This window comes from Lotus japonicus, chromosome 1, assembly GCF_012489685.1.
Source record: "Lotus japonicus ecotype B-129 chromosome 1, LjGifu_v1.2".
Taxonomy (NCBI): Eukaryota; Viridiplantae; Streptophyta; class Magnoliopsida; order Fabales; family Fabaceae; genus Lotus; species Lotus japonicus.
Window position 1 is genome coordinate 31,020,473 of NC_080041.1, and position 144,179 is coordinate 31,164,651.

Genomic DNA, 144,179 nt, shown 5'->3' on the forward strand with positions numbered 1-144,179 from the left:
AGGAGGGATGATTGGAATAAGAGAAAGGAGAAGGACGAGTTGTCTCAAAGGCATGGGTGGAAATTGTCGAGGAAGAGAATGGAGTTACGGCTGGAAGAGAAAAGTAACAAGAGTGGGGTTAATTGTTTTCTTTAACCAATTAGGGTATTTGTTTATAACTTTTTTTTTTCTAAAAAACCCATGAGGTGGGCTACGTGCCTTTCCAAACCAGATGAACTTCATATTCCCCCCGTTTTTTTTTGCCTTATCTCTTTTATATATAATAATAGTGACAACTTTAATAATTAAAACCATACTAATATTAAACGGGTCTTTTCAGTAGCATTTTATGCATTTCAATGCAATTTCCAGTCTTCAAGTTCAGCTTCTTGCATCTGCAACTTTGGAACTTTAACTAACATGAGGGAACCACCATACAAAGCTTTTTTCTCCTGAATTATAATTTCGGTGCCTTTGATCCTGATAGATCAGACGAGTGTATCACAAAGATCTACTGAGGTTCTTTGAAGGCAACAAGTTGTTCAGTACTACTCTACATGATTCTAAGTTTCGAACACTTGTAAGGACAATCACTATCAAATGAACATTCAAAATTGCTTGATTGAACTCTAGCTGGTCAAACAAACTCACTTTACATTTATTATATCACAAACAAAAGGATATTGCAGCATCAATAATACAGAAGTCGGTCCAGGGTATAGGAATTTATGCTATGTTATTGTAATTTCACTTGATATGAGAATCTAAACCCATGAATGATGAATCTACAGTTGATTTTTTCTTGCAAATCTTGCTTTCAGTTTTTCATTATTCTCCTACAAGGGATAGTTTTTCTTTACATAAGCCAATTTGGAACTCTAAAGCTTTTTCTAAGGTCCAAAACCTTTGTTTGGACAGCCTTACTCAACAGGATCCGTACTAATGACTTGTTGCATGTTTCATGCCCTCACATAGCTCAATTCCCTCTTGTGTGTCACATGAACTTTGCTGCATTTATTTCTCCATTGCCTAGCTGTGCAATAGATTTGGAGTAAAATTTCTATATTTGGTGAGCATTGGGTGTATCCTAGTTGAAGTTGCTATCGTGTGACTAACAGGTCACGGGTTTCAAGTTTGAGTCCCTGAATCATCCAATTGAGAATGGAAGATAAGACTGCCTGCAATTGATCCACAATGGATCCAACCCTTCCTTGGAACATGCCTTAGAGGGAGTTCCTTAACATTGAATCCAGTTTCCCTTTTATTGGGTGTGTCTGAGTTCATTGAACAGTTTCTACACATTCATTCTCAAGGGTTCAGTAAGAATAAGGAAAATGAAATATCGTGGCAATGTATTTTTCACAGGATTTTGCAGTTGGAAATGAATGCTCTGCATCTTCAAGGATAATCCTCACTATTGAATTTGTCATATGATAGAATTGCTTAATGATTTCCCTTGGGAGTTCAGCACATGGTTCATTCAAGGGTGTCGATATTCTGAATATGCAAGAAGCAGCACACCTCACACGCACTGACTAATTTGTAGGAGTTTTCTTTTTGTCTCTACTTATTTTCTCCTTGTCCGATTTTCATTATTGCGGATTTCTTATCCTTCAATCTCTTGTATTTCTATCCCTTTCCTTCTTTAATAAACTTCCTTTGGCTCATTGAGCATTGAAGGGGATAAAAGAAGCATTTTTTAAAAGAGTATTAAAGAAACCTTTCTTAAAAGAGGATCGCATTTTGAAGTTGTTCAAGTTGAAATCATGAATGTAGAAAATAAACAGGAGATAAAGGAGGTTGCTATTCCTGCTGCAAGTGCAAGGTGTTTGAGGCATAAAGGGGATGAAAGGCCTAGCATGAAGGAAGTGGCTATGGAGTTGGAGGGCTTAAGGCTAATTTAGAAGCACCCTTGGACTAGTAAAGAACAAGACTTAGACGTGACTCGAAACTTGCTTGGCAAGGCATCATCTAGCATTTATGAAACTGGTGATAGCAGCAACCTTGGATATGTTAGAAATCTGGTTGTGATAATCCTGGATAAAGTCAAGAATCGTGAGCGTCCACTTTCCGAACAAATTATTTCGACCCTATAATTGCCTGGGTTCACGAAATCTTTGTTGGGATAATCCTTGACAGTCAATCCGTTTCTTGGCACAAGAGAACAGATAAAGAAAGTAGAGAGTTTTTGTGATTCGAATTTCTGTTTCAGAATTCTGTTTCTGGTTTTCTGTACTCTATTTCCTTAGGCTGCAAGCAACCTTATATAGAAGGTTGTGTTTGCACGAATGATCACAATTGTTCCGAAAAGTCACAATTCTTCCGAAAAGTCACAATTGTTCCGAAAAATCACAATTGTTCCGAAAAGTCACAATTGTTCCGAAAAGTCACAATTCTTCAAACAATTTCAAACTAGGGTCACAACTGTTCAGAACCTTGGACCCCGGTTCGTATTCGCGGTCAATTATGCGTTGGCTCACCGAGCGTGCACTCCGCACTAACCTGACTCGATTCCGAGCCTAACGCGTAATTGCATCAGCCTATAGTAGATCACATTACTACTAAAATACATTGATGACTCTAAATCACCAACAAATCCCCCCATTTTAGTGTAATCCTTGATCTACTCTGTTTATAACACACAGATATAACGATCAAACAAATGCATAAATGGAAATATCTTGCGATTGAATTTCCACTTTAGTACAAATACACATTCCAAATACTCGAGAATCGGGGTGTCTTTAAAGATTGAACCCGTCAACCCATTTGAATATCTAAAGATACTGTACACATATGTTTCTACAACACTCTACTATTCATACTTGACACTTTACAAGCCATGTGTCCTTATCCATTAATAAGCATATAGGAAGCCAAGTCCAAGCTTCTTGAAGCGGCAAAACTTCATGCTTACATAGGTGATCCTTTTAATCTTGCACCTGCATTTACAATTTTCCAAAAGAACCATTAAGAAGATATACTTCAACCTAGCCATCACTTGCAGGTCTGAGCACATACCTTGGGAAGATAAACACAAGTGCTCCAATCTCTAACTATGATCTTTCCACATTGAATTCAGCTTCTAACGTTGTATTAGAAGGGAATTGGGTATAACATAGGTAGTAGATTTAAATGGATTTTAATCCCATTCCAATTACCGACTTCTTCACTAAGTCTCTAGCTAACCCCTTCGTCAAGTGGTCGGCTAAGTTTTGTTGCGACCGAACAAACTCAATGGATATCACCCCATTCAAGATTAATTCCCTAATCATACTATGTTTAACACCCAAGTGTCTAGACTTTCCATTGTACATTTGACTATAAGCCTTGGCCAATGTGGCAGCACTATCACAACGGATAGAAATTGGTGATATCGGTTTAGGCCATAATGGAATCTCATATACCAAGTTTCTTAGCCATTCCGCTTCTTTACTAGCAGCAGCCAATGCCACTAACTCTGATTCCATTGTAGAACTAGTTATACATGTTTGCTTTTTGGAAGCCCACGAGATGGCACCTCCCCCAAGCAAGAATACCCAACCACTTGTAGAGGATGAGTCTTCAACATTATTTATCCAACTAGCATCCGAATAACCCTCTAATACCGAAGGAAATCCCACATATGACAATCCATAATTCATAGTACCCTTCAAGTACTTGAATACCCTAGTTATCGCATGTCAATGATGTCTACTAGGATTACTAGTAAATCTGCTCAACTTTCCAACCGCAAAAGCAATATCCGGTCTAGTGCTAATCATAGCATACATCAAAGAGCCTATAGCTCTTGAATATTCGAGCTGATCCACAGGTTTACCTGTATTTGGCATAAGTTTTTCACTCGGATCCATGGGAGTACTAACCGGAGAACAACTTTCATGATTAAACTTCTTGAGTATTTTCTCAATGTAATGAGATTGCGTAATTACAATCCCATTATTCTCCCGTTTAATCTTAATACCAAGAATAACATCTGCTTCTCCCATATCCTTCATGGAGAACTTTGATGACAAGAAATTCTTTGTTTTATCAACTTGATTTTGGTCCGTGCCAAAGATCAACATGTTATCCACATATAGACAAATAATGACTTCTTTACCGGATGTATCAAATTTGCTATATACACATTTGTCAGCTTAGTTTAGAATAAAACCACTAGACAAAACAACCTTATCAAATTTTTGATGCCATTGCTTCGGAGCTTGTTTCAGCCCATACAATGACTTAACTAGCTTACACACCTTATGCTCATTGCCAGGCATTACAAATCCTTCAGGTTGCTTCATATACACTTCTTCTTCCAAATCACCATTCAGGAATGCTGTCTTAGCATCCATTTGATGGATTACAAACTTATAAAGAGAAGCTAGTGCCAACAACACTCTAATTGTTGCAATTCTTGCAACAGGTGCATAGGTATCAAAATAACCAATACCTTCCTTTTGTGTAAATAATCATGGCAATAAAACTTTCCTCCTCTATCACTTTCTAACATTTAATGAAAGTGTCATGGTGATAAAAATTATTTTGATAATTCATTAATTTCACATAATACAAGTGAAACACATTTATTTTAGTTTCACCATAATATAATATATATGAAAATGATAAGACACACAAATTCGTTTTAAAAATAGTAATGATATTAACATTTAATATCAGAGACTTGACAAAAACTTATATAGCTGGTTGTGTGGTTTGTTATTGCACATGGAACATCACGTCCTGTGTTCGAATCCCATTAATTCACACCGTTTCATTTTTAAATTTTAACTTTCAAAAAACAAAACAGGCATCCCTTGGATCGAACCCACCCGTCCATTGTTCAAAACGGATTGCACTACCAACCGACCATCAAGTGCTTCATGTAGTTGTCCATAATTTAATTTATTTAAATAAACTTGAAGCACTAACACAGGCTGACGTTTTCATTCACACAGGCTTTAGAAAATAAAGCCATGGACAAAACTCATAAAATGCCTCACAATTATCTCACATTTTTTTATTTATTTATTATTTATAATCTATGAATGTAAACGACAATCATTCATATTAATGTCAACATAAATCATAAATAAGGGTTTTTATGATACAAACATTTAACTCTAATTTTGTAAACATCATACATGCATTATTACTTGCATAGTAAATGAAACTCAAGACATTCAAACATGAATTGTAGCAATCATATAGTCTCAATCATTTGTTTAAATCATCATATTCATGCAGCGGAAAATTAATAGTTAAGTTCTCAAAACCATCAAGAATAATTTTAAGACATCATTCATGGATCAAATCACCATTATAGAAAAACTACAAATTCTATAACTCATGCTTTGCTACCACATGTAAACTTAATCATATTAGAGCATGTAGAAGATATATCAGATCTTAAGAATTCATGTCTTCACACAATACGAGTGGTTGTAGGGTACTAACCTCTATTCATAAGTGTAATTGATCCCATTTGATCTTCCTCTTGTTTCAATCATGGTTTCATTTTCCTTCTCTAATGATCTTGTGGTGTTCAGAACATACACCACTTTCAAGGTTGTAAGAAGGAATTGCATCTTCTTCTGCCATCGGTTGAAATCTTGTCCTTGAAACTTGTCCAATTTTCCGAACTTAGTAGTCATCTCCTTGACAGCGCCTTCTCCAGCCATGATTATCAGAAAGTAATTTGTTCGTTTGTTAGAAATCTGGTTGTGATAATCCTGGATAAAGTCAAGAATCGTGAGCGTCCACTTTCCGAACAAATTATTTCGACCCTATAATTGCCTGGGTTCACGAAATCTTTGTTGGGATAATCCTTGACAGTCAATCCGTTTCTTGGCACAAGAGAACAGATAAAGAAAGTAGAGATTTTTTGTGATTCGAATTTCTGTTTCAGAATTCTGTTTCTGGTTTTCTGTACTCTATTTCCTTAGGCTGCAAGCAACCTTATATAGAAGGTTGTGTTTGCACGAATGATCACAATTGTTCCGAAAAGTCACAATTCTTCCGAAAAGTCACAATTGTTCCGAAAAATCACAATTGTTCCGAAAAGTCACAATTGTTCCGAAAAGTCACAATTCTTCAAACAATTTCAAACTAGGGTCACAACTGTTCAGAACCTTGGACCCCGGTTCGTATTCGCGGTCAATTATGCGTTGGCTCACCGAGCGTGCACTCCGCACTAACCTGACTCGATTCCGAGCCTAACGCGTAATTGCATCAGCCTATAGTAGATCACATTACTACTAAAATACATTGATGACTCTAAATCACCAATAGGATATACCACTGGGTACTATAGCGTGAAAGATCATGTCCGATGGAAGATGATTGGGACATGTAAAATTGTAAACTACATTCTGTTTCTTATTACCTTAAAATGTTTTGGGTATTATTATGTGATTAATTGCAGTTTCATCTTGTTAGTTGATGACTTGATCTGTTATGTATTCAATTAGTTTGTTTGTTCTTTGTTCGAATAGTTGGTAAGCAAGTTAGTTAACTTCTCTAAGAAGTTTCTATCATCTACTTTATATAACACTTATATCAAATATATTTTTGTGTGTAATATTCATTTCATTCATTCATAAACTATTAGAACTATTAGTTACTTGTGTGTTTCTACTCTCTAACAAACCGATCAGTTGAGTTAGTTTAACATAGATTTTAAGAGCTTGTTTTAGTAGCTTCCATGGTACGTTTCAACAACATAGAGTATAAGTATCTCTCTCAACACTGTAATTAGTTAGTTGAATGAATAAACACATTCTTCTCAGCGGCTTTTAGGGTGGACATGTCTTAAAGTGGTCCAATGGAGAGAGAGAGGAGAAAGAGATTGAGAGATCGGAATAAAGGGCGATTGAAATGTTGGCTGGAAGCTAGAGTTAAGGGGTTCCGGTGAAGTGTATCTGTCTCCATAGCAAATGAGGCAGATCTCACACTAGCCCTTGCACCGCTAGAATCAACTCTCAAATCACCATGCTTTGTCAAACATATATAACTTTGATCAATTCCATTACAGACAAGATGATCTTCCAATTTAGCTGAATTAACTCGCATTCTATGACAACAATCTAAATAAGGGCATAATATACTATTGCGGTTCTTTGCATGCCGAACCACAAAAGTATCAAACTCTTTCACTTCATCCGCATATTCCTCAAATAAGCAATTAGCAAACATCCATTCTGATCCATACTTACCTGATATATACAGAGGTTAATGTCTACATGAAATTACTACATGCTTGAAGTGGAGTGTGTTAGAAATCTGGGTGTGATAATCCTGGATAAAGTCAAGAATCGTGAGCGTCCACTTTCCGAACAAATTATTTCGACCCTATAATTGCCTGGGTTCACGAAATCTTTGTTGGGATAATACTTGACAATCAATCTGCTTCTTGGCACAAGAGAACAGATCAAGAAAGTAGAGAGTTCTGTTTTCGAATATCTGTTACTGTATTCGGTTTTCTGTTTTTCTGTGTAGATACCTTAGGCTGCAAGTCACCTTATATAGGAGGCTGCACGAATGATCACGACTATTCGAAAATAAGTCACGATTTTTCAAACTAGGGTCACACCCGTTCGGGAAAAATTTCTAACAGCGGGACCCCCGCCAGGGGCTCCGCCCCTTGGACCCCGGTTCGTATTCGCGGTCAATTATGCGTTGGCTCACCGAGCGTGCACTCCGCACTAACCTGACTCGATTCCGAGCCTAACGCGTAATTGCATCAGCCTATAGTAGATCACATTACTACTAAAATACATTGATGATTCTAAAATCACCAACAGAGTGTACATCCAATAGATGGAGAGGGTCCTATCCTACCCATGATTGTAAAATTTGCATTATATTATTGTAAAACTAGCAAACACTAATGGATTAAGGAATAGAGTCATAGAGATATACCTGGAATAAAGGGGGATACAAAAAAATCGATCCCACACACACTAATTATACAAATCTCGTTCACACGGTTAATCAATAAATTTTTATACTGATACTAAAAAACTGAGGTATAATTTTGTGTAAAAAGGCATCAAGACGTAGCTTTCCTTTCCTGGAAATGAATGCGAGATCATATTCATTGCAATGGCAGTGGTGCAATAGTAAGAGTCAAAGGGCATGTGGTCTATAAAATGAAATCCCCAGAAACAATCAGAAACTAATAATCTTGTGCTATAATGTCTCTTACTTACATCATAAAAATAAATAAAAAATCAATACCAGGGTAATACTAAATGTAAGCTGCATCTGTAAAAAGGGGAACTAAATAAAAATGGGATAAGATGTAAAAGAAAAAGTCCACATATATATGAATAGGAGTAGTGTTATCAGACTCGGACCGGTGATCGACACGGTCAAGGCACTGGGTCAATGAGTCAATGGTTCAACCACTGGTTCATTGGTTCGATTGCTTAACTCGGTTTATATTAAAAAATTATAATAATTTAAAATATAAACTTAGTATATCATATATATAAAATAATATGCATTCTTCCTTACAAGAAGCAAAGTGGTGTAGTGGAAATTTGGATTATTTTTCCTCCCTCTAGGTCCTGTGTTCAAGTCCAATTAATTAGAGTTTGACCATTAAAAATTATAACTATGAATAAGAGAGTGGAGAGAGATTGAGTGCAGAGAATATGTACTAGCAGTGACCAGTTAAGTGCTGGAAGGTGGCCTTGGCGTTCGCAATCTGGATAGCTTTAACGTAGCATTATTAAGCAAGTGGCGTTGGAGGATGCTTCATGAGCATGACCAGCTATGGTGCAAAGTGGTGTTATCTAAATATGGAGATGGGATGTTTTCAAAGGCATCGCTTAGGTGGAAAGATTTGCTTAAGACATGTGTGGGTGCCTCCTCTGGTTTCTGGTTTGAGAATAACCTGAGTTGGAGAATTGGGGAAGGTAATAACACTCTTTTCTGGGAAGAAAACTGGCAAGGCACAGATAAATTACAGGATGTTTTTTCTGAATTGTATCAGATTTCATATCAGAAGGGATGTTCGCTGCAGGAGGTGGGTTCTTGGTAGAAAATAAGTGGGTTTGGCAGTTAAGATGGCAAGATGACGTGGTTGGGTTGAGGTCCTCGCGTTTGTCTGAACTGAGGAGGATTATTCAATCCTTTTCCCCAAATAGGGGAGTGAAGGATAAATGGTTCTGGATCAAAGAAGGAAGTGGGGTTTTTACTGTGAGATCAGCATATGAAGCTTTATGCCCTCCAAATGTGGAGCTGGAGGAGGACTGTTTTAAGCTTTTGTGGCGGATTGGGGCCCCGTCAAATGCGATTGCATTAGGGTGCGATTGCATTAGGGTGGAAGGTGTTGTTAAATCGCCTACAAACTAAAGATAATCTGGTTCACAGGAATATTCCAATCAATGATCTGCAATGTACCCTCTGTGGGTGGTGGGTCTTTTTTAGTGGGTGGATCTATGGCAATGTATTTGTAATAGCTCTTAGTTTTTTCTTTCTTGTTTCCCTCTATTTGTATTGGATAGAAATACCCCTTATACTTCTCTTCAATATATTCCATTTGCTTATAAAAAAAAAACGGACCTAGCTAGACATAGACAGTCTTCAATTCCCAGTAAGTCAAGATTACTCCCGCCAAGTTGATAAAGAAAAACAATGAAGTACATTAACAAGTGCACCTGCTCTGGCCACACCACAAGAGACGGCTAGGCGGCAGGCTAGACTGTATTTATTTTTCAGCTATAAATGTCCGCAATATACATATATACATTTGAGGGTTGAAGTTCTGGGCTTTGGGTTTTATGAATCTGGAAAAATTGAAAATGTAATGGGTTGTATTTTCTTTCAAATTAAAAATTATTTCTTTTATTTATTTTAAAAAAGAAAAAACCGACACACCCTCTATAGTAGGTCAAAAGGGGGTTGTGTAACTTTACACAAGGAAAAACTTGTGCACCGTAGGGGGACCCTGATGAGTTCTATTTTGGAAAGTTGTTTGTTGCAACGAAGAGATAATGCGATATATGTACCGTTCGTCGCAACAAAGAGATAATGCGATCTATACACTTTATGTTATAGTATAATATCGTTCGTCACAACGAAGAGATAATGTGACCTATGCAAATTCATGTTTTATAGCAACGGAGAGACAATCCGTCCTATATGCATATAGTTTCAGATGATGTTGGGTGAGGCAAGGCCCCTAGTCGATGGAAACTATTGATATTGGATGGTAAAGGTTGAAGTTACTTGCCAGTTTCAAACATATAGTTTTAAAATCAGAAACTCATGGATATGCATGAATTTTTAGAAGGAGTATTTATGAAGATATCGATTTATAGTTTTCTATATAAATGATATGCTTGATTGGAATTATGAAGGTTGAGATTACTTCCATGATTTACGTTCATATTTGGTTTTAACGTTCGTGCCTTGTGTAAGATCAAGTTTTGATTATGTAGTACAATTCTATGTTTTGATGATTACATGTTAACTATTATGTATGAACAATTATGGTACTCTAACGTTATTTTCTGAGTGTTTAAATGACAGGCTCTGACTCTGGTCTAATTACACATAAATCAGAAGCACCATGCTCAAAGAGTAACCTACGCAACGCTTTCGCACTCACTATGTTCAATCTGAACAGTAGAATAAGCTTCAGAAGATCTAAATATAGTTAAGCTCTGATATGGATTCAGATCACTTGAAGCTCTGAAGGACCAGAAGCTCTAAAGGTCCAGAGGCTCTGAAGGACCAGAAGCTCTGAAGGTCCAGAGGCTCTGAAGGACCAGAAGTTATGAAGGTCCAGAAGCTGAGAAGTGAAGACTCTGAAGTCCAAGAGTAAGCTGGCTCTGAAGACCAAGTACTTCTCCTCTGAGTCCAGAAGCAGAAGTTACAAAGGTCAGAGGATCCAAGCTTCCCTCTGACTCTGGTCACCAAGCTTCACAAGTTCCAACATGAAGCGTCGATGTGATCAGAAGTCATCTAGGTTAAAGGTCAAGTCCTCATCCAAGTACAAAAGCAATTGTACTATTCCTGACGACCTTACCTAACGTGTTCAGCCACAACAGAAACTGGAAATCTCAGATCTGCCCTCCAACGGTAGCATTCCATGCAACGTCTAAACCCTAATCCTTGGAGTATATAAAGAGGTTGTAAATGAAAGATGCCGCTAAGAAAGAAACTTTGAAAAAGCTCAAGCAATATTCAAATATTCTCTTAGCAATCTTTCTTGAAACTGTTCTTACTGTGTTTACTTTAGCTTTCTGAGAAGCAATTCTTTGTAAACCAAGGAAGGTTAGATCCTTGAGAAGACTAGGAGAGTGAATCTTAGTGATAGCTAAGTCATTGTATTGTTAGTCACTTTGCAGGTTGCAAGTGTAGTTGTAACAAACTCTGATTAGTGGATTGCCTTCATTCTAAGAAGGAAGAAATCATCTTAACGGGTGGACTGGATTAGCTTGAGGGATTTATCAAGTGAACCAGGATAAAATCATTGTGTGCTTTCCTCAACTCTTATCTTCTGTGTTTGAAGAGATTTGTTAAAATCTCAAGTGGGAAAAGTTTTAGTTTGAAAACGCTATTCAAACCCCCCTTTCTATCGTTTTTCATACCTTCACCTTGGTTTCTTCTCCCTTCCGCACACTTTATCTATTATGCCTCACTAAGTCTTTGTGACTTACCCCCCCCCCCCCCCATCATTTTCATCTACAGGTTTTTCAGGGAGCTGAGTAGAGTGTTGTTTTTATATTCAGATCATTCAAATTTGTTGGTAGGCCTCCTTTGGTGGGTGGTCTTGTTAGTGTCCTTTTATTTGATATTGGTTATTCTGCAGCTATAGGGAGTCTTAGGTCAATTTATTATGATTTGTTATTTGGTGTTTCAGTTTAAGAATTGCACTTGAGTGTTGGGCCTATAATTTGTACATTCCTTGGAGTTATGGTTAAGTAAGAGCTCATTTGACATATTTTGTTATCTTGGAAATGTTGATAATATAAAGGAGACCTTGTCGAATTTTTTCATATAACATTCTTTCAACATATATGTTCTAGACAACTGTTTGAAATTGATTTTGTAAGAAACAGACTTTGTCACGCTAAGGTGTTAGTCTGTGCATGCGCCGGTTGCGACTTGGGATTTTGGGTCGTGACATTATTAGTAAGTGTTCTCTGTCAAGATTTATGCATTGTGCTAGTGAATTACATATCCAAGCTTCCAAATGGATTCTAAGATATGTTAAGGGGATTGAAGACTATGGCACTAAGTATGCTCACTTTCAAAAAATTCTATTTCATGGATTTTCTGACAGTGATTGGGGTGGTTCATTTGATGACTTGAAAAGTACAGCAGGTTGTTGTTTCAACCTTGACTCAGGTCTGTTTTCATGGTGTTCAAAGAAGCAAGGCGTAGTGGCTCAATGTACAATTGAGGCAGAATATGTAGCAGCGTAGCAGCTATGTGAATCAAGTCATTGGCTAAGAAAAATATTTTCTGATTTACGGATGGAGCAAAGTGAACCAACACAGATTTTTATTGACAATCAAGTGCAATATCGATTTCAAATAATCCTATTTTTCATGGTAAGACTAAGTATTTTAAGATCAAGTTCTTCTTCTTAAGAGAGATGCAAAGAGAAGAAGAAATCAAGTTGTTGTATTAAAATTTACAAGACTGAAAATCGGAATGCTAATATTTTGACTTAGGCGCTTCCAAAAGTTGAAACTTTGAGATTCAAGTTGGGTATCCGTAACCTCCAAGGCAAGGAGGAGCGTTGAGAAATTAAACACGTAGCTTTCGATGATGTTTAGATAGATTAGTTTAGTTTGAATGTGTCAAATTAGAATCACCCACTAGTTGTCAGTGGAGAGATCAGTTTCTTTTTGTTTTCAGTTACAAATAACAGTCCCTGGAATTAAGCTAGAATTAAGGTGCATTATCTCCTATTCATCATTATGATGTATTTAAATTTAAGTTTATGATTCAATAAAATCATATTATGCTTTGCTGCCTCATATTAGACATCAGTTTTCTCTTCACCTCTGCTACTTTTGAATATATCAAATTAGCAACAGATTTTTTAGTTCACTTGCAGTTGTGTCTGCTATTAATCTCTTCAGCTTGATTTTTCTCTAGTTTTGTATTGTCTTGGGTCGAACTACCCATTGTACTTCTCATTAATACATCATTAGCTTATAAAATTAAAAAAGGGTGATTGCGCTTTAGCCTAGGGTTTTTCCTGTAAATATGAGCGGATGGCCTCAATAAATGGTTATGTTCACTTTTTTTTTTTTAAAAGTATGTTCACTTTTGAATACGCATAGATTGAGTTTGGAATTGAGTTCTCTAGGTTCACTTCCGGAATAGACGGTATGAGCTTATTGAGACTAATAATTAAGAATTATGATTATTACTGTGGACGGGAATGAATTGAACTTGGCAAATTAAAGGAAAGAAACTTTCACAGTTAACACAATCTGATCAACATATTAGTATATATGATAGTGCACCTAGACATGTGGCAGTTGCAGAGGATCAAGGATTGGTTGGACGCCATACACTAGTCTGTCCCCTTCCAAAGACACAACGTATATCAGTGATCTGAATTCTGAACTTGAAGTATGTTTGAATGTTGTATTTTCTGGAACTAAGCAAAATAATATTTTGGTCGCAGTCAATCACTCTCTATTGGTGACAGAGATTAGTAGTTCTTAATATTAACCATTTATTGATTTTAAAAAAAACCATTTATTAACGATAACAACCTCAACGAATAATGTCCAAGTCAAAGTTTTGCTATTTCTTGACAAGTTCTTAGTTCCGACCATTTCTAATAGCATTTTTCACGACTCAATTTGTTGATATAAAAAACGAAGAGTGAATAATTTTTATGCACTTATTGTACTCGGATTAGATCATGAATCGATACAACTTGTAGTTATATATAAAATGTTGAACTATTAATCGATCAAGACTTAAGTAAATGTTAGATGATTGAAATCGGTATCTTTCTCATTAATTTGATAATGTATGTATACAAAACTAAGTCAAAACATTCCTAATATATCTAGCATAATTACAGGAATGAATGTAGGCTAATTACAAAGACTAATAAGAATAATATGTAAATTCAGGTTCCCTCTGATCCGATTGTCCTGCACGATGCTGGGACAAGAGGTTCGACAACGGCTTTACAGTAAAACAAAACTTAACAGCAGAAACAATAACACACAGTAATTGTTAACCAAGTTCAGTGAAAACTTTCACCTACGTCTGGAGGGTTTGCACCCAAAGAAAGGAAATCCACTATCTCAAGATTCAGGAATTACAGACACTCATGAACAACTCAGTTCATAGTTCACTTCCTAATCTACCCAGTGTATTTCTACTTAGAATCTCAACCTAAGTATGAGAGCCCCTCTCACTTTCTCTCAATCACTGCCACAGTGATTGGTTAACACAATGAACAAGTAGAGTTTGAACGCAATCAAACACACAGAATCTCTCTTTGCTTTATAGAATCAGTGAGCAAAGATAGATTCACAATCAACAAAGGACAAAGCACAATTAACAAATCCTAAAACACTCGATCTCTCTCTATCAGCTTCGACCATCTTCACGTTTTAGGTCTTCATCCTTTTATAGACTTCAGCAGCGGTAGCATGGGCTTTAGGGTTGGCACGGGCTGAAGAAACAGATTGCAGTAACAGCAATTCAAAACGCAATCTTGATAGATTCGGTTTCTTATTGCACAAGTAAAGATAGAAACCAATCTTTTAACAAAGATTATTTCAACAAATAACAACCCAACAAATAAACCCTTCTGGAATAGATACTTGCTCCTCAAGTAACTCAAAAACATATCTTCAGTAAATCTTCAGAGGGCCCACAACAGAAACACAAGCTGAGGACTGATGCCCTAGCTTCACGAGATCAGATGCCACAGCATCTGCTTCGACAATCGGTTGTTTTGACAAAATGCATGGCAACATGTTCCAACATAATACATATTCATATTCTGTCACATCCCCACAGTCGAAGCGGGAGGTTCACTAACGCTGAGACCGGTTCGAAAATCATCAAAAAGAACTCGAGGGAGGCCTTGGGTGAAGATATCCGCAATCTGGTGGCGAGAAGGAACATGAAGAATGCGCACCTGACCACGAGCGACCTTCTCTCGAACAAAGTGAATGTCCATCTCAATGTGTTTGGTGCGTTGATGCTGGACAGGATTGCCGGATAGGTAGATAGCACTAACATTATCATAGTAGACCAAAGTAGCCTGAGAAAGAGGAAAGTGAAGCTCCAAAAGAAGGTTGCGTAGCCAACATGATTCAGAAACCACATTAGCAACGCCTCGGTACTCAGCCTCAGCACTGGACCGGAAAAGTGTGAGTTGTCTCTTGGACGACCAGGAAATGAGGTTGTCGCCGAGAAACACAGTAACCAGAAGTAGACCGACGAGTGTCTGGACATCCACCCCAATCTGCATCGGTGTAGGAAATAAGCTTCTCAATAGGAGAAGGATAAAGATGCAAGCCAAACTGTAAAGTGCCCTGAACATAATGCAGGATGCGCTTCAGTGCAAGTATATGCTCTGTGCGGGGGGCATGCATATGAAGACACACCTGCTGAACAACATAAGAGATGTCAGGACGGGTGAATGTGAGATACTGCAAAGTCCCAGCAAGACTCCGATATAAAGTAGGATCATCACACGGAGTACCAGCAGAAGTACTGAGTTTCTGCTTGGTGTCAACTGGAGTAGCAGAAGGATTGCACGATGTCATACCGACTCGAGCAATAATATCACGTGCATATGTACTCTGACTGAGAAAAAGTCCACCTGCATGTCGGGTGACGGCAATGCCCAGAAAATAGCTCAACGGTCCCAGATCCTTCATAGAAAACTCGGAGGCAAGAAGGGCCATGATGGATTTGCGAAGGTCATGAGAGGAGCTGATAAGGATGATGTCATCAACATAAAGCAGGAGGTAAGCCATGTCAGAGTCTCGCCTGTATATGAAAAGGGAGTGATCAGAGGTGATGTGTTGAAACCCAATGGTGGAGACATAGTGTGCAAAATGCTGGTACCAGGCACGAGGCGCTTGCTTCAACCCATAAAGAGATTTTCGCAAGCGACACCCATAGTCAGGATGTTTTAGGGTCACGAAAACCCAAGGGCTGATGCATGTAGGCTGTCTCATGCAGATCACCATGGAGGAATGCATTCTGAACGTCTAACTGGTGAATGGGCCAAGACCTGGAGAGGGCAATCGTGAGAACAGTGCGAATGGTCGCGGGTTTCACCACAGGACTGAAAGTCTCGTCACAATCAACACCTGCAATCTGTGACCTGCCATCACCGACAAGGCGAGCCTTATAACGCTCAAAACAACCATTAGCTTTCGTCTTATGACAAAAAATCCACATGTAGAGACTGATATTAACATCACTAGGACGAGGAACCAAATCCCAAGTCGTATTTCTAATTAAAGCATCAAATTCAGACACAGATGGCGGTTCGCGTGAACCAAGAAAACAAACAGACACGGATGCAATAAGACGAGTCGGGTCTTCTGTATGGATAGTTGCTGGATCTATACACAAACACGGATGAAAGGAGATCTGTGCTGGCGGCGCGCGGAAGGGTGGCCGGAGATGGGCGGCGCGTAAGTGGCAGCGGAGGCGCGCGATGACGGCGCGAGCAGAGAAGGCGCGCATGCGCTGGGTTCAGAGGAGCTCGCAGTTGTGAGGAGAAGCACCGGCGCGGTTGGCAGGCGGTGGTGACGTCACTGACAGGGCAGTGTTGAACGGCGGCTGTGCTGAAGGAAGAAGAAGAAGGCAGCTGGGTTGGAAGAAGAACAACAGTGGTGGAGAGTAAAAGAAAAAGGGGAAAGGGAAGAGTTATGCGGAAGCAAGGGAGGAGGAGAGTGGCGCGGCGGCGGCAGTGGGCAGCGGCAGCGCAAGAGCCTGTGTGCGGAGGTGGTGCAAAGATGGGAAGAGGGCACGACCGTTAGATGATTGAAATCGGTGTCTTTCACATTAATCTAATAAGGTATATATACAAAACTAAGTCAAAACATTCCAAATATATCTAGCATAATTGAAGGAATGAATGTAGGCTAATTACAAAGACTAATAAGAATAATACATATTCATATTCTATCAGTAAAAAATAGTGTTGCAGATAAATAGGCATAATATTCTATGAGATATTTTTTTTTTTATTTTCTTATAATATTCCTTAGTATATTATGTATTTTTTCCTATAGTAAATAATATGGTTAGTCATCATATTAGTCCTTGTTTTTGTGTCGTCGTCTGATCTAGGTCTCTCATCGGAAATATTATTGTAAATGGCCCTCATGTTCGATAATGATTTGGAGCAGATCCTTGTCGGAGCTCTGGCGAGTGATGATTTGGATCACTGACTGTGTTAATTATACCTACGTGTATTTAAAAGAAAATACACATAACAAAATTAAATTAAATTAACAAAATCAAATTAAATTGGAAACCCAAATTAACCCAAATTCTAAATCCATAATTCATCTTCATAAACATGAATCTTCTTCAACATCATGAGTTTCTTGATCTAATTTTTTTTTACATAAATCTCATCTTCATTTTCTTATTCATCTTCTTCATAAAATTAAGAATAATAAACAAAATAAAATACCAAAACACTAAATTTTACTTCCCCAGGTCTTCACTTTCAAAAAAAAAATTCCTGATCTTCAACATCATAACAGAAACACATAATCAATTTCCAGAAAACTAAAAACCGCAATTCCCACCATGGATTCTCCATCCAACACCAACACCACAACCCCTTCGACGCTAGCTATGGAATCCTCCATCCAACTCCACGGCATCACCCCAAACCTCCTCACCCAAACCCACCTCCACCTGCAACCAGAGATCTTTGAGCCCCAACCCCACGCGCACTTGCAACCAAAGATCTAGATTTCCGCACGCGCCAGACGGTTGACTATTCGAGACTTGACTTTTTCGCAAACAGTTGACTTTTTTCTACACAGTTGATTTTTTCTGAACGGTTGCTTTTCCACATGGCTGACGATGCTGCTCCTCAGTCTTTGCCCTTTTCTTCCTTGGTGCACGTGATCTTAGTGAAGCCCAAACCTTATAGTTTCCTTCTCTAGCGCAAACAAGTGACATATCTCCTTCACAATCAGAATATGTGTCATATTGTTTGTAGTTCTGTTGATCCTCCCTCGGAGTTTGTGCAACAGACTTTCGCACATACTGTTACCCCGGGTTTGTGTAATGGTGTTGTGGTTCTGAATACTCGTTTTACGCAGTGGAAGGCTCAAGATCGCAATGTCAATAGTCTTCTTCTTTCCTCCCTGGCCGTGGAGGCCTTATCTAAGACTCTCAATGCTAACATTGCTCGAGATGTTTGTACTACTCTGCACTCTGCTTATGTTTCACGAAGTAAGGCACGTGAACTGCGTCCCTGTGATCAGCTTCTCCTCATGCGTCATGGTTCCCTCTCTGTTTCTGAGCATGGACGGAAATTCCGTACTATTTGTGATCAATTGGCTGCAATTGTTGCACCTGTTTCTAACGATGATAAAGTTGACCGGTTCCTTCGTGGTCTTGGCGTTTCCTATGCAACATTTTCCACGGATCAGCGTGATCAGGTACTCTTGCCTCTATTTTTGATATTCTTTGTACAGTCGAAATTCATGCTATTGTTCATGCGTCTCTTGAGGAATCGGTGACCCTTCCACCTGGTGCCTTCCATGCGAGCAATCAGTCTCACTCTTCTGGTAATCAGTCATCCAATGGTGGTAACCGTGGTAATTCCCGTGGTAATTCTGGTGGAGGTTATCGAGGTGGAAACCATGGCAACTCAAATGGTGGATCTCGCCAGCGTCGCAACAACGGTGGTTCTTGTCGTCATGGTTCTTATACCCCTCTCTGTCGAATTCGTTGGGAGCAGGGGCACTATGCTGATAAATGTCTGGTTCGTTGGGATCAACCTTTTAAGTTTGTAAATCTAATACAAGCATTTGTTGCGGGTTGATCGTTGGACAACTCCAATAGTTCTGACTGGTATATGGACATAGGTGCCACTTCTCAAATGACTCCTTCTCTCTCTCAGTTGACGAACTCGCATGACTACTCTGGTAATGATCGTGTTCTTGTGGGTAATGGGGCTGGTTAAATATTACTCATATTGGTTCTCGTTCTGTTACTCATTATGTTCCTTTGTCTGATGTTTTGGTTGTGCTCCGGTTAACTAAAAATCTTGTATATGTTAGCAAATTGACACGCGTTAATAATGTTAAAGTTGTTTTCTAGATGATTCTTTTGTTCACCTAAAGACATGCGTCATTCTGGCAAGGGGCCGATGTGACCAAGGACTTTATGTGTTGGATAAAGGACCTCAAGCATTGCTCACTAGCAGTTTTCCATTACCTCGTGCCTCCTTTGAACTTTTGGAACTCCCGTTTAGGACATGTTAATTTTGATGTTATTAAACAGTTACATAAACAAGGTTGTTTAAATGTTTCCTCTATTTTTCCTAAGCCAATCTGTTGCACTACTGTCAGATGGCTTAGAGTAAACGTTTGGTTTTTCATGATAATAATAAACAGGCATCTACCGTTCTTGATCTTATTCATCGTGATTTGTGGGGACCGTCTCTCATTGCTTATGTTGATGGTTTCTCTTACTTTGTTATTTTTGTGGATGATTTCTCCCGTTTTAGTTTGGTTTTATCAATTGAAGCACAAGTCTATTTTTTATGATGTGCTTGTTCAATTCAAATCATTTGTGAAAAATCAATTCTCACGGTCGATCAAAGTTTTTCAAAGTGACAATGGCACTGAGTTGAAAAATAACAAAGTACAAGCTTTATTTTCTTCCCTGGTGTGCTTCATCGTTTTTCATGCCCTCACACTCAGGCCCATAATGGTCGGGTTGAACGGAAACACATACATGTTCTTGAGCTTGGTCTTGCTATGTTGTATCACTCGCTTGTGCCTACTAGCTATTGGGTTGGTGCCTTAAGTTCTGCGGTATACATTATTAATCGTGTCCCTCTTTGATGCTCTCTGATCAGATTCCATTCACACTCCTGTTTCAGGTTGCGTCTACCTATGCTAATTTCCATCCTTTTGGTTCTCGGGTGTTCCATGCTTGTGTCCTACATGAAAAATTTATTTAGCCCTCAAAGTACTCCATGCATATTTCTGGGATATAGCAGTCATCACAAGGAATTGAAATGCTTCGATCCAGCTACTTCTCGGACTTATGTATCTCGTCATGCTCAATTTGATGAATTTTGCTTCCCTTTTGCAGGTTCTCATCCTTCTAACAATGACTTGGTGATTTCTGTATTCTATGAACCAGCTGCAGGATCCCTTGCATCTCAACAACCTGCTCCTCCTGTTGTTCAGGAGAGTTCACCACATACTGGTCCTTTGTTATGTACATCTTGTGTTGTCCTAGATGCCCTGTCGGTTCTTTATGGTGATAAACCACCTTCGTCTGCTACTGCTTCACCAGCACCACCGGTCACTCCGCCTGCATCACCACCGTCGACCTTTGTGGCTCAGGTTCAGCACGCCCCAGTTGTTGCTCGACCGCAACTCGATCTCAAGATGATATTTTCCGGCTAAATCCATGATATGCTTTGGTTCATGATCAGCTACTAGTCGTCTCACTGCTTTGCATACTGCTACTGATCCTAAGGGATTCATATCTACTATGAAGCATCCTCAATGGTTTGCAGAAATGGAGGATGAATTTTATGCTCTTCATGAGAACTGCACTTGGACTTTGGTTCCTCGTCCTTCGACTACAAATGTTGTTGGCAGTAAGTGGGTTTTTCGCACTAAATTCAAAAGTGACAACATTGTTGAGAACTTAAAAGCGCGTTCGGTGGCTTAGGGTTTCACCCAGATTCCAAGTTTTTATTACTCTTTCACTTTTAGTACTGTTGCCAAATCGTCTACTGTGTGCCTTATTTTATCTCTTGTCGTGCTTAATGACTGACAGCCTCATCAGTTGAATGTCAAAAATGCTTTCTTTCATGGTCATCTCACTGAAACTGTTCATATGGAACAGCCTCTCGACTTTGTTGATCATCGTTTCTTGACTCATGTGTGTTGGTTGAACAAGGTCATCTACGACCTCAAACAGGCACCTCGTGCTTGATTTCAATGGTTGAACCTTAAACCTCTTTGAAATTTTAAAATGTATCTCCACTTCTTGTTATTGGTATTGCAGCAGTATATATATAAATATATATATATAGGCAATTCGCTTGGTGTCGAGCAAATTCTACATTGCTCACAATTCAAGACAAGATATGCGATGACTGTTCTGCAAGATTCGCTTTGTTAATTCATCCCACTTGTCCTCGAAGGATAGTTCAAGTGGTAAGAGCTAGAGACATAAGGGTGGGGTGGGATGAAGGGTGAAGGGTCTAGGGTTCGAACCCTGAGAATGACTAGTTTACTAACATTATTAACAACTAACATTTGCCTATAAAAAAAGGGGAAATTTGACTCACCTCCCTTGAAGTTTACCATTATTACACTGACCTCCCCTCTAGTTTGTAAAATGCATTGACCTCCCCTTATTCAAATATCTTTTTGAAAAATAAAGAATGTTGAGTGTTATAATGATAAATCTTATGGGAGGTCGGTGTAATTATAATAAACCTCAAGCGAGGCTACAGCTATAAACTTTCTGATGTATAAAAAAATAACTCACATATCTCAAGAAAAATTTTAATTCAACAATTACTTTTTTCCCGTTCTTTGTCCCTTTGTTCCACTTTTCAACCATTACGTGGAGGCTGCAACTAGTACTGTCTATCTCATCGTTTTCTTTATTTCATCTTTATTCCGCATTTTTCAACACAACATGCAACCAAATAATAATTAATTTCTTTCTTCCACTATTATGTTTTTTCCACGATCATATTCATATATACATCATACCTGGTCAGTCTACCTTTTCAAGTCAACACATCTTTATTACCAGCCAAAATTCTTAAGCATTTTCTAACAAGGTATAACAACACCTTTTCTAATTTTGTAACCAAAGAAAATGGAACTGAAGGCACAACACACGCACCTGAGGTTGTTAGTAGCCATGGTATTAGTAGCTGTTGGCAGCTGATGATGAAACACCCCTTTGCCCTATCTGGCTGCAACTACACTTTTGGAGATGTCCATATTCCATATCCACTACAGACCGCATCACATGAGAGCTAGCGGCAAGTTAGACTGTATTTATTTTTCAGCTATAAATGTCCGCAATATACATTTAAAGGGACCGGATGTAACCCAAATGATTTAGCGTGAATCAGAATAAATGTGTGATTGATGTTCTATCCCATGACTCTTTCAATATGGTTTAAATGAATTGAATTAAGCATTATAAAAAATCATTCTAAGCTTAAAAAGGTTATTCCCCTGATATGGAAAAACCATATAACTAATTACTTATATAGGGTTATTTCTAAAGTTAGTAGTATATTTTTTTGGGGGTAAGAAAAAAAAACATATACTATTTCTAAAGTTAGTAGTATATGGAATAACCATGAACTAACATATACCAACTTTTTCACTTGATAATTTTCTATAGGGTTTTTTCTAAAGAAACCAATCTTCCCAAAGAAGAGACTTATCAAGTAAAAATCAAGGCTTAAATACTCTGGAGGTCCCTGAAATTGTATGGAGTATGAAAATAAGTTCCTGAAATTTTTTTTTTCCGATTTGGAATCCTTAGAATTGTTTTTTTAATCTAAATAAGTCCCTACCCGTATTTCATGCTTACGTGACTTCATTTTTTCACAATCACAGTTTCCACGTGGATTTCTTCTTTTTTTTTTTAAACCCAACTATTTTCCCTTCATCTTCTTCCTCTGAACCTCATCTTGCTTTCATCTTCTTCAACAATTTTTTTTCTTTCTTCTCCGGCACCTTCTCCCTCAAATCTCTGCACCCCTTCGCCATCTCCACCACCCCTCCGATCGGAAGCAAAACGACATTGTTTCACCCCCCCCCCCCCCCCCCACGATTTCACCCCAAGCAACCTCTTCAGCCTAAGAAAATCCACCGGATCCATAATCACCAGCGCGTTGGGGGGTTTGTGATTCTGGATTTGGGTCGAATTCCATCACCATCATGAACCCCTGGATCGAATCCCTCTGGCTTCCTCTTTCTCGATCTCTATGTTGGGGGTTTGTGATTCTGGATTTGGGTTTTTAGATTTGGAGTTTTTGGGTTGGGATTGGGAGAATAAAGAAAAAGAAATGGTGGAGGAGAGTTATTTTCGTACGGGGCACAATTTCATGGACCCTTAGAGTATTTAAGCCAAAAATCAATGGTGTCAAAATACAAGAGAGTTACTCCTTATTTACAGGAGAAGAAAGCTAATTTTACCCATGTACTAATGGGCAAGACATCTGTTAATCTAACTATGTAACCCTCTAATGGTAAAATACAAGTGTAAAATTAATCTCGTATAAGAAGAAGAAATACTATCTCTTTTCAGTTTCAATTAATTCAAACAACTTTAAAGTCGTCTCATTTTCCTCATACATATATTTTTTATATTCATTCCTATCATTTTCACATTTACATTGAAGGAAACATTAATCTTATTAATTGTTAAGTGCTACGTGAGCTAAACTTAGAAAAAAACAGTTTTTTTTTAATAAGCAAAATTGAGTAGATAATAGCACAAGGGGTGCTATGGATGGTATTTTCTTCAAGATCAATTCTCCTTCAGAACTTCACTACATACTTTCTTCTTTAAAGACCGAGTAATAGTCTTAGTCTTCTTGCTAAGTCAATTGAACTTACTCCCATCCAAACTGAGAAAAAAAAAATTGAAGTTCATAAATAAGTGAACCCCTCGGGCTTCCAGAGCATATGCAGCTAGTTAATTTTCAGTTCCAACTTCCAAACCTCTGTAATCTAGTTTGTGTGACCAAAGCCAATGGAGGTGAAGGTGAAGCAGTTGCAATTGCACCTCGTGCTAATTGCTGCACTAGCATTAGCCCTCGTAGCAGCAGAAACCAAAGTACAGTCCCTGCCTGGCTGCAACTCCACTCTAGCTATGATAGTGCAAAGATAGCAATCAAATTTGCAGACAGATATGAAAGCCAAATAATGAATTGAAGCCACTTTTTGGCTATGGTCTTCCAATGGTTTCCATAACCAACCAGATCTATTTGTAAGGGGAAACTAATCACATGCTACTAAAGAAGATGAATGGAAGAAAACCCCCTAGAAATAATCTAGTTTGTGTGACCAAAGCCAATGGAGGTGAAGGTGAAGCAGTTGCAATTGCACCTCGTGCTAATTGCTGCACTAGCATTAGCCCTCGTAGCAGCAGAAACCAAAGTACAGTCCCTGCCTGGCTGCAACTCCACTTGTGGAGATGTCAATATTCCTTATCCTTTTGGCATAGGCAACTCATCATCAAAACCAGATCAACCTTGTTACTTGGAGCGCAAATTCAAACTCGACTGCAATGATTCTAAACTATATTTTAGTAACGTACAACTACAAGTTCTAGACATCACCATCATTATGGGTCAAGTGGACGTAATGTTTTTCGTCTCATCGGAATGCAATCAACGACCACTTTTTGCAGCAAGTCCCCCTCCTATCAGCATTTCAACGACGGAAACCCAAGATGGGAGTGAGAGCCGTCAATATGGGAACCTCTACACAGCAAGTTTCAGCATTTCAAGCAAGGAAAACAAGTTCCTAACCGTGGGCTGCGACAGTTATGGCTATCTCAACAGTGTTTACGAGGAGCACACATATACAACTGGGTGCTTGACAAGATGTTATGGCAAAAAAACAATAATAAAAAACGGAACTTGTTCAGGCATAGGGTGTTGCCAGGTGGACGTTCCTCCAAGAATGAGGAATATCACAGTAGAAGCATCTGGGTTTCCCAATTCAACGGAATCGTTGGGAACCTGCACCTATTCATTTGTTGTTAAGCAAGGCTCGTATAATTTTTCTACCACTGATTTAGAAGATTTTCCTCACACAGAACTCCCCTTGGTTCTTGATTGGACTGTAGGAAACAGCAGCTGCGATGCTTCAAAGAGTGGTACCGACTACGCGTGCAAGAGCAATAGTTACTGCAACGACAAGGACTTGGATTATGGTTATCGATGCACATGTATGCCAGGTTATGAAGGAAACCCGTACCATCCTCCTGATGGCTGCACAGGTAATTTTTTCGTGTAAAATTTAGAACTTATTATGCCTCATTCAAACTAGCAATCCCCAACTACTTGCTCAATCTTAGTGACTTGCCATAACACAAAACTGAAAATGCATAGTTGGACAATAAAGATTTATTTATTTCAGTAATCTCTCTTTTTGAGTTGCAGATATTGATGAGTGTAAGGGGCCGGATCATGGATGCATAGATGAAAATCACTGTCGCAACAAAAATGGGTCTTATGATTGCTTTTGTCCTAAGGGGCAATCTGCAGACGGAACAGACAAAGGAAGGTGCAACAAACAGGAAGTACTTACAAAAGTTATAATTGGTAAGAAGCTAAGCACATCCAATTAATTTTGTTTCAGTCTCTTGTGTCTTTCATTTCAAGTTCTCGTAGTTATGTTCATTCAGCAAGGATGGTGTTAACGTTGTTTAGAGAATAACTCATTGATTGCGTCAAAATATTTGGAATGCAGGAGCAGGAGCAGGGATTATTATTCTATTTGTGGTGATTGCCTCTCTGTACTTAACATACCAGAAAAGGAAACTAATGAAGCTAAAAGAGAAATTCTTCCGTGAGAATGGGGGCTTCATTTTGCAACAAAAACTCCGTACAAGAGAAGATTCCTCCCAAACTGCTAAAATTTTCACAGAACATGAACTAAACAAGGCCACCAACAACTATGATGAGAGCTTAATCATTGGTAAAGGAGGTTATGGCATAGTTTTCAAAGGAGTTCTGCCAGATAAACGGATTGTTGCAATCAAGAAATCCAAAATAGTAGATAAGAGTCAAATCGAGCAATTCATTAATGAGGTGGTTGTTCTGTCCCAAATCATTCATAGGAATGTGGTCAAACTCTTGGGATGCTGTTTGGAGACTAAAGTACCTTTACTAGTTTATGAGTATGTCAGCAATGGTACCCTTCATGATTTGATTCACAATGGAGGCAAGGAAGAAAATGTAACATGGAAAACTCGTCTAAGGATAGCAGCAGAGGCAGCTGGAGCTCTGTCTTATCTGCACTCGGATGCCTTTGTACCCATTATCCACAGAGATGTAAAGGGTGCCAACATTCTCTTGGATGACGATTACAGAGCCAAAGTGTCAGATTTTGGAGCTTCAAAATTGGTTCCGCTTGACCAAACTGGTATAGCCACAATGGTGCAGGGCACTCTTGGATACTTAGACCCAGAGTATATGCAATCACAACATTTGACAGAGAAAAGTGATGTATATAGCTTTGGGGTAGTGCTTGTAGAGCTGCTAACTGGGGAGAAACCTATTTCATTTGACAGGCCAGAAGAGAAAAGAAGCCTAGCTATGCACTTTCTTTCTTGCTTGAAAGAGGACCGCATGTTTGATGTTGTTCAAGCTGGAATCATGAATGAAGAAAATAAGCAAGAGATAAAGGAGGTTGTTGTTCTTGCAGCAAAGTGTTTGCGGCTTAAAGGCGAGGAAAGACCAAGCATGAAGGAAGTGGCTATGGAGTTGGAGGGATTAAGGCTAATGGAGAAGCACCCCTGGACAAGTAGAGAACAAGATTTGGAGGAGACTCCATACTTTCTTCACAATGAATCTTCAAACATTTATTATGAATGTGGTGATAGGAGCAGCCTTCAGAATACTGGGTATGATACCAGTAGGGATCATGTACCGCTGGTTGCCTTGCATGGTGGTTCTGTGACAACATATTGTAATCTATATAAGATATCTTGGTTTTCAGTTGAATGTGTGTGAAACATCCTATCTTGTATTTGCTAAGTACTTTTTTTTTTCTTAATTCCACTTTTCGTCCCTGATCTATCATAGTTATGCGATTTTGGTCCCATTATTTAAAAACGAGTAATTTGCATCTCCTTTGTTTTGTGTCGTCAATAGTTTTGGTCGTTTTGCTAATTTTCCGTCCAAATTGGATGAGGTGGACCTCATTAAATGATATGGCACAAAAAAATCCAGATATAATAATAATTTTACATATAACTAGTGTTTTTTTACTCGCGCGTTGCACAGTGAATATGTCTATTGTATTTGATACGTCAATCAATACCTTGATTATTAAAACTATATTAAACAACGGAGGAAATAGAAGAGTTAGAAATGTTAATCAAAGTGGACATAAAGACTTCTCTTCTAAGCCTGGTTGAGATCAACAGGAACTTGCTTCACATTCTTCGTGAATATGAAGACAATAGCACAAATCATAGATATAAGGAATTACAAACATATTAATCTTAAAAAAAAATGAATGTGATAGTAGCACAAATCAGGATTGTGAAAGATAAATCATAAAGTATGACAATATTGTGTTTATTTCAAGCTAAGTCATCAAAGTTTGAGTCAATATTACAGGGTACCTAAAGAATCAAATAATAACACAACTTGATATCTTTATAATATCATGATAATCAATACTCACTTGGTCATTGTTGTGGTCTTGCTCAGACAAACTCAATCGGACCACATATCCTCATAGGCCAATCAAAAAATTGATGGAATCAATTTCATTTGCTTCGAATTCGACTAAGTCAGTGTTGGAATCAATTTCAATTACCAAAGAAAAGAAATAACAAATTGAGAAAGGGAAAAACGTTTTGGGACCCAGGGGATATGATTATATACACATCATAAAGTTTAATAATTATAGATAGCATGGAATAATAAGCAAGTATGAGCAAAGGTTTTACCTTGTTAAAAACAGGGAACTCGGCTTTGAAGCGAGTTCAAACATACTCTTGTATTTGTACATTATCTTCAGGTTCCTGTGCCCGAAACTGATTACATGGGAATGCTAGAATTTCAAGACGTGAAGACATTCTAACAAACATATCAAAAGAGGATGACGAAAATAATCTAATTACTCAACAACATTTATGTCAAACACTTACACAATTATCAACTTACACAATTATCAGCACCACATGAAGCAAGTTGCATACTCGAGTGATCTTCCTTATTTTTCCTCCATGCCAACCGGTTCACGGTAGAGGCATATAGGGGAGAAGATGGTTGATGCAGTATTAGTAAGGAGTAATCTAGGTAAATCTTAGATAATTAAGGCAAATCTTTTAAAATTTTAATATTTTATGAAAAAGTTTCTCAGATTTAAAATTACCTTTAAAAAATCAGTTTCAAGATTTGTTGTGGAAATAAATTTTAGGTGAAGAAAAAGTTAATTTTTAGAGTATTAATTAAATTTTATGTTATTTTATTGAATCTTCATATTTTCATTTAATTAAGAATTTTATGAACTTTTATTGTTTTTTTTTTGGTACAAGAGGTCAAAAGCAAAAGGAAAAAACAAACAAGAAAACAAAAACTAACGCCTCACGAAGGAGACACCCGACGCATCAGCGAGCAACATAAGACTCATTCCTTCTAACGGTACATATGTGGTAACAAACTCATCCATTTGCTCAGCCCCATGCTTTGCTAGAAAATTAACACAAGCATTCCCTTCCCACACAGCGTATGAATCAGAGAAACACTCCAAGAGCGGGCCAAGAGGTCTCTAATATCCCAGACAATCGATGTGTAGGCATGACGAGTTGAAAGAACTCCCTCCACAAGAGAAATAGCATGCAACGAATCCGAACGACATTCCAATGTACGGTGCCCACGCTGCCAAGCCACCATCAGACCATAAAAATCCCCAAGAGCTCCAACTGCAAGATGTCAGTGTCAACTAGATACCCTAAGAACCCAGTAATCCAAGCACCCTCTGGGATCCTCAAGCAACCACCAAAACATCCACGAGGCGGTGTCCTATGTTGGGTCCAGGTGGGCCAGCATCCTGCCTGCTAGGTAGCGTTCGAAACGGGGCGCTGTCAGCTACGCTATAAGGAAATAACGTTGCGCCCTCACAAACATCAATTGGTTTTGGCGTAGTGGTAAGCGCGTGATCCTTCAATTGGTATCAGAGCGCATAAGTATTCAGAGTCACGAGTAGGGTATCAGAGTTAACCAATATCACTTCAGAAGAAGTGAAATGTATTCCTTGTATTTGCCCAGTGACACATCGATGGTCATAAAAGTGGAACTCTTAAATTCTCCAAAAGAACAAAAATCACACTAATCAGCTAATACATCAAAAAATGGGTTATACTTCCCCTTTTTATCATAAGCAAAAAGCTTGAGGTGAGAAAAACTTAGCGTGAAGTACAAGGTACTCCCCCTTAGAAAAGGTCTAAGTTTCGAAAAGATGGAGAAGGAATGAATGATGAAAAATAAATTAGCGAATTAATGAAAGGAATTAATGCATGTGCAGAACGTTTACCACCGGCCACGGGAGTAAAGAGAGGCTTCAGTTACTAATAACTTATCCTCGAGAAACTGCAAGAGCAATAACTTCTAGAGAGAAGGGATGCTTATATAAAGCGATTAGAAACAAAGTAGGCTTCACAACAAGACTACTTCCGACTAACAAATGGCATCATACATCGTTGCATTGGAAGAGCTCAGAAAGAAGGCCTTTGATGAAGATTTGTTCATCAATGTTAGGCACCCAGAGGGTTCGAGAACAATACATGAGCTAACCAAAACGCTGCTGGAAAAGGATCTTAGTCCAGAATTGGAGAAAGATCTGAAGGAGTTCCTCTGCTTCGTGGAGGTGATTCAGGAGTTGTGCAAGCTGGAGCTGAATCTGCTGGAAGAAAAAGAAGCAGTGAAGAAGGATCTGGAGACGATGGAAGAGAGTCTGGAGAGGGATGAACTGAGCAAAAGGCTCGGCAACATAGAGTACATGCTCGATCGTCTGGAGAAGGAAAGAGTAGAGCAGCGCCAAGAGTGTAGGAGAATGAGGAAGGATCCTCCATTCTAGAGTAATGTAAACGAGTGATGATGTAATTTTTGATTATTTATAAAAGCAAAAAATTTCAAATATATGTTATGATAAATGCAAGAAGAAACACGAAATAAATAATCACATAAGGCAATAAATAGACATAGTATATAGAAGTAAATAACTAAAAGCAAAGAAAACAAATAACAGAAAGTTTATCAAACAAAGAAGAAAACGAGAGAGATCCTAAAAATGAAGGTTTTGCAGTGCGGCGAAGGAGCTCTTGAATAGCTTCATTCATGCTGAACAGGAGAGTCTCATGAGAGTTAAGACGTTGTTCCAAAATAGCAAGTCTGGAAGAACTTGGCTGAGTAGAAGTAGATGGAACATCCTGAGCAGAGTGAGGAGCTTGAGTGGAGTGTGAAGCAACACTTGTGAAAGGCACTGGTGCAAGAACTTGACCTCTGAGTGCATCAGCTTCAGCCTATAGCCTCTCAGCTTCTTTCAGAGTTTCTAACTTTGCATTCTCAATTTGTTCAGCTTCTAGACGTGCAACCTCTTCTTCTTGTTTTTTCTTCTTTCTTGCTTCCTCAATAGCTTCAAGTAACTCAACCCTTAGTTGTTGTTCATGCATAGCCACTCTTCTGTTGAAACGCTGTCTGGCAGCTTCAATCCTCTGATCCCTTTCAGTTGTGAGATGACTCATCATGATAGGAACTTGAGCAATCATCCAATCACACAGATGATCCCATTCTTCAGCAACAGAGTCAGGGTTCTCATGAAGGTCAGGGTGACCTTGCACATTGCGAACCATTAATGATGCTTCATAATTAAACACACTGATGCACTCAAGAAGGGAGTTGGGTTTAAGATATGTATAGGGAACAATGGAGAGATTGGTTTCAGGAGAAGTGGGGTGATTACTGCCATTTGCTTCAGAAGCACCTTGAGGACAACCAACATCTAGAGTTTGGACATTTGAGGTGTTGATCTCAAGGTTAGGCTGTGAGGTCTCAACCTCAAGGTTTGGAGATCTAACCGAGGAATGGTTTGAGACCGAGTTTTCTGGTTGGACAGGTTCTGGTTGTGAGGGAAGTGCTGGTTGTATAGGAAGAGATGAAGGAGATGCTGCATTCAAAGGTACTACTGGAATGGGATGATCTGGATCAACTAGACGTTCTGGTCTAGGTCTAGGATATTTTCTTGGGCTTGGAATGGTTTGATAGTACTCAGGGATAGCAGACTCTTTCTGTTTCGCAATTTGATCAAATTGGCGAATGGATTTAGAGTTATTTGAGGGTGAGAAGTCAGCAACATATGTGGGAAAGGATACAGAGGGACAAGGAGCAGTATTGTCTGTATCAGTTGTTTGGCGAGCGGGATGATCTGGTGCTCTGAGGACAGAGTGATCAGAGGTTCTGGGTTCATGGTGAGATTGGTCAGAAATAATGGGTTCAGAGGCTTGTGGGTTGTATTGAATGGTTATAGGTGAGGTAGGTTCAGAGATGGACTTAGCTCACTTGAAGTTCTGAAGATCCAGACGTTCTGACAACCCAGACACTCTGAAGGCTCAGAAGTTCTGATGGTGTAGAAGACTTTGAAGATCCAGAAGCTGAAAAGTGAAGACTCTGAAGTCCAGAAGCAAACTGGCTCTGAAGACCAAGTACTTCTCCTCTGAGTTCAGAATCAGAAGGTACAACGGTCAGAGGATCCATGCTTCCCTCTGACTCTGATGAACAAGCTTCACAAGTTCCAACACGAAGCATTCCTCTGATCAGAAGTCAACAAGGTTAAAGGTCAAGTCATTATCCAAAGTACAAAAGCAAATGTACTATCCTGACAACCTAACCTAACATTCTCAGCCACAGCAGAAGCTGGAAATCCCAGATCTGCCCTCCAACGGTAGCATTCCCATGCAATGTTCAAACATTGAAGGATCACGCGCTTACCACTACGCCAAAACCAATTGGTGTTAGTGAGGGCGCAACGTTATTTCCTTATAGTGTAGCAGACAGCACCCCGTTTCGAACGCTACCTAGCAGGCAGGATGCTGGCCCACCTGGACCCAACATCCTATGGACACTACCATCAACATTCACCACTATCCCATCAGATACCACCGACAGCCACTGGACTAATCGCTATTGCCTGGGCACCACCGGCTGCGGAAATGCGCACGTGATATCACTCGATATGGCTGTGATGCGCACACCCAAGCTTTGCTCGGAAATGAACTGGTTCTCAAAGCACCAATGGTTCCGCGCACCCCAAACCCACCACAACGTTGCACACGCCATCGGAGAAGAATGGAGCAACAGATGTCGAAGCCAAGTATAGGGGTCCAGAGCCAAAAATTCGACAGAGGCTATATCAAACTGCATCAACTCCCAAATCCTTCTAGCTTTAGTACAGTCATGCAAGCAATGAAGAATGGACTCCTCTCCCGAGTTACAAAGGCCACACATCGCTGAATCCGCCATACCTCTACGGTGTCGCAACTGGTTAGTAGGCAGCTTACCATGGCACACGAGCCAAATCAAGACACAACACTTCAACGGAACTTTCAAGTGCCAAATCCACGACCAGTGCTCCTCCCCTAGGGCAGGTTGCTCACAGGAATCCAGAACCCACTTATAGCCCGACGCCACAGAGTCCTCACCGGAAACATTCCCAGCCCAACGCATGTCATCATACCCACGAGGGTTAAGCCGGAGCCTAGTAGCTCGAACCAGCTCGCTAACAGCAGCAGGAAGCCGAGTCCAAAGCTGGTCCAAGGCCCAAACCCCCTCGTGCCAAACACCTCTGACCCTGAGCTCTAGATCATGAATGTCAACAAAATCCACCATCGTCGCCAAGGGTTGATCATTAAGCCACGGTGAGTACCAAAAAAGAAGAAGAGCCATTATCCACCGAGAAATTTAACCCGTCCGCAAAGTAAGGTTTAGCTTTCTGGATAGCTGCCCAAACAGGAGAGCCATGAGTATTTCCTACATACAAGAAATTTGATTGAGAGAAGTAAGCCGCACGAAGAAGCTGAACCCACGGTTTATCAACATTGTACACCACCTGCCAGACATTCCTTCCCAATAACGCTACATTTTGGTCTCTAGCTTCTCTTATTCCGAGGCCTCCCAACTTCTTAGGGAGAGCAACCCGATCCCAGTTCAGAAGATGAATCCCATGCCCCAGCACGATCCTTCCAAATAAAATTCTTTACAAGAGAGTCACACACACCTTGGGGAATCCAAATTTGGCTCACAAATACGATGGCATGGCTGTCAAGACAGATTGAGCAAGAGTAATGCACCCTGCACGATTGAGAAGCTTACACTTCCAATCCGCAAGCCGGCTAGTCATGCGGTCCAAAATGAACCCGAAGTCCTCTTTTTTGACCCTTCTTTGGAAGATAGGAAACCCAAGGTATCTTCCAATATCTGTAGTAAAGAGAAACCCCGCCAAGTTAGCATAAGAAGCTTTCTTGGCATTGGACAGACCCGGATGACCAAGGATCTTTGATTTAGCATTATTAACTTTGAGCCCAGATGCAAGACAAAAATCATCCAACATATCCCGGAAAAGCCTAACCTGACTCTTTTTAGCTTTTACAAATTAAAGAACATCACCAGCGAAAAATAAATGAGACAAACTCAGACCATTCCGAACCGTGCGAATAGGCTCTCACCTCCCCTGAGACACCGCCGTGGAGATCGCCAAGCTAAATCTCTCCATGCAGAGAACGAAGAGATAAGGGGATAGAGGGTCCCCTGGCGTAAACCACGCTTAGCTTGGAAAGACTCCAGACGCTCCCCATTCCAGAGAATTGAGAGCCTAGAAGCGGATACACAAAACATGATCAGCTTAATATTAGCAGCAGGAAAATGAAAAGCTCGAAGGGCATCTTCCAGAAATCGCCAATCCACACGATCATACACTTTCTCCAAGTCCAACTTGAAGACCAAGTTCCCTGCCTTACCCCGAGCCTTACACTGATGGTAGCCAATCTCTTGGAGAGAAATAGCATTATCACTGGTGTTTCTCCCTGGTATGAAGCTACTCTAGAGAGGGCTAATAATATCATAAATAAAAGGTCGAATCCTGTTAACAAGGATTTTAGTTATTAGCTTATATATGACATTGCACAAGCTAACTGGCTGAAAATCCTTTAGGGTCGTCGGATTATCCACCTTGGGAATGAGCACCACTAGGGTTTCCCCTACTTCTGAATCAAACTGCTGTGATGCAAAGGTGTTTTTAACAAAGTGGAACACCTTGTCACCCACCACATCCCAGTACTTCTTGAAGAAGAACGCATGGAACCCATCAGGACCTGGAGCTTTGAAAGACCCCATTTGTTGCACAGCGGAAAACACATCATCCATGGTAACTTCTTGAGAAAGAAGCTCACAGTGGCTCATAGGAACATGGGGGAGGTCGAGCGTATCATAGTTATCAAACTCAACCTCCACCGTATCAGCAAACAGGGACTTGAAGAAATTGATTGCTTCGCCTTGAAGAGTCATTGTATCATCACACCAAGTCCCATTAGGAAGAGTGAGGCCTAATATCTTGTTCCGCTTCCGACGGATGATAGTCTGGGTATGGAAAAATGAGGTGTTCCGATCACCAAATTTAACCCACTTCTCTCGAGACTTATAAAACCAAAGCATCTCTTCTTGAGATAGAATAATATCAAGCTCCTCCTTCGTTCGTTGAAGCTGGGAAAGGAGGTAGAAAGAGTCCACTTGTTCTAACCTCAGCTGAAGGGAGGTAATCCGGTTCTCAACCCGTCGCTTTCGTCTGAAGATATTACCAAATATGGTTTTATTAAATTCCAAGGAGCCATCTCGGACATCATGTAGCCTTTGAATAACCTCCAGTTCCCGTCGACACCAAGCTGTTTGGACTACCGAGCTGTAAAGAGGATGATCATCCCAGGCTGCCTCAAACCTAAAAGGCCTAGGCCCTCGGGTATCCACTTGCTGGCCACACCGGAGAACGATTGGACAGTGATCAGAGTGGCAGCGCCGGAGGACTTCTACACCTCCTTCAGGGAAACGTAGCCGCCAGGAGAGCTTGGCAACACCTCGATCCAACCTCTTATGAATTGGAACTTGGCCCTGACACTGGCGAAACCAAGTGAACCGCAATCCGGAGGAGCCCAAATCCAACAAGTTACAAGCGTTAAGATTGTTCACAAACAAACGAGCCCGAGCCTCTGAGAAAGTCTCACCCCTCTTCTCACTGCTCAACATAGTGTCATTGAAATCACCTACCAAAGCCCACGGATTAGAGATAGTTGCACCAAGAAAACTGAGATGATTCCAAAGGAGTTGCCTATTAACTGGATTCGGGTTGGCATAGACTCCCGAGCAAACCCACGACTGAGAAGAAGTGGTCAATGATAAGTGCTCATTTTACGTATATTTGAATATCATTTTAAGCACTTATTTGACTTGTATGCTTGCACTTTTTATCATTTTATCCCCAAAGTAATTGATTTAGTAAGTACTTAGTTTTAACTTAGAAATAATATAAATATTATATATTCCATGAGCTTTAACTTGGACTTTTGATGCAGGGAAGAAATTCATGAAGAATCCAAGTTTAAAGTGAAAAATTGATTATTTAGAGTTGCAGAGCGCTGAGCACCCAAAAAGGGGCGCTGAGCGCCCAAGTAGCTGAAGAAACCCAATGCTGAAGGAAGCAGGGCGCCCGGCGGCCTCTGATGAGCGCCCAGCACCCTGTGGCTGCCTCAAACACATATAAAAGGCCAGAAATCAGATTTTTGAAGTATCTCTCCTATTCTCTTCGAAATTCTCTCAAATTTTGGCACCAAAACAGATCAAGAGAGCTTGGGCTTCATGGAGGAGAGGTCCCTGGGTTTAGGATTGATGGATTGAAGCTCCAGAGCATGGCGGCGACCGCCGAAGGACCGTGACAACCTCTCGGAGGCGATGGAAAGCTTGGGAAAGCTTCTATCGCCGTGGTTCCTTCGCCGTTCTTCTGGGTTTCATATTTTCTTCCTTATCCCTTGTACTTGTTGTTTCTATTTTTGTATTTAGATTGTTGAAACTTGATTCTTTGATTTGTTCTAAACTCATTCATTGATGTCAATGTAATCTTTCATATATGATGTTTCTTTCTATGCTTCATGCTTCTAACCAATCAATTGATAATCAAAAGAGCTTTACTAATTCATCAATAGATCGGGAGATTGTTGTGAGTTTGTATATGCTCAGTTCAATGATAGTATGCACCTATGTCTTAGGTTACAACACCGTTGTTCAAGTTTTGCTTTATGTGCTTCAAGTATCAGTGATTTGCGTTAGATTTTCGAGGACTAGCATGAGATCGGGAGATAATTGCGAGTCCGGTTCAAGAAAGAAACCACTCACTGAACCAATTGTCTTAAGGTGAGAATATCTTAGGTAAGAGCAATAGTGGATTTCCACGTGACAGGTGGGGTTCTGAGTTCTAACAGGAGTTTCCGGGTGAGAACGGAGATTCGCAAGCCTAAAATACCTTGTCTTAGGATAGATTGATCATTGGGAATGTCTTTGAGAGAGAACTTGAGTTATATTATTCCTTTTGGGTTTTCTAGATGGTAAGGGATTACGTCTAGGAATTCCAATTGATAGATTCACTTAGGATAGGGATAGTTAGGTGGATAACTCTCGGCATCGTAAATGAAATGAACCATTGCAAAAGTGTTTGAGTTGAAAGCAATTAGAGGATTAGGGGAATGCATTCTAAATACGTTTTCTTCTTTGTTATCCCTGTAAACATTCTTTTACCGCTTTCCTTATATTCAAAAACCACAAAAACACTTTATCAAACATCTTTGTATCCGCTCAGATCAATGTTTAACTGGTGGAACTAATGTTCACACAATCCCTGAGGACGATAAACTTGTATCTGCTTTACTATGATTGAATCATAAAGGTTTAGCCAAAAGCAGTACAAACAACGAGGAAAAAACTTTTATCAGTCAACAACAAGGAGATAGCCTGGGAATGAGACGCAAGAACATTAACCTTATTATGGATTGTAGTACGCACATGGGCCCAAATACCTCTCGCATGCCCTGAGCCTCTTCAATACCAACTGGATAATAACCTAGCCTTGTCCAAAAGCTACGGAGACGACTGAAAGGAACGTACGTTTCCAGAATGAAACAAACATCAGAATTGGCTTGCTTAAGCACCTCTTGCATGTACTTGCGAGCAACCCGATTACTAGCACCCCTAACATTCCACGACAAAAAGGTAAGGTCATTGTCTGTCATCATTAAACAATTAAAGCAAGAGAAGAACGTGACAAGGTTACAGAGACCGCCCATGAAGCATATCATCTACCGCCATATCCATCCCATCCTGATCTCCCCTTTGCGCTACAGACCCATGGCCATCCACCATGTTGTTAGGATCAATGCAAGGTTGGGGCAACACCCCGGCCTGGAAAGCCACCTGACCAGAAGTCGGTGCTCCATTAAGAAGAGAAACTGGGTCGATAGATACACTAATTTGTAGTTGTTGCCGCACACGATCCCCTACACTCGCAGACCCCCCAACAGTAGCACCCACAGTAAAGCCTTCCTTCACCCCTTCAAACGCCGTTACCGGCCCAATAACCTGCTGGCCCAGAGTGAACTCCGCACTAGGCACAATACATTGGACATCGCCTAACTCCAAGCTTGGCTGGGCTTGCTTGCGTTTTTTTGCACCAATATTCTCATTCAACAAAGGAGCAACAACTTGGGTCCCACTAGTGAATGAGACCGGAGTGGTTTTGCTAACGCCAAGTTTTCCTCCTTTCTTGTCAACATCTTTCTGTGGACCCCCACCTTGGGGAGCATTTCGAATGGGAGCACGATCCGGCTTAGAATTCGCCACGCCCTTACCTTTTTTATTGGTCACATGATGACATTTGGGAGGTCTTTTCTTCTTAGTTACCACGATCCAATCCCCGTGAACCTCGGGAATCTCTTCCAACGAGGCTGTGATATTCTCAACAGATGGGGCCACAATGATTGGCTCCTCATTAATGGGAGCCATTTCCTTCACTATTTCCTGGGAATCCGCTCCTCCCATATTAACTTCCTAGGTCAACGCTGTAGGCGCCGGAATTGACGGGCTCTTAGTACCCACCACACCAGGGCTTGTTGCTGGGACAAGGGGCGGCGGCGCCGCCGCAAGGGGCCCCATGCAATCACGGCTACGATGGCCATAGCAGCCGCACCTCGCGCGTATGATATGCAACCCTACATACTCCACTTTATACCAGTAGCCTTCAATACAAATCTTCCCAACCACTGGCCTACGAAGGTCCAACTCAACGCAAACCCTAGCAAACTTTCCTCTTTCCGCACGAAGGGTATTGGTATCCACTCGGATAGGCCGTCCAATAACCGAGGCCAGAGATAGCAAGAAGCTCTCATCATAGAACACCTAACTCAGACCAGGGAAGCGGATCCTTGCCAAGGTGTAGCTAACTTTCGCCGTCAGCGAGATAAAGTCCTTGCTCCAGGTAGACACAGCTAGATAATGATAAAAAATCATCTAAGGCCCTCCCTCCATGACCTTCGCTCTGTCCGCATCATTATCAAACTTCACCATATAAAATCCATTATCAATATCCAATAACTCAAACTTGTAACACCCCCTTTTTTCCCATTGTTTTATTTAAAAACGTTTATCAGAGTTTAGAAACATATCTAAGGGAGTATTACACTTCTTCACGAAAACTCATTAAAATTAACACTGATTGTGTTTGAAAATTTATAAGTTCATATGGTTTTCAAAGAATAAATTATTCCTGCCAATAAAATTTCTAAACCAGCCAGATAATTCTATGATGCATAAAATCACTTATTTAAATAGGTTTATCTTCCATGATATTCCAATAAAATTGATCATACTCAGAACTTAATTTCATAAGCACTTCGGCCATCAACAGTACGACATCGCCATAATTTAGAAAATCATTCAACATCTTCTATAAGGAGAGGTTATAAAATTCTCTCAACAGAAGTGTAAAAGTAACGTAAAATATCTACCCAGTGTTACATTACAGAGCAAGACACTTATTTTATAATAATAATAATAATAATAATAATAATAATAATAATAATAATAATAATAATAATAATAATAACATAAGCTAAGACTCCACAGCTAAGACTCCACATAATTTTCCGAAGCTACTCCTCATGAGCCATATCTCTACCTCCAGTACCTGAGCGATGTTTCATAGAACATCATTCCAACAGAAGGGTAAGAACTTACATTGTATAAAATATAGCATAAGAAAGAGCAAGTAAACAATTCAGATTCATCTTTATAAACACTTCACCTTTTCTTTAAAATCTTAGTGATTATAATATTTTCTCTCAAGACAGTTTCACAATTCTTATTAATGTTTCGGAAAATTATAAGCTTAAAGAAGAATAATAATTCGACTTTACCACAACAGCAAAACAATTCACCAACAATTCACCAAACACATAAAACCACTGAAAACGTGAAACTTAGTGTGTGAGACTCTAATGTATGCATGTGGTACCAATTGTTAACCTTAGCGGTATCACCGCATCCACTCCAGACAGTTAACCACCAATGAAGTCCACTCTAGACTTCCAGAACCACGCCAGTTCTGGGACAAACCTCAGTTTTCCGATGAAAACCGACACGTTGCCTCTTGACTAAATGAAGTGTATTTCGTGCAAAAACTCATAAATTAAAACATGCAATTTGAGACCACTCCAGCCCCAAATATATAACATATTTTCTCACCAAATTCCATAACGGAAATCACACCAAAATAGCACAAAATAACACTTTAATACAATTATCAAATCATTCACCATTCCACTGACAAAATAGCAACACAAAATCATCAAATGTCTCATATCAATTACTAGAATCAGTTTCAGAATCAATCCCAGAAGTAAGCAGAAACATAGCAAACTTGCATATAATCCTGGTACTAAATGAGCAGTCCAAAAATTATGAAACTTTTTACCAAATATAGCCTTATACGTTAGCTTTCATATAAAATTGGTTTCACCCAATTTGGAATTCTGTAGAGAGAGTTATGCTCTCTACAACACATGTTGTTAGGGTGTCTGCGAGCAGAAATAGAGTTAACTTGCAGATAATTCTGGTATTGAACCAGCAACCCAAAAATTACGAAAATATTACCCAATATAACCCTATGAGTTAGCTTTCATAAAAAATTGGTTTCACTCAATTCGGAATTCTTTAGAGAGAGTTATGCTCTCTACAACACAGGCTGCTAGGGTGTCTGCGGGCAGAAACAGAATGAACTTACAAATGATTCTGGTATTGAACCAACAATCAAAAAATTATGAAAATATTACCCAACATATCCCTATGAGTTATCTTTCATACAAAATTGGTTTTACTCAATTTGGAATTCTGTATAGAGAGTTATGCTCTCTACAACACAGACTGTTAGGGTATCTGCGGGCAAAACAGAACATAACCCAATTTTCCCCGGAACCTCAATTTCGCTCACCACATGTTAACACTCAACACAGTCTCTCAGTTCTGAATTTTCAAAGAAGATGGGGGTTCCTTGTGAGACCCAAGTTTTTAAGTTTGGAATAAACCGAATAAAATTCCTTTTCACGATTAATTTAAGGTAACATGAAGGAAAACCTGAACAAGTGTCTATTGAATGGAATAAATTTGTGAAGGAGAAAGTTCAGGAAAAAGCTAAGGATGGTATCCAAGTCGATAAAAGTTATAGCAGGATTAGTATTCGCTTAAACCTAGGTCAAAAACGCTAGTAAATAGCTAATTTACGTTTTAGGACACGATGGAACCTAATTCCAAAAATCTTTAGAGGAATGTTAGAATTTCTCTTATTCCTTTCCATGACAAGCGTTTCGATACGAAACCCTGGAATGTACGAACGTCAATTTCCAATACTCGGAAGTTTGCCGAAACCGAAACCCTGATAGTTCAGAAACCCTAAAATCAACGGACGATGAAGACTTTTTCTACTCGGAGCTTCAAATAAAGATTTTATCCGCGAACGCCCACTCTAATCGACGTTCCGAATCTTTCTTCAGAAGGAAGTTTCTGTATCCGAGGTCAAAACCATAAAGTGCATTTTTAAGCCGGTAAACATTAAAAACAAGCCTCGAAAACCAAAAATCATACTGATATTTCTTTGGAGAATTAGAAGATTCAGCGGGAAAAATATCGTGTCTAAAATACGAAGGAATCAGTAGGAAAAATCGGAATCGCGAAATAATCATTTTCTCACGTTTTCAATTTCCTATATATACTTTGAAAAATGAAAAAAAAAACAAAAAAAAAGTCACAAACACACACACACGGCCGAGAGCTCTTGGAGGAAAGGAGGAAGAAAAGTGATTTTTCCAATTCTTGACCGATCGTCGTTCCGTTCGTTGCTACGCGTAGACCTCGAGGTACTGATGCTATTCCTTACTTCTGATCGTCAATTCTGTCGCTTTTCTCTATGTCTTTCTGTGCTCAAAGTTTTGAGCTTTTTGTAAAACTGTCCAAATAAGCTGATTTTGGTGTCTAAACTTATTGCCTACGTGCTCTAGAGCATGAATATCCAGTTGTTTTCGACTGAATCCTGTCGAATCGTCGCAGAGGTCCAATTTTCTGAAAATACCCATTTTCTGACAGAGGTTCCGCTTTTTGGATCAAAAACTCTCGACTGAGCTTAGCTTTAGTAGGATTAGTTGTTATAAATGTCGTTAGGATCGACCCCATCTAATTTTTTTTTTGAAATTCTGATTTTGAGTTTCCGAGCTAAAAATATTGACCAAAATACCCCTGCGACAGTTTTCGACCCGATAATTTTTCTGAGAGTTTCCCTGGCCTAGATATCGCCTAAGAATACCTAGGAATTGATTTAGATCGAAGAAAAAGTTCGAAAACCCTATTTTCCATAGTGGCCGAAACCTATTTGCTTGGGTACCGTGTCTAAAAATAATTTTTGGGTCTCTATGACTTGAGCCATTGCGTAGCTCTTTCAATTGTCGAAATTTTGGCGCCGGTTTCGTGTCATTCCGAGTTCCGTAGCTCGAGTTATGCACGTTTTAGCGAATAAAGTGTTTTTGTACAAAACTTGAATCGAGTCAAAACTCATCCATTCGGGGAAAGACCTTCCATTCGTGCCTAAATGTTGTACTCTGAAGCTTCTTGAGCTTTGTCGAACATTAGTTAGGATTGTTTCGACTGTATCGACTTGTGTTGATTCATTATTGCTTTGTTTGCTCAAAGGTTCAATTGTGGAAACTTTGGGATTGACTGAACAAGCTTGTGAGGGAGACCTACACCGCGAGACTAGAACAACTCGAGGTTAGGGCAACTTACTTACTAGCTATTGATTTATAGGCGTCGATAAATTCGACTTGAATATTGCTTGATATTGAATATTGCTTGATATTGAATATTGCTTGGATATTGTTTATTGCTTTGAATTGGAAAATTTTTTATGGAGGCTTCGGCCGAGTGAACTTATATGAGACATGTGTCTCCGTTTTCTGAGAGGCTTCGGCCGTTTACTGGTTTCTGTCTTATGATTCCCGCACTATATTATTATTGCATCGCTCTTTAGAGCTGAATGTCGTTGAATTGATATCGAATTGTGCGTGTTGACGCGATTGCGGAGTGTAGGACATTTGAGTTGATGTTGTTGATCTTTCGGGTTGAGAGGAAACCCTAGGCAGGTCCTGACCTGAGGTCTGAGATCTAGCCCTCTTTGGAATACTTAGACTTTTCCCGGGGATTTTATTTGGGAGGTTTGGGAAACTTTGAATAGTTGGAATTTGGAACTTGAAGAAATTATGGAACTTGGATTTCGATAATGAACCTCATAATTTAATTAACTCAACTTGAAATGTTTTGATTAATTAACGAGACCTTTGGGAAAATTTAAGAGTTGAAAATGATTGTGAAAAACGGGAAATAGTCGAAAAGCCTTGAACTTGAGATGATTTGATGGTTGTCACGGGGATGAACCATAGTGACCATGGAAATGTCACTGAGTGCAATATGTACTCCGGCTTTTCACAGCCTAGTCGCAAGATGACTTTGATCTTCGGGTCCTTTTAAATTGAGATTTGTGGTAAAACTCGTACGTGTGAGGATGATTCGATGTTTGGTTAACCACATGGCATTATGCATACGTTTGGGGTTTGGGACGGTCGGAAGACTGGGCCTTCACGAAGAACACCAAGAGTGTAACTTCGATTTTGCGGCGCGAATCCGTATGTCCAAACCCGACGGGTTGGGCCGATTCAGCAATAATTGTTGACACGCGCGGATCCGTATATTCAATCCGATGGATTGGATCGATTCGGCGGTAGTCACTCAGGCACGCGTGAGTCCGTATGTTCAATCCGAGGGATTGGATCGATTCAGCGATTGCCATTTTACCTCGCGTGAATCCGTATGTTCAATCCGAGGGATTGGATCGATTCAGCGATAACCTTTCGACTCGCGCGGATCCGTATGTTCAATCCGATGGATTGGATCGATTCGGCGATAGTCATTGGACACGCGCAACGTCCGTATGTTCGACTCTTTTGAGTGAACCGACTTGGCGTTGTCATTCGTTGCATGTGCGAGTCCGTATGTTCAACCCGATGGGTTGGATCGACTTGACATGCCTAATTGTGGGAGTTCCGTGTGCGAGTCTGTATGTTCAACCCGATGGGTTGGATCGACTCGACATGCCTATTTGTTGGGATAATCTTCTGAGTTGACATTGCATGCATACATGCACCCCTACTGATTTATTGAGCCATTGTTTATTGAACTGTTGAGATAGCAGATATCGAATTATTTATTAGAGCCTTGATAACATGTTATGTATATACCTTAGGGTAGGCAATACATAAATTACATGTATATATACAACATATATATATATATATACCCCCTTATTCTTCACATGTTGTTTGTATTATCTATTTTATTCCGTGAGTTGACCCTAGCGCCTTGGCTTTGTTTGTATGTTTGTGTTTGGGCGGTCGGCCTGCTGCCAGGCGTCCGTCAGCCGATTCATCATGATTCGTCACTCGAGGAGGACCAGGAGCGTAACGACTATTACTGAAGCTTCCGACGAGGACTCGGACTGAATGCATGACCAAATGAGGGTCGATGATGGAAGTATAGAGTATGGGTGTTTTAGAGCCTACTAAGGTTGGGTGTTAATGTCATAGCTCTGATTTTCATTTGTACTTTTGGGACAGGGTAGTTTCCGACAGATTGCTTTTCGGTGTAGTTCTCCGTAGATGGGAATCGCATGGAGTAGTCGGACGTAAGAAGTCTTTTTGGAAGCCGTTTTGGGCTGACTTACTTTTCGGAGGACTGTATTTATAAAATTATGACTCCATTTATGAGTCGCACTTGTTTGCCGTTGGGCAATACCTTTAGTTACTTGATGTTACTTTCCGTCACTTGAGGACACTCGTGACGATGTTTTTAGTGCAGCGAGGGCTGTGCTTGTATTGTATATTAATCGCTGTTAATCGCGATTGGGTTGAGTCTTTATTTCGACAAGTCTTTTTATTTAAAGAAAACGAAAAAAAATACCTGCTTTTCCGCTTTATTTTATTCTTGAGTTACTAAAGTGACGCCACCGAAATCGGGGTGTTACATTCCTTCATGTTAAACTCAACCTCTGTTATTCTACAATTATACAAGGTAAATTCAAACCCTTACCTTCTATGACACCGGTACAAAGCCTCCTAGACCATTTTCTTCTTGAAGATCAAATTCTAGGTTTTCTCCACCGTTTCTCCTCTCCTTCACCTTTCACGTGTTTCTCTGTTCTGCTGCTTCCCTAATCCTAATTTTCTGATTTATCTCTTTTTAATTCTCTCATAACCCTTAAATAATCTTACAATGGGCCTCACTCCCAACTACTCACTTAAAACCTAAAACCCTTATTTATCTATATCACATAATAACTTAATTATCTAATAAAATCACTTAATGACCTTATCATCTAATTAAATCACATAATCACATAATCCTCTAATTAAATCACATAAATTATCAAATTACCATATAGCATAATAATAATTAAACTAAAATAATAAATAACATAATAACGAAAAGTGGGGTGTTAGAAAACTCATTCGCCAACCTCCACAAAGACATTAAACATGTCTTCATGGTCCTGTATCCTAAGCGCTTTCCCAGCAAACAAACAACCAGCGCCTCCGCCCAAGGGGTACAAAGTTCAGAGAGTGCAGCCTTGTCCAAAGATACACACGGAAGGAGGGAATTTCCATTAGCATAATCAACCGCCATCTTTCCATGTTCGAACCAGTTCACTTTTTCCTTCTCCTTTGGAGGTGCCAACGACTTCCCCCTCCCCCCCCCCCAATAGCTTGTCCCGAAAAGAAACCTTGGCCAGAGGTGGCAGCTCCGATGAGCCCTCAAAGAAAGTCGCCATCAAACCCTATCCTCTTTTGAAATTGATTAATATCATATGAACTTTTATTGTGATTTCGTAGTTTTTATTAATTAGATTTTATGGTATTTTTGTTGAATTTTTAGTTTTTTATTTAATATAGGTAAATCTTAGATAACTAGGGAAAATCTTTTAAAATTTTAGTATTTTATGAAAAAGTTTTTCAGATTTAAAATTACCTTTAAAAAATCGGTTTCAAGATTTGTTATGGAAATAAAAGTTTATTTTTAGTGTATTAATTAAATTTTATGGTACTTTTATTGAATTTTTGGATTTTTATTTCATTCAGAATTTTATGAGTTTTTATTGTGATTTGGTAGATTTTGATAGTTTTTATTAATTAATTTTTATGGTATTTTTATTGAATTTATTTGATTTTTATTTAATCTAGGTAAATCTTAGATAATTAGAGCAAATCTTTTAAAATTTAAAAATTGTATGAAAAAGTTTCTTATATTTAAACAGAAAAAAACTATCTAACAAATTGAAAGCTATCTAACCAATTGACACGTGGAATTATTTTTATGAGAATAAATCTGGTGCTGCCACGTCACTAAATGAGTCTGATATAAGTTCTTCTTTTCTAATATTTATTGATTGATATCTATTTTACAAATAATACATTAATAATCCCCATGTTCAAAAAAAATCCCTAAATCCCCAAATAAAAAACAACACATTCCAACCCCAATTCATATGATCTCAACCTCCAGGTCTCCGAATGATAGCTCAAGTGGTAAGAGCTATGGACATAAGGGTTGGGTAAGATGAAGGATGAAGGGTCCCGGGTTTAGATCTAGAGGAGGGATTAATTTACTAACATTTTTAACAACTAACATTTTCCTATAAAAAAAATCATCAACCTCCAGTCTTCTCTGTCAAAAAAAAAAATCCTCCAGTCTTCACCACCATCTTGGCATCTTCACATCAAAGTAACATCTTCAACCTCCTGCGCAACCCCACTCCCATGCCACCACCATCTTCAACCCACAACACCACCGCCACTCCCACACTACCAATTTTATCTTCAACCCACATCACCACCACCACTCCCACACTACTAATCTCCACTAGTTCATCTTCTCTCTCATCATCGCACCACCCCTTAAATTGCGTCTCCCAAACTCAAATCGTCCCTCCCAAAGCCCCATTCCCTACAAAACCAAAACAGAGGGAGAAAGAATTTTGAGAATGAGAAAGAGACGGGGAGAAGCATGTGTGTGGTTAGGGCTGTCATGGAGGTTGAGGTTGGTGGAAAATGGTGGAGGGGAGAGGTGAGTGTTCAAGGTTGAAGATGTTTCTGGAGTTTTTTTTTTGTACATAGGAAAGATAAATTACACCCGTCAGGAATCAATCCCTAGACCTTCCTCTACCCAACCCATATGTCCCACAGCTCCTACCACATTAGTTATCCTATGGGGACAAAGATGTTTCTGGAGTTAGAATTTTGTTTTAATTTTTCTTATTGTAAATAATAATAATAATAATAATTTCTTTCTAACAATATTTACTGACATGGCACCTATGTGGATAGTGTGTTTGAGTGCCACATTATTTAATGAGATTCACCTCACTTAATTTGGCCGGAAATTTAACGAAATGACTAAAACTGTTGACGACACAAACAAGAGGGATGCAAATTGCTCATTTTAAAATAGTGGAACCAAAATCGCACAATCGTGATACATCAGAGACGAAAAATGGAATTAAGCCTTTTTTTACAAGCATTTTTGCTAAGTACTTAATAAACAATCTTTTATAAACATATTGTAATACCTCTATGTGAAATATCCTACCTTTGTACTCAATTTTTTGTTAAATTAATCTACTTGTATGGATATAATTGTTGGACCCTTGGCCAAACAATTATAACAAATAGTGAGGGATTTCCTCTTCACAATCCTCGTGTTCTGACTTCTCAGCTGTATCAGCATTAAGAAAATGTTGGCTTCTTCAGAATCATCTCCTTCAGCCTCAGAAGATTCTCCATACAGTTCTTCCCCACACTACCAAGAACTTTTAGTGATATTCAATTCGTCAAATTATGACAGTTTATAAATGCCACAAATATCATTTCCAGCATTTGCCTAGAAAGTCATCATCACATGTGCCACAACTGGATTTGTTGTGGTTTTTGCTTAAATGTTGGTTTTGGATGCTAGAAGGCCATCATCGCGCACCAATTATTGTCGGTTTGTACACCAACAAAACTACCTCAAAGCTCGAATTTTACTAGAAGTTTATGTTAGAATATAATAGAATATGATTTATTTATTTACCTATGTAATTAGACATGTAATCAGGTTTATATTGTTCAATCAACTCTCAATTGTATAAATATGTTGTCTAGTATCAATAATAATCACAGAATACAATTCCTTCATGGTATCAGAAGCTAGTTCCGATTCTCTAACCTAACCTTTTTTTTTTAGTTTTTTTTTTCAGCAATCGCCGCCCTCTACTCTTAGAGTGCCGCGGCCGCCGCTCCTCTAACTTACGATCCTCGCCGTGATTGAGCCGCCACCGCCGTCGTCGCACCTTCCCTCTCATGTGTTATCCTCGCCGTGATTGAGCCGCCGCACCTTCTCTTCTTCTTTTTCCTTATTTTTCCTTTCTTTCTTCCGCCCTTCTCTGTCTGGCTTCTGCCCGCCGCCGGTAACACTTCCTTGCTTAGCACAGCCCGCCGCCGCCATATCCAACCTCTACACCCTCCGTCGCGCGTCCTCTGCCTTGAGCGTTTCGGACCCGTTCTTCCCCGGGCCAGGTCGCGTGCCTCCTCTCTTGAGAGACCCAGTCGCGCTCATTCAGGGTAGGCCCAACACTAAATGGGACCTAAAACCAACTTTAAAGTGAGGCCTTTTTTTGGGGCCTTTTTGACTTAATATTAATGCTTTGTTTTTTGGGGCATTTTTTACTTAATAAAAAAAAATTGAGGCATTTTTTCCTTAGTGATTTTCTTGGGAGGCCTAAAGCCCTTGCTTGGGTGACTTTACTCTTGAGCTGGCATGCGCTTACTCTACTGCTTTCTCGCACCACTGGTTCTCTTCCTTGGCCGCGCCGCCTCTTCGCGTCACCACCTCTCCCCACGCCCAACAACCCTCCTCTGCAGCAGATCTGTGTTGTGCCTGTTTTCAGCGAAACAGATCTGTAATACGGCCAAACGGATCCCCCATCTGTGACCCATTTCCTAGAAGGCTAGACACGGTCAACCCGATCCGGTCCAACTGCCCCAGCCCAACACCGGCTAACCCAACAAAAACAAAAACAAATTTCCTTATTTTTTTTTCCTCATTTTTCCTATGGTGGAATCTAGCTCCGGTTCCAGCTCTCCGACGCCCATGGTAGTCCCGTCCACCAATGGTGGTTCCTCCTCTTCTGGTCAACCAGTGTTTCATCCGGCCACTCTCGAGTTTGAAGGGTATTTTATTTTCACGACAGGCTTATCTCTAGTCCTTTTTGATGATTTTCGCTTTAGCCCCAACATTAGTGAACCTCCCGCTTCAACCGAGGGGGTGTGTTAGAATATAATAGAATATTAGGTTATGATATTCTTTATTAATTTACCTATGTAATTAGACATGCAATCAGGTTTATATTTGTTTAGAATATATTGTTCAGTCAACTCTCAATTGTATAAATATATTGTCTAGTAGTATCAATAATAATCACAGAATAAATTCCTTCAATTTATGCCCAGCACACCGCCACAATTTATAAACGAGGTTGCTTTAATTTTACTGTCAATTTATAACCACCATAAACCGTAAATTGTAAACTGGTAGCCTAGAATCAAATTTAATACCTGAAAACAACTAGAACCCCTTTAGATGTATATGACTCCAAAGTACATGCAGTTATGTATTTCGTTTTGAAAGGATAAGTACAAATTATGAGAAAATGGAGAGAAAACTGTGCTAAGTTCGAATAGAATGAATTCATTTATTGCAAGTGAGATACAACCTGCTCATCGAATTTCTCTTCAAGTTTTGTACAATTTTCTTTGGAACTTTCTAAAAATTCTTCAGCTCGCCCACAAATGGGGAGAATTTCATAGGAGAAGATGAGAGAAGGGTGAACTTTTGTGGTTGAGAAATCGGGTGTAGTTCACCTAATATTGTGCGCCTTGCTCCTCAAAGTTGGCAACCATGATCTGCAAAAGACAGGTTCCTCAGACGAGGAGTCTTACTTGCAAGCAGCAAGAGATACGTCTCAAATTAGAAGGCTCATGAGACAAGAGAACTCCTCACATGAGGAGTCTTTCTTGTAATAAAAAATTCTAGGAGCCTTTCTCATAATAATAGCAATAATAATGGCACCTTGTGCGAGAAGACTGATAAGATGAGAGTCTTTCTTTCAAGGCTTAATTACAACTTTGGTCCCGACGTTTACCAATGCCACGATTTTGGTCTCCCACCTAATTTAATTACATGGATGGTCCCCAACGTTGTAGGCCGTGTGCAACGTTAGTCCTACCGTTTATTTCTTAATGGAGGAGGCTTACGTGGACGTCTAGTTGGAGAGAAAAAGGAGATCTGAGGAGAGAGGGAAGCACGTGAGTATCACGTGAACTCACGTGAACCTTATATGAACCCATTATACCCAAATCTGAAACCCTAGGGATCTAAATCGCGTTACCTTCTTCGTTCCAGTGAGGTCAGGGGTTTGAGTATAATGGGTTCAGATAAGGGTCACGTGATACTCACGTGCTTCCCTCTCTCCTCATATCTTCTTTTTCTCTCCAACTAGACGTCCACGTCAGCCTCCTCCATTAAGAAATAAACGGTAGGACTAACGTTGCACAAGACCTACAACGTCGGGGACCATCCATGTAATTAAATTAGGTGGGGGACCAAAATCGTGGCTTTAGTAAACGTCGGGGACCAAAGTTGTAATTAAGCCTAAAAAATTCTAGGAGCCTTTCTCATAATAATAGCAATAATAATGGCACCTTGTGCGAGAAGACTGATAAGATGAGAGCCTTTCTTTCAATAATGATGCATCATGTAAGTAGACTGATGAGACAAGAGAGCTTCTCACGTGAGGAGCCTTTCTCACAACCCTCAACTACCCAAACAACCGGTCAACATAATGAAGATGAAATTGTTTACTAACAAAAACTCTTAGACTCTTAGCGGCAAGCGCCTCTTTCACAAAGAGTCGTTCCACATATGGAGTATTATTCCCTAAAGGTGAAGCTAGACATCCTAAATGGACAAAAACAACTTTAGTTTGGTAAATATTTTTTAAATAACAATATTTTGGTACATAAATAATTTTCTTACAATATTTAAAAAAAAAAAAGTCCTTAATTTAGGGGAAGTGCTTCTCTTTCAATTCTGATTTTCTGTATTGTTGGCTGCTATTCAAGTGTTGTGTTCCCATTTCTACCCTTTCCAGTGCTGTTCACAACACACACTCTTCCATTTTCGGCAGCAGTGGCTTCGTTTCCGGTGATGCCATCAATCAAGTTGAATGAGATTTTCTTCTTAGCGCTTCAGGTTGCCAACACCCCCGTCGTCAAGGGTTCTACTTGGGCGGGTTAGTCAGTATCCCTTAATTATCGTTCAAACTATCTGTTGTTAGTGATTTCAAAAGTGGGATCAACTTTTGGTGATGAAAATGGACAGGAGAATGAAAATTTCTGTTGTTAGTGATTTTCTTACTCTAACATGCCACCATTATTCAATTCAATGGTTTTGGTGCATTTTGTTATATACTTGTAATTGTGCTGTATGTGATTACTAAGTAAAAAACATTAATTTTGTTATATCCAATGGTAATAGCTAATCGTGACACTCATGGTTCTCATTTCATCATCTCTTTGAAAGCTGATCACAATCTTCCTCTTGATTGTATCCTGCGTGGTGTCTGTATGATTGTATGGTCTCTGTTGTGATGCTTTATTTAGTTTATTAGCTATAATTTGAAGGACTCTTTCAATTACTGTGAGAAAAGCATGCAACTTTATGCTATACTATTGATGTGTGGTGTATATTTGTCCAAATAGGACCAAAAATAAGGGTATCTATAAGCAATAGCAGCATATGTTTGCTTTCCTAGAGAATCTCTCTGGTGTGCTGCTATTATTTTGAGTTCACATTGTTTTGCTTAAAGTTTTTACTGTAGTTTTTGTACTAGTGCTAAGGAGTAAGGAGATTTATGGATCTGCTTCTTGCAATTTCTCATTGTTATTTTCACTTTTTTTATGGAGTCTATTATTTTATTAAAGGATATATTTGACTATGCCCATGTCCCTGGACAAGCTGTGCTTCATCACGGTCGTTTTCTCAACAGCTGGTCAATGGGTTAACCTTTTTTTTTTTTGGTAAGCAATATGAATTAATGGTGCAGAAGATGCTTTAAAATTTTCCTTGTATTCACTCCTATATAAGTAATTGTATATTTGTATAGATGTGGAAAGCAAGAGGTTGGCTGGTGAGAGTTAGGTTTGAGTCAGTGTAGTTTCTGAAGCTAGAGGGGAGTTTCGGCCAACCCTTTAAAGCAAATTTCACATAAACGCAGTATTACTACTCACTATGAAATCATATCATAGAGTCGTTTTCATATATTTCAATGAACTCGACTGATGGTTTTCTTTACACGAAAATCAAAATAGCATTTGATTCTATGCTCAATGGATGTATTGGTCAGTTTAAAATTTACCGTTTGTGGTTGTTATAAATTGCAAGTAAAATTCTGCCAACCTTATTTATAATTTGTGGCCTTCTGGCGGTCGCTTTGGGGCAATTCTGTTGGTGTACAGACTGGCAGTAATTGATGTGCGATTTCTGCATCGAAAACCAACATTTAAGCAAAAACCACAACAAATCCAGCTGTGGCACCCATGATAATGGCATTCTAGGAAAATGCTGGTAATGATATTTGTGGCATTTATAAATTGTCATAATTTGACGAAATGAATACCAATAAAAGTTTTTTTTGTAGTGTGGGAAAGAACTGTATGCAGAATCTTTTGTGGCTGAAGGAGATGATTCTGAAGAAGCCAACATTTGCTTGATGGCTGATACAAAATCTGCTTAGAAGTCAGAACACAAGGATTGTGAAGAGGTAATCCATGACTAATTGTTATAATTGTTTGGCCAAGGGTCCAACAATTATATCCCATACAAGTAGGTTAAGTACAAAGATAGGATGTTTCACATAGAGGTATTATTATGTACTTAACAAATACAAGATAGGATGTTTCACACACATATTCAATGGAAAACAAAGGATTGCTTATACAGATTACAATATGTCGTCACAGAACCTTGATATCAAAGGCAATGCCATGGCATAATCATCTTCCACCATGCAAGGCAACCAGCGGCACATGATCCCTACTGGTATCATACCCGGTATTCTGAAGGCTGCTGTTATCACCGCATTCATAATAAATGTTTGAAGCTTCCTCGTGAAGCAAGTATCGAGTCTCCTCCAAATCTTGTTCTCTACTTGTCCAGGGGTGCTTCTCCATTAGCCTTAATCCCTCCAACTCTATAGCCACTTCCTTCATGCTTGGTCTTTCCTCGCCTCTAAGTCTCAAACACTTTGCTGCAAGAACAGCAACCTCCTTTATCTCTTGCTTATTTTCCTCATTCATGATTCCAGCTTGAACAACATCAAACATGCGGTCCTCTTTCAAGCAAGATAGAAAATGCATAGCTAGGCTTCTTTTCTCTTCTGGCCTGTCAAAAGAAATAGGTTTCTCCCCTGTTAGCAGCTCTACAAGCACTACCCCAAAGCTATAAACGTCACTTTTCTCTGTCAATTGTTGTGATTGCATATACTCTGGGTCTAAGTATCCAAGAGTTCCCTGCACCATTGTGGCTATATCAGCTTGGTCAAGTGGAACCAATTTTGAAGCTCCAAAATCTGACACTTTGGCTCTGTAAGTGTCATCCAAGAGAATGTTGGCACCCTTTACATCTCTGTGGATAATGGGTACAAAGGCATCCGAGTGTAGATATGACAGAGCTCCAGCTGCCTCTGCTGCTATCCTTAAACGAGTTTTCCATGTTACATTTTCTTCCTTGCCTCCATTGTGAATAAAATCATGAAGGGTACCATTGCTGACATACTCGTAAACTAGTAAAGGAACTTCAGTCTCCAAACAACATCCCAAGAGTTTGACCACATTTCTGTGAATGATTTGGGACAGAACAACCACCTCATTAATGAATTGGTCGATTTGACTCTTATCTACTATTTTGGATTTCTTGATTGCAACGATCCGTTTATCTGGTAGAATTCCCTTGAAAACTATGCCATAACCTCCTCTACCAATGATTAAGCTCTCGTCATAGTTGTTGGTGGCCTTCTTGAGTTCATCTTCTGTGAAAATTTTAGCTGTTTGGGAGGAATCTTCTCTTGCATGGAGTTTTTGTTGCAAAATGAAACCCCCATTCTCACGGAAGAATTTCTCTTTTAGCTTCATTAGTTTCCTTTTCTGGTATAGTAAGTACATGGAGGCAATCCCCACTAATAGAATAATAAGCCCTGCACCTGCTCCTGCATTCCAAATATTTTGACCCAATCAATGAGTTATTCTCTAAACAACATCCTTGCTTAATGAACATAACTACGAGAATTTGAAATGAAAGACACAAGAGACTGAAATAATATTAAATGGATGTCCTTAGCTTCTTACCAATTATAACTTTGGTAAGTACTTCCTGTTTGTGGCACCCTCTTTTCTCAGTTCCATCTCCTGATTGCCCCTTAGGACAAAAGCATTGGTAAGACCCATTGATGTTCCGACAGTGATTTTCATCTATGCACGTATGACCCGGCCTCTTACACTCATCAATATCTGCGACTCAAAAAAAGATATCATTGAAGTAAATGAATCTTTGTGTCCAACGATGCATTTTCAATTGCGTAGGTTGAATGAGGCATAAGTTCTAATTTTAGTATCAACATTTTACACAAAAATTACCTATGCAGCCATCAGGATGGTATGGGTTTCCTTCATAACCTGACATACATGTGCAACGGTAACCATAATCTATGTCCTCATCAACGCAAAGACTATTGTTCTTGCACGCGTAGTCGGTACCACTCTTTGAAGCATTGCAGCCCTTGTTTCCTACAGTCCAATCAAGAACCAAGGGGAATTCTGTGTGAGGAAAACCTTGTAAATCAGTGGTAGAAAAATTATACGAGCCTTGCTTAACAACAAATGAATAGGTGCAGGTTCCCAACGATTCCGTTGAATTGGGAAAGCCAGATGCTTCTACAGTGATATTCCTCATTCTCGGAGGAATGTTGACCTGGCAACACCCTAAGCCTGAACAAGTTCCGTTTTTGGTTATTGACATTATTCTATTGCCATAGCATCTTGTCAAGCACCCAGTTGTATATGTGTGCTCCTCGTAAACACTGTTGAGATAGCCATAACTGTCGCAGCCCACGGTTAGGAACTTGTTTTCCGTGCTTGAAATGCTGAAACTTGCTGTGTAGAGCCAAGGGTTGCTCCAATAATTGCTTCCATTTTTTCTATAGCATTTCGATGAGATGTCAAGCATTACATCCATTTGACCCTCGATGGCGATGGCTAGAACTGGTACGTTCCCAAAATATAGTTTAGAATCATTGCAATGGAGTCTGAATTTGTGCTCCAAGTAACAAGGTTGATCTGGTTTTGATGATGAGTTGCCTATGCCAAAAGGATAAGGAATATTTGTGACATCTCCACAAGTGGAGTTGCAGCCAGGCAGGGACTGTACTTTGGTTGCTGCTGCTACTGAAGAAGTGGCTTCACCAGCTGCAACTGCTACTACCAGGGCTAATGCTAGTTCAGCCATTAACATGAGGTGCAATTGCAACTGCTTCACCTTCACCTCCATTGGCTTTGGTCACACAAACTAGATTACAGAGGGTTTGGAAGTTGGATCTGGAAATTAACTAGCTGCATATGCTCTGGTAGCCAGAGGGGTTCACTTATTTATGAACTTCAATTTTATTTTATTTTTTTCCAGTTTAGATGGGAGTAAGTTCAGTTGACTTAGCAAGAAGACTAAGACTAATACTCGGTCTTTAAAGAAGCAAGTAGTGATGGAGAATTGATCTTGAAGAAAATACCATCCGTAGCTTTGAATTTTCTACGTTAACATTCAAGTGCAGAAAACGACCATTTTTTTACAAGAAGGCTTAATTGCACTTTTGCTCCCTGATCTATCACGGTTGTGCGATTTCACTCCCTTGTGTTTAAAACGAGCGATTTTGCTCCCTAAAGTTCTAATTTGTGAAAATTGGGTCTTTCCGTTAGATTGACATCCAATTCTTAACGGAATTTGCTGATGTGGCATGTTCATTAATATTTTATTAATATTTTTCCACTTAATCATTAGTTTTTATTCACCCTTCCCTCTTCTTCTTCTTAACCCAGAAATACAGTAATCCTCAACAACCCAGATTTCTGAAATCACACACTTCTAAAACACCAACTCACAAAGAAAAAATACCTCTCTCACAAACCAATTCTCCCAGACGGCAAGAGAGAGAAAGAAACATGACGGCCGCTGCTTGCAGCTGCCTATGTCAGCAATTTTCGTTTACAATTGGATGTCAATTTAACGGAAGGATCCAATTTTCACAAATTAGAACTTTAGGGAGCAAAATCATATCGCTCGTTTTAAACATTAGGGAGTGAAATCGCACAACCGTGATAGATCAGGGAGCAAAAGTGCAATTAAGCCTTACAAGAAACTAGAAAGAAAGAAGGCAAAGAGCCCTCCCTACGTGCTAGGAAGTCCGTTGCATTGTTTTTCTCCCAAGGAATGTGGACCGCCAAGGCATAGCAATCCCAACAATGAGCCCTCCTAACGCGCGAGATGATACCACTTGAGCTATCATGCGGGGACAAATTCAAATTATTAAACCAATATGTTTTTCAAGAGTTTTACAACCTAATGATAAATTCAAGAAGCCTCTAGGATTGTTCATAACAACCCGCAAACTGGTATTGCAAGAAGACTTCTTAAGGGGGCTTCGAATGAAGCAGCTACGAAAGGGAAAGGGGGATGAGGCGTTTTTTCCATGATAATATCACAGTAATTGTTGTCTTCATTGACCATAAGTACAACTACAAGGTTCATTTAATTTCTAGCCAACAAAGTTGACTGCTTCTGCTTTTGATTATCCAAAAGCTAAGAAATTTCAATACTTCATTAGACATTTTTGAGACATCTAGTTGTTGTTAACTTCGAACATTTCTTATCACCTTTGCTGGTGATAAATGAGGGAAGTCATGTTTTTCACTTCACCTGGGGGTTGGTTTCTTCATGGTGTTACAAAGTTGTAAGTGTTTTTTTTTTTGTTACAGGAGGAAAATTTGAAAGTTGTAGTGTGATAATATACGTACAAGGTGTTAGAAAGTTGTAGTGTTATTTTTTTTTTTTGTTACAGGAGGAAAATTAGAAAGTTGTAGTGTGATAATATACGTACAAATACCTTGTTTCTTTGAATAAAGTTTATAATGGTTTTAACTAAAAAAACACTGCATGCCATGAAGATTAATTTGTATAGTTTTTGTTGGGGGAAACAGGGAACTCATGGCCCGAGGAGTTTAACCCAAAATCTTATGGGTCACATCTGTTATCAACAGAATCCACCGTCAATAAGTTGTTACCGTAGTCCCACAAACCATCGGCTCTGATACTACTTGTTGGGGGAGATAGGGGAGCCCATGGGCTGAGGAGCAAGACACCAAGAGATATCGACGCGACATCTTAACCCAAAACCTTAAAGCATTAGGTTTATGAGTCACATCTCTTATAAAGTCTTCTTCTTACTCACACTTAACCAATGTGGGACTCCAACTCACACTGAAATTCTCATCAGTTTCAAATTATATGTATATTGGATCGATTACACCGTTTCATTTTATGGTATCAATTTAAATTAATATGTTTATTTTTTTGAAAGGCAATTTTTTTAAAGTTAACTTCCATTTAAAACAAGAAGAAAGACGCGATAAATCAATACATCAGCTGTCATAAAAGAAAAAGTCTCTTAGGGAACCTCCTCCACTCAAAATCAGTATAAGTGTTCCTGGTTAAAAAGTCTACAATTGAATTACCAGTGCGTCTAACAAAAGAGAGGAATATAATCAAAACAAGAACCAAGTCTACGACAATCACGAACAAGTGAGCAAAATAATAATGACCATCCTCATTACACTGGTATTATTGAAGACAATCCGTCTCTAGAATCACCTGTAAAAACCCAAGCTTCACTGCCAACTGAATGCCCATCGGAAGCTGGATGTTAATTATGTAGACTATTTTGGGAGTGATGGTCCCCCTACCATTGAGGATGGGAGAGTGGAAGAGTGTTTATCGAATTTCTAAGAATATTCTATGAAACAAAAATATTGTAATCGTCATTATATGTGAGTTTACGTTCTCCTTTTCACCAAATGGCTTTAATCCATTGTAATTTGTAAGCTTAGTGAGTCTTGTCTAAGCTCAAATTCTATGTTGAGAAGTATGGGTGTGGAGATGAAGCAAAAATATGACAAATATTTGGGTAGCATTGTAGGTAAGAATAAACTCCTATATTTGGGAGTTATCTTTGACCTCGTTGCAAGTTCAGCCGTGTTGAATGGTCTCTTTGACAAATATATGTTGAGGACCCAATTTTTTTAAATGAAATTTCAACTAGTGTGGTGTGGCTGAGAGTCTATCTAGAATGTATAATTGATATGTTTTTACCTTTGAGGAATATGATAAGACTGAACAGACATCTCATGACCCATTGGAGGGGGTTAGGAATGGGGTAGCATCTGCTCCTACTGAAGTTTCAACATATTAACACGGGCAGATGCTTTTAAGAAGCATTGATGGAAAAAAAAAAGTTCCATTTATAAAAAAAGAGCTTGAGAGATACTTAGATGAAGCTTGTGTATAACAAACAAGGATTTTATGCTTATGTTCATATATCTTGTGTAGACAAAACAAGGATATTGTTGATTTGTGAAAGCTGTGGGCTGCTTTTCATTTCCTGATGTTGCTTGAGTTTCAAGGTAACAAATTTGAATAAAAAAAACTATGGCAATAGCAATGGTGGTTATAAATGGAAATAGCTTACAGATTACATAACCCTTTTAAATTTTAATGTTTAACTATCTGCATTTCCTATTTTCCGATGCATAAAAAAAACTATCTGCATTTCCAATTTGTTGCATTTTTAGCATCTATTGCATTTAACACTTTTATAGTATTTCAAGGGTATATGAAATGATTTATGATACGTTATTGATGTTTATTTGGACGCTACAATTTCTGCTTTGGAATTTTCTAATTAGAAATTAATGGGAATATTTTAATAATTAATATGATAAAATCATGAAGAAATTAGATCATTTGATAATTTGGGCCTTTCAGCAAGTGACTTTATGTTGAATACATCTTCTAAAACATCTGCTGAAAAACTTGAGCAGACCCAATAAAACTCCGCAACCCACTTTTTGAGCCCATTTGGCACCAACTCATTGAATGGCCTGTTATAACCATTTTGGCCTAAACTGAGCTACCCGAACAAGCACTTGGGTGGAAATGGGCCAAGATAAGCCCTTCTCGGTTTCGGTTAGTTTGGGCTAAATGGATCTGAAATTGATCGACACTTAGCCCTAGGAGCAAGTGTGACAGGCTCTCATTACCCATGTCTCATCCAAAGTTAGCGGTGCTCTAATCAAGGAACAAGTGTGGCGCTTGAAGCCCTTGCTACAGTATTCAAGCATACCCTACCCGTTCAATTGAACGGCGTCCCAGGAGAACGAATGGCTCTCCACGACAGTCGTACTCATCATGACACATCGACCATCGGTGCCCTTAAAACCAAACCTTATAAAAGGCGAATCACATGCAATAGGTACACACTCTTTGTTCCATCTTTCTCTTACCTACCCTCTCCACCATTATGAATTAGGTGTTGGAGTTTTTTCGCAAGTACCCCCCACAGACGGGACTCTATAGCATAGAAGCCCGCGTTCTCCCGAAGAAGCATCGGACCTTTGGAGCTCGTCGTTCACCCCCTTCATCAGTACTCCGTTGGAGTGATTTGATCGTACTCGTCGGATCATTTATCAAGAAAGTTTACAAGATACCAGTCCAACCAACATAATATATGCTAAATTAACGTTACTAACTGATAAACTTACGCTGTCCAACTAGACATTACTCAACTATCTTTACAAGAGACGGTCTTTAGACCAAGATTATTGAATTTTCAATTATCTGATTCTGTTTTGTACTCAGAATATCCGAAGAATCTGCCAATCAGCTTTGTAAACTTGGATTCTTCACACCTGCGCTGATGTTCAGTTAGGGACAGAATGCTGTAGAGAACTAGAGCCTGAAATAACTAGGGCTATAAATTGCACTGATCGCAGTTGCGGCTATGTTGGGGTCTTGGGGAAATATCCACATGCTGGTTGATGCGGCCACAGTTACGGTTACAACGACATTGCAGGACTCCAAAGCCTTTTACATTGTCGTAGTTGCAGTTGCGGAACGCAATTTAGAACTCTGGAATAAACATTAGACCTTTCCATCTGATGTAGGAAGGCTATGATCCGTTTTCGTGGTTGTGGTAGACGAGATAGATACAGAATTTGTGCCTTTGGAGGGAGAAGAGGAAGGAGAAGGGAGCTTCTTAGGCAGCATCTGTTCCCAGTAATATTCCTTTGGCAATCTTGATCCTTCTGATAGAACAACAAAAGCTAGCAGAGCCAGAAGCAAGCACTGGTGCCTCCAAGAAACCATCATGGTGATCAATAACACTGTTGAAGAGGAAATTGCACAGTGCTTGATCAATCTCCATTGGCTTTGGAAATTAAGAGCAGGTTTTGAGAGCTTCTGGTAGCAGACATGTTCAGTAATGTAAGGAGGATGCCAACTTGTTTTTGTGGGAAAGGGTGTGTAAATGGCCGACAATGGGGTACTTGATAATTCTAAATATGAGTGTGCATGTGTGTGGAATAAGAATTGAAGAATAATTAAAGTACTCACTCGAACCCTTTACAAGTTGGACAATATTATTTAATTCTTTATGCATCTGTTAACATATCTTTGTTGTCAGACTTGTTCAAAGTGTTGAGTTAGCAATGTCACTATGGGGTCTGGTCTGGCAATTATTATGTAGAATATTCATAAAAGTTCCATACTACTTTTGGATTTAATTGCAACAAAAGAATAAAAGAAGGTTAGAAAGATATAGAGACGCTTCCTGACCTTCAATATTTCTTAAGATAGTTTTAGGCATATGCATGCACGCTAATGAATAATGGTGCATTGATGCTGCTGGAGTGCTGGCACACCCTTTTTTTGGATAATATAAGCATCATCATTGTCGAAGTTCTTCAATTAGCAGACAAAAAAAATGGTTTATGCTGTTTAAACAGAAGTGATTTGTAGACACCATCAACTAGTGATACCCACGACGACACACGTAATTTGTGGGGTTCAACAGTCACAAATTGCAAAGTTTAAAAAAATCTATAATTTGTGACGGTTAGAAACTCTCAAAAATTGTAGATGTGTCAGTGAGTGTCCACAGAAAATGATGTTTATAATTATAGATCATTTTTGTTGTTTAGATTCTAACTCTTGTCTTCATGAATTTCAATCATGCCTACGTGAGGAGAGTGCTCTTTCTTCCGCAGTTTCATGTAGCTAAAAAGCTAAACAGGCTCAAGTTAACTAAGGAAAATGTTGGTTAACTTTTGATTAGTTCACCAAAAGAAAAGCATCTTGAAATTTTTGTATGCTGTTACCCAACAATGGAGTTTATTAACTATATGAAGATAATCGTATCCTTGGTGTCAGTGGAATGTGGTTATTTTTTAAGTTAAAAGTTATAAGGCACTCCTTTCATCAGTTAAAGGACACACATTATGTTCTTAAAAAAAAATGCTCTTAAGTTATGCTCGTAAGGTATTCATAGTGAAGTAGCTTCAAGTTTTTTCTTCCTTCCATTTCCGTAAAGCTTTGAAAATAAAATTAAACTTGACTTCCAAGTTAGTATTGAATGTCAATTTTGATGAAAATGATGGGTTTGAATATTGTTCCAACACTTCTTTTTAATTTGAGCCTTTTAGAAATGTTATCCATATAAAAAATGATTACATGTTTCTCTTGACAAAAGTATTTTCCGGAGTTCGAATTTATACTATCATCCTTACAAGATGTTTGCTTACCACTAACCCAACACTTTTATTCAACACTATTTTTTAAAATCGGACAATATTTATATGGCTTAAAGGGTCCAAAGGCCCCTGAAATTACAAAGGGAATCAATTACAGGACCTAGAAAAAAATTTCATCAAATTGGGTCCCTAAAAAAAATTTTAATTCAATTAAGGCCAAATGTTGCCACAACTCAATTTTGTCCTAGTCATCGTTTCCACGTGGCTTTTTTATTTTTTTAATTAGAAAAATTAATTAAATAAAATTTTAATTCCAAGTCAGTTATATAAGCAGAAAAAAAACTTAATAAAATCATAATCTAAATAAAATCCCTAATCTAAACATTAACCTAAACTAAACAAAATCAAATCCCTAATCTAATAATATCAAATACATAATCTAATTCCCCTCCAGAAGAAGAAAAATGATGAATGATCCCAGAAAGCAAGAGAACAATCCCAGAAGAAAGATCCACCAAAAACCCCAGATACCCACTCCAAAGTTGAACAATAGCAAACCCTCATATCAGAAACATGGGTTGCTGCTTCCGAAGAGCTCGCAGGTTGAACACAAAATTAGGGATTTGGATCTGGATCTAGAAGGAGAGGAAGGAGAAGAGGTGGTAGCCTTCAACAAAGCCACCACCGAACACATAAACCCACCCCACCCTCAGCAAACCAAACATCAGAAGAAAGAGATGAAGTGGGTATGGAGAAAATTCATTCAGCTTCAGCTTCTTCTTCGAAAACCCCCTTATCCACACCACCCTCTTACCCAAAACCCCATGTCGCCATAGCCATGGCGTTGAGATGCTCTGCATGCTCTTTTTCATCATTTTTGTTGTTGAATGGATGGTGTGATAGTTCAGTGTAAGCATGGTGAGATTTAGGGGAAAGATTTTGACTAAAATTTGGTTGGACTTGGACCACTAATTAAATGAATTGGGGAAATTAAAAACAATTTTTCAATTTGTGTAGATGAATTGAGGGAGATGATGAATTGGGGGGGAGACAGAAGTCACAGAACGGAGAGCTCGATATATTACAGTAGGGAAAGCATTCATTTTTATGTATTATGAATGATGAATGATTATAGGGCATTAGTTTTAACACCCCCCTTATTAATCTCACACCCTCTTTTATTTTCTAAATTCCCTTAATACCCTCTCTTGTAAAGAGATAGTCAAAGTGTGATAGTATTTTCACACATACTAAGTGTGAAACATTTTCACACTCAATGTGTGAAAATATTTCACACTCACTAAGTGTGAAACGCTTAAAACGAAAGGAAGAAGGTGAAGAGAGAATAAAGATACTCAATTCGCACAATTGTGTTTCATACTCAAGGGTGTGAAACACAATTCAGTTTCGCACTCAAGATCAGTAGTGTGAATGGACTTTATTTTCAATTTTAAATTTTTCGTTTCTTTAGAATTAGATTTCACACTCAAGTGTGTGAAACATTTTTAAATTTCACACTCAAAAGTGTGAAAGAACCAAGTGTTAAGAATTTTATTTTTAATTTTAAATATTTAATTTTTAATAATTAAATTTCACACTCAAATGTGTGAAACATTTTCAAATTTCACACTCAAGAGTGTGAGTTATTGAACTGTTAATAATTTTATTTTTAAAAAAAATTGATTTTTTTATATTTTCATTTTACACTCAAGAGTGTGAAATATTTTCAAATTTCACCCTCAAGAGTGTGAAGGAACCAACTGTTAAGAATGTGAAAATGTTTTCCACTCACTGAGTGTGAAATACTTAAAACAAAAGGAAGAAGGTGAAGAGAGAACGAACATACATCGGTTCACACTTACAATGTATGAAATGTTTTCACATATATTAAGTGTGAAAAGAGGCAACGAAGAAAACTATGAGATGAGAGTAAAAGTGAAGGGTGGTGTGATAAACAAAAATGATGGTGGTGATAAGATAGGAAAAATGATATGTTTGGAATGAAATTAAATTTTAAATGGTATTTCAGATATTTTGGTGCATAAAGGAGGGTGGGGGATTAATTGAGGGGGTGTTAAAACTAATGCTCATGATTATATTAGGGATTAGGATTGATTAGATTAGGTTTTTATTTAAATTAGTGATTTTATTTTTTCTGTTAAATAAATGAATTGGAATTAAAAAATAAAGTTTTATAATTTTTCAATTTAAAAAAAAATAGAAATGTCACGTGGAATTGCTGACTAGGATAAAATTGAATGCTGGCAACATTTGACCTTAATTGAATTAAAAAAAAAATTCTAAAGCCCTAATTTGATGCAAAAAAAATTTAGGTCCTGGAACTGATTTCCCTTTGTAATCTCAGGGGTCATGCATTTGACCCTTTAAGCCTATTTATATATATAATTTTGGAGTTTCCCAATTTTAAAGAAACCATTATTGAAAGAAAGTTGGATTAAAGCTACTATCATAATAACTTGCACAGTTGGAAGGTGCAGAATGCGTTTTCATCTCACAAGTGGTAGGGTCAATTTCTCTCTCAAACTGCTGTTTTGTCTCCTGCAACTCCGTCACGTATTTTCTTCTTGCGGGTTTTGTACACTGAACACCACACCTTAATCATTTAACTATCCCTCCATTTAAGTAGTAGTATAAGCTTATTGCTAAACAATTATAATACAGGTTAATTTAAATTGAGTCAAACAAGTTCAATAATTACTCTCTTTACATGCTGCTATCTATAATGAAGTAGTAGCAAAAAAGTATGTCAATGTTATCAAATAATGTCTCATTTTTTTTCTAATTAATGAAATTATGTCATGTAAATTAAAAAGTATATGATGTGAATTGACATAACACAATCTCATAGTGCAAGAGGAAATGAGTCCATTTTAGAACGTTAATCTTGACCTAAGTGTATGGTGGTTGCTCACATCTTGGGTGGAAATATGCTAGGCTATGTTTTGCTTAAATAGGTCTGGCATACTTAAAAAATTCAAGACATGAGTCTGGGTTGTTATTTGTCATAAAATTTCTTTTGGGCATGAGCCTATTGAAAGCCTGGTCTGGCCTTGTACACTATTTAAAAGTCTGCTTTATAATATGACATTCTAGTAGACTGAAAAATTTAATTGTAAATATATTAACAAACTTATAGGCTAACAAGCTAAAATATGTTAACTTCATTATATCATTTAAGTGAAAGTAAATAGATCATCTGTCCATTTTTTAAGATGCTTATACCGTTAAATTCTTATATAGTATAAGATGTTTAAACATATAAATAAGTTAATAAAGATATAACTTAAGATATTATTATAAAAATCCAATGTAAAAATAATAGAAATAATAAAATAATTTTATATTTACTTAAATAGGCCGACATGTTAGGTTATAAGGCTTTTTAAGTGGCCTAAGTCTTAACTTTTTAAAAAAGACTTGGTCTTGTCTATTTTTTTTTTATAGGCAAATGTTAGTTGTTAGCAATGTTAGTAAATTAGTCCTCCTCAGCGTTCGAACCCTGGACCCTTCACCCTTCATCCCACTCAACCCTTATGTCCCTAACTCTTACCACTTGAGCCTGACCTGGTGTGAGCCTGATGTAGGTTAGGCCATAGGCCCTTGCCAGCGGCCTGACCTACTTCTATCCCTACTCACCTCGCATTTACGAAGTTAGGTGTTCGATACTCTCTCATGGGAATACAACACATTTAATTAGTGGTTAGTCGTTTATCGCTTAGTATGAACACCCGCAACGAGTATATTAGTCACAACTATGGAATGTGGATACCATGCTCTAAACGTTAAAAAAAAAGTAGCAAAAGTGGAATGCGCCGATGATAACTATTGAAACTACATAACCTGTAATGCTAAGACTTGGTCGAGTGGAGTATGATAGATTCTCGTATCTAACTAGTCATGGGTTTAAGCTCTCAGTCTTCCCTTTGACGTGAGGTAAATGTAAGTCTACTCTAAGTGCTTTTTAAATTTAGTAATTTTCTCTACTTTTGACTGAGACATCATCCTCTTGCCTTAACTTTTTCCATAAAAAAACTATTGAAACTTCAAATTTATCCATAATCACTAAGGTAGTGTTTGGAAATCGTACAGAACAGAACGGAACAGAACAGAACGGAACAGAACGGGAAGGAACAGAACAATAATGTTCTGTACACTGTGTTTGGTAAATACATTATGGACAGATGAGAACCATCAAGTTAATTACACATATACCCCTATTAATGTTTTAGATAAGTATTTAAAAAACATTGTTTTAGATAGAATAATTTTTTCATATCAACGTTCAAACAAAAGAAAAAAAATTCATATCATATTACATTTTGTTTTATACAGATAAACATAAAAATTCCTTTCAAAAAAAAATGATAAACATAAAAATTGGATTGAGTAAAAAGATAACACATTTAAAAAAAAAGAAAAAGATAAGTCAGTTTCAAAAAAAAGGAAAAGACAAAAGACGCTTCTTCCCCAAATTAAACATAACGCTGCAAGCCTGCAACAGCAGCTTCAATGGCCACTCCCCTTTCATGGTCGTTTCCTCTCACAGCCAAGGGACCTTGCTCTGCTACAGCCACCGGCAAGCCTTGCCTCCATCAAGTCGAGCTCCCATTATGCGCAACCAGTCCGCCACCGGACATCCACCATGCCGCAACAAAAACCATCACGCCCGGGCTAGATCCGTCGTCGTGGATGCTCAGGTCGCTGCGAACGAAGCCAAATCGTGAACTAGTGTGTTACCTCGATCTCTTCCTGCACCATATGTCCCTCTCCCTTGTGTGATTTGGGCACCCAACAATGCATGGTGGTTCCGCCGCCGAGGTCGGTGACGACGAATGGAGGCCGGCGACGGCGAATGAATGGCGGTAACCAGTGATGGGTGAAGAGGCAATTTGTTTTTGTAAAAAAAATGACAAATATGAGAAACAGAGATGGCTCAATGAGATAGAGAAGAAGAAAGGGTTAAGTTAAGGAAATACAAGAATAGATTCAGGGTAATTTTGTCTTTGTAATAAGTGTTCCGTTCCGCTCTCTTCCGTTCCACCCTTTTTCATGGAACCAAAATGTTCCGTTCCTGGAGCCTCATGTCCTGTTCCGTTCCATCTTAAAAACGTGACAAACGTGGAACAGAACCCATATGTTCCGTTCCGTCCCGTTCAAACATGTATGCCAAACGCTACCTAAACCACCCTTAAGAAGTGTGAGCTTGAACCTGTAAGTCTACTCTATTAACTTTTCGAATGCTAACATCTTTAATTGTATATGTTGTTCATGGATCTATTGTTATGTATTCCTAACTTATGGATGAAGACTACCATATTTGTCCTCAGCCACCAACCGAAGTGAAGATAGACTCTTGTTTTAGAGACGTCTTGGGTTGTTTTGCTTTTCGTAGTGGTTCTTCCTTTCATTTTTATTTCCTATGCACCAAAAATTCATTTTAGAATCATATCATACACTATACATAAATAGCTCCTTGATGGTATTTAGATATTTGATTCGAATCAGACTAGGGTGGACCATTAATATTTTGGTCAACCATTAATGTTTTAGTCCACCGGTGAACCACAGATTAAAACAGTTTGATGCAAGAATATAAGATTATTATTTAAATCAATGGTTAAGATTGAATGAGTAATAAAATGGTATAGATGTAATTTGCCTCACTTTTCAAAACCTAACTACTGGAAAGAAAAATTAATTTCCCCAAACTTTGAAACATAGGAATTCAAAAGAATAGGTACCCGAAGAACAATTTTGGGGCGATCCGTGAAAAAAATCAAGTCCACACCTGACATTCCCTGGATCTACCAACCAAGTCGTAGTAAGTGGCGTTCGACTTGACGACAACGGGGACCCCCCGACACAGAACCTTAAGAAGGCGCGTCCTGGACCTCCACAACGGAGCCGCTAGACTGGTCGTGTTGAGGGAATTGACGGCTTGGGGTCGAATATAGGTCTGATGAAACGAAACTATCGACCTCATTAACGACATCGTTATTCTGCAAACGTAACCCAGCCATGGGCACAAACGACATCATTGTTCGACCAAACATGAGTTGATTTCCCCATGACGTCGTTGTTCAGCCAAACCTAAGTAGATTTCCCTCATTGATCTCGCTACAAAACATCATTATTCTTGCTTATTGACGACTGGAGAGACAACATAGCAGAGAGGGGGAGAGAGAAAGAGAGAGCTCGGATCTAAGGTTATTGATTTTGTTGCCTTTTGTGTTGTGCACTTGGTTGAGGCCATTGTTGGGTTCTAGGGTGCTTTCATTGAAGGCCCTCACATGGGAAATGGTGGAGAAGGTGTGGGAAGGGTGGAAGGGAGATGGGGGAGGGGGCGCGAATAAGAGGGTCGATATCAACGGTCGGAAGTCTGTGGTCGACGAAGGACCATTGTAGGAGAAGGTTGGACATCAAGATTAGAGTAATTTGAGATATTTGCTTATGTTAAATTAATCGAATTGAACTTTAGTCAATTTGAACTACACGAGCTTCTAACCAATTATGGGAGGAACATATGCCGGCCTTTTCAATATCCAATTTTCCATGAGTACCCCCGCGCCCTCCCTACTCAGGCATATTGAAGAAACTCTAATGGTTTCGAAAATCCAATATTATTTAAAACGAGCAAACAATCAGTATGAACAATATACATGAATATATGCAATATATGCAGCAATGTATTGACAACTACCCACATATGCGCGGACAAATACTCGAAAATTGCCAAAGACAATCATAAAATGGATCATCTGAGGGGTCCAAATCAAAATCTGAGGAACAACATTCAGAAGCAGCAGCACCTTAAATAACACAAACACAATCTCTCAAAATGGTCCACTGGGTTTGGTTTTGGATTTTGCAAAGTCAAGTAGGTCTTTGAAAAGGGCGTCTTCTAGCTTCTCTTGTTTGGTTGGAGTAGATGAATTCAGAGACAGATTCTGAGTTTGTCCCAACAAGCTGTCATTCGAGGAACTGGACCAGTTACTTGAATGAGACATGCCTTGTTCCTCAAAAAAGTTCTGCCTCTGATTAAACCTTGCCGGTGGAGGCGGAAGGATTCCTGGAGATTGCGTGTCCCCGGGAGCTGGAGAAAGGCTTTCTGAAGATTTGTTGACCGGAGATGGTTCATCATATATAGGCTGTTTGCTAAAACCTGGTGTTGAGGTATTCATGGTACAAGGAGGTGGAGAGGAAGACAGTGTTGCAGTCGTTGATGAGGAAGAATTGGGGTCAGAATGAAGAGGTACTGCATATGGAGTTGGCTCAGAGTTGTCATAGGAAACCTCTGTTTCGTATGCATCACCACTGAGGTAGTCAACCATACCATAGTTAGACAAGATGGGTTTCCTTGATGCTGGCGGCGGGGGAAGAATCGGGTTTACTCTCGCTGGTTCTGGTTTTCTGTCTGGTGCATGACCATCTCGTGATGACCTGCAAGCATGGTACATAAACAAATATTTGTGATTATTAGAATAAACAGAGAGAACAGGAGAGCAAAAGGGGCTAAAGGGTGTGTTTGGGTAAACAGCTTAATGAAACTGCTTATGACAATAAGCTCAAAACATCTTATAGGTAGTCATAAGCTGTTTATATAAACTCTCCCAAATACTTACATAAGCAATTATGCTATAAGAGGCTCAAATAAATTCTCCCAGATGGGACCATATACCAGTGTATCAAATGAATGTGTGACAGGTAACCAACCATCTTATGCCCCCATATAATTATGAATTCACTAAGGAAGAGAAAGTCATTAGTAAAGGTGTAGAGCAGAAGTTTTTCAGCTAACCTGTTGGCTAGTTGGGCAAAATCATCATCCGACTCATCCGACTCATAGTTTACATTTACAAGTGGCAGAACTGACATTTCTGTTCCTCTTGCCCCGGTATCAGGAGTTCCTTTTACAATATCATCATGTCGACTAAGTACTCGCTGAAGGCTGTCATTCAGTGCCAATCCCTGACATAAAAGCTGTTCATCCCTGAAAGTGAAGAAGACATTACAGCCGTTCTTCTTAATTACAGTCAAACAAAAAAGATTCGGCCTCTTATATATTCTTACGTAGTTGCATTCACAAGAAGCACAACACGTTTTTGGTAAGAATGGCACTGGTCAACAAGGTCAACAATGACTTCCTGCTTCACACCCTGCATATTTAGCTGGAATATTAGGAAACAAGTTGATATTGATACTTTCTAATTTCTATGACTACTTTGTGTGCTGAACGGAAAGTTAATATTGTAGCATGTAAAAGCAATTACTTGAAAATATATCTTGCCAGTGCAATACTAAACTAATAATTTCCAAACCTAAGCTAAATATAATGCTACTCCAGAGGTCAGGATTCGCTAATTATATCTGGTGCTTGTTTTTTAGAATTTTGCAAATGGTATCTTCATATGATGATTTGATTCTCAGTAACATATATTCGGGCTTAGCAGTGTTTTGTAAGTCAAGAACGTAAGATAGAGACTGAAAATATGATCAATGTACTCTAACAGAGCAACGATCGAAGAAATAACTACTATAAGACCTTGGAGTTGCATTGAAACTTGTAGCATTCTCATCTGAAAGACTCTTTACAGTAATGTCAACATTTTAAAGTTGCAAACTTCATAAACTCTTATTTATTAGAATCTGACTAATACTCATAGCATTACTTGCGTACTTCTATTTGCTACAACTGCAGAAGGTCATATATGTCGTAGGGTTCTCTGCATTGATTAATCATGCCACTGTGTAGCTCATCATAATTTGCTAAAGTGGGATTCCATCCCCATCTGAAACTCCACCGAGACAAAGAACCAGCAAAACATCACGTCATGCATACGTTTAGGAAACCATCAATCACCAAGATGTGTGCCAGGAAGGGTTCTAGAGTACTAAAGACACATATAGGCAAGGGAAATGTGACATGTGACTAGTTCCACTTGACTGCCAGTCAGTGTGACTTTGAAGGGCGGTTAGGAAGGGAAATTCTGCTATGTATAGTAATTGTGTAAGAGGCAGAAGAGGGAAGTAAAAAGATAGGACAGAATAATCTAGAGGAGTGTGGCACAGTACAGGGCCTCTCGAATGCCCTGGGTTAATTAACTCAATCTCTTTCTTACACCACTGCCATTGAAAATCAACTTTACAGGTCACTGATCAATATCAGTGATATAAGCAAATGCAGTGAATAATACATTAATGTAACCTCTTTTCATCAGATCTGATCTTATTTTCTATCACATTCTAAACATGGAAACTTAAGTTCAAACATATATTTTTCATAAAAGGTCATAACTGAACAGAGGTTCCAGAAAGAAGGTGGTCAGGTAGTAGACAAAGGAGTAAAAGAAAAAATAACATCACCTCTGGATTTTTAGGATCCAAGGCATTAAGCATTTCAGCCAAGACATCCGCTAGTCCTTGAGCATTCTGAATCTCTGGTAAACTGATTATAAAGAAATTAAGTTACAGAACATAAGAGCGCACATACATCGTATAAGAATTCATTAAGATAAAGAGAAGTACAAATAAAAAGAGTATAAGAAATACTTCTAGAACAACCAGAATAAACAAGCAAAAACCAAAAGAAGCAATAATCTCAAAGGACCTAGTACCTACACAGTCCCTTTGCAAGTCCAGAAGAGAAGGCCTCCTTAATAAACTATCACCGCAAGCATGTCTTGAAAAAAATTAAGCACCAATATGCCTTTAACTGGTGAATTTTCCTGCAGCTAGATCCTAGTCTAAATTGATTATGATGTGAGCCCACGGACCAAAATCACTAAAGTCTATGTGAGGAGACAACTTTGGTAGGGAGCACCTGATAAGAACTGGCTAGAATGAGAAGAAAAGGGAAAGAAGAATTTTATTGAAAGAATGATTACACCCTGGATTTCGAGAGTAAGGCCTCTCCCCTTTAACTTCCTACTAATTTCATATCTATTCTCCAACCCAGGGTTTTAAATTGCTGCTGCGGTCGCAGTTGAATTGCGGAGTTGCTGCCAAATGCGGGTTGATGTGACCGCAATTGTGATGGAAAAGTTATTGCAGGAACTCCAAAACCCTTCACGCTGTGGTCGCAATTGCGGTTGTGGACCGCAATTTAGAACCCTTCTCCAACCTCCTATACTCTTTTATATTGCTAAATAGTTATTCACCTCTTAGCTGTCAACTAACTAACTATAACAGACAGAATACAATTCTGTTACAAACAACTAACTCAAGTGGAGTCCAGGGTAATTATACCCTACAGCTCTAACATTTTCTCTCATAAACCCTAGTAATTGGGGGTCCATCCCTATCAATACTCTTCCCTAAAAGCTTCACCTTGCCTTCAAGGAGAAAATCTGAAAATGCCTACTGAGTTCTCATTGCTGACCCCCAACTATTTTCACATGAAGGTCGTTGCTGCCACTGAATTAGAAAGTCCACTTCTCCTGCAGCTAATTCCCTGGACTCTGATACTGACTCAGGGAAAACCATTATTCCTGATCTTCTGACGACGCTTTTGGTAACGATTGAGTCTAAAAATTGGAACCCACAGCTTTCTTTAGGAGAGAAACATAAAATACCAGCTGAATTATGCCGTGAGAAGAAAGCTCCAACTTATAAGCTACTCCTCCAATCTTCCTTGATATTTGATAAGGCCCATAAAATCTTGGACTAAGTCTCTCATTCAGATTCCTTGCCAGCGATCTCCTTCTCCAAGGTTGCAGTTTCAACTAAACCCAATCTCCCCACTGCACAATCAACACTTATTCTATGTTTATTTGTATAATATCTCATCAAATCTTGAGATTTAAGCAAATTATCCCTCAAATCAGCCAATAAATCAACTCTTCTACTTGTAAGCTAATTTACTTCTTCAATCCATGAAGGAACAGTGGACCCCTTGATAAGTAAAGGAGTATCCTGACCATATAATTCTTTAAAAGGAGACATTTTACTAAAATAATAAAAAAGGAGACATTTTACTAGATATATTGCCGTTGGTGTTGAAATAAAACTCAGCCCATGAAAGAGAGTAGGCCCGCTTCTTAGGTCTTGCACCTGTTAGACATCTAAAATAAACCTCTAAACACCTATTAAGCGACGTCAGCGTTCAAAATCAGGTTGGAGTTAGGTTCTGGCCAGCACCTAAAGACTCGGTTGTCAACAACAAGTATGTTAGCCAAGTTACCACCACCACAACCACCCAATTGAGTTTTTCATGCGGTGGCTAGAGGGATGAATAAAGATGGTTGGGCAGAAAAAACAGCGGCCACAAGGGAATGCGAGGTGGGGAAGCACTCCAAGAGAGGGGTAAAATCGGAATGTCCACAACTAAGGTCCATTTTAGATCTATCCGGCCCAACCTAGATTTTTAAGTGCTGCTGGTTACAGCAATTAAGCTCGAAATTGGGGGTGAAAAGTGGTGAAACCCTGCATTTCGAAAACAGGGGGACGAGTGGCAAGGTGTCTCAAGAAGGTGCAAGTGTCACATCAACTGAGACCACCATGGGGCCACCACGGAAACTGCCAAATGCATCTCTTTACAAGCCGGAGTAGGTCAAACGTCCGCCAGCAAAGCCGCCTGACTTTATTATCAGTGCAGAGGAGGCTTGCTGCAGTCAACAATTAGGATCTCTCGGCTGCCAGCAGTGGGATCCAGATGGGAGCTGGTTTGTCACCATTGGATCTTGGGAATAATTGTTCACTTCTGTATTTTGAATCCAGTCCTTCACCTTGAGGACAAGGTGAATCTTCGGGGGCAGAGTATTCATAGATACTCGCATCCCATATTTAGTTAGTTAGCAGTTAAGCAGTAAGTTGGTAGCAGTTCTGTTAATTCAGTTCTGTTAGTTAAGTGAGTTAGTTAGAGAGTAGGGCAGTGAGTTAGAAGGTAAGGGAGGGGATACTATAAATAAGGGAGAGCTAAGAAGGATCAGCATCTTATGGGATCATTGTGTAATTGGGAATTTAGGAGAGCCCAGGTTCTCTCGAACAACTTGGGTTACCTTCAATAAAATCAGAGTTTCTATCTTCTCATTTGGCTGGTTTCTATCAGTAACACTATGATACCATGTTGAATATAGAGACTCTTACTACAGGTCAGACACTCCTCATGAAAGATTAAAATGGTTAATATTATCTCCTCTCATACATACAAACAGTGTCCTATATTTTAGTCTAAAAAAATATGTAAACCAATCGTAAGAGATCTTCTAATATACCTCAAAACTATTTTAAGAAACAATAATGATATTGTGAGATATTTTCTACATATTCAAACACCTTTATACATAATGGAGTTATAAGGTGGAGAAACAAACTACTCTGCAACTTCTATGTCCAATGTAAATTGTCTAAAACTCAAAACAATAAGCCCCACAAAACAAGGAAAAGATCATAAGAGTAGCAACATAATGCAGTTTCAAAGAGCACCTAAGGTCAGATGTATCAGACTGAATAGAAGCCGGGATAGCAGCATCATCATATTCTGCACCAGCAAGATGAGCAACTGGTTGGGTTTGAGGAGGAGTGAAAAAAGGAACACTGTTCGCTTCTCGTGGTGGAAATTCAACTCCAGCAGACTGTGAATTGTTAAAAATAAATAGAAGAATATAGCATAAATGTTTTAGCTCCAAGTATAAAAAAGCCTCAACTTAATGATATAATATGTTTGAACGCACACCTGTGCATGTATATTGGCACATGTATGGATTTGTTGACAAAAAAGTCAAGAGCATATAAGTGAATATATTTCTGACTTTATTCAAAAAATACAGCAAGTTGATTAAATATTGGGAGGGTGAGCATTAATGTTAATGACATTTAAATTCTGACAAGAACCTATGACACATCTTAATAAAGTGCATGCTAATTTTTTCCTGGATTAAATCAATAAACACAAAAATATGTAGCGGACAGACACCAAAAATAGCATGGCTCTAAATGAAACATTATCATTTATCACAGTACCAATGTATATTAATAGAAAATTAAAAATGTCAATACGTATCAATATGCAGTAGCTTTACCACTTGAAAAGTATAGACTTATGCTTAGAAGGTAATATTGAAAATCACAAGATCCATCACCTTTAATTCATGATATGCTGCGTGGTACTGGGGATACCTTCCATTTGGTCCCCCAAGAGCTTCTTGCCACGTATCAATCAAATCCAGTATCTTTTCCCTCACATTGAAGGCCGGCTGTACAAAACGGTTTAAAAAATCCAACACTTGATAAGTTCTCAATTTCCAACATAGTTGCCGAGATGACATAAGTAAAATATAAAAGAAACATAACAGTTGAAAAACCTATTAAGGGTAGACGACATCTGCTAAGTTGGCCAGCACAGTTTATTGTTACAGTTTATTGTTGGTGTGTTATCTATTACTAAAAGTACCAATATAAGTGACCTTTGGATGTGAATACCACCCTTGACCCAAAAAAAATTATATACCGAGAGAGAGAGAGAGAGACTATAAAAGAAATGTCCACTATTCAAAATCCATAAATACCTTGTTCTTCACTATCTTAACCATGTCATGTAAGATATCCCGCTCAATGATATACTGAAAGACACTTTCACCGCAATTTTTACTAAGTGTCTCCAGTGCCTACATCAAATATTTTGATACAAAAGGTCCATGTCAGGTAATAAATTATTTTCTATTAATACCTGCATGAATCAATATGAAATTTTGGAAGTACTTAAACCTAATACTTTTCAAGCAGAGTAGAATAACAGGACTGAAGAACTTTACATAATTAATTTAGAATTTTGCATAAATATAGAAGTAACAAATAATTTATTATATTTAAGTGCATGAAACATCTAATAATTATCCAGAAGTGAAAGAACAGTACTGACAAAAAGGGCCAGAAGTTGCATTTGGGAATTTTTACTGCTTAAACTCTTCTTAAGAATCTTCAATGCATCCTTTGTTTGCCTGCAAATTAAATTAGTTCAACAAAAATCAGTAAAATGCAATCAAAGGATTACCTATGAGGGGAGGGGGGATCAGGTTGAAGCAATTTTACACTTAATATTCAAAACTAAAAAGCAAATTAAAATTCAAAATGGAAGGTTGATATCACGTTTGGTCCTCCGATTTTATGAAATGTCGATTTTATGAAAGGTTGATTTTATTACCCCATTTCCCAACTACATCAGTGTTAACCCAATAGTTTTAAAATTGATCCAATTAAATCCCCTCATCTAGTCATCTACAGTTAATTTGGCTATCTCTGTATCCAAGTGACACTCTTTTGGCAGACACACAATATTTTTAGGAAGTAGTGTGCCATATTAATGGCAGACAAACGGGATTTATTTCAATTGCAGCAAATCAAAAGTATAAAGGCAACAGTGTGGCAAAATGCAATTATGGCTCAGATCAAAGAGTGGTGATATCAAGGAGACTGAAAGTGTAAGTCTCAACAGAAAACTAGAAATTTTCAGAATCATACAGTCGACCATTATCGGCTATTGGGGAAGAACATTTATAGCCACCAACTTACCTATTGTCCAAGAAATAAAAATCTTAAAAGGAAACAATTCACATTTATATTAAACTATTAGCAAGATTCAAGGTGTCAATATAGCCTCGGCAAGAATAAATCCCCCAGGACCCCAACAAGAATCTACTTTGATGAAGTCCCTGAACATATAACCCTTCCCAAATCGTAACAAAAAGGGAAAAAGCAGTGAAGCTCGGCATTTCTTTCATAACAGTTCAGCCCATTTAACATAAGGCATAGGCAATTAAAACTCAAGAAACAATAGATAATGAGGCAACAGCATTTAATTGTAGGTGCAGAGTGAAGGTGGCTCTGTCAAATAGAACAAGCTATACAGTGTAACCGTTCCATCTGAACAACACATAGCTTTATCCAGTAAGCCAAGCAGAGTTTTCACCCTTCCTCCAACCATGTCTCCTCTGGGTTCTGAACTCCCAACACAGTATAATCAGGTAAAAGAAATACGGGGTGAAGGGTGAGCTAAGGGAAATGAAGGGATTTGCAGGGTGAAGGGTCAGGGTTCAAATCCTGGCGGGTGAACTAATTTACTAACTATTAACGACTAACATTTGCCTATCCAAAAAAAGGTAAAAGAAATACAGTAGAAGTGTTTATTTTTTCAGCCATAATAAAAATATTACTTCCCTGGGGTGATGATTATTAGTGATGAACTTACTAAAACATGATCCAAATTCCTAAGCACAAGTAGTAAAATACATGGCCAATCAATCAGGCAACTAGTTTCCAGGCCAATTCATGATTGATAAAACAGTATTCATAAAGCATATCCTAAACCCAAAAGAATAGATCCATAGGTTACATGAATAAGATAGTATAAGAAAGATACCCAGGGTCCCTATTAATAATATCACACAACTCTAAGTTAATTGCCCAGTCTGGACCAATCAGCATATCACTAGTTGCCCTCTCAGCACAGGCAGCTGCATCATTAGCCATTTCTCTCTGCTTCACCAGTCAAGCCCTCAATTTCAATTCAAATCTTCTGCAAAAACAAAACCCAAAGTGAATGCCATCAACAAAATTAAGCCACAGCAACATCTTAAAGCAAAAAATACACCATAAAAAAGAAAATTAAACTATAGACTACACCACACCAAGTAATAGTTTTGATGTGATCAGTGTTTCACTCTCAATATATGATTCAAAAGGAACTCAGTCTAGCCAATAACAACGATAACAAAACAAGTTTAAGAATTGGAGAAAATGATAAACCCTGAGAAAACAAGACAACGTTGTATGTGAACCGAACATTCTCAAATTCTCAGTCACTCGATGAATTGACCAACAAGGTGATCGATCATATTGACGCTAAGTTAACTAACTACCTTGAAATATCAGATGGAAAAAAGTGCAGAATGGAATGGGAATTGGAAGAACCGATGAGGGATATGCAGAGTTGAGATTGAGGAAAACGCGGTTTGGGATTCGGAAATCGGAGATGTTTGTATCACTGTCACGGAGTGGGTTCGCTTCCGGTTTCTCTGTTTACTTTCAGATTGGACTTTTCTCCTTATCAAATATTCCTTTTTTTTTTCTTTTCTGCTTTTGGTAGGAGTAATTATTATCTTAATCTCTTTTTCTTTTTTTTTAAGAAAATGATTATCTTAATCTTAATCTTATATTTCATTTTATCTTATCATATCTTAACTAGTGTTTTTACCCATACGCTGCACGGTGAAAAACAATTATAAATTTCTTACATTGATAACATCATCGTTTTGAGAATGAAAATGAAATCATAAGACTTGAAATTGAACATATTTGTTGTGATGAACATAAAATACAATTGAGCCAAAATTAAAAAAATGTCCACAATAATAAAATTTCAATTGAATCTAACAAAAGCCTAATATTACAGCTATACAATTTAGCAACAATAAGAGCTTCATTATGCATTAGAGTTGTTATTTGTTCTCTCATGTTGAGTTCAAATCTATTGTATCTGCAACAAGTTGGAAAATGATTAAAATAAGACAAAAAAAAATACAGCATGTTAATTACAATGCACATGATACAAAGAATTATAAAATATAACATAAAAATTCTAACCATTCATATGTTCTGGAATACTTCTTCGTGCATGACATTCCGAGGGCAATTAGATACTACCCCTTAGTAATCCACAATAAGTATCTTCAACCCTTTTCTATATTTAACTCTCGGTAAGGCTACATATAGCTAACCGTGCGTGAATACATGCCTAGGAAGATATAATCCAACATGGGATAAGGATTAGCTTTGGTTCTTATTTATAGTCATAGCAAAATAGACAGTTTCAGGGAACTGCCTTCTTGAGAATTTGAATGGAAGGCCAGTGTCAGGAGGAGTTAAGCTTAATCTAGGAACAGATTTATCTGATTTTGTACCTGAAAGAGCTGTTGCAACAATAATATACGGTGTCAAAGCAGTCACTATCAATCTAGTTCCATTACACAATCCAACAGACTGATCTAAATTCTGAATCAGCATGATAAGAACCCCAACTTTCAGTACAATTCTGAGGTTTGGAATACCAGAGCATTTAACATCATTTATGAATTCAGAAGTGAACCATTCTGCATCTATATCAGAATCTTGATTTTTCACATGGAAGTTTACTACTGCATTTAATTCATCATAAATACTTTGATTATAAAAGAACAATCATAATAAGGATATATATACTCACTTTCAAAAAAAAAAAGATGTAGATACTCAAAAAATATAAATTCAAACATTCAATTATAATGTCTTGTTCATATAGACCGATTTAATCTATATAAAAAATTTCGGGAAATAAGAAATTAATTCAATTATGCACACATGTGATGTATAAAAGGAAGATTAAAATACATTAGTTGGACTTATTAGGTTGGAGACTTACAAACAAAACCAAAATATATATATATATATATATATATATAATTACTCATAAATTTAATTTAAAATTATCAACATTGCAACTAAATTATTTTAAAATAATTTTTTCTATTAGTTTTAATATGAAAGTGTATTCATGTTGAATTTTCTTACCCGTACACGGTGAATTTCACTCTTATTATTTAGACATACTAATACGTACAATGATTCAAAATAAAATTGATATACTAAGATCAATATTTGTCAGTTTTTTTAGTTGCTAGAATTAAGGGACTAAAAAAAATGAGCATTCAACAAAACAAAACCGCAACAATTATCACACAACCTGTAAATTTCCTAAACTTATTAAAAAATTATGAAGAATATACTAAAGTTATATGAAAAATTATATTTTTATTAGATTTAACATGATAGTATTTTCTTGTTAAAATGTTTCTCCCTGTAGAAGAATATTACCCTTGCAGTTTGTATAAAAAATAAAAGTGGGCTATATTATTATGTTGTACAAATTTCCCATAATACTTTATTGTAAACCAGTGGAAAGTTGTTAAATTTATTTGTATATTTATTTTAATGTGTTTCTCATCCAATAATATATATATATATTGCTGTAAAATAAATATTAATTTTTATGTCAACGGTTTTTTCATTCAAAATGTTCCTCCCAATGGGAGCTATTAACCTTGTAATTTAAATATAAATAATATAAATTATATATCCAATAATTTATTCTAATCTCAGTTTAAAAATATGTCTTCTAATCTTTGCACGACATATTTTCATCATCAAATTATCACATATATATACAATTATATAATTATGAAAAGTACTAAAATTATATTATAATTTATCTTTAAATTAGTTTTAACTTGAATTTATTTTCATGTAAAATATTTCTCATGTGAGAATTTCTTACCGTGTAATTCAAATATTAAAAATTGTAACTATATATATATATACACACATATTAATACATTTTAATGTCAGTAAGACATTTTTAGTATCAAATTGCTCTTGTAAATATCAGTTCTTGTGTTATATTTGTACTTATGATAATATATTACTACTTTCGTTGGAAGAGAAAGTTCACACGAATTAAGGAAAAAAATTATTTGTGTTGATTTTAATAAAAGTATTATTTGTTTTCCTATTTCAACCTTTAGAATGTATTTTATCTTTCTTCATTTATTGTTCATGTAAAGACATTTCTAGGAAAAATATCAATAATGTCTCTTAAAAATCTAAGTGGATATAGGAACAATTTTTTTTCTTCAAAGTGGACAGCTCATAAGGAACGGAGGTAGTATTATTAAAGCCAATATATTACCAATTTTAAAAATCAATAAAAATAATAACCTTATTATATAATAGTAATTATATATAATTTTAGATAATCAGTTATTATTAAAAAATAATTACTTTGAAGTGGGTATTTCTTTCAAGAATAATCATTTTAAATTTTATATTACCCGTATGTGTTTTTCATTATCATTAAAAAATAATAAGTTTGAAATGTGTTAGTCTTCTAAGATAAAAAAACTTAAGATACTAATTATTGATTCCCGTGCATTATATTTTTCTATATAAATGTATTACCCAAAGTTACATGTTGTAATTTTTATATTTTCAATTTATGTTCAACATTACTCATAAGTTTTCGAGGTTCTTGGGAGGTTTCAGCTATAGTGACTGGTTAGGTTATTGTACCCATGTTGAGAGGGTTGTTACTCAACACTTTATATATATTATATTTCGTTTTTGAAAAAAAAAATTTGCACCCACCAGGAATCGATCTCTAGATCTCCCCCTACCCAACCCATATGTCCCCAACTCCTACCACTTGAGCTATTACTTTCACAATCAAATTATAATTCTTCTGTATATATACCCTTAAATTATTTACACAGTTTGGGAAGAATACTAAAATTAAATTAAAACATATTTTCTTTTAATTTCAACTTAAAAGTATTTTTATGTAAAATATTCCTACTCGTATGAGCTTTATAATATGTAACTTAAATAAAAGTTATATATGTTAATTTATTCCAATTCCCATAAAAAAAAAAATCATATTTGTATATATATTTAACTTTAAACTTATGAAAAAAATCTAAAATTTATTGAATATTATTGTTTGTTATTTTCAGATTGAAAATATTTTAATATAAACGTTCTTCCCTGTGGAATCCTTATTTTTCACAATCAAATTAAAATGGTTTTGTATATCTACTCTTAAAATTAATTAAAAGTTTGAGAATATTACTAAAATTATATTGAAACATTTTCTATTGGTTTCAACTTGAAAGTATTTTCATGCAAAATCTTCCTCATGTAGGAGCTTTTTACTATATAATTATTAAATATTGAGTAAATATGTTTATTTTTCTCTAATTCAATGTGGAAGCCCTATAATCACAATGAAATTATAATGCTTCTATATATCTACTCTTAAATTATTTAAAAAGTATGGGAAATTATTAAAATTATATTCAAACATTTTCTATTAGTTTCAACTTGAAAGTATTTTCATGCAAAACGTTTCTCATGTAGGGTACTACATAATTAATAAATATGGACTAAATATGTTTTTCTCTAATTCCCCGTGTGAGCCCTATATGGCTATATTCACAATCAAATTATAATGTTTTTGTATATCTACTCTTAAATTATTTATAAAGTATGAGAAACATACTAAAATTAAATTAAAACATATACTCTATTAGTTCCAAATTGAAAGTATAGACTATATTTGTTAATTTATTCCAACTCCAGTGTGACTAATATTTAGATCAAAATTTCATATTTTTTTTATATATTTACTTATAAACTCATGAAAAAACATGAAAAATTACATTAAATTTTATTTTATGTTATTTTTACTTGGAAATATATTATGTTAAATGTTCTTTCCCGTGGAATCTCTATTTTCAATATTTTTTACAAATCTACTATTAAGATTATTTAAAAGTCTGGAAAAAGTACTGAAATGATATTAAAATATGTTGTATTAGTTTCAACTTGAAAGTATTTTCATGCAAAATGTTCTTTATGTATGAGCTTTTTACTATATAAATAATAAATATAAATTATGTTTATTTTCTCTATTCCACATGGGAGCCCTATATTCACAATCAATATGTTTATATTTTCTCCTAAAGTAATTTAAAAAATCAGTTTATTTTTCAATTAATTTTAACATGAAAGTATATTAATGTAAAATATTCATCAGTGAAAACCTTTTATCATATAATCCGAGAATAAATAAGGAACCAATAAACACTATAACTTTCCTTTTAATGATCACTAATAGTTTAATTCAAAATTGGATTCAGATTTCCTTTATAATAGTTCATTTTTTTAATGGTGAACTTTGTTTAGTAAGTAAAGCTAATTCTTTTTTCAAAACACCCATTGACGACATACTAATTCAACACATAAAATACAAATATGTTTAAGTAAGCAATTCAAATGCATAAAACATAATCTTCCACATCATCGTCATTTGCATTATAGCTTCCACCAAGAATTTTTCTTTTTTAGAGAACATTCACAAAGCTCCAAGTCTTCAATTCTTTCAGTTCTTGCATTTCTCCAATTCATTTTTAACATTTGCAAGATACTATTCCCCAATCATGTTTCTGTTACTCGATCGTTCAATTTCTCTATTCTTGCCTTCTATTTTTTGATAATAAAATACCCAAACGATATGATATAGAAGCTGTGTCAAAAATATTACCAAGGATACAAAAAGAAATTAACCATGGATTTAGCATCTTTCAAACTAATGCAACCTTGCATGATGTGCATCTCAAACTGATAAAGAAAATTACTTCAAAGGTCTTGCCAATACTATACAAATTATGACCAGCACTACATCTAGGTATTTGTAGCTCTAGTGTAAATTTGCTGACTTGCATGGGCAGAAACCATCCTGATTGAACCTCTAGCCATTTCATGCTAGAAAAATCCACTTCTTTGCGCTTCTCAATTGACATACAAACATAGTATCCTTATTAAGGCTTGTTGTGTCAATAGTAGACATGAGACTATGCTTCAGTACTGCAAAATTGTATGCCACATTCCATTAAAAATGATATTGGGTTATGTAGTGATGAAAAGCCAAGCACAAATGATTAAATGTATACAAAAATTAATTAGAACTGACTGATATAAAAAGTGAAAAAAAACATGAAAAAGATAGAAAAGTAACAAATTACTTTGTAACACATAGATTGTAACAAATGAAAAAACATATACTCCTCTAGCTATACCCTCTTGGCATCATAAATTGTAGCACCTTTATTATAATTATTCAATAATATAGAAGAAAACTAAGATAAGTGGACATTTATTTACAGCTATACCACCTTGTTCCTTCTTTTTTTTTTTGAAAAAACTCTTTAGGGGGAAGCCACCAGATGTGGTCAATGGGTCAATGAGTAGTGTAGAGAGTCATGTTGATGAAGAAGCCACCACATGTGATTAATGACCCATCTGAAACTGCAAAATAAAAATAAAATTATTGACCTGAAAGTACGTAGGAGTAATGTTAGTTGTTTCAAGTATATTAAATTCGATCAATTTCAATTATAATCAAGACATGCAAAAGTTTAAAAGCAATTACGAAAAATGGTAAGAGAAAAAAATTCTTAACAGCAATAATATTTGTCCTACAAAGTAAGATGAAGGTTGCATCCATGCTACCTGCAAAATGATAAACAAAATTGGAAAAAAATTTGTTACTTAGTGAGCAAACTTAAATTATAATGATTATGACATCTTATTGAATTTGAATCGATAGAACTCGAGAACCTGCATCAGCAAAAAAATAAAGTGCAAAAGGGAAGAAAATAAAGCAAAAAACAGCCAAGAAATAAACCAGGAGGCCTTAGTATACATGAAAGAAAAAGAGAAAATTAAGCAGGAGGCCTTAGTATTTTGTGGGGCTTTCTCTTCCACAAAATTTATATTGCCTCGTGACCTCTTTGTGGAGACTAAAGCAAGATCAATTGTGTTAGCCATTGATGGAGGCCATGGAAGTTGGAAAACTCATCACCACAGATACAGTACTGAAAAATATGGTTGGAAAACTTGGGTTGAATGAGCCAAGGCTTTATGCTTGAATGATTGTTGATAGAAAAAACCACTCATATATATAGCATAAGGTGAAGGAATAAGAAAGGTTTTGATTTGGAAGAAACTATTCAAAGATGTTAAATTTTCAATAGCATGCGTATTAACTCATGTTGTTGGGAGTTGACACAAACATATTAGCCAGGGTTGAAAATCGTGTTTAGCTAGTTATCATTGGAAAAACAAATTAAAAATTCAAATACCACCTTTAATTATCTTGTGTAAACAAAAAGCAGCCTTGAAAAAAGGGAAGCATCCATGGGTTGAAATCTTTGGATTTCCATTTCAGAAAAAAAATTAGAAACAACAAAATAAGGGGGAATGAACAAACCATTATTGGGCACAAATAGAGAAAAACAAAACACAAAGTCCCAATATCCATTAATGGGGCGTGAAAAATAAAATAGGGAATGGAGAAGGGAATGTTAAGCCAATCAATGGAGGCTTAAGAATTTGAATTTTTTTCTGATAATAAGGAAGTATGGTTAACATATATAAACGTGAAAAAATAATGTGAGAAAGGGAATAAAAAAAGAGAGAGAAAAAGAATGAAATTAAAGTTAAATGCACATAGAAAATAGATAGAATTAATTCCTTAATGGGGCGTGATAAATAAAAATAGGGAATGGAGAAATCCAATCAATGGAGGCTAAATAATTTGTAAATTTTCAGATAATAATGAATGAGGGACCAGATACATAAACGATTTTTCAATAATATGAGAAAAGGGAGGAAAAAGAGAGAGAAAATGAATGGAAATTAATGTTAATTGCACATAGAAATTTGACCACCATTAAATCCTTATAATTATATGATGAGACCGAGATAATGGAGGAGAGAAAATATGATGGAGATAGTGGAGAATGAAGGATGGAGAAATAAATCTGAATATAATAATCCAAATGGGACACGTGTCGAGTTGTAGTGCAAAGGGAAGGGAATAAAATATTGCAAAATATTCAGGAGCTGAGGTTTTTGATAATGACATGCTTGGAATGTTACTGCTTTAATATATATATATAGATTTTATTTTTAATATATAATAAAGTCAAATTTTTGGCAAGGCATTAATTCTACACATCATTGCTCATGACTGAAATTTTACATGTGATTATTTATATAATTGTGGTAATTATCGAATGTTGAATCAATCATGGTCATTTATTAGTTTTGATTTTGGTAGTTTATTCTTTATCTCACAACCCTATCATTAAATTGAAATGTATATCTTTATTCATGAAATGTATCCATATTTCTCTGCACATTGTAAGTGATTTCTCTCGACTTTCATTGAGTTAAGTTTGCAAACTAATAATTTGTTTGATATGTTGTATAATATATAGCCTAAGGACACATTTGGTATGTCGTATTAGGCATGATGGTATAACATTATAGACTTATCTATTATTTGGTGCTAGCATTGTATTATATAAGTTTATCAATCCAACAACTCTTTTATATTAAGATGAGCAAGCCTCCAGCATGAAGCTTGGACGTCGATCTAAGTTGCCCGGTGTGCGGTCATGAAGACGAGAGTGCGAATCACTTGTTTTTACATTGTTCGGTTGCGCGAGGGAGTTGGTTCGTTCATCTTGGTGTGCGAGTGGAAGTTGGGATGGAGCTGATGGCTTTTATGCGGGAGGTGCTTTGAGAACGTGAGAGCTAGGTAATTTCACAGGTCCAGACGTTGATGTATTGCCTATGGGAGGCACGAAACAAGCTCCTTCTTGAGGATCAGAGGGTTGGTGTTCAGGCGGTGTTGGATCGGGTAACCGCAATAGGTGCTTCACTGGCGACGACGCGGCCTGAGGTGAGGGATGAGCGAATGATTGAGGGTGTTTGGAAACGTCCAACAACTGATATAATTAAGGTAAACATGGATGCATCGTTTGGCAGTGATATGTATGCTGGTTTTGGTTTGGTAGGTAGAGATGAGCATGGTGAAATTATGGCAGCAGCTTCTTCATACCCGACGGTGGCGGCTACATCGACCGAGGCGGAGGCTCTTTGTCTCTGCTGGGCCATGGTTTTGTCTTCAGAGTTAGGCTTAAGGCATGTCCATTTTGAGACTGATAGCTTACAGTTGTTCAATGCTTGGAATAAGGATGTAGGAAAGTCTCTTTTATTTACTATTGTTCAGGATTGTAAGGGTCTTTTGAGTTTGTTTGATTCTGTTGTTTTTTCTTTTATTCGTAGGCAGACCTTTGTGCTGACTTTATGGCCCGTAACGCCTCTACCCCCTCCGATGTTGTTTGGGTGGAGGAAGGTCCTCCGGGTTTGTATGGCCTTCTTTAGGCGGATTATGTGGCTTCGATGTCGGCTATGATTTAATATATTTTATGTTACGTTAAAAAAAAAAGATGATGGATTATTCAATCCACATATAGATGATGTATAAGGCCTAATTAGAGTATGATGTGTAAGCTACATGAAAATATTTAATCAACTGTCACCACCACCACCCTCCACCTTCGGGTTTTTTTTCCTGAATAATGTTAAAAGAAAAATTAATTAGCAAAAAGGGGTGAAATATTTTTATTTAGCGAAATGTGGTAGTTTTGGTCTTTTGGACATGTAGGATGTGATGTGGATGGGGTCTCTTGAATTCACAATTTTTTTTGCGAATTGCAGAGAATCTCCGCATCGTGTTCCCAAGGCGGCTGGAAGACTCCTTGAATTCGCAATATTTGTGCAAATTGTTGCCTGCATGAAACTGATAGCTTCCTTCGGAATAAATTCCGCGAATTCATAAAAGTTATTGACATATTCAATTGACTTGGAGGTCCAAGGTTCTATTATAAAATTGTTTGCCCCATGTAGGAGTAGATCTCAGACCTCCAAGTCGATTGATATGTCAATATCATTGAGGCGCTATTTATTTCATTTTTCTACTGGAGAATTATATATATAACCTTTATGAATTCGCAAAATTTATTGCGAATTTCGCATATAGGGGCTGTTACTGGTCTGCAGATGAACTGAATCTCTCAAGTTGTTGAGCAGGAAAGGGAACCTAGCAGATGCACTCATTGCTGATGCTAATCATTTATAACATTGAAAGAAATATACTATAGAAAACGACTCCAAAAAAGGAAAATGCAAGAGAGGTTGTTAACTAGGTTATCGGGTCCTGACAAAGGATGGAAACCGGCTTTCCTTAATCCCGATAATGGTGCGGGAGGAAAACAGACAGATCTATGGCTGATAGATGGGGAACTACCAACCTCCACAGGAGCCGCTAGCTCTCTAATGAAATCCAGTCCCCTCGAGATGGGATGCAGTAGAGCTAAAATATCATCGGAGGAAAAAACTTGATTACAACTGGTTTACACGACTTCAGGCAGATAAAGCAGCTACAAAAGCTATGCCTGTCAATCGAGTAGGTGATTTTGGATTAGCTCCTGGGATTTCGGGTCGTTTTACTCTCTTTCAAACAGTAGACTTTTCAACCATTTTTGCTCGTGCTAGTGCCCCTAGAAATTCTTGGATTTCTTGCAATATGAGATTGAATGCATAACTCTGATTTGTATTTTACTCCTCGCTGCCGATGGGGGACTATCCATGGAAAATTACATGATGCCTCACGGAGCTGCCGAATCCTCCAATTCGGATTTGTTTACCTACACTTCCGATTTGGTGGAGGATTCGGCCAGTTCCGGGCTTAGTAGCTCGGTCAATCAGCCGATTCCGGGGCAACAAGCTATGCCTCCCGCTCTTCCTGTAATGCAGGAAGCTGCTAATCCGGTTCTGCCCGACGTCCCCTACCCCTACGATGAAATTATTTGGGGGGGGGGGGACTCGATAGATCGGATAAAATGGTGGTATTTCTATGAGAAGCTCTACGGCACCCACGATTCCCAGTAGTAAGTCGTCGGCATATCGCACGTAACAAATCCTTATGAAATAATGGGTTTTTATTTTGAACGGGGCCTGTTTACGGGCCAGGCTTCTTTGTCTGGGCAGTTAGCTAAAAAAAAAAAGCAAGAAATGAGAGCTAGAACTAATGCCACGCCACGGTCTATGTCTTTTGACAAAACTTTGCTAGAGGGAACTCTAGGATGATCATCTGGTAGGTCGTCAAGGGTCTCAAGGGCGAATCTAGTTGGAAATCCGGTCTGTCTGTCAATCAAGAAAGAAAGCTCTAGTTCAATTCAAATTGGTCAAGCGAAGGAGGACATAGAATATAACTATTGAAAGTGACAGACGTCGGGCAAAAGAAAAGCAGGTTTCAGAGCTTAGATCCGGGTACACAATTGCTTCCTTTTACTAGGAAACTGTGAGTTTCATGTAGGCAACAATTTGTAAAAAATATTACGAATTTAAGGAGTCTATCAACAGCCTTGGGAATACGCAAGAGTCCGTGAATGTAGAGATTTTCTACAATTCGCAAAAAGACTTGCGAATTCAAAGGATCTCATCCACGTTAGATCTCACATGTTCAAAACTACCCCATTTTGCTAAATAGATTTTTTTCACCCTTTTTCGCTAATTAATTTTTTTTTAAACATTATTCAAAAAAAAATCCACCCCAGCCACCACTAGCCCGCCTCCACCACCACCGCAACCACTACTATCACCTTCCAACACCACCCCCGAACTGCCACCACCATAATACATCCATCAACATCATCCATCACCACTACCAGGACCACCTTCCAACACCGCTGCCACCGCCTCCGTCACCCTCCACTATATATCATTGTCTTTGCCACAACCATCTCCCTCCACTGTTGCCACCACTCGACATCACCACAACCACCTCCACAACAACCGCCACAATCACTACCCTCCATCACTGCCACCACCATCTTCACGGCCCACTAACACCATCCTCATCTTTATACTATCTATCATTATTCAATATTTTATAAAACATAGATTAAATTAATTTAAGCAAAATGATAAGTTATACAATGTATAACCAAACCCTGTATAATATTAAATTTTTAACAGGTCTAATACTATCAGTTCTTGTACTATTAGACCTTATATTATACGACATACTAAATGAGTCACGATATTATTAAGCTTGATTGTATAAAACTTAATAAAAATTTAATACAATATAGCGTTTAGTATACACTTAATGACCTTTGTGCCAACTTAGTTTCAATATTTCAATATATTTGACTAAAGTTAAAAAAAAACTTAATAGTTAGTAATACTCATGGCCTCATGGGTCTAGTATCTCATTGACAAGTTAATTTTGTGGTGTTTTACAAAAAACGAAAGCGCGGCAGCGAAACCCCCAACTTTTCCCGCGAAACTGAATTCTTCGCGCGAAAAAAGCCACTCAGCTCCTCTTCATAGCTCAACCGAGACCCACTCGCACTCACATTCACGCACACAACACACTCCTCAAACCGCCGCAATCGTCTTCACTCTTCACCCTCATGGCTTCCTCAACACCACTCAGCCGAAGAAGAACCCGCGCCCCCAAACCCTCACGCCGCCGCCACCACGACTCCGACTCCGACTCCGACGTCGTCTGCATCGAGTGCGGCTCCGGCGAGTACCCAGCCGAGCTGCTCCTCTGCGACAAATGCGACCGCGGCTGCCACCTCTTCTGCCACCGACCCATCCTCGTTTCTGTCCCTAAAGGCTCTTGGTTTTGCCCCTCTTGCTCCCATGACAAACCCAAATGTATGTATCTTCTTACATTTTGCAAACCCAGATCTTAAGGTTTTGTTGTTTTTGAGTAATAATAATCACTGTCGTTTTCTTGCAGCTTTTCCTCTTGTGCAGACCAAAATCATTGATTTCTTCCGAATTCAACGATCGCAGGATGCTCCCGCGGTGTCGAATCAAGGTATTGTGAATTGAATTTGATAATTGTTAGTGAAATTAATGGAAACCCTAATTGCAGAAATGATTCTGAAACCTCCCAACTAGCTAATTAATGGGTGATTTTTCAATTTCTGAGAATAGTCAAACTCTAGGAATCTAGGATTTTTGTTTGACCATTGAGGTTAGCGAATTGGAAGTGCATGTTGTGATTGTTTCTCATCTGGTTTGTTTCTGGGTTTTTAGATTCCCGGAAGAAGCGAAAGCGTAGCAGCTTGTCCGTGTCGAAGAAGAAGCGGAAGCTGCTGCCATTCGTCCCTAGTGAGGACCCTCAAAGGAGATTGGAGCAGATGGCGTCGCTTGCGACGGCGTTGACGGCAACTAAAGCAGAATTCAGCAATGAGCTTAGTTACATGCCTGGAATGGCACCGAGGTCTGCTAACTGTGCTGATTTGGAGCATGGGGGAATGCAGGTAGTTAATTAATTATTTTTTTGTACTAATTTGTTCTTAGTTTGGTCAGTTTGGTGCATTGATGAAATTTTATAGTGAAATAATATGGAGTAATAAGATTTGTATGTTTTCAGTGTGAGTTTGTGGCCACACATTGGATAAGAATGAGATTGTAGTGTCATACTTTCTTGGTAGGATGCTGTTTTACCCATTGCTGAATTAGGGACAGGGTTCCCTTCCCTTCTTTTTGGTCTCAGTTACAAAAAAGGGTATCATGATTCAACTGTTGAGTATCTTGTGATGGTCCTTTTGGCCCATATCATTTGCATATGGATTGTTTGGTGTATATTATAGAGTTTATCATAACCTCTTAATTTTTTGTTTGGACTAGCTAGTATTTTGGACATTGAAAAGTAAGAGAGTAGAGTGAATGAATATGTAAAAATACTATATTAGAGGAATAAATACTCAGATTAGTTCTGTAAAGATATTCTTCTGCACCAGTTCCCATCACTTGCTGTTTGCCTGTACAGTGTACCACAATCTCATTACAACATTTGCTTGAACGATGTACAACACTGTATTTCATAATTGTAAAGCTTTAATTTGAATGGTGCAAAACTTCAGTACGGGCTTTTAGCATCAGTAGTACTTTATTCTTCCATTGTTTCTATGCATATTCTAGACTTGCAATTCACACAAGTTTGTATCTTTTGACTCAGGTCATGTCAAAAGAAGACTCCGAGACTTTAAACTTGTGCAAAAGTATGACAGAAAGAGGAGAATGGCCACCCCTCATGGTTGTTTTTGATCCTGTAGAAGGGTATGTGCTGATGCAACATAAACTGGCACTATCCGTTTTTACCCTTGCAGTCTAATCTTCACTTTTAACTTTCTCTTTATGCAGGTTCACTGTAGAAGCTGATAGATCCATAAAAGATTTGACAATAATAACAGAATATGTTGGAGATGTAGATTTTTTGAAGAATAGGGAAAATGATGGTGGGGATAGCATTATGACTCTTCTTTCAGCTTCTGATCCTTCACAAACACTTGTCATCTGTCCAGACAAACGTAGCAACATAGCACGTTTCATTAATGGCATTAACAACCACACACCGTAAGTTTCTTCCAGGTCAATTCTTATTTTCTACCCTCCATATGCTGCCTCCTAGCTTTGATGTTTTCGAAAGTGGCAAGTCTATCCAAACTAAATAACAAAGTTTGAGAGTCTTGCATGGTCATCACCGCTGTCCAAGTCCAGTTCAACATTTTCTTTTCAATTGAAAAATTAATTGGTGGAAACAACAACTAATGATTTCACTTGTTTTCGTGCAGGGAAGGAAAAAAGAAGCAGAATTTAAAGTGTGTGAGATTTGATGTTGATGGTGAATGCCGGGCTCTTTTAATTGCTAACAGAGATATACGAAAAGGGGAGAGATTATACTATGACTACAATGGCCTTGAACATGAATATCCAACTCAACATTTTGTCTAATTCGGGGTCCCTCTGTCGATAATCTAATGTAAGAAATGATTAAACTGGGAATAATAAGCTCAGGATTTTGTCCACTAAGTCTATTAACTGATTCATCTTGAAAGCATTACCCGCAGCATTGGCGAGAGGAAGGAAGAACTTGGAATTTTTAAGTAGTTGCTTTATTGGGGTCGGGCGTGTATCATGTTTATTCTACACATGTCGTTGTATCCTTCTGGTGTATTTGTTCTGATTATTTATTGAATTTGTTTTACAGATACAAGTCAAACCCATTGATTAATGATAGAAGTTTAGTATATAACCCTTTTTTATATGTAAAGCACTAATGTTTTACATCTAATTTAATATTTGTATCTTATACAATATCATTGTACATTAATTTTTAGAATGTCCTTGAGAAGTCTATGTCAACCAGTTCAACAAGGCTATTCCAGGGTTTTTGGGTAAGCAGCCAGGAATTTTGGCAAACCCAGGGACTTCCATGTACAATTCTTTTTGAATCCTTCTCATACTGTAAAGATATCAAATACACCTTCCCTACCTCCTCAATTTTGAATCCCACAGGGTTGCACCATATATTGCTTAGAGCACTCTTGAGCTATCTCTTCTGATCAACTTCCCAACAATGCTGTTTGCACACGCTGCAACAACGTTTGTGACATCCTCTTCATACACCGCGATAGGAACATCCTTATTTACCTTGAATAGTCATGGATCAAGCTTGCTTGAGGCTCAAACTAGCGAGTTTGTAGAGGAGGATAGGGGACAGGGGAAGGTTTTGGAGGGTAGGAGAAGGATGACAAGGGAGGGTAACCCTTTCCCTTGTTTGCAAATTCAGAATTACATAGGGTAAGAAAATGGAAGACTAACTTTGAAAAATGACACTATTACCTTAAATTTCAAATTTAACTATTTTCTTTCATATTCGAAAAGTAAAAAAGTTAATAGATAAAAAAGATCTTCCGAATGTAACAAAAAAAAATAATGTTCTTAATTTTTTATTTCCATTACAATTTTCTCTCACTAATTTTTTTTCAATACAACTTGTTCACTGATGACAAAATTCAAAAATATTGACAATTTTTATTATTTGACGACAATTATTATTTTTTTTACAACGTCACGTCACTGATGTTAGTAATCAATGTTATATATATATATATATATGGGGAATGCTAATGCACACCCACTCTTTTTTTAGAAGGTGTGCATTAGCAACACACACCTTTTTCTTTTGACAAAAAACCCAGCTTTCACTTTTTAAGTTAAGTTACTTTATAAGGGCACCAAAGTAATTTTGCAATCTACCCTCTCTTTCCAATCCAAACTTTGCAGAATTCTCTCTCTCCCACTCAACATTTTCCGATGATCTGCACTCTTCCTTCCATTGCAGCACCATCTCTGTCAACCTTCTCCCTTAATTTGAGGAATTTGGATATTGGGTATTTACACATTTGGAAAATTTGGGTATTTACTACTAAAACTACTAATAATTTGAATAATTTGAGTTTTGATTCTTTACTACTAAAACTGGTCCTGGAAGTTGTGGAATCCCTTCTTGTAGTTTTCTGATATAAAGCCAAAAGCTAGCGCGTTATCAAATCTTAAACATTTGGCTCTAGTCCTGGCATTATTAAGAAAATATCATGGTTGATTGTTTTATATGAACACAACATTTTCCAAGTACCTTTCCTAAAATTAAAAAATGATGCCTTTATTTGGCTCTGTTGCAGATACCAATCCAAGTTCAGTGGTGTTGTATTATGCATAAACTAGGTACACCTTTTGATTCTATTAAAAATTCAAATATAGAATCACAATCTTCAGTATAGTGACGAAGCTTCCTGCTTTGCTGCTCTCTGAAATTAGTGAGTGCGAGAGGGATTGCGAAATTACAATGAGTAAGAGAGTGGTGATTGGTGAAGCTTCCTGTAGTTTTAGTAGTAAATACCCAATAACTAATACCCAAATTTTCCAAACGGATAAATACCCAATATCCAAAATTACTCAAATCAGGGGAGAAGGATTGGCAGAGATGAAGACGTGAGGAGGTTATGGTGCTGCAATGGAAGGTTGAGTGGGCGAGAGAGAGTTCTGCAAAGTTTGGATTGGAGAGAGAGGGTAGATTGCAAAATTACTTTGGTGCCCTTATAAAGTAACTTAACTTAAAAAGTGAAAGCTGGGTTTTTTGTCAAAAGAAAAAGGTGTGTGTTGCTAATGCACACCTTCTAAATCTATCAATTTTGAAACTGGGATTGCTAAGCATTGCTGTGGCATTTAATTGGCTGATCTTTCAAATGTCTGCACCGAATTCGCAATTGCAGCAATTTGTGGAGAACATGATCATGTGATCCATGAAGGTTTTATGATTGGGATTATAAACTTAACGAGGAAAAGAAACTTGAATCATGCACTCACTATAGTGCTGATTTTGGGAAAGACTAAAGACTACATTAAAATTATTTCAGAGCCAAGATATCTTGGCAGTGCATTTTTTAGGTCAGAGGGCCAGACATTGGTTTTTTTTTTAACTTACATTGGTAAGTAGTAGTCTTTTTTGGGCTATGCTTTCTACTATCTGAAAATGCAGTTAGATGGTAAAATTATCAACTAATTAAACTATGACAAACTCTGTAGATTATATTCCAACCGAGTGGCTTTAAAAGTATTGTTCAGTTACCATGGTAGATGAGGTGTAGAGGTTTGTAGTTCTTGACTAAATGTCTTTCTCCTCTGTAAAACTTGAAGCTTTGCCCTATCCATTCTCCATACTGAACTCTTATCACCTCTTATATGCTCCAAAATCAATTTTTCAGTATTTAATTTCAACTTCTTGGGGTGCAACTTTGAAGCCTCAACCAATTTCAAAAAAAAAAAAACTTTGAAGCCTCAACCAACATGAGTGAACCACACCACACAGTTTTTTTCTTCTTCCTAAAGTAGTTTTGGCCTTTTGGTCCTGATAGCTCAAATAAGTTTATGTTTTGAACAAAATTGTAGTTAATATTTGCAAACACTTTGTAGGTTGATAAGTTGAAGAGGAAGCTAAGACATGAAAAGAATGTTCAAAGAGTGTTATAATTGCAATGTATATGATCCATAGATTAAAGTTACCAAAGATTATTACCTGTTGGTCGGTTTTGAGTGTCTATCTAATATAACATACATATTCAGATTCCTACATGGAAAGCTTGCCTTTGTGAACTTAAAGGGCCTTACTCATTGGGAGAAACTATTTGAGTAAACACTTATAATTCTTGGATGCTGAATGTAAGATACTTTTCTATCACTCTTTAATTTCACTACAAGGCAAAGCTTTGACAATTTGTTCTTTTGAGGTCTAGATTTGAAGTTGATATCATCTTAGCTTGCCTAACATGCTAAATGCCAGATACTTTTCCTTTATTGTTATTTTAGTTTCATTTTATTTTTTCTGATATGGAAGTTGACAACTTGGTGGCAACGACGCTTATGGGGGGCTTATGGAAGCTACTCCTTTGGAACAGAGCAGTCCTGATGTTGTTGCAACCTGCTGAAGTGTAGGAACCGAAGATGAAATTAAGGAGATGAGGGAGTCTCTATTCAATAAGAAAAATGGGCTCCTGCCAGGTAGGCTTGCTGACATCTTTTTATTTCTCTCTTTAAATTAACATTACCTCCTTTAGATGTTAAATGTTAGTACTGAGGTATGATGTTCGAAATTCTTTCACTACCTTTCATCCATTTATTTCACTTGCTTTACGTTTCCTTGGCTCTCATGCAGTGGCCACAGTTCATGATGGGTTGTGACGTGATGACATCGACATCGCTCCCTTAGAAGACATAATTTGCTCTACAAACTCAATCCTACCAGTTAGTATCTGGGTCTTCCTTTATTGAGTTTTCATTATCCTTTTGTCTGCGTTAGATAGCAATTGCTCCGCCAATCCACTCAACTTTGTTATGCTCAATGATAATTTACAAGTCATGCTTACAAGGTTTTATGGCAAAGAATCGGGATGGGAAGAAAACTAGAAGAGTTGTAGTGATTTTAAAATTTATTCTCAATTATAAATTCTTATATGTTGTATTTGATTTTCATCATTTTGTATGTATACTTTCAAAGTGTCTTTTTTTTTAAACTTATATATGTTTCTTCAACTTTGCAATATACTATCAAATTATTCAATCAAGAATCAAATAAAATGATGCTCCATTTTAATAATAATAAAAAAATAACACAACTTAATATAAACATTCTTAATGGAAATTTTGTTTGGCCTAATTCTATATGTTACAACTCTATCAATGGGCTGTGTAAGAAAGAAAGATTATTGGTTGCAGAAGGAGTGGTTGGTGAAATGGTTAAGGAGGGTTTTGAGGCAAGTGATACGTCATATGCTACTTTAATATATGAATATGCTAGGTGGGGGAGTTTGAAGGATGCCTGCAATCAGGTTGTGTGATGAAATGGTGGAAAGAGGATTGTTTCCTAATATTGTTTACAATTCCTTTTATTATTTATGAAATTATTAAAATTAACTTCAATTTAGAACAATATATTAATATTATTTTGTTATATTTTATATTTTTAAATATTCGCACTTATAGACTTATAGTTGAAATATGTCATACACGTCTGAAAATTTTATTAACTTCTAAGTATAATCTGATTAATTTAATATTTTTTATTAAAAACCTAACAAGTAACAAGTGAATAAACATTTTACTGGAAATTGTTTAAACATTTCAATTATTTTCGTGCAAAACATTTAAATTTAAATTGCTACATGGAAAGTTACAATTTTATGAAATTCTTATTAATAATTTTTAAATTGTAAAAATTTATAATATTTTAAGTAATTTTAATAATAAATATTTATATTGTATACTCAAAATTATATAGAATAACTCCCCGTGTACGAGTCACTAAACTAGAAAAAATAAAATTAAAAAATACACAATTCAAATAAACCAAGAAAAAAATAACACAACTTAATAATTATAAATAGGCTTAATTGCACTTTTGCTCCCTCATCTTTCACCGTTGTGCGGAGTCCCTCCCCTATGTTTGAAAGGAGCAGATTCCCTCCCTCATGTATTAAAATGTGAAGATTTGCCCTTTCCGTTAGTTAGCCGTCTAAAAGCTAACGGAGGTTGCTATTTTCACCCCCTTTTTTACTATCTCCACCACTTACATGATTTCTAGAAAAAAAAATTATTGGATGGAAAAAATTATGTGCAAGAGAGATGAAGGTTTTTTTTCTTTTATAAAAATATATATTTTTTTTCTGTTTTTAACTTATTTCATTTATTTTTTTCTTTATTTTATATTGTTGATTGAGGGGTGTGGTTAGTAAAAGGAGGAGGTGAAAATAACAATCCCGTTAATAATTGGATGGAAAGTTAACGGTAGCACAAATTAAAACACGAGGGAGAAAATCTGCTCCTTTTAAACATGAGGGAGGGACTTCGCACAACGGTGAAAGATAAGGGAGCAAAAGTGCAATTAAGCCTTATAAATATCACACATGCATCACACAAAAAAAAAATAACCAAGTTAAAAATATGAGGCTACAAACTGAAACATCAGATGCAGAGTTTGTTGATTGTTGAGCTAATTTTTTTTTTCCATAGTGGATATTAAGCATAGGAGATGAAAACAGGTAAGCAAAAAGAATATGAAACTACTCTGGACATCCCTCGAGAATTTTTGATCCCAGATGATCCAATGGTTTTTATAGTCCAGTCTACTTATCCATCTTTCCTTCAAAATTAAAAAGATCCACAATTTTTACAATAACGTGCTATTTTTGCTCATACTGATGAGATTGTTGATAATTGAATGAATAAATGATGTCATTGTTTCTTGGAGAAGATAAAATTTATTGCATTGCAGATGACATATGTTCATCAGACATCAAATTTGACAGCCAGATGATATCCATACACTAGAATTTTAAACACAATAAATTCTTCAGGATTACCTAATCATCAATTAAGGCTCAAAATTGGAGCTCCAATAATGCTTCTAAGAAACATCGACCAATCAACTGGATTGTGTAATGGTACACATCTGATAATTACTCGAATGAGGACATACATTTTGGAAGTAAAGGTTATATTTGGAACAAATGTCGGACAAAGAGTGCCGATGACAAAATTAACATCAACTCCATCAGATAGGAGAATTCCTTTCAAATTTCAAAGGAGACAATTTCCTATAGCACTCTATTTTGCCATGACAATAAATAAAAGACAAAGACAATCATTAAAATGTGTGGTTATATTTGCAAAATTAGTGTTTTCACATTGTCAACTATATGTAGCATTCTCTAGAGTCACGCATCGTAAAGGATAAAAAAAAATCCTCATTTGTGATAGTAATTACAACAATTCTCATAGTACTACAAATGTAGTCTTTTTACATGAAATGTGGAACGATCCGTTCTTAGTTTTATTCTCAATTATTCCAATTGAAAAAAAGAAAATTAATTTAGTGTCTAGCACATACATGTTACTTCAACTCTCTACAATAAACTATTTAATACATAAAAAATAACTATCAATCGAGCATTTAGGAAAACAATGACAATAAAAAAAAATAGCAACTCAAAAAACTAAAAACAAACATTCAATACAAAAAACTTAAAAATTTATAATTTCTTATATATAACTTTTTCTTTTAATCCGTAAAATATATTTAAAAAAATGACACAAAAAATATGAATATCCTCGTGCATCGCACGGGTAAAAGTACTAGTATAATTATAAAAGCATGGAATTAATAGTAGTGAGCATGAATGACTATAATTGTATGTAATTTAATTGAGACAATAATATTGTAAATATATGTATTGTATAGTTAGAAATTATATTGATATTTGTATGATTATTTTTTGTTGAACAAAGTGACTTCATTTGTTGAGGATGACACGTTAGTTTATGAAATGGTCTAGATTTATGACAATAAGGAAAACACTCCTAAAAATAGTCTCAAATGCATTTGTGGCCTTCAACAACTAGTATATCAAAAATGTTTCATGCTCGACATGACTTAATTCATCATGAAATTCTACACCTATGACTTATAGATATGATGTATTTCACAAAGAATGAAAACCAAACGGAGCATATGAGGCTCATAATTGGAGCCCTTTGCAGATATGATGTCAATCTATGCTTGAGATACGGCGACTCCCATCCCTTCTCCCCCATAAGAACGATCACATGAGTTTCTCCATTGTAAGATCAAGGTTTGATCAGTGGTTGCATCTCTATGTTTTGATGATTACAATTAAGGTTTGTGATGATGAACAATTGTGGTACCCTAACGTTTGTCTTTTTAAGTTGTGACAAACAGGTTCTGAATCTGACCCAAGCCTATTCGTTCAGAAGAAGAAGAACCAAGGGTTACTAAAAAGAGAGCTCATTAACCTACTATGTTCGTTCTGAACAGTGACAAATACTTCAGAAGCTCTGAAGATGAAAGCTCTCAAGAAGATCTGACGAACTCAAGTCAGAAGTTCTGAAGACCAGATGTTCCAGTGGAACGGTCCAGAAGCAGAAGACTCAAGTTCTGAAGACCTGCAAGAAGTTGGTTCTGAAGACCCAAGCTATTCTAGCTCTAACGATCAGAAGTTCTGAGGAACGTGTTCAGAAGCAGAAGTTGCATGGTCAGAAGAATCCAAGCTTCAATCTGACGATGATCAGAAGCTTCACCAACGTTCATCTGAAGCTCATTGATCACAAGTCATCTGGTGAAAGGACAGGTCGCTATCACAGTACAACGTCGTACAAATCTCAGTCTGTCCGCCACCTACCTTGTACAGCCTAGCAGTCTGATATCACAGAATTGCCACTCCAACGGATAAAACCCCAGCAACGGCTACATCACAAGTCTTGGAGTATATAAAGGCTGAAGAAAGAAGAAAGAAGCTAAGAAACTTTGCTGAAAATATTCAACACATACGAACCATTCTCTTAGCATTATTTCTTCACTGTTCTTAAACATCTGAGTTTACTATTCGCTTGTTAGAAGCACTTATTGTAAACCCGAAACCTTTTACATCATATTGTAAAGTCCATCATGAGACCAAGGTTGGTCGGATCTTGAGAGGACTGAATCAAGGTTGATTCAGTATTTAGCTAGTCTTAAGAGGATCGGTAGATCAGCTTCTTAAGAGGATACTAGTGAGAAAATCAGTGTATTGTTAGTCACTTAGCAGGTTGCAAAGTGCAGTTGTAACACTCATTGATTTTAGTGGATTGCCTTCATCAGAAGAAGGAAGAAATCACCTTCACAGGTGGACTGGATTAGCTTGAGCTTTTATCTCAAGTGAACCAGGATAAAATACCTGCGTGCTTTACTTCTTATCCTTCAGCACCTAGTTCTTATCTTTGAGTTTTGAAAAGCTTGAAAAGTTTACCATTTATTCAAAAACTCTATTCAAACCCCCCATTTCTAGTGTTTTTCGCACCTTCAATTGGCATCAGAGCTCCGGTTCTGATTTTAACACCTAACAGTGTTCAGTGATCCAGAACCTTGTGTGAAAAACAAACAATGGCCCAAGCCAATACTTCCGCTGACAACAACAACAACAACAACCAACTCAGAGCACCAATCTTTGATGGTGAAAAGTTTGAGTACTGGAAAGATAGAATAGAGTGTTATTTCCTTGGCACTGACCCAGATCTCTGGGATATGGTCATTGAAGGCTATACTGATCCAGTAGATGCTTCAGGAGTGAAGATCCCTCGTTCTGAAATGACTGACGCTCAGAAGAAGCGTTTCAAGGATCATCACAAGGCGAAGTCTATGCTATTCAGCTCAATATCATATATTGAGTATGAGAAGATCTCTGACAAAGAAACTGCTAAATCCATCTTTGACTCCTTGGTCATGACGCATGAAGGAAATGAAGAGGTCAAGGAAACCAAGGCTCTTGCTCTCATACAACAATATGAGCAGTTTAAGATGGAATCTGGTGAAACCATTGAGGAGATGTACTCAAGGTTTCAAACTCTGATTGCTGGAATCAGAGTGCTAAACAAGGGCTACTCTATTGGTGATCATGTCAAGAAGATTATCAGAAGTTTGCCTAAGGAGTGGAGAGCTTTTGTCACTGCCCTGAAACTCTCCAGGAATTTGAACTCGTTGAAGTTAGAAGAGCTCGTGAGTCATCTCAGAAGCCATGAGATTGAACTCAAAGGAGACAAGCCTCAAAAGAAAGACAAGTTTATTGCTCTTAAGTCAAAGTCTGACAAAACAAAAGCCTATCAGGCAGAAGAGGAAAATTCATCCGAAGAGCTATCAGATGCGTCTGATGATGAAGAGCTGTCTCTTTTCACAAAGAGGTTAAGCAAACTCTGGAAGAACAGACATAGCAAGGGCAAAGGACCAAAGAAAAGTTCAGGAAGATATGAATCTTCATCTGGTCAGAAGAAATCATCTGGAAAGGAAGTCACTTGCTTCGAGTGCAAGGAATCTGGGCACTACAAGAGTGACTGTCCCAAGCTTAAGAAGGACAAGAGACCAAGAAAAGTCTTCAAGAAGAAAGCCCTCATAACCTTTGATGCAACTGATTCTGATGAAGCTGAGTCAGAAGAAGATGAAGCTGTGGAGGCTCTAATGGCTACCACTAGCAGAGGTGCTGAAGCTTCAGAAGATGATTCAGACTCTGAGAATGATGATGAGGTATTCTCTGATTTTTCTCTATCTGAGCTAAGAACTGCTTTATCTGAAATAATGAAGAAACATGATATTCTGCTAAATAAGCATAAAGAGCTTAAAAAGAAATATGCTGTTAAAACCAGTTCTTCAGAAGTTCATGAGAAGTCAGTCTCTGAACTCATGGATGAAAACTATATTCTTGTTAATGACAATGCTGTTCTTCGTGCTAAAAATGATGTGCTAGAAGACCAACTTGCATCATCTGATGTTAAGTATGAGACAAAATATGAGAAAGCGTTTCAAAAGTTCCTTGCAAAGGGCATAGACAGAAGTCTTATGGCTTCAATGATCTATGGCATGAGCAGAAATGGGAACAGTGGCCTTGGCTACTTTCAATCCATGAAAGATGAGTCACCTGAGCCCAAACGCAAACCTTTGCATAAGCATTTCGTTCTAGCTGGCACTATCATCCCAGAAAAGGTTACACCAAAGGTAGTAAAACCGAAAGGAAAATTCAAACTTGACATGTCTAGATATTATAATCAAGTTCCTTTGAGTTATCCTTCTGTTGCACCCAAAGTTCCAAGAACTTCTGGGAAAACTAACAAGAAAGGACCCAAGATATGGGTACCTAAAACAAAAATTATTCCTGTTGCAGACATCTTATGCAGCTCAGTTAAGACACCTGTCATGGTACCTGGACAGTGGATGCTCGCAACACATGACGGGCACAAGGTCTATATTCCAAGAACTGACACCGCTTAAGTCAGGAGGAGATGTTGGCTTTGGAGGAAACCAGAAGGGAAAAATCATTGGAAAAGGTTCCATAGGAGATGGAAAAATTCCAGTCATCAATGATGTACTTCTGGTGGAAGGATTATTTCACAACTTGCTCTCCATAAGCCAAATTGCTGACAAAGGTTACGATGTGATCTTCAATCAAACCGGATGCAAAGCTGTTAGTCAAACAGATGGATCTGTTTTGTTTTCTGGGAAGAGGAAAAACGATATTTACAAAATCAGATCTTCTGAACTGCTATCTCAGAAGGTTAAGTGTCTCATGTCAGTTAATGATGAGCAGTGGATCTGGCACAGACGCCTAGGGCATGCCAGCCTCAGGAAAATTTCTCAACTTAGCAAGCTAAATCTCGTCAGAGGATTGCCTCGTCTGAAGTATTCATCAGAGGCTCTATGTGAAGCTTGTCAGAAGGGAAAATTCACCAAGAAGCCATTTAAAGCAAAGAATGTGGTATCTACAACAAGACCCCTTGAGCTACTTCACATTGATCTCTTTGGACCAGTGAAAACTGAATCCATTGGAGGAAAGAAGTATGGGTTAGTCATTGTAGATGACTACAACAGGTGGACATGGGTAAAGTTCCTAAGACATAAAGATGAAACACACACCATGTTTACCAACTTCATCACTCAAGTTCAGAAGGAGTTCCAAACTTCAGTGATCACTGTCAGAAGTGATCATGGTGGAGAATTTGAAAACAAAGCTTTTGAAGAATTGTTCAACTCTCAAGGAATCTCTCATAACTTCTCCTGTCCTCGCACTCCCCAACAAAATGGAGTTGTTGAAAGAAAGAACAGAACTCTTCAGGAGATGGCTCGCACCATGATGCAAGAATCAAGTATGGCCAAGCACTTCTGGGCAGAAGCAATCAACACTGCTTGCTACATCCAGAACAGAATCTCCATTAGACCAATTCTGGAGAAAACTCCTTATGAGCTATGCAAAGGAAGACAACCTGACATCTCTTACTTCCATCCATTCGGAAGTACTTGCTTCATGCTCAACACTAAGGAGCAATTGGGTAAATTCGATTCTAAAGCTTTAAAGTGTTATTTTCTTGGTTATTCTGAAAGATCTAAAAGTTTTAGAATTTATAATATTATTCATCAAACTGTTGAGGAATCTATCCAGATTAGATTTGATGATAAGCTTGGCTCAGAAAAGTCAAAGCTGTTTGAAAGATTTGCAGATTTAAGCATTGATTGTTCAGAAGCAAATCAACCAACGAAAAGCCCAGAGGATGATGCTCCAGAGGCAGAAGCATCTGAAGATGTTCCAACAACTTCTGATCAACTTCAGAAGAGGAAAAAAATAGTTGCTTCTCATCCAGAAGAACTGATCATTGGCAACAAAGATGCTCCCGTCAGAACCAGGTCTATGCTCAAACCTTCAGAAGAGACTCTTCTGAGTCTGAAGGGACTTGTGTCTCTCATTGAGCCAAAATCAGTTGATAAAGCTCTTGAAGACAAAGGCTGGATTCAAGCAATGCAAGAAGAGCTAGATCAGTTCACCAAGAATGATGTGTGGACCTTAATGCCTAAACCCAAGGGTTTCCATGTCATAGGAACCAAGTGGGTATTCAGAAACAAACTGAACGAAAAAGGAGAAGTAGCAAGAAACAAGGCAAGACTGGTGGCTCAAGGCTACAGTCAACAAGAGGGAATTGATTACACTGAGACCTTTGCACCTGTAGCAAGGCTTGAAGCTATAAGGCTACTGATTTCCTTCTCAGTAAATCACAACATCATTCTCCATCAGATGGACGTCAAAAGTGCCTTCCTCAATGGCTACATTTCAGAAGAAGTGTATGTCAAGCAACCTCAAGGTTTTGAAGATGACAAACACCCAGAGCATGTCTACAAGCTCAAGAAGTCACTCTATGGATTGAAACAAGCTCCCAGAGCGTGGTACGAAAGGCTCAGCTCCTTTCTTCTACAGAATGAGTTTGTAAGGGGCAAAGTTAATGCAGGCTGAATTTGAAATGAGCATGATGGGAGAACTTAAATACTTCCTGGAAATTCAAATAGATCAACGACCAGGAGTCACCTATATCCATCAGAAGAAGTACACCCTGGAACTTCTGAAGAAGTTCAACATGAGTGACTGCAACATCTCAAAGACTCCAATGCATCCAACATGCATTCTTGAGAAAGAGGAAGTTTCCTCTAAGGTTTGTCAGAAGCTATATCGTGGAATGATAGGCTCTCTTCTTTACTTAACTGCATCTAGACCTGATATATTGTTTAGTGTGCATCTCTGTGCTAGATTCCAATCAGATCCTAGAGAGACTCACTTAACTGCTGTTAAGAGGATCCTCAAATATCTGAAAGGAACCACTAACCTTGGCTTGATGTATAGAAAAACATCAGAGTATACACTTTCAGGTTTTTGTGATGCTGACTTTGCTGGAGATAGAGTGGAAAGGAAAAGCACCTCTAGAAGCTGCCATTTCCTTGGATCTAATCTTGTCACATGGTCAAGCAAGAGACAGAACACAATTTCTCTATCAACTGCAGAAGCAGAATATGTCTCAGCTGCCACTTGCTGTACACAAACCATATGGATGAAGAATCATCTAGAAGACTATGGCTTGTCTATGAAGAAGGTTCCCATCTACTGTGACAACACAGCTGCTATCTCACTTAGCAAGAATCCCATTCTACACTCAAGAGCAAAGCATATATAGGTAAAGTATCATTATATTCGTGATCATGTTCAGAAGGGCACTCTATCATTAGAGTATGTTGATACTGACCATCAGTGGACATATATTTTTACTAAGCCCTTAGCAGAAGATAGGTTTTTATTTATTCTTGAAAACCTGAACATGAATTTTTGTCCAGAGTAAGGTTTTCTTCAGAACTTCTGACCATGGTACCTCTGAAGTCATCAGATGCTACTTCTTCAGAAGTTACTCGATCAGAAACACTTAACCCACCGATTAAACTTCTGTGGTAGGCAACAATACACGTGTCACTTCGTTTGTGACATAGTTCCTTGAGTCGTGTAGTATATCTGCTATAATGATGATGTCTACTCTCCTCTACTATGCTATTTTCAGACTATCTATTTTATAACCGTTGATTTTGCCTTTAATTTCTTAAAACTGTCAACGATTACCATTAAACCCACTATATGCACTGTCACACACGACCCCCCACTCACTTACACTTACGGTTTTGAAACTATCCGTGTGCATTGCATTCATTCATACTCCTCCCTCCAACATTTCCCCTTTCTCTCTGAACCCTAAACCTCATTCTCTGAGAATCATGGGCAAATCGAGGAAACCCAAGGTAAATGTTTCTGATTCTTCCAAACAAACTGCCGAAGATCAAGAGAATCAAAGATTCGAAGAAGCACAGAAGATTCTGAATGCACCAAATGTAGTCACCTGTGCTAAGAAAGTAGAAGAACTGAATGTGTGCTGTGAAGCAAGAGTTGATTTTGATAATCTGGCTCAACATGGGTTTGACATTAGGGACCAAGCCAACTTGCAAGGGTGGTCTGGCTACTTCAACAGGCTCTGTGGTCCGATCTATCACAAGTTGGTTGTCGAGTTCTGGAAGAACGCAGTCTGCAACGACTACTACGTCGTCTCTCATGTGCTGGACAAGAAAATTGTGATCTCTGAAGAATCCATTGCAAAGCTGCTAGGTATGGAGTTCCAACAAGGAAAAATGATTAAAAATGTTGAGGCAAATGTTGCTGGGATGAGGACAGTGGTCAACAAGGAGCTTTATGACAACTGGTCTTACGAGAAAACCAAGTATAACATTAAAGACTTGAAGTCTCAGATGAAGATTTGGCAGAAGATCTTCATGCACTGCATTCACCCCAGAACTGGAGGAACTGATTACCTGAATGCAACTCAAAAGGTAATCATGTACTACATTTCAATTGGTGAGCCTATATGCCTGCCATTCCTGCTCTTCAATTATCTGAAGGAATGTGTTGAGAAATCAAGGACCACAACTGGTTCTGAGAACAAGAGGTTCATATCTTACATTCCGTATGGAAGGCTGCTGTCAGATATCTTCGTCCAGAATAAGCTTGTCAAGACTCTATCAGACCTTGGACTTCACGAAGATCTGGCCATGTCTATTGGCGATGCTCTCAATGGCACAAAGTTGAAGAAAATGCAAATCATTGAGAAAGTTCAAGTTGCTCCCAGAGAAGACACTTCTGATGAGGTTCGTCAGAGGAACTACCCCATTGATGATTTTCCTATTTGGTCCAAGAAGGACAATCCAGCATGTATTCTGGAGTATGTGCGGATGCTCAGAAGACAAGGAGATCCTATCACTCTTGCAGAATTTGTCAACACACTTCCTGAAAGTCCTCCTAAGTTGGCAACAAGGAAATCAAGGAGAGCAACAAGCAGCAAGCCATCAGATCCTAAGGGCAAAGGGATTCTGATAGAGGAACCTGCAAAGATGAAAGCTGCATCCAAGACTGTGATCATCAGGGAACTCTCTCCTGAAAGGCCTCCGAAGAAAACCTCAGCTCAACCACGACAAGTGTCTGATTTGAAAGCTCAGAAGACACATGGGAAGATTCCTCAAGCGAGGAAACTGAAGATGATGATATTCCTGTGGCTAAGAGAAGAAAAGTTGCTTTTGAGGAAGAGGAAGATGAGCAGGATGACCATGAGATCATCCAGAATGTGATTCAGGTTATAAGGGAAGCTTCAGACGCTGAAGAATCCACTGATTCTGATGCTGTTCCCTTAGTGAAGAGAAGGAAGCTTCCTCTGAGGGGTCCCCTTCAGCAGAAAGAGGCAGTTGTAGAGCAAGCATCTGAACCTGCTTCAGAAGCACAACGTGAAAGGAGATCTAAAAGAACTTCTGATCCAGCAAGGGCTGCAAAACTCACCACAACCACATCCATCAGAAGTCCCAATAAGGTAATTACTGAAAGCATTAACTCTGATTCTGCTTTAGTAGTTATTCCTGAACAACCCCTGCCTATATCTACCTCTCTGCCTACCTCAAACCAAACAGAACCTACTCAACCTGAACCTCAACCTGAAACACAAACTCCAACACAAGCTGAACCTCAAGCTCCTAAATCAACCATCCAAACAGCTACCACAATCATCCCTTCCATTCCAATTTACACCTCTTCCACATCCATCCCAACTGAACCAGTACCTCCCTTCAATTCCTTCGTTCAAGGTATTGTTCAAAGTGAGGCTACTCTGAGAACCTTGGTTCAACAGTTCTCTCCCAAGCCTGCATCCACTTCACACACCTTCCTCATAACCCAAACTGGTGAGATCCCTGCTGAAACAGAGAAAGAGGATGATGATGTTCAGATCCTTGTACCACCTTTCAATGTGAAGCCTCTTCAACAAATTGCTTCCAACTTTGAAGATCAGCTTCCAGATGCTGCTGAGACCTCCTATGTGTCTTCGTCCAACTACTCAGCAGTCAACTCACAGGATCTGAGTTTCACTTCACCTGAGAAGACTGTCACCTCAAGGCAAATGCCAGATACTATCTCTGAAGCTGAGCACATGGATGAATCAGATCACTCAGGCGTAGAGAAGGACCACGAGATTGATTCCACTCCTTCAGAGCACATGGATGAATCAAATGCTTCAAGCTCCAATGCTGCCAGAACTCCTCAGCCTGTTCTGACCCTGGCCACCTCCTTCCATCCTCAGAATCTTACTCAACTCATTCAGGAGTTTTCTGAAGAGGCCACCAGAAGACTGAAATGGCTGTATCAGGTAACTGATAATCAGTTTGATGCCTCTCTTGTTGATGGTCTATGGTCTGCCTTTGAGAGATGGTCAGAAGGCAAAGTTCATGAACTTCAGAAGCAACTTAGCAGGGAGAAACGACTAAGAGTTCATGATGCATCTGAGAGGGCCTATGAGCAAAAGCAGAGAGTGCTGCACAGGGTTTGTGAACCCTTGAGAAGAGCCATGGCTGAACGACCATGTGTGGTCTCTGAATGTACCTCAGAAGATGCTGTGATGCTTTCAGCAGAGGTTGAAGAAGAAAGCTCTGATGGTATAGTCATTCTGGAAGAAGCAAGGGCCAACTCAAGTTGATACTGTCATGTCTTCAGAAACTGCAGCTTCTACTCCTACACAAGCACCAGAAGTTCCTACTTCTGCTCCAGCTCCAGAAGTTTCCATTCTTGGTGCCCGGATTGACAGGATTCAAGATGATCAGCAGAGGTTATTTCAGATGGTTGAGCAACAAGGACGTGTTCAGAATGAGCAAAGCAAGCAAATTCAAGAGTCCTCAAGCAAAATGGAAGCAATCATGAAGTATTTAATGGACAACCTTCCCTCATCTTCCAAGCCATGAATTCCCCACATCTATCATGCATGCATTTATTCATTATGACTGAATTTATTTCATGTTGACTATGTTAATTTTTCATTCTCTGATTCAATGCACCGCCCATTTAGTAACTCACATGCTTTTATGATTGATAAGTTTTATGCATGTTTTTCTGTTACTTTTCTTCTTTATATTCACTGCGTTCATCTTCTCCCTCACAATTCAATCCCATTCTCCTCCATTCATATATATTCTCCTCTCTTCCAAATCAAAATGACTACTGTCACTTTGATATCTGAACTCAAGACTCTGGTATTCGACCAAGTCTTTCCATGGAGTGTCAATCTATCTTCTTCTCAGATCTCTCACGCTCTTGAGAAAATTGAGTCTCTTCTGAAATGCTGGCTCACTTCTCATCAGACTCACTGTCTTCAGAACCTTCAAGAAGTTCTGAATGACCTCCTCCGTCTGACCACTCGCCGGAAGGACGTTGAAAATCAGCTCCAGGGCATTTGCATGCTTCTGGAATATGAAGAAGATCACGATGAAGCGGATCAAGAGGCTGTCCAGGAGTATGTTGCCTTGAAGGAAGAACTGGCTACTCAGTTAGCCTCAATTGATCAGGACATTCGTCCCCTCTACCTTCAACTTCTCTCTATGAAGAATTCTCGAGCTTTCGTATTTATCTAGGATTAGTCTTCTTCGTTCCTCTCGATCCTTTGTACTTCTTCTCAGTTCAGTAATAATAACATATCTTATTTGCATCATTTCCTGTTATTGTTATTGTTGGTTTTGTTTTTTCACTCTTTTTGATTATGACAAAAAGGGGGAGTACATAAAATGGTTTTGATAAACTTTTATATTATATAAAAACAGTAGAGGAGAACAAGTATCAATACTTATAGCACATAGATATTGTCAAGCGTCTCAGATAAGGAATACATTTTGAACTAATCTTGCTTCTGACGCCTTATTCCAATTATATCTAGACAAGACTCTATGTTATTATGTGATATACGCTAAGTTCTGAACCATCACTTCTGATGAGTATACATCTCTTCAAGCGTAAAATCTGATCACAGAACCAGACTCCGAATCTAGACTATTCACCAATTCATCAAGTCATAGATTCAGGGGGAGTCAGGGGGAGACCCTAGCTCAGAATCAGGTGTTAACCCAGATTCAGAAAGAGCATTGCAAACCGTTACACAAGGATAAGTTTAATCTCTGATATTTTCTTTCCTGTGTATTCAGTTTATTGTGTAAAAATTGTTCATCAAAATACTTGTTTTGTCATCATCAAAAAGGGGGAGATTGTAAGATCAAGGTTTGATCAGTGGTTGCATCTCTATGTTTTGATGATTACAATTAAGGTTTGTGATGATGAACAATTGTGGTACCCTAACGTTTGTCTTTTTAAGTTGTGACAAACAGGTTCTGAATCTGACCCAAGCCTATTCGTTCAGAAGAAGAAGAACCTAGGGTTACTAAAAAGAGAGCTCATTAACCTACCATGTTCGTTCTGAACAGTGACAAATACTTCAGAAGCTCTGAAGATGGAAGCTCTCAAGAAGATCTGAAGAACTCAAGTCAGAAGTTCTGAAGACCAGATGTTCCAGTGGAACGGTCCAGAAGCAGAAGACTCAAGTTCTGAAGACCTGCAAGAAGTTGGTTCTGAAGACCCAAGCTATTCTAGCTCTGACGATCAGAAGTTCTGAGGAACGTGTTCAGAAGCAGAAGTTGCAAGGTCAGAAGAATCCAAGCTTCAATCTGACGATGATCAGAAGCTTCACCAACGTTCATCTGAAGCTCATTGATCACAAGTCATCTGGTGAAAGGACAGGTCGCTATCACAGTACAACGTCGTACAAATCTCAGTCTGTCCGCCACCTACCTTGTACAGCCTAGCAGTCTGATATGACAGAATTGCCACTCCAACGGATAAAACCCTAGCAACGACTACATCACAAGTCTTGGAGTATATAAAGGCTGAAGAAAGAAGAAAGAAGCTAAGAAACTTTGCTGAAAATATTCAACACATACGAACCATTCTCTTAGCATTATTTCTTCACTGTTCTTAAACATCTGAGTTTACTATTCGCTTGTTAGAAGCACTTATTGTAAACCCGAAACCTTTTACATCATATTGTAAAGTTCATCAAGAGACCAAGGTTGGTCGGATCTTGAGAGGACTGAATCAAGGTTGATTCAGTATTTAGCTAGTCTTAAGAGGATCGGTAGATCAGCTTCTTAAGAGGATACTAGTGAGAAAATCAGTGTATTGTTAGTCACTTAGCAGGTTGCAAAGTGCAGTTGTAACACTCATTGATTTTAGTGGATTGCCTTCATCAGAAGAAGGAAGAAATCACTTTCACAGGTGGACTGGATTAGCTTGAGCTTTTATCTCAAGTGAACCAGGATAAAATACCTGCGTGCTTTACTTCTTATCCTTCAGCACCTAGTTCTTATCTTTGAGTTTTGAAAAGCTTGAAAAGTTTACCATTTATTCAAAAACTCTATTCAAACCCCCCCTTTCTAGTGTTTTTCGCACCTTCATCCATGTCCCAAACCACACTAACAGGTGCAAGAAACACCGCCATATGATAAATAGGGACCCCACTCATGACTGCTTTCAACATGACTAAGCAACGACTTAATGATAAGAACTTAAAATTCCATAGCCCCGCTCTCATTTTTCATATTACCGCCCGGCTCCCATAAGCTTTTTCTCTTCAGAGTATCTCCCAGAGAAGCACCAATACATGTTATTGGTAAGGATCTCAAACTCACATCCAGTAACTCTACCACCCTACTAACCTCGTCATGATGCACATTACAACATAGCAGTTGGGATTTTGAGTAATTCACTTTTAGATCTAAAATGACTAAAAATGTTTCTAATACCGCCCCAATATTTTGAACCTAAGAGACTTGATTTTTGCATATTATCATGAGGTCATCAGCAAACTGTAGGTGATCTAGGAAGGTCCCATCTCCAATTTGAAGGCCACAAGGATTGTCAATGTCTCAGAGTTTGTTTAAAATGCATAGAGGCCATTGAAACACAAGTTGTAAAGCTAAGGGGATAATGGGTCCCCGTGACGCAACCCTTTCTCTATTTTGAAGAAATCAGTCGGAGACTGTTAGGGATGTCCTGGACACACACCCTTCCATCCATTGTACCCATCTAATCCCAAAGCCCATTTCTCTCAGCAAATCCAACAAGAAGGTCTAGTCTATATTATCATATGTCTTTGCAAAGTCCAACTTCAGCCCCAAACCACCCTCTCTATGCTTCCTCATGGCATCTACAACTTCATTGGCAATGAGGATGCTATCCGCAATCTGTCTCCCTTGCATGGAAACAAATTGATTAGCTGTTATGATAGCATGCATGACACTTTGAAGATGGGCAACCAACACCTTAGCGTTCAATTTGTAGACGCTTTTGATTAAGCTGATTGGCCGATAGTCTAAAACAGAGTTCGGATTTTCAGATTTAGGAATCACAACGATAAAGGCTGCATTGAGTCCTTTCACTAATTTTTCGTGTTCATGAAACTCCTTAAACACCTTAAAAATATCTTCTTTGATCGGTCCCCAAAATTCCTTAAAGAAGAAGAGGTTGACGCAATCGGGATCGAGACTCTTTTCTCATCACAAGACTGAACTGTTGCCCATATTTCTTCCTGTGAAAAGGGTTCTTCGAGCCTACTTCGAGCTTTAGGGCCAATCTTAGCCATATTGTCACATCACAACTTTCCTTCTGCTCTACGACCCTTTCTAAAAAAAGATTGGAAGTGGTTGAGGCCGATCTTGCATCTTATTTTATCAACAATATTAAAAAATAGCTAAATAAACAAGAATTGTCTCATAAATTTATCATGAAACTTAATAGAATACTCAAATCAACAAATTTCAATATGAATAGAAGTAACACACGTTCTGAGACCCATAATCAAGAGACAAATATTGATATTTATTTCTTGGATAGATATCAAAAGCTTTAGTTTATTCTATAATATAATTAGCTGTTTGTTTTTACATTTCCAATCTACCCAAAAAAATTCTATAATGATCTATAATTATTTTATTAAATTGGTTATATAGGTAGACCATTAAATATTTAAACTTATTCAATGTTCATAGAAGAGAATTCCCCAAATTCTTGATTTTGCTACCACCATCTCAATCATCTGGATATTGATCGAGATTGAGGAAAGACAAAGGATCAAACTCGCCGATGTTATCATTGTCGCAGCTTGAGGCTCCAGCATCCGCATTTGAAGTACTCCCATGGTGGTGTGGTGGAACCCCTTTAAAACGTCTGTAGAAAGTAACAAGATTATGAACGTGCTTATTCAAGTTCATTTTCTCTATTGCACATAGCAAACCCTCCAGAGAAACATTAACACTGTTTTTCTCTTCTTGGCTATAGATGGTGGTTATGAAGTTTCTCACACATTTCACCATTGCCTCCTTAGCTTCTTCAGAGATTTTGGTGTGTGGGGGAAGAGATCGCTTCATGATTCCTACCACTCTTTGTTTTAAATGCTGGTTCGTCGTCCCCGAGTCATTTCGCTTATGAAGAGCCATAAAACTGGAATCTTGATATTGGGTTGCTCGAACAAGAATATCTAATTAACCAAAAAAAAAAAGAATATCTAATTAACATTCATACACAATTAAACAACAAATCAATAAGGATTTTTAATTTTTCAATTATATGAGATCTTAGATCGATGCTTGCTTACAAAAAATATAGACTCTTCAACATAAGTTGTACTACTTTAGTACATTATTTTGTTCTTAGCCATACTCACCACAAAATATTGATTCTAGATCCTGCTGTTGATAGTGAGAGGGTCCATCTTTTTTACCATCCATAGTCCTTGACTTATTGTTTGAACAAAGTAAATAATTATAGGGCCCAATGCTTTAATCTGCAACCTGATGAGAGGATAGTTGATATGGTTCACTCGATGTTAAATTTATACAGGTAGAGAAGATTATCATCCAAATAGCGTGACAAGGGTATTTATACACAATACATATATAGAGATCAATATATTTTTATTATATTAGATAAAATGAATTTTTTTTTATCTTTCCCCCATTTCCTTCTTAAATATATACTTATTTTAGTAATTATGTGATCAAATTTATTGACTTAGCAGAAAACACATCAAATTTGGTAATCTCATGTGAATTAGTATTTAATGTATTATATTGAAAATAAGGTGACATTTAAAACAAAGTCATGTGTGCGCTACACATCAATATTTTAAATTGTCCATGATCATGTGAATATTTATGAGTCTTATAAAAGAAATGCCAATGGGAAGTTCAAACCAGTGCATTCTTGGTATAGCAAAAATGGCTACTCGTTTTATTTTTGCAATTTTTTCCCTTTGCCTCTATTGTGCCATTTCTCTCACTCAATCTCTAAACAATGGCTTTAGTGTAGAACTCATCCACCGTGACTCTTTAAAATCTCCATTCTATAACCCCTCTAAAACTCCATTCCAAAGAGTTGCCAGTGCAGTGCATCGTTCCATCAATGGTGCCAATCGTTTCAACAAAGCCTATGTTGGGAATGTTGTCCCAACAGACACAACAGAATCAACTGTAGTCCCAGATAGAGGTGAGTATCTCATGAGTTATTCAGTTGGAACCCCGCCTTTCAAGCTTTATGGTATTGTTGATACTGGTAGTGATATTGTTTGGTTGCAATGCCTACCTTGTGAAACATGTTACAAACAAACCACTCCTATTTTTGATCCATCAAAATCCAAAACTTATAGAACCATTCCTTGCTCTTCTAAATGCGATTCTATCCGTTCTGCCTCTTGCTCTAATGGGCAAACTTGTCAGTACATTATCAATTATGGTGATAGGTCAAGATCACAAGGAGATCTTAGCGTTGAAACTCTCACTTTGGAGTCCACAAGTGGCTCTCCCATCACATTTCCAAAAACTGTGATTGGATGTGGACATAGCAATACTGTGTCGTTTCAGGGTCGAAGCTCGGGCATAGTTGGTCTTGGAGGTGGATCTATATCTCTTATAACTCAAATCGATTCTTCAATTGACGGGAAATTCTCCTATTGTTTGGTGCCAATGTTTTCAGCGTCTAACAGCTCGAGCAAACTCAATTTTGGGGACGCTGCTATTGTTTCTGGGGAAGGAACTGTCTCAACTCCCATTTTCCAAGGTGTTGTTGATGTCTTTTACTACCTAACCTTGGAAGCAATTAGTGTGGGAGATAAGAGAATAGAATTTAGAAGCTCTGAATCTGGTCAAGAGGGAAATATCATAATTGACTCGGGCACAACACTGACTCTATTGCCAGATGATGTTTACTCCAATTTGGAATCAGCGTTGGTGAATGCGATGAAAGAAGAGCGTGTTGATGATCCAAGTCAACAACTGAGCCTTTGTTACCAAATTTCATCAAAACAATTGGATATTCCTACTATCACTGCACATTTTAAGGATGGAGATGTCACTTTGACTGCTCTCAACAGTTTTGTTCAAGTTGCTGATGGTGTTGGATGCTTCGCATTTGTCCCTTCTCAATCTGATGCCATCTTTGGGAACTTGGCACAACAAAACTTGTTGGTTGGCTATGACCTTCAGAACAAAGTTGTCTCCTTTAAGCCCACTGATTGTACCAAGTTGTGAATGGACGTAGCTGATCAATTTACTAAGAATTTCTTATGAATTTATAATAAAGTTTCCATGTTTTATATAGTGAGCTTAATAAGTTTTTGATGTGTAAAATTTTTCTCGCAATTTTAATCTGAATATGGTAAAAGTCAAATGTTTTTCGGTGCGGCTCCTTGAACTCTCGATCCAGGAGTTCAAACAGCCACTTTTAAGTGCCGCCATCGGCAATCATTGGGTGTTTGAATAAGTTTTAGTGCAGTACTTTTTAAACTTAATTTTTCATTTTGTTTTTAAAGTTTCTCTTTCTAAGGTTAAGAACAATAATTCGGATTTTTTAAAAAATTATCTAATTATTTATATAATATTTTTTGAGTTTAATGGTGTAAAACATTTTTACACATACGTCCAATAAGTGAATTCCTATTTATGTTACTTTTTATTTTAATTATATTAAAAGCTCATTTGCTGATTTGGCAACATATCATTGGATGCATGTGTAAAAAAAAAATTAACGGGACATTACCATTAATTTTTTTTTGCTTTACAAAAAAACATAGTTCTTTTTCACTAAATAATGAGTAAATGGCACTCACCTCTCATAAAATTTAGGCTTAATTCCAGTTTGGGTCCCTGATGTTTCACAAATGTGCGGTCTACACCCTCTGTGTTTAAAACGTGCGGTCAAGGTCCCTCATCTATCTAAAACGTGATTGTAAGACCCTAATTTTATTATTATATTATTTATTTGAAATAAATAATAAGTGTGGAATTTCAGTGCAGAATAGGTTTATTTGATTGATTATGCGTGTGAAAGTTGCATGATATATGTGAATTTTTATTATTTTGAAATAATAATGTTTGGGTGCTTGAAAGTAATTATTTTGTGGGGTTATGGACCTCAAAAAAAGGTGATTTGTGTGTTTCTTGGAGGCCAAGGTAGTGATGGCCGAATTTTGAAGAGAAAGAGATAAGGAAAGATCTCTTTTTGAATTGTTTTGATTTAATTGGGAAAAATCTGGTTTATTTAAAGATATTGAGTTTTATTTATAGAAGGAGAGAGATATACCTTTTATTAAATTATTATTTCAGTTATTTTTTTAAAAAATAAAGGCTGAATACTTATTTAAATTTCAAATAAGAGATGTTAGAGAGAGTGAGAGTGTAACACCCCGTTTTTAATTAAAATAATGTTGGTATTTTATTTTAATTAAGATTATATTGTATGGTGGTTTAATAGGTGATATAATAATACTTTAATGAAATAAAATATTTTTTTTGTGATGCTGGGTGTGTTTTATGAAATGGAAGAGAGCTAGGGGTGAAAGTTAGGATTAAAAATAGAGACAAGGACTAGGAGAGATTTTAGGATTTTTAGTTCAGCCCTTGAGGAATTAGGTTTAGATGGTTTAATAAGGATAGGGAAGCAGCTAAAGAAAAAAAAAATAAGAAAGAAGATGACGCGTGAAAGAAGGAGAAAAAAAAAAGAAGAAGGCTGTGCGTGAAGTAGCAGGAAGAGAGGGAGAGCGGATCGGCTTCGGAGAATTCGATCGGGAACGGGGAGCTGCACTCAATCCAAAGGTAAGGGTGGGATTTTGAGTTTCTAATGGAATTATGGTGAATGATATTAGGGATTTGGGAGATGTAGAATTGTTTCTGTTAATGATGTTCTGGAAATCTGATTTGAAATCCATTGATTTTGGGATTTTCTTTTGTGTGATTGAACGGGGTGAGGGCAGAACCATAGTATGCTAGGAGTTTTGGGTTGAGGTTCCCTTTTGATTTTCTTTATGATCACGCACATAAGGACTGTTAGGTAGCATGCTTGTTAGGTTTTGTGTCTTGTTTGATGAGAAACAACTTTAATCACTTATTTTGGAACATAAAACGGACTGGTCATTTTCCTGGTATGAACCGTGACTTTCGAAGCCTTTTAGAGCCTGTTTAGAGTGCTCGAATAATGTTGCGTTGAACTGAGAAAGTGTAGGCCTTTGAAAGAGCTTTCTGGAATGATATGGTACATAATTTTTGGTTGAGAGACGAGGTCTGTAAGTTCAGTTTAGTAAACCATGTTTTTCTGCGCTCTGTATCTGCTATCTCTGCCAGTGAACTTCAACGTGATTTTTCACCTTGTTAATGTGCCCAGAAAATTCTTTGATGAACTAGAAAGAGGTAGAGTTTTCTGTTAGCTTTTCAAATTGAGGTCATTTGTAATTTTTGAACAAGTAACGAATCCTGTAGGTTATCTCTACTGAAATATGTTTCTGCTGTGAGCGTAATTCCTGAACTGCTATATGATTTATGCACGGATTTGATGATGCTGTGCTGCTGTCCAAAATTTCCTGGGCTGGACAGTACACTTCGAGACCTGTTTTCGCCCAGTTAGAGTGCTCAAATGAGGATGTGATCAACTAAGAAATTGTAGGACTTTAAGTTAGCTTTCTAGGCATATAAAATACATGATTTTTGGTTCAGTAACGAATTCAGGAGACCGCTTTTAGTGGCTGGTGTTCCTGCTGTTTTTCCAGATTACGGAAATTATGATTGTTTTGGAAATATAATTAGATTTAGCTTACATGTTGTATGAAAGTTAATGTCTTTATGTGCCATGTATTAGCTATGAGGATGATGCATGTGGCTGAACACCTTTAGCATGAAATCCATAATTTATTTACCATATGTGATAGCTTCTTCCATGATTGCATGCTTAAGTGAGTTGTTTCATTGATTTGGTGCCAAAATTGCCTAAGATGTCAGGGTAATTGTATAGTTGATAAAAATGCATGTGTGCTGAATTGTGTTGTTTTAAGCGATGTTAGTGATGTAGTGATATAGGCGCAATGCCTCATGTTGAAGTGATGATTATGAGATGTATACGTCCTTTTGAGTCGCATAGCATCTGCATACTCTGTGATGGCCTGTATTGGCGATTTGTGATGAAGGCTTATGCCTTGTGCCTCCAATAATTGGCAATTAGTGATGAGGGCTGAAGCCTTGTTGGTACCACATACATATGCATAGTCATTGTTGTGTTCGAATTGTATCCGAGTCGATGACGTTATTTGTGACTGTTTTAGTAACTGAGCTATATGAATATAAAAAGAAGTGGTGTGGCATTAATCTAGCATATTTATTGCCATTCTTATATTTATGATACTCGATATCTCACCCCTTCTGTTTGAATGTTACCCTTGTTGGTAACGTGCAGGTAATCAGGAGGAGTAGTCTATAGCCTTTATTTCGAGTTGGAGTCCTTGCTCTGATACGTAGCACTCGGGGGGGAAATGGACGCTTGTTTTCCTTCTGTTATAATTTGAATTAAGTTGTTATTTGAGAAGTTGTTTCTGTTTTAAGTTGTGGGCAAGATACTATGTTTTCTTTAAGTTTTAAAGACACTGGATTCGCTGCATAACTATTTGTCAAAGTGAACTAGTTCAAAGACTAATTAACTGTCACAAGAGCATTTAAGTTTATTTATGAGTTCATCTCAAAGTTTATGTGCTATGTATCTGTTACAGGAGCATTATGATAATGTTTTAAGTGATTATGTAATGCCCCATGAGTGTTAGAATTTTTATCACTCTGATATTTGCAATACATATACCGTTTAGAATTGGGGTGTTACAGAGAGGAAGAGAGAGAGGGGGGGGGGATTGCGATGGGGGCTGGGTGAGGGTTAAGGGAGGAAGGATGAGGACTGCGAATAGCAAGCGAGAGGCAGATTCTAGGGATATTACTTCTTTCTTCTTCATGAACTTCTCTGAAAATTTCATGGCCAAGAATATGTGGGAGGTCTTCTCTCACTGGGGGGCAGTACAAGAGGTGTTTATTCCGTCAAAAAGGGATAAAAACGGGAAGAAATTTGGCTTTGTCAGATTCTTTGATGTACAAGACCTTGCTTCATTTGGTCGTAGACTTGATCAGATATTCATAGGAAGCACGATACTATATGTGAATCCTCCGAAGTACGTTAAGAAGGCAGCTGATACCTTGATGGATCCAGGGAGGGACCGAAAAATCGATGTGGGAGGAATGATACGAAACCCAAACCCTTCTCTAAAGATCCTCTCACAAGGCTCTAAGGTAGGGAACGGTCAAAGATCCTATGCAGAGGCTGTCTCTAAAGGAAATAAGCATGAGAAGCAAACTGCACCACTATCTGGTAACATCGAAGACGCAGTGACAAAGCTTTGGGTTGACGACGAGGTGGAGGAGTGGCCTGAGAAAAGTTGGGTTGGAAACTCTTTTAGTAGGAGGAATTCTGTAAGACCTGGATTTTCAGAACAAGTTAAGTTTCCGACTCACACGTAGAATCAGTGTAAGCGTGACAGGAGTTTGACATTTGAGAAAGATTAATGAAGAAGAAAGTTCAGGAATTTCTTGAGGAATGTTGCGTAGTTGTTTTCGGAGTTAGTGCGAGTCGTCTGCACACTTGCCTTAGGGCGAGCGTGTCCAGAATAGGCTATTTCGCTCTTAAAGCAACGTTTTGAGTGAGATTTCGAACTCAGGGAAAATTTAAAGATTCTCTTTATTTTTCCATCGACCAGCGTTTCATTTCGGAACTCTGGACTGTACGCACGATAGGTTTCACTTTTCGGATGTCCGCCGACGCTAATTTCTTTGCTTCGAAACCCTATTTTCGAGCAATGGATGAAGACTTTTTCTATTCGGGACTTCTAACAAAGATTCCGTCCGCGTTGTCAGACTTGTTTCGACATTTCCAATCTTTCTTCTGTTGGAAGTTTTGTCGTCTGAGCATCACAGCAAAAAGTAGTTTTTCGGGGCAGATTAACCGACACCGCTTTTGAGTTTTTCGATATCGTATTTCCCAAATCCTAGATATTTGTTTTGAGTTCTGGAATTCTGACGCTAGAATCTCTCTTAGAATTCCACGGTGATCGTGCTGCAAAAATCAGAATCGCGAAATTTTCATTTTCCCGCGATTTCACCCGCCTATAAATAGGCGAAAAAGCAAAAATCTTGCCATTTTCACCCATTCTTGGCCGCGAGTTCTAAGGGGAGGGGAGGAGAAGAATTTTTCGCGAAATCTTGACCGATCTTCGTGCAGTTCGTCCCTACTTCTAGGTATCGAGGTAACTAACACGATTCCTACCTCTGATTACTGTTTCTGCTGAGTTTCTGTAGTCGTTTCTGTGCTCTAAGTTTTGAGCTTTTTCTAAAATTGTCCGTTTTCTTCGATTTCTTGCTTGGGTTATGTTCTCTAGGTTTCCATGAGCCTAAAACCTCTGTCAGTAAACGCTGATTGTGATCCAGTTGTCCAGGATCTGAAAAACTGTTTCAAAACCCTTTTTGCTCACATTTCGAAACTTTATTGTCGAAAAGACTTAATCTGACTTCGTGCCTTTAGGATTTGTTGTCACGGAAGTCATGAGGATCGTTGCTGTCAAATTTGTTTTCAGAACTGATAACTTTGAAGTTTTGAGCCTTTATTTTGGACCAAAATGCCCCTGCGTAGTCGTATTTCGGCCCGATTGTCCGAAAATTGTTCTGACAGTTTCTTTGCCTTAGTTTTACCCTAAAAATACCTTGTGAATTGATTTGATCAAAGAAAAAGAGCCGAAGCCCTTTTTCCTTTGAGGCCGTGGACTATTTCCTTTAGGGGGGGAGTTTTTCGGTTTCGAAAACATGTCTTTTCGTACCTGATTGTCCTATTCTGAAGCTTTAATGCTTTGTCTATCGTTTATGTATTGTATTGCGATCGAACTAATCGATATTGTTTGGATTCTGCTTTGTTTTCTCCGAGGTTCAGTTGAAGGAACTTTGGAAGGTTCAGAGCACTTGAGTGAAGGAGCTTGTGATTTCGAAGCTAGATCAGCTCGAGGTTAGGGCAACTTACATATATTAGCTATGATTGCATGATAGGCGTCGATAAATTCGACTTATGCTTTGTCTGATGTTGTTTATGATGTTGAGTTGATGTTATGATGCTTTTCCATAACTTGTGATGTTGTGCTTCTGTTGGATTGAGCGTTTTGACGCAACTTCGGAGTGGAGGTTCATTGATCTGGTGATCTTTGATATCTCGGGTTGGATGAACAACTCTAGGCAAGTCCAAATGTGGGGTTTGAGACTTAGCCATTTGTTGGGATTCGTTGGAATTCCTAGACTTTCCCCGGGAAGTGTATTTTGGGTGGTTGATTTTTGGAAACTTAGAATGATAGAGCTTTCGAAAAATAAAGACTTGGGAAACTTAGACTTTGAGAAATAAACTCATAACTTGGCTAATTCGAATTGAAACAATTTTTATTAACGTTTAAGCATAGGAGAACTGAAGGGGAAAATATTTACGAAAGGCGGGGAAAAGTCGACTTATGTTGTGGGTTTGGAGAGTTTGGAATTGGGGAAAGCCACTGAGGTGAGCTATGGTGATGATTGAAAGTCACCGAGTACTCTAGTACTCCTGGTAGTGTTGTTCGAGTCGTGTTGTATTGACCGGCACAGACTCTGGGTTTTGTTTGTGGGTTTTGTGGTGGGAGTTGTGTTGTATTGACCGACACTAACTCCAAGTCGTGTTGTATTGACCGACACTGACTCTGGTTTTGATAATCATATTGCACACGTGCATATACGCGATGAAGTGCCAAGCAGAGTACTTCGGTATAACAGGAAGTAACGATCAGCCATGCAGAGTTGAATCGGTCCTGACTATATCTGGCACAACAGGAGGTAACGATCATCCATGTAGAGTTGCATCGTGCCTGTTGATGTTCGGCATAGCAAGCAGAAATGGTCAAACCATGTAGAGTTTGTATCGTCTTGACTATAGCCAAAGGTGATAAGCGACGCCCGAGCAGAAATGGTTAAACACGAGGCCAGTGTTACGACCGTCTCGAGGTGCCCAGCCTATAAGTGGCAATACCGTTGGTTTGTCCCGTCGCCAAGCAGAGTGACGTCGTTGATTTGTTCCGTCGCCAAGCAGAGTGACGTTGTTGATTTGTTCCGTCGCCAAGCAGAGTGACGTTGTTGTTCTGTCCCGTCGCCAAGCAGAGTTACGTTATTCGGATTTGTGTCAGCATATTCTGCACTGGCACACAATGCATCTTATTATGACTGAATTGTGTAAGAGATTTGATAACATGCTATGTATAAACCTTAGGGTAAGCAGTGCATAACTTATATGTATATATACAACATATATATATATACCCCTTTTATCGCATGTTGATTGTATATCTATTGTATTCTGTAAGTTGACCCTAGCGCCTTGGCTTTGTTTGTATGTTTGTGCTTGGGCGGTCGGCCTGCTGCCAGGCGTCCGTCAGCCGGTTCGTGATGATTCGTTGTGCGGGAAAGACCCGGAGCGGAACGACTATTACTGAAGCTTTCGACGAGGACCCGGACTTCATGACTGTTCGAGGGAGGGTCGATGATAGTAGTGTGGGTTATGGGTGGTTAGAGCCTTTTGAGTTAGTTGTTACTGTAATAGCTCTGATTCGTCATTCATATTTTGGGACAGGGTAGGTTCCCGACGCATGGCTTTTGTGTGGTTCTCTTACTGAGGGATCACAGTGAGTCAGTCGGACCATAGGGGTCTTTGCTTAGGCCATTTTGAGGCCGACTTCCTCCTAGTGGTTTGTAATTATGATTTTCTCACTCACACATCTGGATCTGTAACTATTTGCCTACGGGCACACTACTTTGGAGTCACTGCGAGTGCGCGTGACGGGAGAGTGCAGCTGAGGTGGTACATGTGTATATATTTGTATATTGGTTAGTTAGTGTTGGGGTTATGTCTTTATTTCTCTATTGCTTGATTTAAAAGGAATCAAACGAAAAAAATTACCTGTTTTCCGCGTAAAGTTTACTTTTGGTTACTAAAGTGACACCTGGAAATCGGGGTGTTACATTGTGGTATCAGAGCTTGTCGAGTCTTTTGGGAGTCTTTGGGGAATAGGTCTTCTGTGCTAAGTTGTGTGACTCTGCAAAGAGTAAAACCTTGATTGTCTGCCAAGCGATTTTTGCTTTAATTGATTGAAGTTGCTACCTAATCATATTGTGTAGCTATGCATAATACTATCTTATGATTGGTACTGACTGTTTGCTAAACGAATACAGAACATGGTGAACGCGAACCAACTCGCTGAGATGGTAGCCACTTTGGTCCAAGCGATGACTGTACAAACGAATGACAATGCACAGAGGCGTGCTGCTGAGGACGCACGTGAGCTACACCGGCTTCAGAGAGAAGCAGCCCTGGACCAGAATAGGGGATTGAATGATTTTAGAAGGCAGGATCCACCCAAGTTCACAGGTGGGACTGACCCGGACGAGGCGGATCTCTGGATCCAAGAGATAGAGAAGATTTTTGAAGTACTACAGACTAGTGAAGGGGCTAAGGTGGGCCTGGCAACTTATCTACTACTGGGCGATGCTGAGTACTGGTGGAGGGGCGCCAGAGGGATGATGGAGGCAAACCATGTGGAGGTGAACTGGAATTCTTTTCGTGTCGCCTTTCTGGAGAAGTATTTTCCTGATAGTGCTCGTGACGAGCGTGAGTCGCAGTTTCTGACTCTTCGTCAAGGGAGCATGACTATTCCGGAATATGCTGCTAAGTTGGAATCTTTGGCCAAACACTTCCGATTTTTCCGTGATCAGGTTGATGAACCCTATATGTGCAAGCGCTTTGTGAGGGGACTGAGAGCTGACATTGAGGACTCAGTGAGACCGTTGGGGATTATGAGGTTTCAAGCTTTGGTTGAGAAGGCCACCGAGGTGGAGCTGATGAAGAATAGGAGGATGGATCGGGCTGGAACTGGGGGACCAATGAGGTCGAGTCCCCGGAGCTATCAAGGAAAAGGAAAGTTACAGATGAAGAAGCCTTATCAGCGTCCTACGGGGGAAGGGTTTACCCCAGGACCGTACAGGCCTACGATTGCTGCTGCGGGAGGAGCAGGAAGCCAAGCTGGAAGCCGTGAGATAACATGTTTCAAATGCGGGGAGGTTGGGCACTACTCCACGAAATGCCCGAAGGGGAAACCGAGGTGTTTCAAGTGTGATCTACCAGGACATCTGGCCAACAACTGCAAGACACCCAAGGTTGAGTCATTTGTTAACACCGTAAGGGGAAAGCGCCCTGCTGCTAAAGGAAGGGTTTATATCATGGACGGTGAAGAAGCTGAGGGGTTAACCAGAGGAGAGCGCAAGAACGATGGTAACCTTCTAACTATTCTTTCTCATTCTAGTATAGTATACTCTTCGTTACCCCCGTAGCGTGTGCAACACGCCTGAACTTGTTTTTACCGCTAAGCTTTGACCTTATAGTTATTACACCTACTAAGAATTCATTTGACTGCTGCTCGTGTTTTAACTATAGAAGTTACACGAGGTTTAGAATAACACACTAAGTCTAGAAAGTAGTCTTCCACCGATGCGATTATGAGGAAGCTAGTAGCTGAAGAACGAATCTTAGGGAGATTCCTTATAGGTAGTATACGTGTCATGTTGAGGGTGTGTAGTTCCGTAGCGGGATCATTAAAGGATTTAGTATTAGGATATTTGTGACTACTGGAGGATAGGGATTCATTGACTGTTCCAGTGGGTTTTTCTAAATTTCCACCTTCGATGTATTAGGCCTGATCAACCTAATATTGAGGGGGTGATATTTGGAATCACAGCTGGTAATGGACCTTGATAGAAGGATGTGTAAGATGAATTTGAATTGATTGAGGATTAGTCGGATTTGGGAGGAAAGTTCGTGTTAAGCATTTGATTGTAAAAGATTAAGATTTAAATCTTTGGAAGTCGATGAGTGTCGTATAGACATTGATTGGTTAGTTCGTACGATTACTCCAAGTAGAGGTAGACTAAGTCAAGAGATTTAATGCTGGAAAAGTATTAAGTAGTTTCTCGGAAGTTATGAAGTCATAGGTTATGTGATTGCTGAGGGGAGTTATTAGAGACTAAATAAGTTGGATTTAATCAGGTTTTAGATGATAGCTTGATGGTAGCAAGAGTGAGAAGAATTAACTCTGAACTAGTTTGTTATAGTCGAGTTCGAGGAATAAGTTTTGCTAAGCGTTTGATTAATATGTGGAGACATTATAGTCTTAAGAGATGAATTTTCACTTGAAAAGTGTTGAATTAATGATTAAGTTGGAGAAAGAAAGTTTTAGCATAAGTTGAATACTTGAGGTTGTTGATATGGATTCCAAAGAAATATGCTAAGATTACTACGTGAGATTTACTAAGTTGGATTGAAATCTTAGGGTTAAGATTGATCTTGAGAGTCGAGAATCGCGTACGAGTAGGAGATCTTATGGTTGTAGGTGTGACAATAGGAGTTGAATCTTAGAAGATTGAAGACCTGAAGGTGAGTTTCGGGTTAAGACCATTGAGGTGTAGTATAAGAGAGATCCTGAAGTAAAGGAATTCTGGGTGGTGTGGAGTGTTAAGGTCGGTGATCGATTGATGTTGATTATGAGGTTGCGGACATAATGACATGTGATAAGATTTGAATGATGTTAGCATAATAAGTTATGATTATGGATATCAGGATCAGGTGGTGAGTGTGGAAGCATGACGACACTTATCAGGTCGTTTGGGTAAATGAAGGAGTTATAGTTTTAAGAAACGGATATTCATTTAAGAAGTATTGAAGAATTAAAGGTCATTAGAGGACCAAACTTGGTGAAGGTTTAGGTTTTAAATCTATGAATGTCTGTCTAAGGTGTGTAGGACTTGAAGTTTGTCAGAATTTGATTGAGAAATTAAGAAGTTGATTGACGAGATGGTGATTGAGTCACAAAAAGGAAGGTGTTAGTATTAAGACGAATATCTGAGGTTGTTATATTTTGACGAGTTTCGTAGAGTTTAAGAGTCAATGGCTAGTTAAGTCCCTTGAGGTATAGTTATGATTTAATCTTCTAGAGGATAAGTCTCGATTTGTGCGAAGTGTTAGGGATTTCAGTAAGTGTAAATAGGTTTGAGTGAGGGAAGTTCTAAGGAAGAAGACGATAATAATGGATTGTTAGATATTAAGAAGAGGATTATCTTATAAGTTGTTGATAACTTGATGTTGAAGGGGATAAGATTAGTGAAGGACAAGAAATAAGGACATAAGTCGATTTTTAATTCGAAGGGTGACTAAGTAGGAGATTGATTTCATTGTGCGAGTGATGATAGTTACGAAGTTAGAGGTGTTTTAATGGACTAGCGGTTTCCAAGGGGGAGGATTCGTCTAGGAGTTATCGAACGGACAAGTGGAGTTTTGGACTGTAGATGAAGATCACGAGGACGAGTTGAGTATTTACCTTAAGATGACAGAGAGGCACCGAGTTTAAGAAGAATTTCGGACGACCGAAAGTAAAGAAGTAAGTGGCTAAGATGGTGCGACTGCACGGAATGCCAACCGATATCATTTCAAGCAGAGATCCGACGCATGTAATCGAGTCAGACGACATGAGGTTGAATGATGTTTTGTCTTTTGAGACGCCGATAGTTAGCAGTGGGGATAGAAGAGTGAAACAGTTAAGGGGAAAGCAGATTGCTTAAGTAAAGATTATGAGGAACAATGACACAGGCACTACTACATGAGAATTGGACGATAAGATCGAGGAACTGTATTCCGGACTTTCTCAGAACTCTGAGTTTCGAGGACGAAACTTTCTTTTTGGAGGGGAGTATTGTAAGACCTGGATTTTCAGAACAAGTTAAGTTTCCGACTCACACGTAGAATCAGTGTAAGCGTGACAGGAGTTTGACATTTGAGAAAGATTAATGAAGAAGAAAGTTCAGGAATTTCTTGAGGAATGTTGCGTAGTTGTTTTCGGAGTTAGTGCGAGTCGTCTGCACACTTGCCTTAGGGCGAGCGTGTCCAGAATAGGCTATTTCGCTCTTAAAGCAACGTTTTGAGTGAGATTTCGAACTCAGGGAAAATTTAAAGATTCTCTTTATTTTTCCATCGACCAGCGTTTCATTTCGGAACTCTGGACTGTACGCACGATAGGTTTCACTTTTCGGATGTCCGCCGACGCTAATTTCTTTGCTTCGAAACCCTATTTTCGAGCAATGGATGAAGACTTTTTCTATTCGGGACTTCTAACAAAGATTCCGTCCGCGTTGTCAGACTTGTTTCGACATTTCCAATCTTTCTTCTGTTGGAAGTTTTGTCGTCTGAGCATCACAGCAAAAAGTAGTTTTTCGGGGCAGATTAACCGACACCGCTTTTGAGTTTTTCGATATCGTATTTCCCAAATCCTAGATATTTGTTTTGAGTTCTGGAATTCTGACGCTAGAATCTCTCTTAGAATTCCACGGTGATCGTGCTGCAAAAATCGGAATCGCGAAATTTTCATTTTCCCGCGATTTCACCCGCCTATAAATAGGCGAAAAAGCAAAAATCTTGCCATTTTCACCCATTCTTGGCCGCGAGTTCTAAGGGGAGGGGAGGAGAAGAATTTTTCGCGAAATCTTGACCGATCTTCGTGCAGTTCGTCCCTACTTCTAGGTATCGAGGTAACTAACACGATTCCTACCTCTGATTACTGTTTCTGCTGAGTTTATGTAGTCGTTTCTGTGCTCTAAGTTTTGAGCTTTTTCTAAAATTGTCCGTTTTCTTCGATTTCTTGCTTGGGTTATGTTCTCTAGGTTTCCATGAGCCTAAAACCTCTGTCAGTAAACGCTGATTGTGATCCAGTTGTCCAGGATCTGAAAAACTGTTTCAAAACCCTTTTTGCTCACATTTCGAAACTTTATTGTCGAAAAGACTTAATCTGACTTCGTGCCTTTAGGATTTGTTGTCACGGAAGTCATGAGGATCGTTGCTGTCAAATTTGTTTTCAGAACTGATAACTTTGAAGTTTTGAGCCTTTATTTTGGACCAAAATGCCCCTGCGTAGTCGTATTTCGGCCCGATTGTCCGAAAATTGTTCTGACAGTTTCTTTGCCTTAGTTTTACCCTAAAACTACCTTGTGAATTGATTTGATCAAAGAAAAAGAGCCGAAGCCCTTTTTCCTTTGAGGCCGTGGACTATTTCCTTTAGGGGGGAGTTTTTCGGTTTCGAAAACTTGTCTTTTCGTACCTGATTGTCCTATTCTGAAGCTTTAATGCTTTGTCTATCGTTTATGTATTGTATTGCGATCGAACTAATCGATATTGTTTGGATTCTGCTTTGTTTTCTCCGAGGTTCAGTTGAAGGAACTTTGGAAGGTTCAGAGCACTTGAGTGAAGGAGCTTGTGATTTCGAAGCTAGATCAGCTCGAGGTTAGGGCAACTTACATATATTAGCTATGATTGCATGATAGGCGTCGATAAATTCGACTTATGCTTTGTCTGATGTTGTTTATGATGTTGAGTTGATGTTATGATGCTTTTCCATAACTTGTGATGTTGTGCTTCTGTTGGATTGAGCGTTTTGACGCAACTTCGGAGTGGAGGTTCATTGATCTGGTGATCTTTGATATCTCGGGTTGGATGAACAACCCTAGGCAAGTCCAAATGTGGGGTTTGAGACTTAGCCATTTGTTGGGATTCGTTGGAATTCCTAGACTTTCCCCGGGAAGTGTATTTTGGGTGGTTGATTTTTGGAAACTTAGAATGATAGAGCTTTCGAAAAATAAAGACTTGGGAAACTTAGACTTTGAGAAATAAACTCATAACTTGGCTAATTCGAATTGAAACAATTTTTATTAACGTTTAAGCATAGGAGAACTGAAGGGGAAAATATTTACGAAAGGCGGGGAAAAGTCGACTTATGTTGTGGGTTTGGAGAGTTTGGAATTGGGGAAAGCCACTGAGGTGAGCTATGGTGATGATTGAAAGTCACCGAGTACTCTAGTACTCCTGGTAGTGTTGTTCGAGTCGTGTTGTATTGACCGGCACAGACTCTGGGTTTTGTTTGTGGGTTTTGTGGTGGGAGTTGTGTTGTATTGACCGACACTAACTCCAAGTCGTGTTGTATTGACCGACACTGACTCTGGTTTTGATAATCATATTGCACACGTGCATATACGCGATGAAGTGCCAAGCAGAGTACTTCGGTATAACAGGAAGTAACGATCAGCCATGCAGAGTTGAATCGGTCCTGACTATATCTGGCACAACAGGAGGTAACGATCATCCATGTAGAGTTGCATCGTGCCTGTTGATGTTCGGCATAGCAAGCAGAAATGGTCAAACCATGTAGAGTTTGTACCGTCTTGACTATAGCCAAAGGTGATAAGCGACGCCCGAGCAGAAATGGTTAAACACGAGGCCAGTGTTACGACCGTCTCGAGGTGCCCAGCCTATAAGTGGCAATACCGTTGGTTTGTCCCGTCGCCAAGCAGAGTGACGTCGTTGATTTGTTCCGTCGCCAAGCAGAGTGACGTTGTTGATTTGTTCCGTCGCCAAGCAGAGTGACGTTGTTGTTCTGTCCCGTCGCCAAGCAGAGTGACGTTATTCGGATTTGTGTCAGCATATTCTGCACTGGCACACAATGCATCTTATTATGACTGAATTGTGTAAGAGATTTGATAACATGCTATGTATAAACCTTAGGGTAAGCAGTGCATAACTTATATGTATATATACAACATATATATATATATACCCCTTTTATCGCATGTTGATTGTATATCTATTGTATTCTGTAAGTTGACCCTAGCGCCTTGGCTTTGTTTGTATGTTTGTGCTTGGGCGGTCGGCCTGCTGCCAGGCGTCCGTCAGCCGGTTCGTGATGATTCGTTGTGCGGGAAAGACCCGGAGCGGAACGACTATTACTGAAGCTTTCGACGAGGACCCGGACTTCATGACTGTTCGAGGGAGGGTCGATGATAGTAGTGTGGGTTATGGGTGGTTAGAGCCTTTTGAGTTGGTTGTTACTGTAATAGCTCTGATTCGTCATTCATATTTTGGGACAGGGTAGGTTCCCGACGCATGACTTTTGTGTGGTTCTCTTACTAAGGGATCACAGTGAGTCAGTCGGACCATAGGGGTCTTTGCTTAGGCCATTTTGAGGCCGACTTCCTCCTAGTGGTTTGTAATTATGATTTTCTCACTCACACATCTGGATCTGTAACTATTTGCCTACGGGCACACTACTTTGGAGTCACTGCGAGTGCGCGTGACGGGAGAGTGCAGCTGAGGTGGTACATGTGTATATATTTGTATATTGGTTAGTTAGTGTTGGGGTTATGTCTTTATTTCTCTATTGCTTGATTTAAAAGGAATCAAACGAAAAAAATTACCTGTTTTCCGCGTAAAGTTTACTTTTGGTTACTAAAGTGACACCTGAAAATCGGGGTGTTACAAATTCATTCCATAAGAGCACGTTACATGGGGGATGATTTGGTCCTTCTTATGGGGGAGAACAGTGTGTGCTGGGAGGAGATCATAAAAGGCTATGAAGATTGGCTGAAAGGTATCTTTGTATCGGTAGTACCTTGGAGCCCATCAATCTCGTTGAAACGAAGGTTTGCATGGATTAGATGCTATGGAATCCCTTTGCATCTGTGGAAAAAACAATCCTTTTCTCAGTTACTAACCCCTATTGGTGAGGTATTTGATCTGAATGCTTCTATAGAGGATAGATCCAGGCTGGAATATGCCCGTATGAGGATCCGCACATCAAAGCTTGAAAACGTTGCCTCTGCCTGGGACATGACACTCAATGGGACTGTTCACGGATTGCGAATCGTTGAGGAAATGCCCCATAGTTGTATTCCCCTCATGCGAGTGCAAATATCATATGGAGGGTGATGGTGTCAGCTATTCTTTTGAGTGGTCCTTTGATGGCTGATGAAAGATTTTTTACCACTCTACGTTTGAATCTCTCAAGACTCAATTGTAGTATAGTAAAGGGTTTAGTCGTATCCACAGGGAGGTGTAATACTTATGTCGTTCAATAGTTAACACTCTTAAATGATGGTTTACAAAGAGATTGATTGTTTGCTTAAGAACATAAAAACATAAATCAAGAAGATAAAAGAGTTGGATTCACCAAGGTAGATAGTTTTGCTGGGATTATAGTTTCGTTGTCTGACCTCTATATAACCTATTGATTCACATGCAAATATTGTTCTATGAAATTGATTCCTCCCACCATTTCTTATCTTACTACCCAGTCCCCCGACGTAGAAGATTATCAACTCAGCTATGTTAACCTTCAATCCCTTGATCGATTAACAATAGTGAGTAGCATTAAGCATGGATGTTTGAATAAACTAATGATCTAACCCTATCCCTAGTCCTTAGAATCATTAGATGATTTTACCTAATTCAGATTTAAATAGTTAGTTCCCACCATCCTATTAAATATAAATTCATGTTCTAGGTGATCAATCCAAAACAAGCATGAAGCACAAGGTAAAAATCATTGATCATGGAAAAGAAACATATGATTAACTCTAGTTCAGACTCAAGAACGTGTGAGTTCCCTACACAAGTTTGAATCAATCAAAATACCCAAGGGGATCAACCTAAGATATAACATGAAGCAAAAGAGAAAACCATTGATTCTTTAGCATAGAAACATGAAATTTGCATGAAAGAAAATCAAATAGATTACATGAGCATCAAAACAACTAGTTCCAATCCCAACAAATGAGAAATTAGCTATCCATTTCCATGGACAGCTTTACAATCATAAAAGAGAAGAAGAACAATGAAAAACCGAATCCATGACGGTTCCTCGGCGATGAAATCAGCTCCAAAGCCTTCTCCCAAGTCTCCTATACCTCCCTTGATGCTCTCATTCGAGTTCTATCTTTCCCTAAGTTGTGGGTTTCAGTTCTGGTCCAAGAAGTTCTGTTTCTGATGGGATTTTGGCCTTTTTATATAAAATTCTGACACAGGGCGCTCAGCTCTTTTTCCCGCGCGCTGAGCTGAATTTGTTTACCTTCACTGTAGGGTTTTGTCTCCAAACCGCCTCAGACCAGCTGAGCACTCTTAAAATCAGCTCAGCTCTTTTAAGTCAATCATTCCACCATAAATCAGCTGAGCACCTTTTGGAATAAGCTGAGCTCTTTTGGCACAAAATCTTCAAAATCCTTGGATCCTTGCATTTGTTCCTTAAATCATCATTCCTACAACAAAAGTTGAGATTGGAATTAAATTTAAACACTTTCTAGCTAGAATTCACTAATCTATAAATTGTTAGCAAAGGAGAGTAACTTTGATAGAAATTTTCTATAAATCACATAGATAAGTGCCTTAATAACAATGGGAAACTACGTAAAACTGGCACTTATCAATGGCTCGGGCGCCTCTCGCTCTGTAGCTGAAACAGAGTTGGAAGAAGACGGCTGCCCAGATTCTGGATTCATCGGCTAGAAGGCAAATGATCAACCACCGGGGATGTAACACCCCGATTTCGGTGGCGTCACTTTAGTAACCAAAAGTAAACCTAATGCGGAAAAACGTGAATATTTTTTTTTCGATAATAACTAAGACAAGACTGAATTAAATAAAACCCAAAGCGAAAAGCAATAAAACTAATATACAATATATATAACAGCCCCCGCTGTAAGTAGCAACCTCGTCACGAGTAACCTCCAGTGACGGAAAGAAAAGTGTAACGCCCGTAGGCAAAATGTACAAACCAAATATAAAGGTGAAGTGTCCGCAACACCATCCCTCAAAACTGAGAATAAGCTGACCCATCGGCCTGAAGCAAGACCTCCTAAGTCCAACCAACTCTCTGTGATTCCCGTAAAGAAACCACACAAAAAGCTATAGGTGGGAAACTACCCTGTCCCCAAAGAAACAAATGATGTTCAGAGCTAAGACTCTACTCCTACACTAATCCCATCTCGAGGAGCTCACCCCAGCACTAAAACCTACGTGCTAGCATGATCGTCGTTCGAATTCGAAATCCAGAACGACCTAGTCTATATACAACATCCGTCCTCCTCTCGCGAACGCGATGCGCTCTTGTTCCAGCATCTCAACCCTAGTTCCCCCCGAAGGGTGAACCGTCGTGAACCAGCCCGCCAAAGACATCTGACAAAGGGCGTTTGTCCGCCAAAGCACACACAGAAGACGCGAGGGTCAACTCCAAAGAATTATGTAAATAATAGCACGGATAGATACAGATAATAGAATAGCCACTTAGGCTTATAGCTAGGGATAACATCCTAGGGTTGCATATTCCACAAAAACATAAACGACAATAATAACACTTAACATGTTCCAAGTAGGATTAACAAGTAGCAATCACACTCAGCAACTAAGTCAGTATGCATGTTGCATGAAATGATATGGCGGTTAACCCAGTTAACCAAATGCATTCCGGAAAACGGATGGACATCAAACGGATCAATCCTAGCACCAGCAACGGTGGGACCATTTCTGCCCGCGTGCCTCTTACACCACACAAAGGTAGTCAGATCAGCAGTAAACCCGAAGGTCTGCCATTTCGGTCTGCTACAAGAGTCGTCTACAAACGCTCTTACACGGCATTCCGGGTCTTATGACCATTTTGGAAACCGACGAGGTCCAGAGTACGTCCTGTGTTAATACCTCATTAATGTTGCATGAATGCAGGATGATTAGTCAAACAACGTCTCCGAATCTCACTCGACACGTCGCCACGTGTTCTAGCTAAATTAAAGTCTCTAAAAGCTTACCCTAAGGTAATAGTCGATTCTGCGACAAAAGACACATCTTCACAACAACACATAACTCATGATGATCTCCAAATCATCCGACTCATCTCAATCCGATGGTCAAAACTGCTCAACGAGCAAGAGTATCAACATACTCGGAAACTATCAATTTCCCGGACTTATCCCCAGGATAGCCCAACAACATAGCTGCTCCAACAGCACAAGAGTATCAACATACTCAACAAGCCCAACAACACAGCTGCTCCAACAGCACAAGAGCATCAACATACTCAACAAGCCCAACAACACAGCTGCTCCAACAGCACAAGAGCATCAACATACTCAACACTTGGATCCGACGACACTTCTCGTTTTCCAAAACTAAGATTTGCATCCTAAGCTTCCTTTCGAGTTTGTTATCATTAATTGAAGATTTAGAGGTTGTTTAATGTCTTATGAGTTTTCTTTACAAGATAATGTCCTTTTAGTCTTATCGCAAAATCTTATAAGTTCTCGGGATCCCCTAATCCTCAAATGACACCAGAGAATGTCTCGATCCATGAAACACCATAACAAGGTCCGAATCTCATTCGTCCTATCAAACTTTCTCAAAACTCTCAAAATAAAATCGGCATGACCTGCCCGCTATTCTCACTATTCAGAATCTCAGATCTCATTGCAAAAGCATAAATAACTCAGCACAATCAATCAACATGTCATATATCAACATATTAAGCAATAACCACATAGCACTTAGCATATAAGACATGCACCACACATCCTAAGTTACCCATTTAGCACTTAGCATGAAACTCAATCTCAAAAGCATTCGGTAGATGAATCATCTACATTGTCAGCCGAAGCCTCAGAAAACATTTTTCCAATCAAACACAAACAAGTGCATAAACAGTAAACAATGTCGAAAGCATCGACCCTAAGCATTAACTAGAGATTCAGTGAGTAGCCCTCACCTGTAGGTTCTCCAGAGTGATCTTCTAACGCTTCCACACAATCAAAGCCTTGCTCCGCTGGAATTCCTCAAAATCACCTTTAGAGCAAAACCACAGAAATACTATCAGAATCTATCGGAAACTAAGCTATCAATACATCACTAAGGTTACACGAAGTAGTACATACTCCGAGGTACGATAATCTAGCGCGAAAGGACAAGTTTTCGGAAAAGGAAACTTTCCTCCTCCCCCCCTATAGGGCTCGGCCACTTTTGGTAATTGTAGGGTTCGATTTTTCTTCGATCAAACTTGGTTCCTATGCTTTCATTAGCCGTAACTAAGAGTATTCTGAACTCGGAAAAATTATCGGATCAAAAACTGTCGCAGGGGTATTTTGGTCATGATTTTTAACTTAGAATTTCAAAACTGAAATCCCAAAAAGTAAATTTGACAGGGACGTCACCAACGACGTTTATGACAACTAATCCTACTAGCACTAAGCTAAGGCGATAGTTTTCAGCCTAAAGGTTGAAGCTTTACTCCAAAAATGGGTATTTAAGGCTAAAATTGATTCCGGCGGAGTTTCGGCGACATAACGGAAAAACTAATCCGGCAGAAGTGATCTTGGGCACGTAGGGAAGATGTTTAGAATCAAAAATGAAATATTCAGGATAGTTTTGCAAAAACCTCAAAACTATCAGCTCAGAAAAGTCTATAGAAAAGCTATGGAAAAAGCGATCAGAGGTAAGGATTAGCGACTATACCTCGAAACCTTGAAGTAGCAACTGATTAATCGACGATCAAGCAAGAAATGAAGAAAAGCTCTTCTTCCTCTTCCTTCAATGGAGCTCGCGGCCTTGGAGAGAAAATGGAGGAGTTTTTGTGATTTTTCTCACCTTTCTTGCTATATATAGAGGTTGGCAAAACGCGGTAAAATGAAAGTTTCGCGAATCTGATTTTTCCGGCGTCATTCTCCGTGAATTCTAAGATATGTTTTGGCGAAAGAATTCCAAAACTAAAATGAGGCCTCCTTGTATTTTTGGCAACTAATGCATAGTCGGTGTAAAACTATTTTACCCGATAAGTTGCTTTTTGCATCGGATGTCGGAATAGAAAACTTCATTCTGAAGAAAGATTGAAATCATCAAGAGAAATGGGTGTACGCGTGTGGAATCTTCATTTGATGTTCCGAATAGAAAAAGTCTTCATTGTCGGGTGATTCTAGGGTTTTGAAATACCAGGGTTTCGGTTTCGGCAAACTTCCGATGATTGGAATCGGACGTTCGTAGATCCTAGAGTTTCGCTTCGAAACGATTGTGATATATGGAAAAAGAGAAGTTTTAACATTTCTCTGAAGATTTTTGGAATTAACTTCCATCGTGCCTAAAAGTAAAAACTAGCTGTATACTAGGGTTTCTGACCTAGGTTTAGGCGTATAACGATCGTGCTATAACTTTTATCGACTTTGGTAAAATCCTTAGACTTTTCCTGAACTTTCTCCTTCATAATTTTATTTCATTTAATAAACTCTTGTTCAGGTTTCCCTTCACGATCATCAACCCTAATCGTGGATAGGATTTTATTCTCTTGGCATAAGTTTAAAAACTTGGGCCTTACATTACTACCCTCCAAAAAGAAAGTTTCGTCCTCGAAACTTAGGGTCAGTAAAAGTTCTGGATATTGTTCCATGATCTTTTCCTCTAACTCCATTATAGCACCGTCCGTGTCTTTGTTCCAAATAACTTGCACTAAAGCACTCTGCTTTCCCTTCGATTGTTTCACTCTTCTAGTCCCAATGCTGACCGACGGCGTCTCAAAAGACATATCGTCTTCTAACTCTCTGTTGTCCGGTTCGACCACTTGCGTCGGGTCTCCGTTGGAAATAATATTTGTTGGCATTCGTGCAATCGCACAACCTTAACCACTTGCTCCTTTGCTTTTGTTCGTCCAAATTACTGATTAGAAGCTCGGTACTTCTCTGTGTTCCGGAGTGAATGCTCAACTTGTTCTCGTGATGTTCACTCATGATCCAAACTCAACTCGGTCGCTTGATAACTCCTAGTCAAACTATTGCCTTGGAATCTACTAGTCCATTAACGTCACTTCCAACTTCGCAACCATCCTCATTCGCACCATGAAATCAATCTTCTACTTAATCACCATTCAAATTAAGACTCGACTTGAGTCTTAATACCTCGTGCATGACAAGACTCATTCCCCTTAATCATAAATTCATCAACCACTCATAAGCTAATCATCCTCTTAATATCCAACAATCCATTATTGTCGTCTTTGTCCTCAAAACCTTCCTCACTCCAACCAGTTTACACTTACTGAAATCCCTAACGCTTCGCATAAATCGAGACTTATCCTCTAGAAGATCAATTCATAACTGCACCTCAAAGGTCTTAACTAGTCGTTTTATCATCTGATCCTCCAACCTTCTGAGGTTTAACTACTATCGTAACTGCTATCACCACCACATCCCTTATTCATACATGATTTTCAACTCCCTAAGTCAATCTTAATCATAGGATTCTTATTCAACTGAGCAAAATTCACTTGCTAACTCTAGCATGCATCACCGAAATCCATGACAAAGTTCCATTCACTATTAGACTCTGAGTAGCTTGTCCAAATATGATAACTTCAAGTATTCATCTTAATACTAACCTTTTCCTTCTTGTAACTTGATTACCATCTCGTCGATAAACTTCTTAATCTCCCAATCAAATTATGACAACCTTCAAGTCCTACACACTTATGACAAGAATTAATAGACTTCAAACCTAAACCTTTTCCAAGTTTGGATCTCTGATGCTCCGTAACTCTTCAACATTTCCTAAAAGAATATTCATCTCTTAACACTACAACTCCTTCGCAAGGAAAACAATTACTTAATGAGAACTTTTTCCTCCCAAACTCAACTAATCTTCGATCAACTCAAGTTAATCGTACCAATCCTTCTATCAAAGTCCATATCCAGCTGTGATTCGGAATATCACCCCCTCAATATTAAGTTGATCAGGCCTAATACATCGAAGGTGGAAATCTAGAAAAACCTACTGGAACAGTCAATGAGTTCCTATCATCCAATAGTCACAATTATACTGACATCACATCCTCAACATCAAACGTATACTATCCATAAGAAAGCTCTATGAGATTCATTCTTCAGCTTCTAGCTTCCTTTTAAACGCATTGGTAGAAGACTACTTTCTAGGCTTAGCGTGTCATTCTAAACCTCGTATAACTTCTATAGCTAAAATACGAGCTACGGTGAAATAAGGTATTAATAGGCGTAATAACTATAAGGTCAAATCTTAAACAGTATAAGTAAGATAGGTGTGTTGCATGCGCTACGAGAGTAATGGAACATATAATACTGAAATGAGAAAGAATGGTTAGAGGGTTACCATCGTTCTTGCGCTCTCCTCTGGCTAACCCCTCAGCTCTCTCACCGTCCAAGGTGTAGACTCTTGCTTTAGCAGCAGGACGCTTTCCACGAGCAGTGTTCACGGTTGATTCCGTCTTGGGTGCTCTGCACTGACCGGCATCATGCCCCATTTTGTTACAATTAAAGCATTTGGGCCTCGTGTCGGGACAAGCATTAGCATAGTGCCCCGGCTTCCCACATCTGAAACAGGTCACCTCCCTGTTCAAAGTCCGATCTCCAGACCCACCAACAGTACCCGTCATGGGTCGGTAAGATCCTGAAGTAAACCCTTTTTCAGCAGGGCGCTGATATGGCCTCCTGTTCTGAAATTTCCCTTTTTCTTGAAAATTTTGAGAACCTGATCTCATCGGTCCTCCAGTTCCAGCATGGTTCAACCTCCTATTCTTCATTAGCTCCACTTCTGTGGCTTTCTCCACCAACGACTGAAAGCGCATAATTCCCAATGGCCTCACTGAGTCCTCAATATCAGGCCTCAGTCCATTAACAAAGCGCTTGCACATATAGCGCTCGTTCACATGATCATGAAAGAATTGAAAATGCTTCGCCAAAGATTCCAGCTTCGAAGCAAATTCCGGTACAGACATACCTCCCTGACGGAGTGTCAGAAATTGTGACTCCCGCTCATCCCGAGCACTTGTTGGAAAGTATTTCTTTAAGAATGCAGTTCGGAACGAGTTCCAGTTGATCTCCTCGTGGTTGTATTCCATAATCCCCCTGGTGCCCTTCCACCAGTACTCAGCATCACCGAGCAGAAGATAAGTCGCCATGCCCACCTTGGCACCCTCAACTGTCTGCAGAACGCCGAAAATCTTCTCGATTTCCTGGATCCAGAGATCCGCTGCGTCTGGGTCAGTACCACCAGAGAACTTTGGTGGGTTTTTCCTCCTGAAATCATTGAGACCTTTGTTCTGGTCCAGAGTTACTTCCCTCTGGCGCTGATGCTGTTCACGTGCTTCTTCAGCAGCACGCCTCATGGCATTATCGTTTGCCTGCGCTGTCACCGCTTGGGCCATAGTGGCCATCATCTCAGCTAACTGATTGGTATTCACCATGTTCTGTTAAGTCAAACAAACAGTTAGTACTCATCATAAGATAGCATCTAACATAACTATACAATATGATTAAGAAATAACTTCAATCAATTCTAAGCGAAAAATCGCTTGCAGACAATCAATTTTCACTCTTTGCAGAGTCACACAACCTAGCACAGAAGACCTATTCCCCAACAACTCCCGAAAGACTCGACCGTGCTCTGATACCACAATGTAACACCCCGATTTCGGTGGCGTCACTTTAGTAACCAAAAGTAAACCTAATGCGGAAAAACGTGAATATTTTTTTTTCGATAATAACTAAGACAAGACTGAATTAAATAAAACCCAAAGCGAAAAGCAATAAAACTAATATACAATATATATAACAGCCCCCGCTGTAAGTAGCAACCTCGTCACGAGTAACCTCCAGTGACGGAAAGAAAAGTGTAACGCCCGTAGGCAATATGTACAAACCAAATATAAAGGTGAAGTGTCCGCAACACCATCCCTCAAAACTGAGAATAAGCTGACCCATCGGCCTGAAGCAAGACCTCCTAAGTCCAACCAACTCTCTGTGATTCCCGTAAAGAAACCACACAAAAAGCTATAGGTGGGAAACTACCCTGTCCCCAAAGAAACAAATGATGTTCAGAGCTAAGACTCTACTCCTACACTAATCCCATCTCGAGGAGCTCACCCCAGCACTAAAACCTACGTGCTAGCATGATTGTCGTTCGAATTCGAAATCCAGAACGACCTAGTCTATGTACACCATCCGTCCTCCTCTCGCGAACGCGATGCGCTCTTGTTCCAGCATCTCAACCCTACTTCCCCCCGAAGGGTGAACCGTCGTGAACCAGCCCGCCAAAGACATCTGACAAAGGGCGTTTGTCCGCCAAAGCACACACAGAAGACGCGAGGGTCAACTCCAAAGAATTATGTAAATAATAGCACAGATAGATACAGATAATAGAATAGCCACTTAGGCTTATAGCTAGGGATAACATCCTAGGGTTGCATATTCCATAAAAACATAAACGACAATAATAACACTTAACATGTTCCAAGTAGGATTAACAAGTAGCAATCACACTTAGCAACTAAGTCAGTATGCATGTTGCATGAAATGATATGGCGGTTAACCCAGTTAACCAAATGCATTCCGGAAAACGGATGGACATCAAACGGATCAATCCTAGCACCAGCAACGGTGGGACCATTTCTGCCCGCGTGCCTCTTACACCACACAAAGGTAGTCAGATCAGCAGTAAACCCAAAGGTCTGCCATTTCGGTCTGCTACAAGAGTCGTCTACAAACGCTCTTACACGGCATTCCGGGTCTTATGACCATTTTGGAAACCGACGAGGTCCAGAGTACGTCCTGTGTTAATACCTCATTAATGTTGCATGAATGCAGGATGATTAGTCAAACAACGTCTCCGAATCTCACTCGACACGTCGCCACGTGTTCTAGCTAAATTAAAGTCTCTAAAAGCTTACCCTAAGGTAATAGTCGATTCTGCGACAAAAGACACATCTTCACAACAACACATAACTCATGATGATCTCCAAATCATCCGACTCATCTCAATCCGATGGTCAAAACTGCTCAACGAGCAAGAGTATCAACATACTCGGAAACTATCAATTTCCCGGACTTATCCCCAGGATAGCCCAACAACATAGCTGCTCCAACAGCACAAGAGTATCAACATACTCAACAAGCCCAACAACACAGCTGCTCCAACAGCACAAGAGCATCAACATACTCAACAAGCCCAACAACACAGCTGCTCCAACAGCACAAGAGCATCAACATACTCAACACTTGGATCCGACGACACTTCTCGTTTTCCAAAACTAAGATTTGCATCCTAAGCTTCCTTTCGAGTTTGTTATCATTAATTGAAGATTTAGAGGTTGTTTAATGTCTTATGAGTTTTCTTTACAAGATAATGTCCTTTTAGTCTTATCGCAAAATCTTATAAGTTCTCGGGATCCCCTAATCCTCAAATGACACCAGAGAATGTCTCGATCCATGAAACACCATAACAAGGTCCGAATCTCATTCGTCCTATCAAACTTTCTCAAAACTCTCAAAATAAAATCGGCATGACCTGCCCGCTATTCTCACTATTCAGAATCTCAGATCTCATTGCAAAAGCATAAATAACTCAGCACAATCAATCAACATGTCATATATCAACATATTAAGCAATAACCACATAGCACTTAGCATATAAGACATGCACCACACATCCTAAGTTACCCATTTAGCACTTAGCATGAAACTCAATCTCAAAAGCATTCGGTAGATGAATCATCTACATTGTCAGCCGAAGCCTCAGAAAACATTTTTCCAATCAAACACAAACAAGTGCATAAACAGTAAACAATGTCGAAAGCATCGACCCTAAGCATTAACTAGAGATTCAGTGAGTAGCCCTCACCTGTAGGTTCTCCAGAGTGATCTTCTAACGCTTCCACACAATCAAAGCCTTGCTCCGCTGGGAATTCCTCAAAATCACCTTTAGAGCAAAACCACAGAAATACTATCAGAATCTATCGGAAACTAAGCTATCAATACATCACTAAGGTTACACGAAGTAGTACATACTCCGAGGTACGATAATCTAGCGCGAAAGGACAAGTTTTCGGAAAAGGAAACTTTCCTCCTCCCCCCCTATAGGGCTCGGCCACTTTTGGTAATTGTAGGGTTCGATTTTTCTTCGATCAAACTTGGTTCCTATGCTTTCATTAGCCGTAACTAAGAGTATTCTGAACTCGGAAAAATTATCGGATCAAAAACTGTCGCAGGGGTATTTTGGTCATGATTTTTAACTTAGAATTTCAAAACTGAAATCCCAAAAAGTAAATTTGACAGGGACGTCACCAACGACGTTTATGACAACTAATCCTACTAGCACTAAGCTAAGGCGATAGTTTTCAGCCTAAAGGTTGAAGCTTTACTCCAAAAATGGGTATTTAAGGCTAAAATTGATTCCGGCGGAGTTTCGGCGACATAACGGAAAAACTAATCCGGCAGAAGTGATCTTGGGCACGTAGGGAAGATGTTTAGAATCAAAAATGAAATATTCAGGATAGTTTTGCAAAAACCTCAAAACTATCAGCTCAGAAAAGTCTATAGAAAAGCTATGGAAAAAGCGATCAGAGGTAAGGATTAGCGACTATACCTCGAAACCTTGAAGTAGCAACTGATTAATCGACGATCAAGCAAGAAATGAAGAAAAGCTCTTCTTCCTCTTCCTTCAATGGAGCTCGCGGCCTTGGAGAGAAAATGGAGGAGTTTTTGTGATTTTTCTCACCTTTCTTGCTATATATAGAGGTTGGCAAAACGCGGTAAAATGAAAGTTTCGCGAATCTGATTTTTCCGGCGTCATTCTCCGTGAATTCTAAGATATGTTTTGGCGAAAGAATTCCAAAACTAAAATGAGGCCTCCTTGTATTTTTGGCAACTAATGCATAGTCGGTGTAAAACTATTTTACCCGATAAGTTGCTTTTTGCATCGGATGTCGGAATAGAAAACTTCATTCTGAAGAAAGATTGAAATCATCAAGAGAAATGGGTGTACGCGTGTGGAATCTTCATTTGATGTTCCGAATAGAAAAAGTCTTCATTGTCGGGTGATTCTAGGGTTTTGAAATACCAGGGTTTTGAAATACCAGGGTTTCGGTTTCGGCAAACTTCCGATGATTGGAATCGGACGTTCGTAGATCCTAGAGTTTCGCTTCGAAACGATTGTGATATATGGAAAAAGAGAAGTTTTAACATTTCTCTGAAGATTTTTGGAATTAACTTCCATCGTGCCTAAAAGTAAAAACTAGCTGTATACTAGGGTTTCTGACCTAGGTTTAGGCGTATAACGATCGTGCTATAACTTTTATCGACTTTGGTAAAATCCTTAGACTTTTCCTGAACTTTCTCCTTCATAATTTTATTTCATTTAATAAACTCTTGTTCAGGTTTCCCTTCACGATCATCAACCCTAATCGTGGATAGGATTTTATTCTCTTGGCATAAGTTTAAAAACTTGGGCCTTACATTACTACCCTCCAAAAAGAAAGTTTCGTCCTCGAAACTTAGGGTCAGTAAAAGTTCTGGATATTGTTCCATGATCTTTTCCTCTAACTCCATTATAGCACCGTCCGTGTCTTTGTTCCAAATAACTTGCACTAAAGCACTCTGCTTTCCCTTCGATTGTTTCACTCTTCTAGTCCCAATGCTGACCGACGGCGTCTCAAAAGACATATCGTCTTCTAACTCTCTGTTGTCCGGTTCGACCACTTGCGTCGGGTCTCCGTTGGAAATAATATTTGTTGGCATTCGTGCAATCGCACAACCTTAACCACTTGCTCCTTTGCTTTTGTTCGTCCAAATTACTGATTAGAAGCTCGGTACTTCTCTGTGTTCCGGAGTGAATGCTCAACTTGTTCTCGTGATGTTCACTCATGATCCAAACTCAACTCGGTCGCTTGATAACTCCTAGTCAAACTATTGCCTTGGAATCTACTAGTCCATTAACGTCACTTCCAACTTCGCAACCATCCTCATTCGCACCATGAAATCAATCTTCTACTTAATCACCATTCAAATTAAGACTCGACTTGAGTCTTAATACCTCGTGCATGACAAGACTCATTCCCCTTAATCATAAATTCATCAACCACTCATAAGCTAATCATCCTCTTAATATCCAACAATCCATTATTGTCGTCTTTGTCCTCAAAACCTTCCTAACTCCAACCAGTTTACACTTACTGAAATCCCTAACGCTTCGCATAAATCGAGACTTATCCTCTAGAAGATCAATTCATAACTGCACCTCAAAGGTCTTAACTAGTCGTTTTATCATCTGATCCTCCAACCTTCT

The 144,179-nt window shown here is 38.5% G+C and overlaps 6 protein-coding genes and 3 long non-coding RNA genes across 10 annotated transcripts in view; 5 read left to right on the top strand and 4 right to left on the bottom strand.

The window, feature by feature from the left end:
- The window catches only part of LOC130734386 (uncharacterized), a 12,660-nt gene extending 12,438 nt beyond the window's left edge, over window positions 1–222 (bottom strand). For both annotated transcript variants that reach the window (XR_009017925.1, XR_009017924.1), the window contains exon 1: window positions 1–222. This exon is cut by the window's left edge and continues 162 nt beyond it. This is a non-coding gene — a long non-coding RNA (uncharacterized LOC130734386).
- Window positions 223–23,711: 23,489 nt separating this feature from the next.
- LOC130734384 (putative wall-associated receptor kinase-like 16) lies at window positions 23,712–27,052 on the top strand. The gene is made up of 3 exons (XM_057586756.1): window positions 23,712–25,194; window positions 25,358–25,519; window positions 25,668–27,052. Exons 1-3 carry the CDS (start codon window positions 24,264–24,266, stop codon window positions 26,930–26,932), a joined length of 2,358 nt encoding a protein of 785 aa, XP_057442739.1. The 5' UTR covers window positions 23,712–24,263; the 3' UTR covers window positions 26,933–27,052.
- Window positions 27,053–50,616: 23,564 nt separating this feature from the next.
- Window positions 50,617–52,707, top strand: LOC130734388 (uncharacterized). The gene is made up of 3 exons (XR_009017926.1): window positions 50,617–50,999; window positions 52,225–52,333; window positions 52,407–52,707. It is a non-coding gene; the product is annotated as an uncharacterized LOC130734388 (long non-coding RNA).
- Window positions 52,708–52,740: 33 nt separating this feature from the next.
- Window positions 52,741–55,463, bottom strand: LOC130734387 (putative wall-associated receptor kinase-like 16). Its single transcript, XM_057586758.1, has 3 exons — window positions 54,400–55,463; window positions 54,112–54,273; window positions 52,741–53,972 (listed from the first exon to the last, which is right to left on the bottom strand). Exons 1-3 carry the CDS (start codon window positions 55,307–55,309, stop codon window positions 52,762–52,764), a joined length of 2,283 nt encoding a protein of 760 aa, XP_057442741.1. The 5' UTR covers window positions 55,310–55,463; the 3' UTR covers window positions 52,741–52,761.
- A 12,755-nt stretch (window positions 55,464–68,218) lies between these two features.
- LOC130734389 (TOM1-like protein 4) lies at window positions 68,219–77,664 on the bottom strand. Its single transcript, XM_057586759.1, has 10 exons — window positions 77,487–77,664; window positions 76,988–77,143; window positions 75,491–75,569; window positions 75,138–75,236; window positions 74,712–74,825; window positions 74,056–74,204; window positions 70,996–71,077; window positions 69,703–69,788; window positions 69,431–69,622; window positions 68,219–69,072 (listed from the first exon to the last, which is right to left on the bottom strand). The coding sequence occupies exons 2-10, from the start codon at window positions 77,095–77,097 to the stop codon at window positions 68,466–68,468; spliced, it is 1,518 nt and encodes a 505-aa protein (XP_057442742.1). The 5' UTR covers window positions 77,098–77,143; window positions 77,487–77,664; the 3' UTR covers window positions 68,219–68,465.
- Window positions 77,665–78,393: 729 nt separating this feature from the next.
- Window positions 78,394–83,015, bottom strand: LOC130732647 (uncharacterized). Its single transcript, XM_057584659.1, has 3 exons — window positions 82,932–83,015; window positions 82,757–82,833; window positions 78,394–78,784 (listed from the first exon to the last, which is right to left on the bottom strand). Exons 1-3 carry the CDS (start codon window positions 83,013–83,015, stop codon window positions 78,394–78,396), a joined length of 552 nt encoding a protein of 183 aa, XP_057440642.1.
- A 6,407-nt stretch (window positions 83,016–89,422) lies between these two features.
- LOC130734390 (histone-lysine N-methyltransferase ATXR6) lies at window positions 89,423–92,188 on the top strand. The gene is made up of 6 exons (XM_057586760.1): window positions 89,423–89,796; window positions 89,882–89,962; window positions 90,184–90,410; window positions 91,112–91,212; window positions 91,297–91,509; window positions 91,728–92,188. Exons 1-6 carry the CDS (start codon window positions 89,547–89,549, stop codon window positions 91,885–91,887), a joined length of 1,032 nt encoding a protein of 343 aa, XP_057442743.1. The 5' UTR covers window positions 89,423–89,546; the 3' UTR covers window positions 91,888–92,188.
- Window positions 92,189–113,974: 21,786 nt separating this feature from the next.
- LOC130732670 (aspartic proteinase CDR1-like) lies at window positions 113,975–115,321 on the top strand. Its single transcript, XM_057584676.1, has one exon. The coding sequence runs from the start codon at window positions 113,975–113,977 to the stop codon at window positions 115,319–115,321; it is 1,347 nt and encodes a 448-aa protein (XP_057440659.1).
- Window positions 115,322–116,520: 1,199 nt separating this feature from the next.
- Window positions 116,521–118,876, top strand: LOC130731785 (uncharacterized). The gene is made up of 2 exons (XR_009016823.1): window positions 116,521–116,884; window positions 118,512–118,876. It is a non-coding gene; the product is annotated as an uncharacterized LOC130731785 (long non-coding RNA).
- The last annotated feature ends 25,303 nt before the right edge of the window (window positions 118,877–144,179 follow it).

Excerpts from the sequence above, each read along its gene's own strand:
- LOC130734384 (XM_057586756.1), top strand. The coding sequence starts at position 24,264 with ATGGAGGTGAAGGTGAAGCAGTTGCAATTGCACCTCGTGCTAATTGCT. Across the intron at positions 25,195-25,357 it reads TCCTCCTGATGGCTGCACAG|ATATTGATGAGTGTAAGGGG; the intron begins GTAATTTTTTCG and ends TTTGAGTTGCAG. Across the intron at positions 25,520-25,667 it reads ACTTACAAAAGTTATAATTG|GAGCAGGAGCAGGGATTATT; the intron begins GTAAGAAGCTAA and ends TTTGGAATGCAG.
- LOC130734387 (XM_057586758.1), bottom strand. The coding sequence starts at position 55,309 with ATGGAGGTGAAGGTGAAGCAGTTGCAATTGCACCTCATGTTAATGGCT. Across the intron at positions 54,274-54,399 it reads CCATCCTGATGGCTGCATAG|ATATTGATGAGTGTAAGAGG; the intron begins GTAATTTTTGTG and ends TTTGAGTCGCAG. Across the intron at positions 53,973-54,111 it reads ACTTACCAAAGTTATAATTG|GAGCAGGTGCAGGGCTTATT; the intron begins GTAAGAAGCTAA and ends TTTGGAATGCAG.
- LOC130734389 (XM_057586759.1), bottom strand. The coding sequence starts at position 77,097 with ATGGCTAATGATGCAGCTGCCTGTGCTGAGAGGGCAACTAGTGATATG. Across the intron at positions 71,078-74,055 it reads TCTGATACATCTGACCTTAG|TTTACCAGAGATTCAGAATG; the intron begins GTGCTCTTTGAA and ends CTTTATAATCAG. Across the intron at positions 69,073-69,430 it reads TTTGCCCAACTAGCCAACAG|GTCATCACGAGATGGTCATG; the intron begins GTTAGCTGAAAA and ends CCATGCTTGCAG.
- LOC130732647 (XM_057584659.1), bottom strand. The coding sequence starts at position 83,015 with ATGTCAATTGAGAAGCGCAAAGAAGTGGATTTTTCTAGCATGAAATGG. Across the intron at positions 82,834-82,931 it reads GATGGTTTCTGCCCATGCAA|TTTGAGATGCACATCATGCA; the intron begins GTCAGCAAATTT and ends TTTCTTTATCAG. Across the intron at positions 78,785-82,756 it reads AATTTCTTTTTGTATCCTTG|TATTTATGATGAATTAAATG; the intron begins GTAATATTTTTG and ends TTATAATCAAAG.
- LOC130734390 (XM_057586760.1), top strand. The coding sequence starts at position 89,547 with ATGGCTTCCTCAACACCACTCAGCCGAAGAAGAACCCGCGCCCCCAAA. Across the intron at positions 89,797-89,881 it reads CTCCCATGACAAACCCAAAT|CTTTTCCTCTTGTGCAGACC; the intron begins GTATGTATCTTC and ends GTTTTCTTGCAG. Across the intron at positions 91,510-91,727 it reads GGCATTAACAACCACACACC|GGAAGGAAAAAAGAAGCAGA; the intron begins GTAAGTTTCTTC and ends GTTTTCGTGCAG.
- LOC130732670 (XM_057584676.1), top strand. The coding sequence starts at position 113,975 with ATGGGAAGTTCAAACCAGTGCATTCTTGGTATAGCAAAAATGGCTACT.